This window comes from Petromyzon marinus, chromosome 19, assembly GCF_048934315.1.
Source record: "Petromyzon marinus isolate PM22_M1 ecotype Great Lakes invasive population chromosome 19, UKy_Petmar_22M1.pri1.0, whole genome shotgun sequence".
Classification (NCBI taxonomy): Eukaryota; Metazoa; Chordata; class Hyperoartia; order Petromyzontiformes; family Petromyzontidae; genus Petromyzon; species Petromyzon marinus.
In genome coordinates, this window is record NC_133685.1 from 2,426,556 (window position 1) to 2,548,451 (window position 121,896).

The 121,896-nt window shown below is 50.4% G+C and overlaps 4 protein-coding genes across 15 annotated transcripts; 3 read left to right on the plus strand and 1 right to left on the minus strand.

Moving 5' to 3' along the window:
• The first annotated feature begins 65,160 nt into the window (after positions 1–65,160).
• On the plus strand, positions 65,161–73,835 carry LOC116943931 (uncharacterized). 7 transcript variants are annotated; one of them, XR_012942223.1, is made up of 10 exons: positions 65,165–66,351; positions 68,994–69,140; positions 69,315–69,458; positions 70,123–70,221; positions 70,382–70,429; positions 70,634–70,836; positions 71,024–71,183; positions 71,429–71,575; positions 71,849–71,955; positions 73,564–73,835. XR_012942223.1 is itself a non-coding variant. In XM_076068054.1 (10 exons), the coding sequence occupies exons 3-10, from the start codon at positions 69,053–69,055 to the stop codon at positions 73,636–73,638; spliced, it is 924 nt and encodes a 307-aa protein (XP_075924169.1). In that variant the 5' UTR covers positions 65,175–66,351; positions 68,313–68,376; positions 68,994–69,052; the 3' UTR covers positions 73,639–73,835. The 7 variants fall into 7 exon arrangements, 2 of the variants coding, with proteins under 2 accessions (XP_075924169.1, XP_032813184.1); XM_076068054.1 differs by lacking the exon at positions 71,429–71,575 and adding an exon at positions 68,313–68,376 and having other exon boundaries at positions 65,175–66,351; XR_012942222.1 differs by having other exon boundaries at positions 65,161–66,351; positions 71,429–71,955.
• A 2,556-nt stretch (positions 73,836–76,391) lies between these two features.
• CBX1 (chromobox 1) lies at positions 76,392–85,896 on the plus strand. 3 transcript variants are annotated; one of them, XM_032957288.2, is made up of 6 exons: positions 76,392–76,522; positions 76,743–76,869; positions 79,170–79,335; positions 81,377–81,563; positions 82,599–82,696; positions 84,695–85,896. In XM_032957288.2, the coding sequence occupies exons 2-6, from the start codon at positions 76,854–76,856 to the stop codon at positions 84,834–84,836; spliced, it is 609 nt and encodes a 202-aa protein (XP_032813179.1). In that variant the 5' UTR covers positions 76,392–76,522; positions 76,743–76,853; the 3' UTR covers positions 84,837–85,896. The 3 variants fall into 3 exon arrangements, with proteins under 3 accessions (XP_032813179.1, XP_032813181.1, XP_032813180.1); XM_032957290.2 differs by having other exon boundaries at positions 82,602–82,696; XM_032957289.2 differs by having other exon boundaries at positions 76,401–76,456.
• A 1,168-nt stretch (positions 85,897–87,064) lies between these two features.
• Positions 87,065–109,322, plus strand: LOC116943795 (cyclic AMP-dependent transcription factor ATF-7-like). 4 transcript variants are annotated; one of them, XM_076068058.1, is made up of 12 exons: positions 87,065–87,242; positions 92,100–92,205; positions 93,137–93,233; positions 95,342–95,727; positions 96,129–96,257; positions 97,075–97,277; positions 98,180–98,327; positions 99,778–99,885; positions 102,756–102,881; positions 104,645–104,917; positions 105,534–105,642; positions 106,153–109,322. In XM_076068058.1, the coding sequence occupies exons 2-12, from the start codon at positions 92,158–92,160 to the stop codon at positions 106,410–106,412; spliced, it is 1,887 nt and encodes a 628-aa protein (XP_075924173.1). In that variant the 5' UTR covers positions 87,065–87,242; positions 92,100–92,157; the 3' UTR covers positions 106,413–109,322. The 4 variants fall into 4 exon arrangements, with proteins under 4 accessions (XP_075924173.1, XP_075924171.1, XP_075924174.1 ...); XM_076068056.1 differs by having other exon boundaries at positions 87,067–87,242; positions 92,135–92,205; XM_076068059.1 differs by having other exon boundaries at positions 87,071–87,242; positions 92,135–92,205; positions 95,342–95,715.
• Positions 109,026–121,318, minus strand: CDK5RAP3 (CDK5 regulatory subunit associated protein 3). The gene is made up of 14 exons (XM_076068060.1): positions 120,845–121,318; positions 119,426–119,474; positions 118,418–118,549; positions 117,439–117,539; positions 117,034–117,082; positions 116,404–116,582; positions 115,129–115,265; positions 114,614–114,764; positions 114,171–114,317; positions 113,810–113,906; positions 113,484–113,569; positions 111,715–111,920; positions 110,838–111,009; positions 109,026–110,377 (listed from the first exon to the last, which is right to left on the minus strand). The coding sequence occupies exons 1-14, from the start codon at positions 120,848–120,850 to the stop codon at positions 110,312–110,314; spliced, it is 1,578 nt and encodes a 525-aa protein (XP_075924175.1). The 5' UTR covers positions 120,851–121,318; the 3' UTR covers positions 109,026–110,311.
• Positions 121,319–121,896: the final 578 nt, after the last annotated feature.

The following is a 121,896-nucleotide window of genomic DNA, read 5'->3' on the forward strand; positions in this document are numbered from 1 at the left end:
GCAACAGTAACCAGCAGCAGCAGTAACCAGCAGCAACAGTAACCAGCAGCAGCAGTAACCAGCTGCAGCAGCAGTAACCAGCAGCAACAGTAACCAGCAACAACAGTAACCAGCAGCATCAGCAGTAACCAGCAGCAGCAGTAACCAGCAGCAGCAGTAACCAGCAGCAGCAGTAACCAGCAGCAGCAGCAGTAACCAGCAGCAACAGTAACCAGCAACAACAGTAACCAGCAGCATCAGCAGTAACCAGCAGCAGCATTAACCAGCAGCAGCAGTAACCAGCAGCAGCAGTAATCAGCAGCAGCAGTAACCAGCAGCAGCAGTAACCAGCAGCAGTAACCAGCAGCAGCAGCAGTAACCAGCAGCAGTAACCAGCAGCAGCAGCAGTAACCAGCAGCAGCAGTAACCAGCAGCAGTAACCAGCAGCAGCAGCAGTAACCAGCAGCAGTAACCAGCAGCAGCAGTAACCAGCAGCAGCAGCAGTAACCAGCAGCAGCAGTAACCAGCAGCAGCAGCAGTAACCAGCAGCAGCAGTAACCAGCAGCAGCAGCAGTAACCAGCAGCAGCAGCAGTAACCAGCAGCAGCAGCAGCAGCAGGAACCAGCAGCAGCAGTAACCAGCAGCAGCAGTAACCAGCAGCAGCAGTAACCAGCAGCAGTAACCAGCATCAGCAGCAGTAATCAGCAGCAGCAGTAATCAGCAGCAGCAGTAATCAGCAGCAGCAGTAACCAGCAGCAGCAGTAACCAGCAGCAGTAACCAACACAGATCCCCCGCCCCGTGCAGCCTTAACAGACTGTTGGGGCTTAGTGCTGTTAGCGAGCAGCGCCTATGAAGGCCGGCACGTTGCACGAGGGCGTGGGTGGCCAGCACCGCGCCCGGCCGCCTTTGTCTCCCCCAGTACGCGATGTTTACGACACCGCAGCACCGAGGTGCTAGTTTGAGGCTGAGTCGACCGAACCAACAGCCGCAGTAGCTGGGCCGAGGGAGACGACCAGGATGAGCGCGACCCCCCCGCCCCCCACGCTCTCTCTCTCGCTCTCTGCCCCATCTCTCCTCCCTCATCTCCCTAACTCGCCACATCTCCCCCCCACCTCTCCCATTATTAATGAATCCCCAAACCTTTGTGCCCTCTATCTCTCAATCTATCTCCATATCTCCCGCCGCGTCTCGCTCTCCCTCTCCCCATACTCTCTCCCCACACTCGCTCTCTCAGTGCACCAAACTCTACCCCCCCCCCCCCCCCCATCGCTCTCCCTATCCCCACACTCTCTCTCTCTCTCCATCTCTCCCCTCATTGATCCCCATCCCTCGACCTCACAGTCTTGCAATCTCTCTCAATATCTCCCTCTTCAGCTCTCATTCTCTCTCCCTCCTCTCTCTCTCTCTCCATGCACCGAACTCTCCCCCCATCGCTCTCGCTCCACGCCTCCCGTTCTCTCTTCCCTCCTCGCTCTCCCCTTTCTCTCTCCCTGTGTAGCGAGGCTGTGATTTATGAGTCTCTGTGATCGGCCCTTGGTTCATTCTGAGTTCACGCGCCTCCAAGTGCGGCTAGGCATAGGGTTGTGTGTGTGTGTGCACGTGTGTGTGTGTACGTGTGTGTGCACGTGTGTGTACGTGTGCGTGTACGTGTGTGTGTGCACGTGTGTGTGTACGTGTGTGTGTGCACGTGTGTGTGTACGTGTGTGTGTGCACGTGTGTGTGTACGTGTGTGTGCACGTGTGTGTGCACGTGTGTGTGTACGTGTGTGTACGTGTGTGTGTGCACGTGTGTGCACGTGTGTGTGGACGCGAGTGTGTACACGTGTGTGTGTGTACGTGTGTGGACGTGTGTGTGTGTGGACGCGAGTGTCCGGTGCCGTGTGTAGTAAAACATCGCCACTGGGGGGGGGGAGACAAAGGCGGCCGGGCGTGGTGCCGGCCACCCACCCCCTCGCGTGTCGTGCCAACAGCCTGCTAAGGCTACACGGGGGACCTCTGTGTGTGCGTGTCGCCTGTTTTGGGCAGCCTCTAATGTCCAGTGGAGGATTGCTGGAGGCCGCTTCAGTCTCTTACCCCAGACGCGGAGTGAAATGGCTGCGAGGGACTTCCATTCGGCGCGGTCGGGGTTACGCATCGAGACACAGCGACTGTGTACACAGCACCCCCCGCAAACGAAACATCGCGTTGTGTTCCTCCTGTGTCTTGGGACACAAACAAACAGGATGATGTTGATGATGGCAGCAGCAGCGAAATGTTCAGGAGCTATCGACGCACAATGTCGGGGTCTTGATATTGCTTCTGCTCACCGCGACGAGAGGCCTTCAGCAGAGAGAGAGTTCGCGTCGTGTCCGCTGTTCATCCTCCTCCTGCGTCGAAGGAGCGCAGACGAACAGCGGTTTTTACTGTGCGGTCTATAGTCTGGGCCTCAACGTGCACCTAGCCTGGCACACTGGCCCCGTGGCGATGTCACTGCCACGTAGTGGCGGGGTTTGCCGTGTGGACCAAAGTAATGGGGTTGCGTGGTCAGTCACACGGCTGTGACTTGCCTTTCATGTATCTCTACATGTCTCTGTGGGTCTCTACGTGTCTGTGTGTGTGTCTGCGGGTCTCTGTGGGTCTCCACGTGTCTCTGTGCGTCTGTGTGTGTGTGTCTGCGAGTCTCTGTGGGTCTCCACGTGTCTCTGTGTGTCTCTGTGGGTCTCTACGTGTCTCTGTGTGTGTCTGTGGGTCTCTACGTGTCTATGTGTGTGTCTGCGTGTCTCTGTGGGTCCCTGTGCGTCTGTGGGTCTCTGTGGGTCTCTACGTGTCTCTGTGGGTCTCTGCGTGCCACTGTGTGTGTCTGTGGGTCTCTACGTGTCTATGTGTGTGTCTGCGTGTCTCTGTGGGTCTCTGTGTGTCTGTGGGTCTCTGAGGGTCTCTACATGTCTCTGTGGGTCTCTACGTGTCTCTGTGTGTCTCTGTGGGTCTCTGCGTGTCTCTGTGGGTCTCTACGTGTGTCTGTGTGTGTCTGTGTGTCTCTGTGCGTCTCTGTGGGTCTCTACGTGTCTCTTTGTGTGTCTGTGTGTCTGTGTCTCTGCGTCTCTGTGTGTGTCTGTGGGTCTCTACGTAGCACGACAAGTCTCTGCGTGTGACTCTACGTGTCTCTGTGTGCGCCTGTGTCTCTGTGTGTGTCTGTGTCTCTGTGTGTGTCTGTGGGTCTCTGCGTGTGACTCTACGGTCTCCCGTAGGTTGAGTTGCAAGGCCATAATCGCACTGTTGTGGACAGTGCCGGGTCAATGTTCCGTGTTCACTGAGCGTGTGTATGTATGTGTATGTGTGTATGCGTGTGTGTATATGTGTGTATGCGTGTGTGTGTATGCGTGTGTGTGTATGTGTGCGTGTGTGTATGTGCGTATGTGTGTATGTGTGGGGAGCGGTAGTGTAGCGGTTAGCGCGCTGCGCTACGAACCCGGCGACCCGAGTTCGATTCCCGCTCAAGGCCAACACCCAGTGACGATTATCTGAACCGGTCCCGGGCCTCCCCTAGATCGACTCAGCCTCAAATGAGTACCTGGTGCGGTGTGTAAACATCGCCACTAGGGAGACAAAGGCGGCCGGACGTGGTGTTGGCCACCCACCCTCTCGTGCGCCGTGTCGGCCTTCATAGGTGCTACTCGCTAACAGCACTTGCCCCGACAGTCTGTTAAGGCTACACGAGGGATCTTTGTTTTGTCGTTTTAAATCGGTGATTTTCCCGAGCACTGCACAACATTTCTGTGTGGCGTCTGGGCCATCATGCACGGCGTCGTCACACGCAGATGCATTCGTCCACACAAGACACCACAGAGATGCCCCGTGGAGCCTTCAACCAGACTTGGGGCACGGCACACGATTTTGCGGCCAACACCACGCCCGGCCGCCTTTGTCTCCCCGGTGCTGCTGTTTAAACATCCAACCTGGAACTCATTTTAAGGCTGAGTCGACCTAGTGGGGGGGAGGTCCAAGACTGGTTCAAATATTCGCCGCTGTTATTTATTTGGAATGTATCGTAGTCGCCGGGCTTGTAACGCAGTGCGCTAACCACTGCACCACCACTCCCCACGTACAATGCGTTCGTCGTACTCAATAAATGTTGTGGCTTGGCTCTCCAACATCACCGGTGATGCTGTGCTAGTGACGAATTGGCCACGTTCTGTTGACGTGACAACCCTTACTAGTTGGCTGTGTCGGGTGGTGGCGGGTTTTAACGACACATTTATATATTTACACGATCTAACCCAAAACACCTCTACTATGAATGCAGTAGTACATTCACACGTGCACACACACACGTGTATGCACATACTGTGCACATACGTATCACATATACATGACACACATGATACGCACGACTTTATCCACTGTTCGAGATCATTGGATAAAGCCGAAACCACACCCGGCCGCCTTTGTCTTCTCAATAATAATGATGAGAATCGACGTGGCAGGGTTTTTAGCACAGGGCACTAACCACTACGCTGCCGCGTCCCACAGCATACTAACAAAGACAAAGATCCCCCGTACAGCCTTTAACAGACTGTTGGGGCAAGTGCTGTTAGCGAGCACCTATGAAGGCCGGCACAGCACGGCACACAAGAGGTCCGTTGCCAACACTACGCCCGGCCGCCTTTGTCTCCCCCAGTGATGTTTATAACATACCTGCACAGACACATGTTTAAATACATACATAAACGTATATATAAAACACATACATTTGCATACATGAAATAAACACATTTTAATATATACACAAACGTGTGCACGTGTATAAATATATAATAATAAAAACGCAAACACACGCACGTACATATACCCTCACACAATTCACACGCACGCCTTATGAACACACACGTATATAATGTACACAAACATAAGCAGTGCACACGGACACACATAGGCACAACATACACACAGATACACATACACACAAACTAAACACGGACACACATAGACACAACATACACACAGACACACATACACACAACATACACACATAGACACACCATGTACACGGACACACATACACACAACATACACACATACACACGGACACACATACACACAACATACACACATACACACGGACACACATACACACAACATACACACATACACACGGACACACATTCACACGACATACACACAGACACACATAGACACGACATACACACAACGTACACACAGACACGACATACACACATAGACACGACATACACACGGACACGCATAGACACAATATACACACAGACACACATACAACGGACACACATGAACACACACGGCACATACATACACACGGACACACATACACACAACGGACACACATACACACAACGGACACACATGAACACATACGGCACATACATACACACGGACACACATACACAAAACATACACACAGACACATACACACGGCACATACATACACACAAAACATACACACACACAACATACACACCATACACACACACAACATACACACATACAACATACATACACACAACACACACACAACACACACACACAACATACACACCATACACACACAACACACACACAACATACACAACACACACCTTCAAAAAGTCACACGAGCTACAGATCAATACTGTACTGGGGTCGTTAAAACCGGTTATTTTTTTGCATGATCGGTACCCGCATGAAACCGGTTACTGGGTTGCTGCACGTGTACAAAAAAATCACGAGAACAACAATACACACAACGCTTTTTCTTTTTAACTCGAAAAGCGCGATCAAATGTAACCGCTCGGCCAGCACCGAGGCTGCCGTGGGGTTTGTAGGGTCGCGCGGGCCGCCCTAGGCACTCGTTACGAACAACTCCACTGATAACGGTAACCGGTTTCACCGGATTTTTACCGGTTTTCGTGTCGCAACCCGGTTAAAAACGGATGTATAAAAAAAACACGTTTTCATAAATGCAAAGACAAAGATCCCCCGTTGTAGCCTTAACAGACTGTTGGGGCAAGTGCTGTTAGCGAGCACCCATTAAGGCCAGAAGGGCACACGAGGAGGGTAGGTGGCCAATACCACGCCCGGCCGCCTTTGTCTCCCCCAGTGACGATGTTTACTACACACCGCACCGGGTACTCATTTGAGGCTGAGCCGACCTAGGGGAGGTCCAGGACCGGTTCAAATGTTCGCCGCTGGTATTTGTCGTGACCGGTCGCCGGGTTTGTGCGCTAACCACTGCGCCACCGCTCCCCATACACAACACCATACACACAAAGACAAAGATCCCCCCGTGTAGCCTTAGCAGACTGTTGGGGCAAGTGCTGTTAGCGAGCCCCTACGAAGGCCGGAACGGTGCACGAGGGGGTGGGTGGCCAACACCACGCCCGGCCGCCTTTGTCTCCCCAAGTAGCGATGTTTTTACACACCGCACCAGGTACTCATATACACGTACACACACAAACACGTACATACACATAAGCACACACAATACACACGTACAAAACAAAAATATCAAACGTAGCCCGTATAGACATACCCATATATACATACATTTAAATCACACACAAATACGCATGCACACGCCCACCCATACAAACACTCGCATGAACACGTGCAAAGATAACGTTAGCCCGTATAGCCCCACAACAGACTGTTTGTGCAAGTGCACGTACGTACACATATACATACGTATACTCACGGACAATACACACACAATGCTTACACACAATGCTTACACACAATACACACACACAGTGCACACTGCTCACACACATGAAACACACACAATAGACACACAATACATACACACAGTGCACCACTGCTTACACACATGAAACACACAATAGACACAATACATACACACAGTGCACACTGCTTACACACATGAAACACACATGAAACACACACAATACACACACAATACATACACACACTGCACACTATTTATACACTTAAAACACACAATACACACGCACACATAAACACACTACATACAAAATAAAGATCCCCGTATAGCCTTGAACAGACTGTTGGAGCAAGTGCTGTTAGCGAGCAACAGACATACTCAACACTACATACACACACACGCAATGCATAACCATTAACACTCAATGCACATAAATTAACACTCACTGCACACTGCTCACACACACATACACGCGCTCACCGCAGAGACTCGGGGTTTTGTACATTTCGTTGTTTTATTGTTTTGGCAACAACTTTGTACGCGACGCATACATCACGGATTTTAAAGCAACTCCACTGGGCCCCCTGTTGACGTGGGGAGCGGTGGCGCAGTGGTTTGAGCGAAACTGCGCTCCGAATCCCAGAGGTCAATTCGACCATTTACGGCTGGGAAAATATTCCCACCGGTTCTGGGTCTCCTCCTCCTAGGTTTACTCGACCTAAAAAATATATACACAGTACCCGGTTGCGGTGTGTAAACGTGAACGTTTGGGAAGACAAAGGCGGCCAGGCGCCCGTATGCTGGCCACCTCTTCGTGAGCCGTGCCGGCCTTCTAAAAGAGGTGCTCGCGAAGAGCACTTGCCCCAGCAGCCTGTGTAGGCTACACGGGGGATCTTTGTCTTTGCATCCATGTACCGTGCATGTTTGTGTACACACACACTCACAATACAGGGCCCACGTATTGAGCACGCAAGGCTCATGACCGCGTGTACGTGTGTGAGTGCACGCTACGCATACGTGCGTACACACATATATATAATACTACAGATGTATGAGCCCAGCCTCCGATAAGCACGATTGGCTACGTACGGTGCGAAAGAAGTTCGACGTACGTGGTGAAGTATGGTCAGACAAACCCTCCATGACCAACACGGCGTTCATCCAGCAGTGGATTGACAAAGTGTCGCAATATAAAAGTACACGTGTGTGTGTGTGCATCAATCGTGGGGAGCGGTGGTGTAGTGGTTAGCGCTACGCTGCGCTACGAACCCGTGACCCGAGTTCGATTCCCGCTCACGGCCAACACCCAGTGACGATTATCTGAACCGGTCCTGGGCCTCCCCTAGGTCGACTCAGCCTCCAATGAGTACCTGGTGCAGTGTTTAGTAAACATCGCCACTGGAGAGACAAAAGCGGCCGTGTGTCGTGCCGGCCTTCATAGGTGCTCGCTAACAGCACTTGCCCCAACAGTCTGTTAAGGCTACACGGGGGATCTTTGTCTTGGCATCACTTGTAACGCATTCTATCGGCTCTACCGTTATATCTACTAAATTTGTTGAATATCTGATTTAAAGTGTGGATTCATGAGCCATCAAAACAGTTCAGATATAAACATTAGTAAAATGTTATTTACATATTTGAAGTTTAAAAAACAACCCGAACAAATGTTGCATTTCCTAATTCCAAAGACGTACGTTTCATAGACTACCATCTGATGATCGTTGTTATTATTATATAAGATATACCTCTTGACTTTCGCAAGATCGTGAGATGCATGGGACTGCTTGGGGAGGAACTTCATCCAGCAGTGGATTGACCAAGGCTCACGATGACGGCAATGATATTTGTTATACTCACTATTTGTTATACTCACTATTTATTCGGTACTTTCCCAAACAATCAGATCGAAAGTTCCGTAGGCCGAGATGCAATCACAAAAGTAATCCACAATCTTTGCGCCCAAAGTATCTTGAAAGGGAGAAACATTTATTTAATACTTTGAATTTTTTTAATAGTGACAAGCCAGATCGATGGACTCGACCAAAACATCGTTGTAGCATACAAGTAGTTGCCTGCGGGTTCAACTACAGCATCTGTTGTGATCGCTGTGGTAACCCAAGCACAGTTAATCGTAAACAAGACCCACAACAACAGCGTTCGTCAATAACACTTATAATAAACAACAACGATACAAATGTATTCATTATGTTATAAAGGGGTCACGGCCCGAAACGTCGGCCCTGTTTTTTATGTTTTGCTTTGAAGGCCGCATTGTGATATCGACGGATGTGCCGAGTTGATGATGAGTCGTGTATCGTTGTTCCACAGGAACAATACCTCTGTTGATGTCGCTTTGTCACACACGTGGACCTAATGAAATGCAATCGCTTCAGCTCTACGGTGGTGTTTACTAAATGCCTCGTGCTGGTAATTGTGTATACAGTACACACACAACGTGCGTGAAGAGTGCATTCACGTGTGTGTGTGTCTGTTGTTGTTGGTGTGGTGGGGTAAAGGGTGGGTTACTCACATCCCCTGCCAAGCTGTCTCGGCCAGTGTGGAAGAGTAGGCCTAATATCCTCCGAATGCCCACTCAAGAGAGACATAATTGGAAGTGGATATTATAAACGGGTGTTATTGTACACACAGTGATGTAAACATCCATCCGTGCTCGTGTTTAGGATATATACACAAAGATTAAGATCCCCCGTATAGCCTCAGCAGACCCTTGCGGCAAGTGCTGTTAGCGAGCACCTATGAAGGCCAACACGGGGGTGGGGGGGGGGGGTGTGCCTGCATTACGCTCGGCCGCCTTTGTCTCCCCAGTGGCAACGTTTAAACACCGCACCAGGCACTCGTTTAAGGCTTCGTCGACCAAGATGAGACCCAGGACCCGTTCAGATAATCGTCGCAGTGCGCTAACCACTGCGCCACCGCTCCCTTTCACACGCACGTGTGTATGAAACAAATCGACATACGTTCTCACATAATGATAACAGATTCATAATAGATATTTGGGTTACCGCATGTGTCGTAAACCCCTCCACCAGCCTGTCACAACCAAAACGCAGAGCAATCGTCACGAGCATTAACGTTTAACAGCACGCTGATTATTAGTATTATTACTACTACTATCACTATTTGTTTCATCTCATTTAACCGCCAACTTAGAGAACAATCCTCACAATGATATTGTAGCCATGGGTTGCGTCGGGTGGTGGAGGGTTTTATAACGGCATAGATATTGCCAGATAGTCACGTGGCCACGACCCAAACTTCAATTACAAATCATTAAACCGGCTGCAAAAACCCCTCCGTGTTACGGTAACAAGTATATATACATACACACAAGTATATATACATACACACAAGTGTATATATATACACACAAGTGTGTATGTATATATACTTCTACACAAGTACGCACATATATGGGTACATTGCCAGGTGGATTAACATCGTTGCACCGTGAGAAGTTGCCACGGACCCCGGGAGGCCTTCATCCAGCAGTGGATTCACCACGGCTGATCACGATGATCGATGACAGGTTCACACAACAGCCGCGCACGCGCGTTCGTCACGTGGAAGCAGCGTGTAAAAACACGTGGACATTCATTAAACTGTACACACACAAAGACAAAGATCCCCCGTGTAGCCTTAACAGACTGTAGGGGCAAGTGCTGTTAGCGAGCAGCACCTATGAAGGCCGGCACGGCACACGAGGGGGGAGTGGGGTGGTCAGAACCACGCGGGGCCGCCTTTGTCTCCCCCAGTGGCGATTTTTACGCACCGCACCAGGTACTCATTTGAGGCTGAGTCGACCTAGGGGATGCCCAGGACCGGTTCAGATAATCGTCACTGGCGGTGTTGGCCGTGAGCCGGAATCGAACTCGGGTCGACGAGTTCGTAGCGCAGCGTAGCGCTAACTTCTACACTTCAGCTGCGCGCATGCATGCGTACACATTGCATGCACATATATACCTAGTATTACAAATACCGACATTATATAGACGGGAGGGTTGTTAAAATGATTTCGCGGTAACCGGTTCAGAGGGGGCGAGGGAGGAAACGGTTACCGGTTTGCCGCACTTGTGTCTAGCAATGAACGTAACTTGCTTTAACTTTTAAAAAGTCAGCTGCGGTGTAAATGGTCAGCGCATCGGACTTGCCAGCCAGAGACTCGTCGCTTCGATGCGATCTCGCGTGTGAGAGCGAGTTCCTTGACCCCCCCCCCCACCCCGCGTAGTCGATCGTGGGTGCGCTCCACCTCGCCCCAAGACGTCTGGTGAGTGTGGAAGAGTAGGCCAAATGCCACTCTGGAGCAGCAGTGGCGCGAGCGACAAACAGTGACACTTTGGCCAAACGAAGACCCCCCCCCCGCTCGTTCGTGCGTGCGTGATTGATTGACTTTCGGAACGGTTAATCGATTATGAAAACGGTTACCGGTTTAACATCTCGAACGTACGTGCGTAAAAAAAAGACGCTCCGTTTTGCGTTGACAGACTGTTGGGGCAAGTGCTGTTAGCGAGCACCTATGAAGGACGGCACAACTCACGAGGAGGTGGGCGGCCAGCACCACGCCCGGCCGCCTTTGTCTCACCGAGTGGCGATGTTTACTACACACCGCACCGAGTACTCATTTTGAAACTGAGTCGACCTAGGGGAGGCCCTGGACCGTTTCAGATAATCGTCAGCTTGGTGTTGGCCGCGAGCGGGAATCGAACCCGGGTCGTCAGGTTCGTAGCGCAGCGCGCTAACCGCTACACCACCGCTCCCCACTATGCACAACAACAACAACAACCGCCTTTCGCCACTAAGTGGCGGTGACGTCACCACGACGCTTGTGCCAGGCCATGTGCACCTTGAGGCCACGTGAAGTGTCGAACGCCCACTGGCAGGAGGTCACGGGGCAGACTCAGGTGCCACGGGTCGACTGACTGAGATGACTGGCTGATGCACCACCTGTGCCCCCTACTGTGCCAACCTGCTGTGCTTTAGACACCCGGCACACACACAGACACACACACAGACTGGCCTACAAACACTTTAGTAGTATAACATGAAACACACACGGTACTGTGTATATACGTACACATAATACACGTGTGCGGTCAACAACTTAACGACGGAGACATCCACAATGAATACAGTGTAGGCATACCACGTATTGTGTACGTGTGGTAAGTAAGTAGCGATACTTAGTCGGGGTACTTGTAGGCGGTAGGCAGAAGGAAGCGGGGCTCTCCTCGAAGCGGCGTCTCTCTCGGGAGACTCGGAGAGACGCGAGGGGCGGAGCTCCGCGCGGAGTCTCACGCCGGGATTTGTCATCCCCGTGACCCGGGTCACGGGGATGTAGAGAAGACTCCTCCATCCTGGTCTCCTGGTCTCGTGAGCTCCCCCCCCCACCCCCCCGGCTACACGACGCGAACTAAACATCGCCGCCGCCCGTCCTCGACTCTTCACCCGCACTCCTCCCGTCTCCATTATTCTTCCGTCGAGACAGAACTCCTCTCCGCCTGGGTCCCCCCCCACCCCCTGGGTCCCCCCCACCCCCTGGGTCCCCCCCCACCCCCTGGGTCCCCCCCCACCCCCTGGGTCCCCCCCCACCCCCTGGGTCCCCCCCACCCCCTGGGCCCCCCGCATTCCCTCCGGGAGCCCCGCTCTCTCCCCTGGGAATTCCTTCCCCGCGTCCTTCCCGACCCACCCACACCCCCACCCCCACCCACACACCCACACCCCCACACCCCCCCACACACCCCCACACGCACACCCACCCACACCCCCACCCACACCCCCACCCACACCCCCCCACACTCACCCCCACCCACACCCACACACACCCCCACATATCCCCACATACCCCCACACACACCCCCACCCACCCCCACACACCCCCACCCACACCCCCACATACCCCCACTCACACCCCCACCCACACCCCCACACACCCACACCCCCGCACCCACACACCCCCGCACCCACACACCCCCACACACCCACACCCCCACACACCCACACCCCCACACACACCCACCCACACCCACCCATACCCACACATCCCCACACACACCCCCACACACACCCACACCCACACACCCCCACACACCCCACCCACCCCCCCACCCACCCACCCACACCCCCTCGGGCTGCCGTGGCTGTGATTTATGAGTCGGTTGCCCCAAGCGCTGCGGCTGGGATCTGGGATCTGGGATCGAGTTTCCCCGGCGCTGAAGCAGCTTCAGCGCCGGGGAAACCACGGCGCGGTGACGCGCGAGACGGGAGAGGAGTGTGAGTGAGTGTGAGTGAGTGTGAGGGAGTGTGAGTGAGTGTGAGTGAGTGTGAGTGAGTGTGAGTGAGAAGAGTGTGAGTGAGTGTGAGTGAGTGTGGGTGAGTGTGAGTGACTGTGAGTGAGTGTCTGTGAGTGAGTGTGAGTGACTGAGTAAGTGTGAGTGAGAGTGACTGTGAGTGAGTGTGTGTGTGAGTGGTTGCTAGTGAGAAGAGTGAGTGTGAGTGACTGTGAGTGAGTGTAAGTGACTGTGAGTGAGTGTGAGTGAGTGACTGTGAGTGACTGTGAGTGAGTGGGAGTGAGTGTGAGTGAGAAGAGTGAGTGTGAGTGAGTGTGAGTGAGAAGAGTGTGAGGGAGTGAGTGTGAGTGTGAGTGAGTGAGAAGAGTGTGAGTGACTGTGAGTGAGTGTAAGTGAGTGTGAGTGAGAAGAGTGTGAGTGACTGTGAGTGAGTGTGAGTGAGAAGAGTGTGAGTGAGTGTGAGTGACTGTGAGTGAGTGTGAGTGACTGTGAGTGAGTGTGAGTGAGTGTGAGTGACTGTGAATGAGTATGAGTGAGTGTGAGTGAGTGTAAGTGTGAGTGAGAAGAGTGTGAGTGAGTGTGAGTGTGTGTGAGTGCGAGTGAGAAGAGTGAGTGTGAGTGACTGTGTGTGAGTGAGTGTCTGTGTGTGAGTGAGTGTCTGTGTGTGTGAGTGAGTGTGAGGGAGTGTGAGTGAGCAGAGTGTGAGTGAGTGTGAGTGAGAAGAGTGTGAGTGATTGTGAGTGTGAGTGAGTGTGATAAGAGTGTGAGTGAGTGTGAGTGAGAAAAGTGTGAGTGAGTGAGAAGCGTGTGAGTGTGAGTGAGTGACTGTGAGTGAGTGTGAGTGAGAAGAGTGTGAGTGAGTGTGAGTGAGTGCGAGTGAGAAGAGTGAGTGTGAGTGACTATGTGTGAGTGAGTGTCTGTGTGTGAGTGAGTGAGTGTCTGTGTGTGTGAGTGAGTGTGAGTGAGAAGAGTGTGAGTGAGTGTGATAAGAGTGTGAGTGAGTGTGAGTGAGAAAAGTGTGAGTGAGTGTGAGTGAGAAGAGTGTGAGTGTGAGTGAGTGACTGTGGGTGAGTGTGAGTGAGAAGAGTGTGAGTGAGTGTGCGTGAGTGTGAGTGAGAAGAGTGTGAGTGAGTGTGAGTAAGGGAGTGTGAGTGAGTGTGAGAAGAGTGTGAGGGAGTGTGAGAAGAGTGTGAGTGTAAGTGAGTGTGAGTAAGAAGAGTGTGAGGGAGTGTGAGTGAGAAGAGTGTGAGTGAGTGTGAGTACGAGTTGTGTTCGTGTGGGACTAGGCGTGGGGTGAGTGAGTGTGAGTTGTGAGGAATGCGTGGGGTGTCTGTGGGTGTGCTGTACATGGGTGTGTTTTTGGCGAGCGAGCGTGTGCGTGAATGAGTGTGTGCTGTGCCGGCCTTCATAGGTGCTCGCTAACAGCACTTGCCCCAACAGTCTGTTAAGGCTATACAGGAGGATCTTTGTGTGAGTGTGTACGCGCGCGTGTGTGTTAGTGACGATGTGGTGTGTGATGTCGCAACACTGATGGTGGTGTCGCGCAATGGAACCACTCGCGTCTCACACGAGAAGCACTTTGGTTCGATTCCAGACTTGGGGTGCCTCTCTGTGTGGAGTTTGTGTGTTCTGCCCCCCACCCCCCCCCCCCCCCCTGTTCTGCATGGGTGCTCCGCTTTTCTCCCATTGCTACTAAAACAAACAACAACAACAACAACACACTGTGACTGGTATTGTGGCCAAAGCAAACCCAACAACCCAATGCTGAAATGTTACGCTGAAAAAATGTAACTCAATTGGCAATCACACGCAGCACGGCAGCAGCAAGCGTCATCCCTCCTACCTGGCAGGACCATCCTGAACGCGAATCTCGAGTCTCGCTGGGGCTCGCGTGGGTTAAACAAGCGGCATCGTTAATAATGCACAACCACGTGGCTTCGCGTGTTTAATGACTGCCAGTGCGCTCCTCTGCGAGCCCTCATCTCGGTCAGTCGAGCCCACGGCACGTGCGGTTCCGTGCCGTGGGCTTCCTGCCAGCCGGCGTCCGACACTCGCGTCATCTCAGTCGGTCAACCCGTGGCCTTGAAGTGCACCGAGCCTGGCACGGGCGTCGTGGGGACGTCACGGATCGCTTAGTGGCGAATGGCGGCTGTTGTTGTTAATGGCTGCGATGTGATGAATGGGTGTAGTGAATATGATGTGTGCGATTGTATAATGTGTTTGGGTGGTGGGGGGTGGGGGGGGAGCGGTGGGTGTCGTGGTTAGCGCGCCACGCTGCGCACCTGGCGAACCGAGTTCGATTCCCGCTCACGGACAACACCGGTGACGATTCTCTGTACTGGTCCTGGGCCTCCCCTAGGTGGACTCAGCCTCAAATAAGTACCTGGTGCCGTGTATTAAAAAAAAAACATCGCCACTGGGGAGATAAAGGCGGTCGGGCGTGGTGCTGGCCACCCACCCCTTCGTGTGACGTGCCGGCCTTCATGGGTGCTGCTACTCGCTAACAGCACTTGCCCCAACAGTCTATTAAGGCTACACGGGGGATCTTTGTAGAATGGGACGACGCCTGTGAGTGTTTTAGAGTGAATGATGCCGCTTTCAGAGTGAATGTAATGTGAGTTTGGAGGCAGTGTTACGTGATGTCTGTGTGCAAAGTTAACGTGATATGTGTGTGCAAAGTTAACGTGATATGTGTATGAATGTAGTGTGTGTATATGATGTGTGTAGAGTTAATGTGATGTGTGTGTGTGTAAGTATAGGTAATGTGATGGATATATGAATGTGTTTCGTGTGTGCTGTGTATATTAATGTCATTGTGAATGTGTGTATAATGTGTTCATGTGGTGGGAGTGTGTGTGTGTGTATGTAATGTTGTGCCTGTTGACGTGATGTGTGTGAATATACTATGCATGTGTGTTTTAGGACATACGGTACTGTGGTATATATTACATATTAATATAATGTATATGTAGAATTCATGCATTCTGGGTAAGTGTGATGTTCGTGTGTCGGATGAATAAGATGTATGTGTGTATGCATGTATAATGGATATGGTCTGTGTGTGTGAATGGGTTATGTGTGTGTGTGCATAATGATTGTGATGTGATGTGCTGTTGTTATTACAGCGAACGGCACAACTTGATGCTCAACGAATGTATCGCGTGTGAGTGTGATATGTGTATGTATGTAGCATGGATGTGATGTGTGTGTGATGTGTGTTGATGTGTGTGTGTATGTAGAATGTCTGTATATGTATGTGTAATGGATGTGATGTGAATGTAATGCCTGTTTGTTTGTATGTATAATGGATGTGATGTGAGTGTGATGTCTGTTTGTTTGAATGTATAATGGATGTGATGTGAATGTAATGTCTGTTTGTTTGTATGTATAATGGATGTGGTGTGTGTAATGTCTGTATGTATAATGGATGTGATGTGAGTGTGATGCCTGTAAATGGGCTATGTGTGTGTGTTTAGCGGCTGTGCTTTGTAAGTATCCTGAATGCAGTCTGTGCTTGTGTGTGTAGTGATGAAAAGCAGGCGATGTAAATCGCCCTAGAGTTTTGCCCCACTATAGAGATATTGCGAAACATGATCCCATCCCCAAGTCTCATAGGCCGATAGATTTGGGAGATGTTTTTTGTTTGTTTAAATAATGAATCTTTTTTTTTATTGGGAAGCACGCAGCTCGTTCATTTCACGTCAGTGTGTGTTGTGTTTGATGGGAGCGGCAGTGTCGTGGTGAGTTAGTGCGTTGCGCTACGAACCCGGCGTCCCGAGTTCGATTCCCGCTCACGGCCAACACCAGGTTTACGATTATCTGAAACGGTCTTGGGCCTCCCCTAGGTCGACTCAGTTTTAAATGAGGTTGCGATGCGTAAATGTCGCCATTAGGGAGACAAAGGCGGCCGGGCGTGGTGTTGGCCACCCACCGCATCGCGTGACGTGCCCGCCTTAATAGGTGCTCGCTAACAGCACTTGCCCGTTGCCCCAACAGTCTGATAAGGCTATACGGGGATCTTTGTCTTTGTAGTATTGAAGGGTTTGATGGCTCTGGTCGAGATTAACGACGGAGTGGTCGTCCATGGGAGTGGGGGGAGAGGTGGACGCGCCCGCGTGGAGGTGCCAAATGGATTCGTGACATCGCAGCTCGCCCGTGAGAGATGTGTGTACTCTATGTTGAACTTCTTTTGCACCGTACGTAGCCAACCGCGCTAATCGTAAGGATATCAAAACTAAACACGAAAAAAGCTAATTTCGATTTAAAGCTTTCGTGACTGCAATGAAGGCCGCTTGTGTTGTGGCCGAAACGTCGTGAGAATATTATTGTGTTATTTTATTTTATCAATTTATTATTTTATTCTCATTCTACGTGACTTTACCGAAAGAACCAAAGAAGACGAAAAAAGCAGTTTCTAAAGAGATGAGTTTGTCAATCTGGATATCAAAGTGCATAGCTCCAGTGGCTTCCTGATATCGGAAGGAAGAGCGTTCCAGACGGCCGCAGAAGCGCATCTGAAAGCGCCGCGATGCAGTGACCACCGCCTTTGTTCGATGTGGCGACGGCTTTGGGAATGTTTTCATCCAGCAGTGGATAATTCATAACGAATGTTCATGATGATGACGGTGATGATGACATACGGTCATCATAATAAAAACACTGAACCGACGACACACTCAACGCAGAAAACCGACGTTCCCCCGCAAAGTGGCGGCATAGTGACCTCGGCGCTTGTGCCAGGCTAGGTTCACCTTGAACACGTGCACCCGTAAGCACATAGATAGTCCTACGCGTAAATATTGGAGACCTTAAGTCACATTTTAAAAGACACGGCGGTGTGTTTATGACACACTCGGAATATATTCTCGATTTTTTTGGCCGGGGGGGGGGTAATTTTGAGAATTAATTTTAGAATGATTTCGAAAATGTATTCGAAAATCGAACTTGAAACGAGGTCACCTATCCCATCATCCCCCCTCCCCCATCCACCTCTCCGTAGCCCGGCGCTTGTGGCTTGGTGCAGCCGCACATCCCGCGCCACAAAGAGCCGCTGCCCTGCTGCTCTTGGCAGCTACTGTCGAGTCTCTACAGCTTCCACGGTGCGGGGAGGAGGGAGGAGCGCGCGCGCGCGCGCGGCCGGGGTGGGTGGGGTGCGGTGGATTTTCAAATCCATTTGGCGAGCCCCGTCGGAACGGCGCGCGCGCGCACTCCGTGCGGCGCTGGAAGAGGCGAAGTCTTGGGCCGGTTTGCGCGCTCCGACTGACGGGGCCGCTCGGGGCTGATTGATGGGACGGGAGCCCCACCCCACCCCCCCGCCTCCTGCACACAAGAGAGGGAATGGGGGTTTAATTGTTGTTGTTGTTGGTGGTGGTGGTGGTAGTGGTGGTGGTGGTTCCTGTTATGGGGAGCGGTAGTGTTGCGGTTACCGCGCTGCGCTACAAATCCCCCCTCCCCTCGCCGAACCGGGTTCGATTTCCGCTCACGGCCAACACCGGTGACGATTATATCTGAACCGGTCCCGGGCCTCCGCTAGGTTTACTCAGCGTCAAATGAGTACCCCGTGGCGATGTGTAAACATCGCCACTAGGGAGACAAAGGCGGCCGGGCGTGGTGTTGGCCACCCACCCTCACGTGTGCCGTGCCGGCTTTCATAGGTGCTCGCTAAAAGCACTTGCCCCCACAGTCTGATAAGACTACACGGGGGGGGGGGGTCTTTATCTTTGTGAGGAGCGGTGGCGTAGTGGTTAACGCGCTGCTCTTAGAAGCGCGGCGATCATCTAGAACCGGTACTGTGGCTCCCCTCTCGGTCGACTCAGCCTTAAATGAGCACGCGTAAACGTCATCTCTGGGGAGACAAAGGCGGCCGGGCCTACCGTTAGCCATACCACCCCCTTCGTGGGGGGGGGGGGGGTGGTGGGGGGCTTCATAGAGGCGCTCGCTACCAGCAGCTGCTTGGGGCTACACCAGGAGGAGCCGGCACGTGGCTATTTAAAGGGGCTGCTTCCGTGATGTTGTTTACATTGCAAAGCGGCTCTACGAAATATCGAGGTGGTTATTTGTTGTTTGTTTGCCGAGTTCGAAACAAACAAAATGTCTCTTGTTTTGCCGACCCCGTTGGGCTATACAGTACTGCGCTGCGCGTGGTCAATCCACTGCTGGATGAATTCCTCACCCGTGCCGGAGGCAATGCCGTTCAGCTCGGGGTATGAATATGAGAGAACGGGAGATGGGTTGGGGGGGGGGGGAGTACAATGGGGAGGGGAGGGGGCACGAGACAGACTCCCCTCTCTCTCTGTGTGTGTCCGGAGCAGGAGGAGGATGGAGACTCGTCAATCACCACTATAATAACTGGTACCGGGATCGAACCTGGGTCAGCGGGTCAACCCCGCCCCCCCGCGGGCTCCGGTCAGTTCGCACGCTTCAGCCACGTCAGCCAAATGATCTGCCCTTAATGATGGTCACGAACCACCCATTACTGACGTGCGCGCGTCTGTGTGCGCGCGTGTACATACAGGGGAGGGGGGAGGCTCGTGAAGGACGCTACCGGTCGGTTGGAGGCAGTCGTCCCTACAGCAGAGGAGCGACGCTCACAACAACGAGAGGAGCGCCGGGCGGCTAAAATGTCGCAACAGTAGGGGGGCACAGCTGGTGCATCTGCGAGTCATCTCAGTCGGTCAACCCGTGGCTTCGAAGTGCACCTGGCCTGGCACAGGCGCCGTGACAACGTCACCGTCCCACTTAGTGGCGAACGGCGGTGTATTGGTATTGGTGCGTACAAGGGGCGGAGCGGTGGCGCAGTGATTGGCGAGGCCCTCGATCCGAGTTCGATTCCCGTCCTGCGGCCACCCGTTCAGCGACGAATCCGGTCCTGCCTCCACCAACCCCGCATTGACCAACGTAGTGAAGTATCCATCATAGAGGTTTGTTTGGGTTAGATCGCGTAAATATATAAATATGTCGTTAAACCCGCCACCACCCGACACAGACAACTAGTAAGGGTTGTAACGTCAACAGAACGTGGCCAATTCGTCACTAGTACAGCACACCGGTGTGTTGGAGATCCAAGCCACAACATTTACAATCTGAGTACGACGTTTCGCCAGCAATTACAACTAGCTCCATCAGGCGACAGTCAGATTTGTGGAGAAGTCCACCTGTTTCGTTCCTTATATAGAGGCGTAGATGTGGTGACCACACTTCTACGCTCAGATTGTAAAAGTTGTGGCTTGGTTCTCCAACACACAGCTTAGTGCTGTCCTCGTGACGAATTGGCCACGTTCTGTCGACGTGACAACCCTTACTAGTTGGCTGTGTCGGGTGGTGGCGGGTGTAACGACACATTATATATTTACGCGATCTAACCCAAACAAACCTCTATTATAGATGATATTGGTCGCGAAAGCCTGATACGTGTTAAGTGGTGAAGTATGGTCAACACATCCGTGGCCGGTGTGGCGTTGGAAGGCCTTCATCCAACGGTGGATGGAGAATGGCTGGATTAATCCGCGTTACATTTTATGCAAAGGCAATCAGACTCTTGTGACACGGTGCACGAGGGGGTGGGTGAGCAGCATCACGCCCGGCCGCCTTTGTCTCCCGAGTGGCGATTTTTACTACACACCGCACCAGGTACTCAATTGAGGCCGAGGCGACCTAGGGGAGGCCCAGGATCGGTTCAGATAATCGTTACCGGTGCTGGTGGCCGTGCGTGGGAATCGAACCCGCGTCTCCGGGGCTCGTAGAGCAGCGCGCTAAGCACTGCACATCAAACAACACCACACACACGCCCAGGTGTACACGTGCGTTTTATAACGCCCATGTTTTCATGCTCCGATATTTTGAAATAGTTTAGATACTTACATGCATTATCCACCAAGTATAAGAACGATTGCTATAAATTGAAGGCACGTGCATAGTTGTTAACCCGAATCTATCTGCTGCAACTTTGATACCAGTGCCGTTTGTTGCAGGCCGTTTAGACGTGGTTAGAGCTTTCGAAGCCCTGTGTTCGGCTTTTTTTAATGATTATTATGAATGCGTTCTCGTTTAATAATCTAGAAAGTGATTCGGCGTAATTATAGTTGATACCCATTTGTGTCCGTCTCATTCCTGCATGAATTTTGATTGATATTACTACTCTCGAGTAGCATGGCAACGTGACGGGCCAGCAAGGGCTCTTGCAGTGTCCGTTTAACAATTGAACTTCGCTGTAGCCGCGGTGACAATTGTGGAACACAAAACCACGGACGCAGGGGTCCTAGAACGCGGAGCAAACACTTGGGAGCACACAGAGACAAGAGAGAGAGACAGGGAGAGACAGGGAAAGACAGGGAGAGAGACAGGGAGAGAGACAGGGAGAGAAACAGGGAGAGAGAGACAGGGAGAGAGACAGAGAGAGAGACAGGGAGAGAGACAAGGAGAGAGACAGAGAGAGACAGGGAGAGAGACAGAGAGAGACAGGGAGATAGACAGGGAGAGAGACAGGGAGAGAGAGAGACAGAGAGAGAGAGGGAGAGAGACAGGGAGAGAGACAGAGAGAGACAGGGAGAGAGACAAGGAGAGAGACAGGGAGAGAGACAGACAGGGAGAGAGAGACAGGGAGAGAGACAGGGAGACAGAGACAGGGAGAGAGACACGCTGCGTGAGTATCGCCGTTTGTCCAGCAGTGGATCACAAGCAGGACATGTCACATACCCCGCCGTATATGCATCACTGCCTGGACACACGCTCCATATATATACACACACACATACACTATCCCATTATCCCTATATTTAAAACCAATTAGGTATACTCTGCAATTGCACTTAATAATATAATCCTTACGGCGTTGTAACGTGTAAATGTACACTCCGTGAATGATTACGCAAAAACTGCGCACGAGGTTTGCCCTAAACAGAGTCACAGCCCGAGCCCTTCCGCTGGCCACGTGAGCATCGACTCTGCTCCCGGATGACGCATCCCCTGCAGAGCCAGCGGTGGAAATTCCACATTCCTGTGGCGCGGCGGTGTCGCCGGCGAGTCCCTCTGTAGAGGACAACGACCGTTGCGACCTTCCACGCAATGTGGTTGTAGAATATTTTATCGACCCCGGAGGAAGGGATGATGATGGTGGTGGGCTGAGTCAATCGTTGTGAGCCGCTCGCTCTAATGATTGATTTATATATGCAAACAATCGTGTTTATAAAGCATTTATACCCGTTATACATCCTGAGCGTAGAAAGATAAGCGAATATGGGCACGAGCGTTGTGATTTGTGCACGTACATGACTCTGCAACGTCATAAAAAACGCATTGTTACGGGGTGATCCATGTATAGATACCCCGCTGGCTCGTATTCGGCCCTGTCGCTTGCCTCCCAAACAGCTCCATGGCTCACGGCGAAAGCGACGGATCCTCTCCTCTTCTCTCTCTGCCTTACAGGCGACAGTTGCCTTATACGAGGGTGCAACAAGTCCCGTGGGGACCATCTCGCCCTGCTGCCGAGGTTGTGACAGGGACACGTTTTGTCCACCGTGTCCCTCCCCCCACCCCCGTTCCTTACGCGGGGTGTCTCTAAATGGATCGCCGTGCGCTTAAAACGCAGTGCGCGCGTAGTCGCATACACTTTGGCGAAGACTGTTCACTTATTTACAGATTGCTTATTAGACACAGAGACACCAGCACCATTGCCGATGTACATACATATAGCGCTACATATTATGCACATGTGTAGTGTTAGGTGTACATGCGCATGCCGTACATAGGCATGACGTGTACGGTGAGCCTCTAGACACATTCTGTGCAGTGGTTATGCAGACTACGTAGCCCGACATTTGCACGCAGACCACCGCCACCACCGACTAAAAAAGACTCAACATCATTCGTCAGTAACACCGTGGCCTTGAAAGGAAATACCCGCCTAGGAAGGAATGCTGTGGGGTGTCCTGCGATATATTTTTTATTTGTAACGGTGACAAAAGCGTTACATTTCACGATGTAACAATTATCAGGATATGTCCGTGTCAACAATAACACTTTGTGATCGCATACCGTGTATGTTCAACCCCGTATTCTTATACAGGGAAATTGAGTTTTCAGGTCCATACGGTGTACAGACGTTTCAATACGGACAAAACAATTTATTTTGTCTATTTGTTTGTGTTTTTCTCTTGTGATGGGACTTTTTAGGATGAACGTTGAGATTTATAAGGGGCACGGGGCGACCAATACGGTCTGAATTTGGTCTTTAATAAGGTAGGGCACTGATAAGGGGTTGGCAGGTATGGGTATGGTGATTGTTGATTCGAAGCTTTCGTGACTGCAGAAATCCATCGGTACAAAGAACATAGATTCCTACAGCCACGAAAGCTTCAAATCAACAATCACCATACCCATACCTGTCAACCAACCCCTTATCAGTGCCCTTACCTTATTAAACACCAAATTCAGACCTTATTGGTAAATAAAATAATCATTTAATACCCACGTGACTTTTACCGAAAGAACCAAAGAGTATGGTGATTGTGTTGTATGTTTACTCAAGGGTCGGGGTCACGGCGCTCTACATAAATATACACTACACTCGATCAATGACACGAAGTTGAACGGCAGTTCTGTTGTTACTTCGTGCGCGTGGCGATGTTCGCTCCACTCGGCCTGACATTCCCCCTGGACACGAACCCCGCGCGCCTTGGCAGCTTTGCGTCGCGCGTTGCCATTCAACTTATGTCGGTTGCACAAAGGAAAAATTGAATCATTAAGTCTAGATTTGAAGCTTTCGTGACTGCAAGGATTCATACTCTTTGTTTTTTTTTCGGTAAAGTCACGTAGGTACAATAAAATGAATGAAAACAACTAAATTAATTTAGTTGAATTTACAACTAAATTAATTTAGTTGTAAATTAATTTAGTTGTTTTTACAACTAAATTAATTGTTGTTTTTACAACTAAATTAATTTAGTTGTTTTCGATTTAGTTGTTTTAATTTATTTTAGTTTACCCAAATGAAAACAACTAAATTAATTTAGTTGTTTTTAGTCGTTTTCATTTAGTTGTTTTCATTTATTTTAGTTTACCTAAATGAAAACAACTAAATTAAGTTGTAACAACAACTAAATTTAGTTGTAAAAACAACCAGATTTAGTTGTTTTCATTTATTTTATTTTACCTACGTGACTTTACCGAAAAAACCAAAGAGTATGAATCCTTGCAGTCACGAAAGCTTAGTTGTTTTTAGTTGTTTTCATTTATTTTATTTTACCTACGTGACTTTACCGAAAACAACAAAGGAACAATTGAATCATTGCACGGTGTAAAGACGGCAGAACCCCTCTTAACGGCGGTCATTTGGTTCCACAAAACCGGTCGTGAAGTGATTTGGTCATTAAGCGAGGATAGGAAATGCCTGTAAGAAGGCGTAATCCATACTCTTTGGTTCTTTCGGTAAAGTCACGTAGGTAGAAACATAATAGATCACGACGTTTCGATCTACCCACGTGACTTTACCGAAAGAATCAAAGAGTATGGATTCCTGCAGTCACGAAAGTTTCAAATCAAGGCAGGCTTAATTCGTTCCGATAGCATCGAAAGTTACCCCTTTTTCACCCAAAAAACGTACTTTATCATATTTTAACAATGATTATTAATACATACAGATACTAACAACATGATAAACATGTAACATTAAAAGGAAAACGGTTAATCAATATATTAATTAATATTAACTGTGCCTACAACAGCCTGTCGTTAACAGGGGAATGGTCAATAAGCGGCCATATTGGGCTCTATGGAGGCACTACACTACACTGTACACTACACTGTACACTACACTACATTTTACACTACACTACTATACACTACATTATACACTACACTACATTATACACTACACTACATTATACACTACACTACTATACACTACACTACTATACACTACACTGTACACCACACTATACAATACACTACTATACACTACACTACATTATACACTATTATACACTACACTACATTATACACTACACTATACACTACACTATACACTACACTATACACTACACTACATTATACACTACACTACTACACACTACACTACTACACACTACACTACTATACACTACACTACTATACACTACACTACTATACGCTACACTACTGTACACTACACTACTATACACTACACTATTATATACACTACACTACTATACACTACACTACTATACACTACACTACATTATACACTACACTACTATACTCATTTAGGGTGGTTCTCCTCTCTATATATTTTGTTATTGAGCTACGGACACTATACATTGTAGCTCTTTCTCTGCCGGCTTCGGCTCCTTCCGGAGGGGGGAGACCAAACGTGACCGTGAACCTTCTTGTTACGACGAAGTCCTCTCGTCGTGGCCAGCAGCAGACCTCCTGGACATTGGCGACAGAAGAGCTTCAGAGCTTATCGGATTCCTCCAGCCAGTCTAAGTAAAGATGCTGATTCTGACTCCCTCAACATTGCCATCGAGTTTCTAAACTCATTGCAGCCACGCTCAAAGGGTTAGGATCATTAAACTCACCACTCAATCCGAGCGTCGTATATTTTACGCGTGTATATCGTGTAAAAGTAATAGGCATCAATGTTTACGATTCTCATGATTATGTTTGTATATTTTTTTGTTCACACTGAACTACTATACACTGCACTATGCGTTTATATCATGTTAAAGGAAAACACGTTTCTCCGAGCACTCATAGCGGGCAATAGATGTCAATGTTTACGACTTTCATGATTATGTTTGTATATTTTGTATATTTGTTTTGGTTCAACGTGAAACGGTCATTAAATATGTCACAGTTTAGGTAAAAATTAAGAGAGTTAACCCACGGTGTTCACGACGTAACGATGCTTTGTTGCGAGAACGGACGATGCGATGATGGGGGATTTTATATTGTATATATAAGTATCGTAGGATCGCCGTATCGCGCAGCCTGGTCAGTGCCACGATAAAAGTGATTACATAAAATCCGACGGACTGCAAAGCGCTCGATAAATGCGCCGCTATTTAAATTCGACCTCTGAATAATGAGTTTATTTTGGTTTAATTGTACGCCTAATTATTTTGTCAAAGTTTTTAAATATTGTCGTGAAGCGTGTTTTGTTATTTAAACGGAAATGTTCATAGTCGTTGAATTCCACAGCTGAATTTTCATCGCTCCATCTCTCCCCGACCCCGTGGAAGTAATCTCGGGCACTATTTCCTCCTCCCTCCTTTGGCTGCTACTCCGTCGCCAGCCTCGACCCTTGTAGCGTCCAATCGACTCAGCCCCTGCGCTTTGCTCAGCAGCAGTCAACGCTCCACCCCTCGCCTGATCATCCCGTCTCATCCGCCGTGTTCCTCTGTATACGGGTCTCTATGTGAGTCTCTATGTGAGTCACTGCATCTCCATGCGAGTCTCTACGTGAGTCTGTGGGTCTCTACGTGAGTCTGTAGGTCTCTATGTGAGTCTATGGGTGTAGTTTACTATTCTCCTCTTGTAAGACAGAACCCCCGTTCGTTGCCGTCTTCGTTCCTCCGGGCGCTTCTTCTCTTCTCGTTCCGCCGAGAATCTCCGCGTCTCGCCCTCTGCATCCCACTGCGCCCCCTGTGGCCCGCACCAGTGGCATCTCCAAAGCCCTTCCCATCCACGACCTCTCTCCGGCCTCTCTATGACCTCTCTATGACCTCTCTATGACCTCTCTATGACCTCTATCTGGCCTCTCTGTGATCTCTCTGTGACCTCTCTATGACCTCTGTATGACCTCTGTATGACCTCACTATGACCTCTCTATGACCTCTCTATGACCTCTATCTGGCCTCTCTATGACCTCTATCTGGCCTCTCTATGAACTCTCTCTGACCTCTCTATGACCTCTCTCTCTGGCCTTTCTCGTGTGCTGTGATGAAGCGCCATTGCCGAAAACGTTGCCTATTGTATATTTTGCCTTAATAAGGCCACAGTGTTATTGACAAATGTGCTGAGCTTTTTTATTTTTCTAATCTACGGGTTTCTGTGTGAGTCTATGGGTCTCTATGTGAGTCTGTGGGTCTTTGTGTGAGTCTATGGGTCTCTATGTAAGTCTATGGGTCTCTTTGTGAGTCTATGAGTCTCTGTGTGAGTCTAGGGGTCTCTGTGTAAGTCTAAGGGTCTCTGTGTGTCTCTGTGTGAGTCTGTGTGAGTCTATGGGTCTCTGTGTGAGTCTGTGGGTCTTTGTGTGAGTCTATGGGTCTCTGTGAAGGTCTATGGGTCTCTGTGTGAGTCTATGGGTCTCTGTGTGAGTCTGTGGGTCTTTGTGTGAGTCTCTGTGTGAGACTGTGTGAGTCTATGGGTCTCTGTGTGAGTCTGTGGGTCTTTGTGTGAGTCTATGGGTCTCTGTGTAAGTCTATGGGTTTCTGTGTGAGTCTATGGGTCTCTGTGTAAGTCTATGGGCGTCTATGTGAGTCTCTGTGTGAGTCTGTGTGAGTATATGGGTCTCTGTGTGAGTCTGTGGGTCTTTGTGTGAGTCTAGGGGTCTCTTTGTAAGTCTATGGGTCTCTGTGTGAGTCTATGGGTCTCTGTGTGAGTCTGTGGGTCTCTGTGTGAGTCTATGAGTCTTTGTGTGAGTCTATGGATGCCTGTGTGAGTTTAGGGGTCTCTGTGTAAGTCTATGGGTCTCTGTGTGAGTCTATGGGCTTCTATTTTAGTCTATGGGTCTCTGTGTGAGTCTATGGGTTTCTGTGTAAGTCTATGGGTCTCTGTGTGAGTCCATGGGTCTCTGTGTGAGTCCATGGGTCTCTGTGTGAATCCATGGGTCTCTGTGTGAGTATTATTTGTCTGTTCTCAATATGAGTGACTCCGGCTAACCTCCATTCTTCACTTCCCTATGCGATAGTGCCAACACCCATGTACCCTGCTACAACTGTAGTAATATAATAATAGTACCCTCACACTCCTCAGTCAATTCGCTGCTTGAAGAAGGCTTCCCCATGCATGCCGTGTCATGGGTCTGGTTTGACCATACTTCACCATGCTGGTCAATTAGGGTTAGTGAAGTACGAATGGGGGGCGGGGGGGGGGAGAGTTCGGAATGAGATTCAAATATCGCTCGCGACTGATGTTAGTTTTAGCCGTGGCACTGCGCTAACCATTGCGCCACCGCTCCGCTAAACACACACATACAGTACTGTAGACTGTACCGCGTGCAGTGTAGCACACGGGGTGGAGCGGTGGCGGAGTGGTTAGCGCGCTGCGCAACGAACCCGGCGACCCGAATTCTATTCCCGCTCATGGCCAACACCTGTGAAGAATTTCTGAACTGGTCCTAGGGCCTCCCCTTAGGTCGACTCAGCCTCAAATGCCTACCTGTGTAAATATCGCCACTGGAGAGACAAAGGAAGCCGGTGCATGGTGCACACCTGTCAACCCCTTATCAGTGTCACAGACCAACTCAGACCTTATTGGTCACCCCGTGCCCCTTATAAATCTGAACGTTCATCCTACAAAGTCCCATCACAAGGAAGAAACACACAAACAAATAGACAAAAATAAACATGTTGTTGCCTGTATTGAAACGGCTGTACGCCGTACGGACCTTAAAACTCAATTTCCCAAAGCACGAAAACGGGGTGAACCCGTATGGGTTGACAGCAATGATGGTGCTGGCACATGAGGGTGTGCCATGCCGGCTTGCGTGCGGTGTCTGTCATGGGCGTATGTTCTCTGATGCGCGTGCTCCTCTCTCTCTGTATCTCTCACCGCAATCCCAAGCTTGCGTCTGTATGTATGTGGAACTTCTTTCGCACCGTACGTAGCCAACCGTGCTAATTTGAGGTGCGGCACTTGCTAACAGCACTTGCCCCAAGTTTGTTTCAGGCTATACGGGGGGGGGGGGGGTGGAGATCGTTGTCTGTTGTGTGGTTTAAGTGGAACCTCGACACGATCTGTACCCACACGCAGTCAGTTCGCTGTCTGCGATGCAATACGCGTGGCCTGATACCTGTCACGCACTCAGGGAGGGCACTGCAGGTGTGGTGGTCTCGTGGGTTTGGTGTGCGCTCTCACCTGGCCTTCGACACAAATGCAGGTCTCTGCGGGTTACAGAAACAGCAGCAGCAGCGCCGCATCCCGTCATGCCAACTATACAATTCGTGTGGCTTGGGCCCGGGACGCGCCGTGGCTTGCAGGGACGATGACGACGATGATGACGATGAGCGCTCGAGACTAATGACGGGAGTGTTCGCGAGGCGATGAGATGCAGTTGCTGGTGGTGGTGGTGGTGATGATGATGTTGTTGACGCGATGGGGTGTAACATCAGCGCGACACCGGGTTGTCATGACATCAATATAATTGGCAACTTGTCACGAGAGGACGACTCGTGGTGGTGGTGGCAGCAGCAGGAACCCACCGCCGCGTGATGAGGCGGCACCACGACTGCCCACGATCTGCGGTGTCCTCTCCTCCCTCTCTATATATGTATAAAACATTTATACAGGGTGCTTCAAACGAAATGTGAACACTTCTGAGAATTTGCAACAACGCCACGAGAAATGTGCCGCCTCCTCCGGGCTCTGGAGACCCCCTGGAGAAAATTCCAGGGCACGCGTTGACAACGCTGGCGAACAATTGGGGAGACCCTTTGACTTTCTGAAGATATTAACTTTACATTTGTGATCGTGTTACAGTGTAGTATTATTATCCGTTCTTTTTTTCCCCACTAAAAACGAGAGTCCCATATCAGGGGTGAACATTTTTTTGAAGCACCCTGTACCCCAATGCACATATCCATTGGGAACTCCTCTAGCGAGCTGTGAGGAAGACGTGGCACCAGAATCCGTGTACCACCACAACAACAACAACTACCGCCCACCACTTTGTGTGTGTGTGGCCCAAGAAGGCAGCGTCCTTCACGTGTCTACCCAGCCGGGAGAGTCCGCGAGCAGAGTGAACGAATCGCGATAAAAAAAAAACTTTCTCCAATGCACCGTGGCAAGCGTCAACGTGCAGCTATCGGTGATCGAGCCGAGATTCGAACCCAGGTCCTCCGCCGTGCAAACTCCGTGTCTCGATATTGACACGGCCATCCGCACTGATTCCTCCACCCCGTGCTGTTGAGGACTGGGACCTCTACCAGGCACTCACCGTCTCGTCTCATCCACCACCACAACACGGCAGGTCACAAGAACTCACTCACCCACTAACCCAGTCACTCACTCACCGACCCACTCACCGACTCACTCACCCACTCACTCACTCATCGACTCACTCACCCACCCACTCACTAATCCACTCACTCACCCACTCACTCACCCACTCATTCATTAATCCACTCACCTACTCACTCATCTACTCACTCACCCACTCACTCACCCACTCACCCACTCATTCACTAATCCACTCACTCACCTACTCACTCACCCACTCACTCATGCGCTCACCCACTCACTCACTAATCCACTCACCCACTCACTCACGCACCCACTCATCTACCTACTCACCCACTCACTCACCAACTCACCCACTCACTCATTCACTCACCTATTCACTCACCCCACTGCAGGTCACAACAACTCACTCACCCACTCACCCAGTCACTCACTTATTCACCTACTCACCCATTAACCCAGTCACTCACGTATTCACCTACTCACTCACCCATTAACCCAGTCACTCACCTACTCACTCACCCACTAACCTAGTTACTCACCTACTCACCCACTCACTCACGCACTCGCTCACACACCAACTCACCACACTGCAGGTCTCAATTTTATTTCTGCTTTTTCTCTCACACTACTCCACTTTGGAATTCCCTCCTACCGTCATCTCCACTTTTCCAAAGCTCTCATAACCTTGCTAAATTCAAGAGAGGCGTTACACTCTCATTCACTGTTACAACTTTGATCGTGCTGTTTGTTCCTGGCCGCTTGCCTCACTGTGCTCTGGAATTGTGTAAACAAAAAAAAGCGTGAACCTTCCCAGGACACTGGGCTTCATCACGTAATTAACTTTCAGACCGCGGCACTCACTAACTTACCCGCTCACCCACACAAAAATGTAACATCCACCCTCTCTCCAGCACCCAATGACTCTCACTCAATCGCTCACTCACTCGACTCTCAACGACCCAATACCTCACTAACTTACTCACTAATTCACACACTCACTTACCCACTCGCCCACTCACTCACCCACCCACCCACTCACGCACTCACCCACCCACTCATCCACTCACCCACGCATCTACTCACTCACCTAATCACTCACTAATCCACTCACCCAATCACTCACCCACTCATTCACGCACCCACTCACCCAACGACTCACCCACTCACTCACTAATCCACTCACCCACTCACCCACCCACTCACATGATGTCGCGCCGAGTCCGTGCTCCGATCGGTCGCGTCCTTTAACTTCTCTTGCAAAAGCCTCAACGTGAAGCTCGCGAACCTCACTCACCCCTGCCGAGCTTCACTCCTCCTCCCCCGCTCCCCCTGCCCCCCTCCCTCCCCCCTGCCCCCCTCCCTCCCCCCTGCCCCCCTGCCCCCCTCCCCCCATGGCATCCTCCCCCGACCTCACTGCCCCCCTGGTTAGTTATTTATTTAGTAATTAGCGGCCACCCACGTGCTCAGGCGTGAGCGCAGCGCGTTCTAAAATCCCGAGCATTGGTAGAGCCGTGCGCGTGCGACTCCAAGCAAAGTCGCCCAGCCGCGGTCTATCCACTGCTGGATGAAGGGACTCTCCACCCCCCACGCAAGCCGCGACCGTTGCCTACGACCTCGCGATGCAACAATCCATTCATCCATCCCATCATGCACCTGTGCACCGCACGAGCTGATTTCATCGATCCATCTTCTTCCCCTCCTTCGGCTTCCGATCGGTCGTTAGTCTCGACCAGCGGTCATCGTTTTATTCCCAGAAGCGAGTTCTGCTTCGAGCTCCGCATAACTTTTCTTCACAGCCAATGCGGTGTTTGTCATGGGCGGATGTTCTCTGATCCACGTGCTCCTCTCTCTCTCTCTGGCTCTCACCGCAATCCCAAGCTTGCGTCTGTATGTATGTATGTGGAACTTCTTTCGCGCCGTACGTAGCCAACCGTGCTAATCGGAGGTGCGGTGCTCGCTAACAGCACTTGCCCCAACAGTCTGTCAAGGCGATGTCCCACGTTTCCGATCCGCGTGTCAGAAGAGGAAACATTCAACCGATTAAAAAATCGAATGTGCATGAACCTATACGGATAAATAAAAGGTACGATTATTATGACTCTGCTGGGGGTGGGGCGGGTTGGAGGGAGGGCTGCTATGCCCCTGGTTGTTGTTGAGTTGTTGTTGCTGTTGTTGTTGCTGCGCCCTGGGCCACGTGTTCAGATTTCCACGCCTCGCTCATCCATCACCGAACATTCCCCTCCCAACGTGCAAGGCTCTGGTGCTGGGAAGGGGAAAAAAAGGCGCAGCCCCTGCAAGTGCTCGCTCGCGCCACTGCTGGCGGAAGCGCCCTCCTCCAGATGAGGCAGCAGCAGCTGCGGAGGGTGATTTTGGTCTACTCTTCCACACTGACCAGAGACGTCCTCGGAAGAGGCGGGCGTACCCACGCTTTACCCCACCATGTGGGTGGACTTGCCGATTGACGAACTTGCTGGGTGGGGAAAGTCGAAGGGGAGATTTTGAGATTTGAGTGGGCGCCACGGTGGCTAGGAGATGTTAACTACCTCGCCTGGTATACAGGAGGTCGTGGGTTCAATCCCTACGCTGACGCCTGCTGTATATTTGGAGTTTGCGTGTCTCTCTCTCATCATCATGACGGTAGCTAGGAGATGTTAAACTCCATCGCCTGGTATACACAGGAGGTCATGGGTTCGATCCCTACCCTGACGCCTGCTGTATATTTGGAGTTTGTGTGTCTCTCTCTCATCATCATCACGGTGGCTAGGAGATGTTAATCTCCATCGCCTGGTATACACAGGTCATGGGTTTGATCCCTACCCTGACGCCTGCTGTATATTTGGAGTTTGCGTGTCTCTCTCTCATCATCATCACGGTGGCTAGGAGATGTTAATCTCCATCGCCTGGTATACACAGGTCATGGGTTCGATCCCTACCCTGACGCCTACTGTATATTTGGCGTTTGCGTGTCTCTCTCTCTCTCCCCGTGGTCGTGTGGATTTTTCTCCGGATCCTCCGGTTTAATCCCTCCACATTTACAATCAACATCACGCGTTTAAGAGTATATGGCTGCTACAAATGTCCACGTGATAATCCCACTTCGTTGAGTTCATTTGTGGCCAGGTCGCTTTTGAAAAAGAGCTACATAGCTCAGTGGGCCTTACCTGGTAAAATAAAAAAATATATATAGTTTCTTAGTTCAGTAAACATCGGCACTGTGGAGACAAATGCGGCCGGGCGTGGTGCTGGCCACCCACCTCCTCGTGTTGCCCGTGTCGGCCTTCGTAGGTGCTGCTCGCTCACAGCACTTGTCCCAACATTCTGTCTAAGGGGACACGGGGATGTGTTTGCGCTGTGTTAGTGCTGGTGCGTCGTGCTATATTTAGAGGCATTGTACGAACAGGTGGGCGAGTGTAGAGGTGTATACAGGTGTAGGCACATGTGCAGGTTTAGGGGTGTTGGTAAATGTGTGGGTGTAGGTACACGTGCGTGCACAGGTGTAGGTGCGCGCACAGGTGTGGGTGCGCGTACAGGTGTAGGTGCGTACAGTCGGCACGAGGTACCCCCCCCCGTACCTCGCTGTCTCCGCTTCTGCTGGCGTAGTTCAAAGGGAGAGCGCCCCCTCCTGGAAGGCGTGGGGGGTGATAGCCCCGCCCCTCCTGGGGGATAATAGCCCCGCCCCTCCCCTACTGGAGGGGGTGGGGGTGATAGCCCCGCCCCTCCCCCCCTCCTGGAGAGCGTGGAGAGTGATAGCCCCGCCCCTTCCCTTCTGGAGGGCGTGGGGAGTGATAGCCCCGCCCCTTACCTCATGGAGGGGGGGTTGGGGGTGATAGCCCCGCCCCTTCCCCTCCACCCCATGCGGTGTCCGCACCGCCCGCTTGCTTCATGCTGTCTTCAGCAATACATTCAATTTACTTTGTGTTGAGAGACGTGTGTGTGTGAATGCGAGATATTGTCTGTTTATCTATATTGCGGTTTTTAATGTAAATATGTTAACCACAACGATGTGAATTATCGTTTCATGTCGAACTCGGGATCCCGTATACATGTGGAGGTACATTTGGCGGTGTAGATACGTATACAGGAGTAGGTAGGTATACATGTGTAGGTAGTACTAGGTACTATACAGGTGTATGTACACGTGCAGATGCAGGTACATCTTAGAGAGAGGGCCCTTGCCTATGATGATCTTGCCTATGATCATCTGCCAGTTCACCAGCGCTGATTCAAGCGAGCGAGACTCTTCTGATGAGACACCGTCGGTCGAAACCGCTCCAGAGTTGTGCTCGTACTGAAGCAATGCTGATGAAGTTGTTGACTGTACCAAGGCCCTGGGGCTAATGTGATGTGTGCAGCGCGCGGGTATTCGTAGTGCCACGTCTGTCGGGTGAATCGTCACACGGCAACACGTGACGCCCCTAAAACCCTGTCTCGCCCGTCCCACCCATCATCTCCACCGTCGACGTGATACACCAACCCTCGCCTCCAGAGCACGGCGTCATATATTTGCGCATGAACTCCACTGAGGTGGGTGGGGTGGACGACACGGAACAACCAGCCGTCGTTCCGTCACTCTACGATGTGGTGTTCGGGTTGTACCCCGCTCGTGGTTCTGCGCGATGTCCGACGTTTCGCTCCCAGGATTCAGTTGCCGAAGAAGAAGAATCTCCCAGCAGCGCGTGGAGCGGAACGTCGGACATCATGCTGAGCGACACCGTATGTCCGGTACAAACCGAGGACAGACACGGGAAAGCTGCTACACAGCACAACCGCGAAGCCATACGCAGTGTAATTACTCCTCCGTCTTTGTCTCTCTCTCTGTGCTGTTGGATTACTTGAATGGCCGGAACGAGGCCAGTGTAGATTTTGGCAGCGAGTGAAATTTTAAAAAAATGTCATCTAAATTTAACTAAATTCGCCAAGGCCAAAACGACTCACTGCGCATACAACAATGGAGTCCTCGGGGCACCAGGTCTCCACTGGTCGATGTGCACGGTGAGTGGGGGCCGGGGGGGGGGAGGTAGGGATGGGGGTCAAGAGGGTGACCCTACACCCACCCCCCACGCCTCCAACACCCCGCCCCTCCCCTCCCTCTCTACCTCCACCATCACCGCCACCCACGTTCATACCGCGGTAATCAACCCATGGAATACGCGCCGTCAAAAATTTGCCAAATTTGAAACTGTCGCCGGTGAAGATGACGGAGGCGATGTTGCCAGTCCACCACCACCAACACCACCATGATCACCGTCGTCACCACCAAAGACAAAGATCTCCCGTTTTAGCCTTCACTGACTGTTGGGGTAAGTGCTGTTAGCGAGCACCTATGAAGGCCGGAAGGGCACACGAGGGGGGTGGGTCACCAACACCACGCCCGGCCGCCTTTGTCTCCCCCAGTGCCGATGTTTACACACCACACCGGGTACTCATTTAAGGATGAGTGGACCTAGGGGACGCCCAGGACCGGTTCAAATATTCGCCACCGTTATTGGTCGTGATCGTGCGCCGGGTTCGTGGCGCAGTGCGCTAACCACTGCGCCACCGCTCCCCATACACAATTACATACACACAAAGACAAAGATTCCCCGTATGGCCTTAGCACTGTTGGGGCAAGTGCTGTTAGCGAGCACCTACGAAGGCCGGAACGGCACACCAAGAGGTGGGTGGCCAGCATCCACGCCCGGCCGCCTTTGTCTCCCGAGTAGCGATTGTTACACATCTCACCAGATACTAATTTGAGGTCTGAATCGACCTAGGGGAGGCCCACGACCGGTTCAGAAAATCGGCAGTGGTGCTGGTGGCTGTGAGCAGGAATTGAATTCGGGTCGCCGGGTTCGTAGCACAGCGTAGCGCTAACCGCTACGCCACCACTCGCCACTATCACCATCACCACCACGATCGCCATCACCATCATCACCAACCTTCCAAGTGGAAGCTTCGTCAGTCTGCCCAGTGCAGCGAAGCTTTGAGTTGTCTCCTCTTGTGCAGCAGCACCGCGCCGCATAGGGTTCCTCCGGGTTCCTCCCACGCACAAAAACAACAACAACAACAACTTCTCAATTAATGAAATTGGCCAAATAGGTCTTGAGACTCGGCAGACGCTCTCCCAGATATCAATAAATGCGCATGACATTGTCGTAATAATTCAGTCCGTGCCTTCACGACAGATATCTCAGCTGTCTGTCCCCTCGTAGCGGTGGGTCAGCGGCGTGGCGGCGTGTTTCACGACGAGTGGCCTGTCGCTCACGCATCCACGTAGCGGAACAGCGCGACTCCATCATCGGGCCACGCAGGGGAACGGTGGCGCAGTTGACTCGGCGCGAACCGCTCACCCGGCGCCCCGAGTTCGATTCTCGCTCGCAGCCAACGTCGGTGACCAATACTGGGTCTCCCCTAGGTCAACTCAGGCTGTAAATTAATACCTGGCTACGGTGTGGTGTGGACACGTCAGCACTTGGGAAGATGAAGGCGGCCGGGCGTGGTGTTGGCCACCCACCGCCTCGTGCACCGTGCCGGCCTTAATAGGTGCTCGCTAACAGCACTTGCTCCAACGGTCTGTTGAAGGCTATACGGGGGACCCTTTGTCTTTGTATGTCTTGGAGCCATCGTGCGGATTGTGGTTGTCCGTGGTGGTGGCAGTTGTCCGTGGTGGTTGCGGTTGTTAGTGGTAGTAATTGTGTTTGTTAGTGGCGGTAGTGGTTGTTAGTGGTGGTGATTGTCGTTGGTGGTGGTGATTGTGTTGTTAGTGGTGGTTGTGGTGGTTATGGTTGTTAGCGGTGGTGATTGTGGTTGTTAGTCGTGGTTGTGGCTGTTAGTGGTGGTGATTGTGGTTGTTCGTGGTTGTGGTGGTTAGTGGTGGTGGTTGTGGTGGTTAGTGGTGGTGGTTGTGGTTAGTGGTGGTTGTGGTTCTTCTCAGACCGCGTCACTCAACTCCACCATTTCCTCTCTCCCACCACGCCGGGTTTCCTCGTGCCATCACCATCATGATGTAAAAACACTCATTAATGGAGTTGGCCAAATATCTTAATGTAGAACCGCAGAGCTTGGAAATGTGTTGGCACTGGTTCTAGCTGCCTTTTCGCCCTTGTCTGATTTCCCACGTGAACACTGAGCCCGTTACAAATTCTACGGCGCTTTGATATTCACAGGAATAACGCAAATACATGATACATTATTATTGTCATCACCATTAACAACTACCACGAGCATTACAGCCACCATTGTCACCATCATCATCACCACGCATCACCATCATCATCATCATCGCCACCATCACCACCATCGCGACTATCATCGCCAACCATCATCACCATCACAACCACCAAACAAATAACCATGGACGCTCACTGGTCTCGGAAGCTAAGCAGGCCTTGAGTCTGGATATTTCTTAGATCGAAGGCTGGGGGTGGGCATGATATGGCAGTAACAGCAATGGATTACTAAATCCATCCGTGCGGATGTCTTGAGCGTTACCCTCTTCGTATGCGTGGCGGGTTTCTCTGGGCCCTCCGGTTTCTTCCCAGGCAAGCCAAATGGAATTCATGGCCAAACATTGAACGTAGCAAGCAGCCTCCTCAGACAAGTCTTGAGACTCAAGAGAGGCTTTCCTGGCCAAACAAAGGCCATTATTATTTTGATAGCATCACTGGCTTTGATGAGGGGAGGGGGCTGGTGGAGGATGAGGGGAGGGGGCTGGTGGAGGATGAGGGGAGGGGCTGGTGGAGGATGAGGGGAGGGGCCGGTGGAGGATGATGGGAGGGGCTGGTGGAGGATGAGGGGAGGGGCTGGTAACGGATGATGGGGGCATGCGGAGGATAAGGGGAGGGGCTCGTGGAAGATGAGGGGAGGGGCTGGTGGAGGATGAGGGGAAAGGCTGGTGGAGGATGAGGGGAGGGGTATGTGGAGGATGAGGGGAGGGGCTGGTGGAGGATGAGAGGATAAGGGGAGGGGCTAGTGGAAGTTGAGGGGCGGGGCTGGTGGAGGATGAGGGGAGGGGCTGGTAAATGAGGACTGGGGTATGCGGAGGATGAGGGGAGGGGCTGGTGGAAGATGAGGGGCGGGGCTCGTGGAGGATGAGAGGATGAGGGGAGGGGCTGGTGGAGGACGAGGGGAGGGGTACGTGGAGGATGAGGGGAGGGGCTGGTAGAGGATGAGAGGATGAGGGGAGGGGCTGGTGAAAGTTGAGGGGCGGGGCTGGTGGAGGATGAGGGGAGGGGCTGGTGGAGGATTAGGGGAGGGGTACTTGGAGGATGAGAAGATGAGGGACGGGGCTGATGGGGGTTGAGGGGCGGGGCTACCCGCGCTAATTAATCGCGGCGGTGGGCGAGGGGGTGATCAGAGCGACGCCGCCTTAATCCGCGCTAATGTCCCCGCGCCCGCGCCGCCGCCGTCAATCAGCCGCTCGTCAACGCGGGCACGGCACGGCTCGGCTCGGCACGGCTCGTCAACGCGGGCACGGCTGCGGCACGGCTCGGCAGGCCTCGGCACGGCTCGTCAAAGCGGGCACGGCTCGGCACGGCTCGGCACGGCTCGGCACGGCACGGCTCGGCACGGCTCGTCAACGCGGCCACGGCTGCGGCACGGCTCGGCTCGGCACGGCTCGTCGTGGTCGGGGGTGCCAGGAGGGGGTCGCCGGGTAAAGATTTGCGGGGGGGGGCAGGTAAGGGGGAGCGGCGGTGGGCGAGGGGAGTCCACGCTGACCCCCAACAAAGGAAGGAAGTCAAAGGTTGAATCCCGGAGCCAGGCGCGATCGCTGGGAGCTGCGGTGGCTCGCGGGCTCCACCTGGCGGTGAGTGGTGGTTAGTGGTGAGTGGTGATGAGTCGTGGTGAGTCGTGAGTGATGTGAGTGGTGGTGATTGGTGGTGAGTGGTGAGTGGTGGTGAGTCGTGGTGATTGGTGGTGAGTGGTGAGTGATGGTGAGTCGTGGTGAGTGATGGTGGGTGGTAATGAGTCGTGGTGAGTGATGGTGGGTGGTAATGAGTCGTGGTGAGTGATGGTGAGTGGTGGCGAGTGGGGGTGAGTGGTGGGGGTGCGGCCCCATCGGCGGTGGGGGGGGGGGGGGTGGACAATTGGACGCGAGGTGGAGGGGTAATGGGGGGCGGGGTGGCTGGGGGGGCTGGGGGGGTAGAGGGCGAGAGGATGGGGGAGGGAGTTGAGAGGCGGGAGAGGTGGTGGGTTGTTGTTGATGAGGGGTGGGGGGGTTAGAGGTGCGGGATGGGGGACCGTGAAGACCCCATGGAGGTCGTGGGGAGGAAGGGGGGGGGACCTAATGGGGGGGGAGGGGGGGCGTGCACCCCCACCGCCTCTGAATTAATCGATGTGAGTCGTTGTTCCCATTGTTTGGACGATGCGCGTGTTAGTGATTGGCAACCCCGCCGTCAACTCTAAATGTTCAGCTTCATTTCGGAATGCGCGCTGCTCAATAATAACAATAATTATTATGCTTTGAAGCTTAAGTGACTGCAGGAATCCACACTCTTTGCTTCTTTCGGTAAAGTCACGTGGGTAGAAAAATAAAAGACATCACGACGTTTCCATCGCAACACAAGCGGTCGTCCTCAGGCGGAAAAAAATATAATCCAACAGTGGAACAGCTGAACCAGCGAGAGAGCTGTCGCTGTCCCGTGAACCTGCTGTTCCACCGCTGTGTTAAGTCCATGAACCTGCTGTTCCACTGCTGTGTTAAGTCCATGAACCTGCTGTTCCATTGCTGTGTTAAGTCCATGAACCTGCTCTTCCACCGCTGTGTTAAGTCCATGAACCTGCTGTTCCACTGCTGTGTTAAGTCCATGAACCTGCTGTTCCACCGCTGTGTTAAGTCCATGAACCTGCTGTTCCACTGCTGTGTTAAGTCCATGAACCTGCTGTTCCACTGCTGTGTTAAGTCCATGAACCTGCTGTTCCACTGCTGTGTTAAGTCCATGAACCTGCTGTTCCACCGCTGTGTTAAGTCCATGAACCTCCTGTTCCATTGCTGTGTTAAGTCCATGAACCTGCTGTTCCACCGCTGTGTTAAGTCCATGAACCTCCTGTTCCATTGCTGTGTTAAGTCCATGAACCTGCTCTTCCACCGCTGTGTTAAGTCCATGAACCTGCTGTTCCACTGCTGTGTTAAGTCCATGAACCTGCTGTTCCACTGCTGTGTTAAGTCCATGGACCTGCTGTTCCACTGCTGTGTTAAGTCCATGAACCTGCTGTTCCACTGCTGTGTTAAGTCCATGAACCTGCTCTTCCACCGCTGTGTTAAGTCCATGAACCTGGATTATATTTTTTCCGCCTGAGGACAACCGCTTGTGTTGCGATGTATTTTATTTTATACCTACGTGACTTTACCGAAAGAACCAAAGAGTATGGGATAATTATTATTTTGAAGGCGTTGCGTGGTTCTGTTGTTATTGGATTAATGTCAAGTGCCAATTAAGGGGGTCATGTTTACGTTTCGATGAATACCATCTGTCCACCCTGCGCACTTGGGAAGGCACTCCTCCAGCAGTGGATAGACGAAGACTTGTAACCCGTGCACGATGGACTGTGTGAGTTGTATTGTTCAAATCACGCGTTCGATCGGTATCGGGGTTGTTGTTGCCTTCGGCACCCACGCCTCCCTTGCGAATGAGAATTTTAATTTATCATCCAATTATCGCCTGGCTTTAAATCATCATCGTCATCACTATCATCGTCAGCCATGGTCAATCTACTGCTGGATGACGGAGGCCTCCCCAAATCCTCGCAATCTCTCACGATCCTGCGATTTAAGATTCCACCCAGCCTCTTGCGCTCGAGCTGATTTCATCATCGCTCCGTATTAATGAAGATTGCAAAAATAGTGAATTATCATCATAATATTAATTTAATGATGATGATGATGATTAAAGTTATTTAATGTATACTCTTTGGTTCTTTCGGTAAAGTCACGTAGGTGTAAAATAAAATAAGATCATCATTAGTTATTTCAAGTGCAGCACAATCCGCTACTGGATGAAGGCGTGCCCACGTGCGATCTTCGTCTCGCGAGCGAGTGGTTGTTGCCGATGTTTGTGGTTATTGTTCTTAATGTTGGTTGTGTAATTGGTTGCTGGTGTTGCTGTTATTGATTCTGGTCGTTGGAGGTTGTACGGGTTGATGTTGTTATTGTTATTCATATTCTTAGTTCTTTCGGTAAAGTCACGTTGAAGGGAAACAATAAAATAATAAAATATATATAAAACAATAAAAAATTCTCACGACGTTTCGACCATAACACAAACGGTCGTCATCAGGTGTGTCGGTTTGCATAAATTTATTTATTTTTAAACGGTATGTTTATTTATAAAAAAAAACGTTAGCGCCACGCGCAGCGATTTGGCAGTTTATTTAGGACTAGTCCATCTATGTTCTGAAAAGAGGAGGGGGGAGACGAAATTTTTTTAATGTATGCTGTCTGAAAGCCACTATAAGCGTGAACAATCAATTAAGACCTGAAATGGTTTATCAAATCTTTCCAATGATTGCTAAGCCAGAATCCATCTTCTCGGTTGAAATTGTCTCTGTGCTTGTGTATGTGTTGTGGTGGATGCGAGCTGAATTGACGAGTGTTGTTATTGATTGTGTCAATGCTGTTGGCTGCATGTTACGGTTTGTGGTAGTTGTGTAATTACTGTTAAAAGTAGTTATGTATAATTATAATTCGTATGCTTGTTTACCCAAGAAAGCGTCACCGAGCCTCAAGACTCTTTTTCACGAGGGTCCTGCTGCTGCTGCTGCTGCTGCGTGATCGCAATTGAGTAATGTGCAGGGATTTTTTTATTTGCTTTACTATCGGGATCTGTGACAAATACCGGTCCCATTGTGGAGATTTTGTTTTAGCTATGGGAGGAAACCAGAGAACCCAGAGGAACCGCATGGCGAACAAGAGGGGGGAGAGAGAGAGAGAACACACAAACTCCAATAGAGCACACGGCACCCGAGTCGGGAATCATACCCAGCGATGCCGACTCGCTGCGAGACGCAATTACTGATGCTGCCTTCGCCTTCACCCTACAATTGTTGATGTCTGTTGCACGTAATGGTGGTGGTGGTTGTTGTTGTGGTGGTTGTATGTGTGTTGAACTTCTTTAGCACCTGACGTAGCTAACCGAGCTAATCGGAGGTGCGGTTATTGTGGTTCTAGTTGTTGTGGCTGGTGTGGTTGTTGAGGTTGTTGTGATCGGTGTGGCTGCATGTAGTTGTTGTGGTTATAGTTGTTGTGGATATAGTTGTGGTTAGTGTAGTTGTGGCCGTTGTGGTTGCGAGTGGTTGTGGTTGGTGTGGTTGTAGTTGAGGTTGTTATAGTTGGTGTAAGTGTAGATATTGTGGTTAGTGTGGTTACAGTTATTGTGGTTAGTGTGGTTGTTGTGATTGCGAGTGGTGGTTGGTGTGATTGTAGTTGGTGTGGTTGTAGTTGTTGTGGTTGGTGTGCTTATAGTTGTTGTGGTTATATTTGTGGTTGTTGTGGTTGCGAGTGGTTATGATTGTTGTGGTGGTAGTTGTGGTTGGTGTGGTTGTAGTTGCTGTGGTTTCGTGTGGTTGTAGATGTAGTTTTGGTTGTTGTGGTTAGTGTGATTGTAGTTGTGGTTAGTGTGGTTGTAGTGGTTGTAGTTGTGGTTAGTGTGGTTGTAGTTGTGATTAGTGTGGTTGTAGTTGTGGTTAGTGTGGTTGTAGTTGGGGTTAGTGTGGTTGTAGTTGTTGTGGTTGTAGTTTGTGGTTAGTGTGGTTGTAGTTGTTGTGGTTGTAGTTGTGGTTAGTGTGGGTGTAGATGTAGTTGTAGTTTTGGTTGTTGTGGTTAGTGTGATTGTAGTTGTGGTTAGTGTGGTTGTAGTGGTTGTAGTTGTGGTTAGTGTGGTTGTAGTTGTGGTTAGTGTGGTTGTAGTTGTGGTTAGTGTGGTTGTAGTTGGGGTTAGTGTGGTTGTAGTTGTTGTGGTTGTAGTTTGTGGTTAGTGTGGTTGTAGTTGTTGTGGTTGTAGTTGTGGTTAGTGTGGGTGTAGATGTAGTTGTAGTTTTGGTTGTTGTGGTTAGTGTGATTGTAGTTGTGGTTAGTGTGGTTGTAGTGGTTGTAGTTGTGGTTAGTGTGGTTGTAGTTGTGGTTAGTGTGGTTGTAGTGGTTGTAGTTGTGGTTAGTGTGGTTGTAGTTGTGGTTAGTGTGGTTGTAGTTGGGGTTAGTGTGGTTGTAGTTGTTGTGGTTGTAGTTTGTGGTTAGTGTGGTTGTAGTTGTTGTGGTTGTAGTTGTGGTTAGTGTGGTTGTAGATGTAGTTGTAGTTTTGGTTGTTGTGGTTAGTGTGATTGTAGTTGTGGTTAGTGTGGTTGTAGTGGTTGTAGTTGTGGTTAGTGTGGTTGTAGTTGTGGTTAGTGTGGTTGTAGTTGTGGTTAGTGTGGTTGTAGTTGGGGTTAGTGTGGTTGTAGTTGTTGTGGTTGTAGTTTGTGGTTAGTGTGGTTGTAGTTGTTGTGGTTGTAGTTGTGGTTAGTGTGGGTGTAGATGTAGTTGTAGTTTTGGTTGTTGTGGTTAGTGTGATTGTAGTTGGGGTTGGCCGTTAGCCGCTCACTCTCATTACTCGCCCGGCAGTGCGCGCGGCCCGGGTCTCGCCAATTGCGGGAGACGCGGGGGGGGGGGGGTGACAGTTTTATGAGCGCGTTTATCAACCCAACATTAGCATGGGGGTTGGGGTGGTGCAAGAGGGGGGGGGCATTTGGAGGTGTAAGGGGTGGGAGGGAATGCGTGGACGCACACACTACACACATAAACACACGTGCGCACAACACATATGTTCACATATTTAAACAAACATACACATGTGGACTAGGAACACACGCACACACAAGACGGAGATCTCCCGTATAGCCTTTAACAGGATGTTGGGGCAAGTGCTGTTAGCGAGCACCTATGAAGGCCCGCACGGCGCACGAGGGCCCGCATGGGACTCATTTGAGGCTGAGTCGACCTATTTGAGGCCCAGCACCGATTGAGATCATCGTCACTGGTGTTGGTCCTGGGCCGGAATCGAACTCGGGTCGCCGGGTTTGTAGCTTAGTGCGCTCACCACCGCACTACCGCTCCCCAAAAACAACAACTGCAACCACCGCGTTTGTGCCAGGCTAAGTGCACTTTGAAGTGCGCTTAAACACACATATATATACATACACACGTTCAGGCACTGCAAACACACGCCCACCCTAACTCACACATGCACTTTAACACGCAAATACAAAGACGAAGATCCCCCGTGTAGCCTTTACAGACTGTCGGGGCAAGTGCTGTTAGCGAGCAACTATGAAAGCCGGCACGGCACACGAGGGGGTGTGTGGCCAACACCACGCCCGGCCGTCTTTGTCTCCCTAGCAGCGACGTTTACACACCGCACCAGGTACTCATTTGAGGCCGAGTCGACCATGTGCACACACATTTAAACACACACACGGACACAGAGGCATACGCACGTTCAGACAACAAACACACGTGCTCTAAATTCACGTGTTCACACTCACGCAAAGCTAAGGTATGACCCCCACTTGCACCCCCACGACCACGAACCTCCCCCCCATCTACCCCCCCCATCACCCGTGCCCACATTATTCGTCACGTGCTCAGGGTGAGCCCTCATTACCGGGCAGAGCAGAGGAAATGAATGTTTGCGTTGGGAAGTTGGCGACTTCTTAGCAACCCCCCGTGATGGATCCCAAGGGTGGGACCCCTCCCGAAGGGACCCTGGGGTCCCCGGGGTCCCGGCAGCAGGAACCTGCAGTGTCCCCTAATCGGACGTCGAGGCGAGGGGACCCTCTGGTCGAGAGCAGTAAATTGGTGGGGGAGGGCAACACACAGAGTCAAGTAGATGTTGGGATTGAGTGGGGGGGGGGGGGGGAAGAACAATGAATGAGACAAAGGCGCAGCCCTGCAATTGCTTGCTCACACCACCGTTGGCGGGAGGGTTCTCCCGAGAATGAGCTGTTGATGGGGAGGTACTTGGTCTACTCTTCCACTTTGCTCAGACGTCTTGTCTAGGGGGAGGCAGGAGTACCCACACTTTACCCCACCGCACGACTAACTGTGGTTGTAGTCCAGTGATAACAGCTGCTGCTGGGATGATTCAAGAAACGTGCACCATTGTTTCAACTGCCGCGCCAGGGAGATCGAACCGGCGATCTCTGCATTGAAAATTCCACTGCGTTCAGTATGACTACGCCCAGAGCAGCATCCTCCTGTCAGTGAGTTGAGGAGGGAGGGGGAGGCTGCAATAATGAATTTGAATGATTTATTCTGAAGCGAGCATGGTGGGGGGGGGGGGTGGAGCGATGTTAGCGAGCGCCTATTAAAGCCCCCCCCCCACGCCCCCAGGAGGGGCTGGGTTATCACCAGCGCCAAATTATCTGAGCACCTCACGCAATCTGCCCAGCCTCCCGGTTAAGCCCACGATGGATCGCACAGACAGGGCCCGCATGAATATTTAATTATGCACAAGACAAAGCTTCTCCATATCGGCATACGGTCCGTTGGGGGGCAGTGTGGTTTTTAGCGAGCGCCTATTAAGGCCCTGTACGGCGCCCAAGCTGCCTCTAAACAAGACAAAGATCCCCCGTAGAACCTTCAACAGACTCTTCGGGCACGTGCTGTATGTACCTACGTGTGTACGAAGGCCGACACGGCACACGATGGGGTGGGCTGCCGGCACCACGCTCAGCCGCTTTTATCTGCCAGCTCCGCAGATAGCCGCACCGCACCAGGTAGTAATTTACGGCTGAGTCGACCTAGGGGAGGTCCAGAACCGGTTTCGATATTCGTCAAAGATGTTGGTTGCATGCGGGAATCGAACAAAGAGAAAGATCTCACGAGATCATTTACAGACTTTTTGGGCAAGTGCTGTTGGCGAGCACCTACGAAGGCCGGCACGGCACACGAGGGGGTGGGTGGCCAGCACCACGCCCGGCCGCCTTTGTCTCCCCAGTGGCGATGTTTACACATCACACCGGGTACTCATTTGAGGCTGAGTCGATCTAAGGGAGGCCCAGGACCGGTTCAGATAATCGTCACCGGGTGTTGGCCGTGAGCGGGAATCGAACCCGCGTCGCCAGGTTCGTAGCGCTCCTCACACACACACAGACACACAGACAGCATAGACACACACACAGACAGACAGACACACACAGACAGACACACACAGACAGCATAGACACACACACAGACACACACACAGACAGCATAGACACACACACACACAGACAGACACACACAGACAGCATAGACACACAGACAGACACACACAGACACACACACACAGACAGCATAGACACACACAGACAGACACACATAGACACACACACAGACACACACACACACAGACAGCATAGACACACACAGACAGACACACACAGACAGCACACCCCCCCCTGCGCGTTGCGTTACTCCGTGATGGATGGGCGAGTGGACGCGATCTCCACCCCACCACCACCACCCACCCCTCCCCCCGGATCTCCCTCCCTACCCGCGCCCATCACCACCGCGAGCGAGCGCGACGCCGTGGGGTCGCACTCACACGGCGAGAGGGAGGGAGGCAGAGTAATTAGCGGGAGCGGCGAGGCGGGTGGGGTGGGGGGTGTGGGGGTGCCGGGCCCCCCCCCACTGTGATGAGTGTGGCTGTCTGCGGAGCTGAGGGTCACGCGGCGGTCAGAGCTGGTGCGGAGCGAAGTGCGGAATCTACTCACTGTGCTCCCTTACTCTGTGTTCTCATCTCTCCCACCTCTCTACTCTCACTCCACTCCTCTCCCTTCACTCTCCGACGTTTCATCTGCCTTGGTTTACTCTCCACCCCCCCCCCGCCCGCTCCTCTTTGGGATTTTTTCCTCCGGGTCCTCCGGTTTTTCCCTGCACATTTAGAAATCAACGTCGCGCGTTTAGAGCGTTTCCACACGACCAGCCACTTGGATGAGCTATCATTTGTGGCCAGGTCGCTCAGTGGGCCTTACCTGCTAAAATACAAATAAATAAGAAGTACATAGTCTGTCTCGCCCTCCTCTCTCCCTCTGCACTCTTCCGACACTCTCTCTCTCTCTCGTATCCATCTTCTCTATACCTACCTCCTTTGCATTCTCGCTCCTGTCCGCCTTTGTCTCTTTTTCCTCTCTCACACACAAACATTTCCTTTCTCTCCCATTATATAATTCCTCCCACCCACCCTCTCGTCCCTTCATCTCCGTCTTTGTCTCTCCGCCCCCATCTCTCACCCCCTCCCCCGTTCTCCCATTCTCTAGTACCTGCCCTCTCTCGCATCATTCTCCCTTCCTCTCTCTCTCTCTATCCCCCCTCTCTCCCTCCCCATTCTCACCTCCCCCCCTCTCTCCCCCCCTCTCTCTCCCGTTAGCCGTGGAATGTGGAGTGGCTCTGATGGGAGCGCCCAGCTGCTGGGGAGATTTGTGGAGACGAACGGTCTGGGCTGCAGCAGCCATGCGGCGAACGAAGTGTGTGTGTGTGCGTGTGTCAGTGCGTGTGTGTGTGTCAGTGTGTGTGCGTGTGTCAGTGTGTGTGTGTCAGTGTGTGTGTGTGTCAGTGTGTGTCAGTGTGTGTGTGTCAGTGTGTGTATGCGTGTGTCAGTGTGTGTGTGTCAGTGTGTGTGTGTCAGTGTGTGTGTGTGTCAGTGTGTGTGTGTGTCAGTGTGTGCGTGTGTCAGTGTGTGTGTGTCAGTGTGTGTGTGTGTGCATGTGTCAGTGCGTGTGTGTGTGTGTATCAGTGTGTGTCAGTGTGTGTATGTGTGTCAGTGTGTGTGTGTGCGTGTGTCAGTGTGTGTGTGTGTCAGTGTGTGTGTCAGTGTGCGTGTCAGTGCGTGTGTGTCAGTGTGTGTATGCGTGTGTCAGTGCGTGTGTGTGTGTGTGCGTGTGTCAGTGCGTGTGTGTGTCAGTGTGTGTGTGTGTGCGTGTGTGTCAGTGCGTGTGTCAGTGCGTGTGTGTGTCAGTGCGTGTGTGTCAGTGCGTATGTCAGTGCGTGTGTGTCAGTGTGTGTGTGTCAGTGCGTGTGTCAGTGCGTGTGTGTGTCAGTCCGTGTGTGTGTCAATGCGTAGGTGTGTCAGTGCGTGGGTGTGTGTGTCAGTGCGTGTGTGCGTGTGTCAGTGCGTGTGTGTGTCAGTGTGTGTGTGTGTGTGCGTGTGTGTCAGTGCGTGTGTCAGTGCGTGTGTGTGTGTGTGCGTGTGTCAGTGCGTGTGTGTCAGTGCGTGTGTCAGTGCGTGTGTCAGTGCGTGTGTGTGTGTGTGTGTCAGTGCGTGTGTGTGTGTGCGTGTGTCAGTGCGTGTGTGTGTCAGTGTGTGTGTGTGCGTGTGTGTCAGTGCGTGTGTCAGTGCGTGTGTGTGTCAGTGTGTGTGTGTCAGTGCGTGTGTGTGTGTGTGCGTGTGTGTCAGTGCGTGTGTCAGTGTGTGTGTGTCAGTGTGTGTGTGTCAGTGCGTGTGTCAGTGCGTGTGTGTCAGTGTGTGTGTGTCAGTGCGTGTGTCAGTGCGTGTGTGTGTCAGTCCGTGTGTGTGTCAATGCGTGGGTGTGTCAGTGCGTGGGTGTGTGTGTCAGTGCGTGTGTGCGTGTGTCAGTGCGTGTGTGTGTCAGTGCGTGCGTGTGTCGTGGGTGTGGGTGTGTGTCAGTGCGTGGGTGTGTGTGTCAGTGCGTGTGTGCATGTGTCAGTGCGTGCGTGTGTCAGTGCGTGCGTGTGTCAGTGCGTGCGTGTGTCGTGGGTGTGGGTGTGTGTCAGTGCGTGGGTGTGTGTCAGTGCGTGGGTGTGTCGTGGGTGTCAGTGCGTGCGTGTGTCGTGGGTGTCAGTGCGCGCGTGTATAAGTGCGTGGGTGTGTGTGTCAGTGCGTGTGTGCGTGTGTCAGTGCGTGGGTGTGTGTCAGTACGTGCGTGTGTCAGTGTGTGGGTGTGTATGTCAGTGCGTGTGTGTGTCAGTGCGTGGGTGTGTGTGTGTCAGTGTGTGTGACTTTGTTGTGTGTAGCAGTGAGCGTGGATGCACGTGTGCGGGGAGCGGTGGCGTAGTGGTTAGCGCACTGAGCTGCAAAGCCGGAGACCTGAGTTCGATTCCCGCTCGCAGCCAACATCGGTGACGAATATGTGAACCGACTCAACATGATAATAGTACAAAGGCGGCCGGGCGTGCGTGATGCTGGCCAACCTCGTGTGCCGTATCGGACCTTCGTAGGTGGTCGGTAACAACAACACTTGCCCTGGCAGTATGCATGACTATGCGGGGGATCTTTGTCTTTGTATGTGTGTGTATGAAGAGCAGCGTCTTCGTTGTGTCATCATTGCGCGCTCGGGAGACAAAGGTGGCCGGGCGTGTGTGCCCCAACAACAAGTGTATTTGTATGTACTGTATGCGTGCGGTGTGCGTGTTGTGTTTACGTGTGCCTTGCATTTGTGTTGGCTTTCTGTGTGTATATTATGTATATGTCTGTGTCTTCATATGTATGTGCTGTACGTCTGTGTGTGTGTGACGCCTCAATCAACATATAACACCTCGGTCTGTCACGTGACCTGCTAAAAGCTAGCCTTTAGCATTTCAAATAGCCTCAAAGTGCACTCATCCTGGCACAAGCGCTGCAGTGACGTCACCGCCAAAATCTGTGGTGACGTCACTGTGGCTGCTGTTGTTGAAACGGTTTGACCCCGGCGTGACCCCTTCCTTGTGGTCACCTGTGACCCCTAGACGACCCTGACAGACCCGAGCCGGAGGGGGTGGCAAGAGGGAGCTGCCCCCCCCTCCTATCCCTCCTCGTCTCCCCCCACTGCCCTAGGCTCCTCTGGGGTCACGGTGGGGTCACGGCGGGGTCGTGGTGGGGTGAAGCGGAAGGGAAGATTCTTAGGGTTCAACTGATGTCATAATGGGGTTGTCTTGAGGGCGGTTAGGGCGAGGGGTTAGGGCGAGGGGGTGGGGGTTAGGGGGTGGGGGTTAGGGGTGGGGGTTAGGGGGTGTGGGTTAGGGCTAGGGGGTTGGGGTATAGGGCGAGGGGGTGGGGGTTACGGGGTGGGGGTTAGGGTGAGGGGGTGGGGGTTAGGGCGAGGGGGTGGGGGTGAGGGGGTGGGGGTTAGGGCGAGGGGGTGGGGGTTAGGGCGAGGGGGTTAGGGGGTGGGGGTTACGGGGTGGGGGTTAGGGCGAGGGGGTGAGGGGGTGGGGGTTAGGGCGAGGGGGTGGGGGTGAGGGGGTGGGGGTTAGGGCGAGGGGGTGGAGGTTAGGGCGAGGGGGTGGGGGTGAGGAGGTGGGGGTTAGGGCTAGGAGTTACGGCTATGGGTGGGGGTTATAGTTCGGTGTTAGGGTCGGGGTTAGAGGTAAGGTTAAGGGTTAGGGTGAGGAGTTGTAGTTCCTCGTTACAGAACGGGTTAGAGTTATAGGTAGGGTTTAGGTGCTAACCCTCACACATTCTAGATTAACCCTACCCTAATCCCAATCAGTTCCAAGGTCAACCCTACCGCTAATCCTTACACCCTGTTTACCAACCTACTCCTAACACGACACCTAACTCTACCCCTAACACTACCCCTAACACTACCCCTCAATCTACCCCCTAACACTACCCCTAACACTACCCCTATCACTACCCCTACCACTACCCCTAACACTATCTCTACCACTACCCCTAACACGACCCCGCATCCTCACACTCTGTGCCCTCGACTCGCCCTAACCCTAGCCATGAGTGTCAGGGTCTCAGGCTTCCTGCAGATCACAGAGAGGGGGACCCAAGGGGGCACAACCCGTGGCGGGGAATCTTTCCCAATGTGGGAGCTACCAGACCCCCAGAACCTTGGATCCCCCCCCCCCGCTCCCCTCCCCCTTGACCCCCCCCCCCCCCCCCCCCCCACTGTTCCAACGCCGCTTTAATCCCCCGCCCGCTGTATCCCCTTCCGCGGGGGCCTCATCTCGTCCCAAGGCCCCCCGCCACCTCAAGGCTGGCGTTAGGAATGAAGTTGGGGTTCGGGTTGGGGGTTTCAGTAGCACGCGTGTTTGTTCAACCGCAGCCTTGGCCGCTTGTTTTTCCTAAACTATTCATCAGCGCCGCGTGTCAGTGTTGGTGGTGGGTGGGGGAGAGCGGTGGTGCAGCGGTTAGCGCGCTGCCGCGTGACGAAGCCGGCGACCCGAGTTCGATTGCCGCTCACGGTCAACGCCGGTGACGATCATCTGAACCGGACCTGCGCATCGCCTAGGTTGGCTCAGGCTCAAATGAGTAAAGCGCCTGGTGCGATGATGTAAATATTGCCGGGTCGGGGGGGGGGGGAGCAAAGGCGGCCAGGCGTGGTGCTGGACACCCACCCCCTCGTGTGCCGTGCCGGCTGGACAACGACAGCACTTGCCCCAATAGCCCGCTTGTGCTACACGGGGTACCTTTGTCCTTGTGTATCTGTGTGTCCCCCTTCTCTGTCTCGGCGTCTGTCTTTGCGTCTCCCTGACCCGACCAGGGCTGTTGACTCTGGTTCTCGCGGCAGGAATTCCCCACGCCGTGAAGGGGTTGACCTTGCAAGTCGACGGAAGGAAAGGTTCACAGCTAACGCCTTCAGGGTAAACACCCAAGCAGCGCCCTGGGGGCGCGCTAACCTGCAACATTCATCCTCGAGACGTCATCAAGGCAATAGCTGCCATATCCACGAGGCACGGCAACACCGGGACATCGTTTTTGCCATATTTGTTCCGCGTGTTAAATAATACTGAGAATGTAGTAATGTGCTGTTGTTTGTCAGTCCACTGCTAGGTGAAGATCTCCCTTGCCAAGCCGTGTAGGTCTCAGGGGTGGTCGTAGTGGTCAGCGCTACGCTGCGCTACACCACTAACGATCTCTGGACCGGTCCTGTGCTTCCCTAGGTGACCTCGGCCGAAAATTAGCACCTGGCACGATGTGTCAAAGCAATCGCCGCTGGGGAGGCAAAGGCGGTCGGGCGCGGTGCTGGCCACCCACCCCCCTCGTGTTCCGTGCCGGCCTTCATCGGTACTCGCCCCAACAGTCTGTTGAGGCTAGACGGGGGTATCTCTTTCTTCGTGTGCCATACTTCACCACACTGGTCAATGCGGCTTGGTGTAGTGGAGGCGGGAGGGAGAGGAAGCCCAGAACCGGGTTCGGGTATCAACTCCCCCTCCAGGGATGATGGAGACCCGGGGACAGCCCGGGATCAGGGATGGGAGACGCGGCGATGTAGGACACGAGGACAATAAACCCACACCAGGGGATTTCGCTCCCCCTCTCTCCCTCCCTCTCTCTCTCCCCCTACTACACATCCTATCCATCCCTCCACACTGACTCCCCCCACTCTATCCCACCCCCACGGAGTCACGCCTCAGACAAATGACGGGAGCTGGAATTTGCATCACAGCGTGTGTGCGTGCGTGCGTGTCATGTAAGGTGCTCGCTAACAGCACTTGCTCCTTCCTACAGTCGTGCGCAGGCTACACGGGCGATCTTTGTCTTTGTGCGTGCGCGTGCAAGGCGCGGGAGCGTCGTGGTTGTCGCTCCCCGCTACGGACCCCGCTACCGGCCCATCGCGACCAGAGTTCGATTCCACCTCACGGCTCCAAAATCAATTATTTGAGACCTACCACCCAAGGTGCTGCGGTCTGCAATCATCGACACTGGGGAGACAAAGGCGGCTGGGAGTGGTGTTAAGCCGCATCACCCCCCCCCCACCCCCCGTGTGCCGAATGGCGTTGCATCGACGTTCCCGCTAACGGCACTTGGATCTTTATCTGCGCGTGTTGTGTGTAAGATGCTGCACCTAATCACAGTCGAGATTCATTTCCCCTTCGCTCGTTACCCTCCCCATGAACACCGGGGGCGGGAGGGGGGCAGCCATGCCCCCCTCTCCCCCTGCAGTCTCAAGGACCTGCCCCCCTCATTCACTCACTCTCTCCATCCCTCGGCAGTAATAACACTGCGGTCGTAAAATAAACAGTACAGTATTCACACGATAGAATACGTTTCGGGCCACGGTCCTTCTTCATGGCAAATTATAATAAAGGGACTCAATTTCTGGAAAAGTCGTCTATTTGTTTACATATATATCCCTCTTTGGGGCATGGTTATTGATCAATGCGTTGAGGTTGTGTGTGTATGTGTTAATGGTGCTTTTTGTGCACCGCTGAAGCACAGAAAATTCCGTCTTGCCCATTGACTGTTCCTCTGGCGCGAGACTTAGGCAGCCGCCGTCTCGTCTGCTCGCGTTTATTTTTCTTTACTCTCCGAGGCTTTCATCCGCCTTATCTGGGTTCGCGCCACCCCCTCCTCTCGGCCCGGTGTCGGCTGATGGCGCCGACTTTGATGATGTGAACCCGGAGTCAAACTGCGACTGGTGATGGTTGGCGGCTGTTCACGCGAGGCACGCGAGGCACGCGGGTCTCCGTGAACGCCAAGGTCTTGGGTCAGCTCCACGTGTTCTTGTTGTTATTGTAGTTGACGGTTGGTTGGTCAACGCAACATTAAATGAGTATGTACCTATATTTCGATTTAAAGCTTTCGTGACTGCAAGGATTCATCTTCTTTGGTTCTTTCGATAAAGTCACGTAGAACGAGAATAAAATAATAAATTGATAAAATAAAATAACACAATAATATTCTCACGACGTTTCGGCCACAACACAAGCGGCCTTCATCAGGTGCTTTTTCAGGCCGCTTGTGTTGTGGCCGAAACGTCGTGAGAATATTATTGTGTTATTTTAACAATTTATTATTTTATTCTCATTCTACGTGACTTTACCGAAAGAACCAAAGAAGAGTATGTACCTGCTGCGGTGTGTTAAAACGTCATCATTGGGGAGACAAAGGCGGCCGGGCCTTGGTGCTGGCCACCGAACCTCTCGTGTGCTCGCTAGCAGCACTTGCCCCAACAGTCTGTTAAATGCGACACACGGAGATATTCGTATTTGTGGTTATATTCCAGCTGACACCTAATTGTGTGAGTCTATTAAAATGTGTCAAACGAGTAAAGGCGCAGCCCTGAAATTACCTGTTTAAGTCACTGCTGGAGCAATGTCCCCCACTAGAGGGAGCTCGAGTCTAGAGACCCCATCTCTCGATGGTATTTTGGCCAACTCGCACGCCGAACAGACGGCTTGGAAGAGGCGGGAGCTCGCACACTTTACCCCACCGCACGCGGTCAGAGGCAGGGATGTATTTAAGAAGCGTGCCCATTGTTTAAACTGCCGCGCCGGAAGATCGCGGATGGTACCGACAAAGTACAACGTCCATTAGGCGATCTAACCCCCGTCCCAAAAAAAAACACCCTGTATTATGGATAATATTGGTCACGAAAGCCTACGTGTTAAACGAAAGTTCAACGTGTTTGATCTCGACCCATAGAGAAGCCCGCTCGATGCCCCCCATGTCTCGCGGTGTGTTTATAAAACTGGTGTTGTGTGATGAATGGAAAGCCTCACGTGACATCATGTTTATGATCCATAGACCAGGTCACCAAAGGTCAAACCTCTGACCGTAGAGTGTGGAGGCACCCAGTTCCATTACGGGACGACGTGGTTGATGGTGGTGGTGGTGGTTGGTCGCGGTGGCGATGCGCGCGCCTGTGCTATGGAGGTAAGGGTTGATGGATCACGCAGAGATTTACGAAAATCCAAAAAGTCACTGCTGAGCTGAACTGCGAGAATGTGACCAGAATGTTACCCCCTCGTGTTAGTGGTGGGGTTTCTCCGGGTTCTCTCATTCCCTCCAACACAACAGAAAATACCTTCTTATTCAAACTAAACTATTTTTATATTACCAGGTAAATAAAGCACACGAGCTATTTCGCTCTTATTCAGAAGCGACCTGGCCACAAATGATAGCTCAACGAAGTGACTTATCACGTGGAAATTGGTAGCAGCCGAATAATATAAACGCATTTTTATTCTAAATGTGGAGGGAAGACCCGGAGAAAAATCCACGTGACCACGGGGAGAGGCGCCAGGGTCGGAATCGAACCTACAATCTCCTGCCTACCAGGCAAGGTAGTTAACATCTCACCACCATGGCGCCCCTTAAGAACTATTTTAAAACGATATGGCCAAACATTCCAATGTAACAGGGCCCTCTTGAAAAAAACTCAGCCAGGTTTTCCTGGGTAAACAGAGGAATCGTTACAATTATTTTAGTTGTCGTTCGTTGACGTTGCAGTGGTTGTGTTTTTGTTGTTGATCTGGGATCTGGTTTCCACGTGGTACAATGCTGCCCCCACGTGGTGGTGTCGAAGTGCAGACTGCAGACGCGATGCCACAGAGATCTGTCACTGCCAATTAGAGCTCTTCTCTGGCATTCAGAATCAGAGTATTTATTTATACTGCAGGGGGAATCCGATGAGCTGTAAAGCTCTTTGTCACAGATGTCCAGGAGGGGCGGGCAGAACGTCACAACAACAAACAGTACAAAAACACGATAGGAGTGGAAAGTATAGATAAGGTAAACAAATTACTTTAAAAAAATATACAAGTCAAACGAAACTTGTTATCTTACCATATAAAGCCCACTGAGCTATTAGCTTCTTTTTCAGAGGCGACCCGGCCACAAATGATAGCTCAGCGAAGTGGCCACTCGTGTGGAAATTTGTAGCAGCAAAATTATCAAAATAATTTTAAACGCATGTTTATCAATGTGGAGAGAAACACCGGAGGTCCAGGAGATTTGTTTTTTAAACTCCACGTACATAGACGTCAAATGTATTACGACAGAGATCTATTAAACATAACTCCCTTTCACGAAAGTATTTCATTCGCACAGGTATATATTGGTATCGAGATGTAATAGAGAAAGCGAGAGCCTCGCACATAGATATAATACAGGGAGATCTCCCTTTCTCCCTAAGAGATGCGTTATTCTCATAAACTAATAGAAAATCGTAATAGAATTGTGAGAATCCACGGCAATCGATTAACCCGTCACACGCCCAGCGTTATTGCGGTAACATAATCATCGTCGTCTATGCTTTGTACGTGAATAATTGTTAGTTATGTGAATGGGGAGTGCTGTTTTGACAATTATAATGAAAACCGGTAACCGAATGGGGGGGATAAACCGGTACAAAAACCGGTTACCGGTTTTGCCGCGCACATATAAATGTGTATAGAAATAAACAGAACGTGTTTAGCTTTTTAAACCGAGACACGTCGTGGAAAGGTTTAGCAGCACAATGGACCTCCAATCCAAAGGTCGTTCCCGCTATAATCACTGCAATCGTGAGTAGAAATTCCACTTCGAAACGGTTACCGGTTCTTGACTTTCTGAACCGGTTATCGATTGTAAAACCGGATAGACCGACCTGTTTCACCCAAATGTGCAGTCATATAAATAGACGGCAGGGGGCGGTAGTGTAGTGGTTAGCGCGCTGCGCTACGAACCGGGCGACCCGGGTTCGATTCCCGCTCACGGCCACCAAAAGCGGTGACGATTATTTTAAACGGTCCTGGGCCTCCCCTATGTCGACTTAGCCTCAAATGAGTACCTGGCGCGGTGTGTAAATATCGCCACTGGGGAGACAAAGGCGGTCGTGCGTGGTTGCTGGCCACCCACCCCCTCGTGTGCCGTGCCGACCTTCATAGGTGCTCGCTAACAGCACTTGCCCTAACAGTGATCACCGTCACCATCACAATCATCGCCGTCACCATCATCACCACCATCATCATTACCACCATCATGAGTCTCACCATCGTCATCGTTATCATCATCATCCGTGAATGCGCCCCAATCTTATGCTCAGTGCAGTCCCAGCAGTGGACGACAGGGGGCGGTGTTTACGAGTGGTCATCATCACTATTACTGCAGTAGTTATTACCACCATCGCAACATTATCATCACCACCGCTGCCTTCTTCATCACTACCACTATCATCAACATTGACCACCACCATCATCACCAACGTCATTGAAACCGTCACACCATCGCAACATTATCATCACCACCACCTTCTAAATCACCATCATCACCATCATCGTCGTCATTCTCAACACTATCACCATCATTACCACCACCACTACCATCATCACCACCATCATCGTCATCATTCTTAACACTATCACCATCATTACCACCATCATCGTCATCATTCTCAACACTATCACCATCATTACCACCACCACTACCATCATCACCACCATCATCGTCATCATTCTTAACACTATCACCATCATTACCACCATCATCGTCATCATTCTCAACACTATCACCATCATTACCACCACCACCACTACCATCATCACCACCATCATCGTCGTCATTCTCAACACTATCACCATCATTACCACCAGCATCATCATCACCAACATCATTGAAACCGTCACAGAACTCAGTTTGACTGAGCCAGGGGTCGGCAACCAAAATAAGAAGCAAGAGATATTTTATTTTATTTCGCAAAAAAATATTTCAAGAGCCGCAATGCCACGCGGTGAATAATAGACTGTGGGTCCTCAGTAAATAACGTCACGGTATAGTCCTTAAAGAGCCTGAGCCATGGCCTGGAATCGAACTCACGTAAGGATCGAGTGTGCGGATCACACTGTGCCACTACTCCCCACACCCCTGCTATAATACTACACTTGGAACCGTAGTTATGAAAGCAAATACAAAAACAGAACCCCGTTCGATGTCTCCACACGCGAACACAACATTTGTTTCAGTCAATGGGCTTTCTAGGCCAGTGTTTTCCATCAGCATGTGTTTATTCAGGCACAACTTTTGAGACTGTTTCGACCATCTGGGTCTCATCAGCAGAGTTCCGGATTTGCAAAACACGTGAAGGTAATTGGCAAGAGCATTCCACGCACAAAAGATGTTGGTGGTCCTGTTGAACTCAAATAAACAATATTGTATATAATTTACGATCTCATCAGAATCACATTTTTTTTATTTATCCTGGAGAAACCCGATTAGCTATAAAGCTCTTTTTTTCAAAGATGTCCGTAGGGGCAAGTCGGGGCAAGTCAGAAAGTTACAATAATACAAAGAACGATAGGAGTGCAAAGTATAGGAAAGGAAAATAAACTCATGAAATAAATAAAGTATATTAATTTCAAATTGCGTACGTATATTATTAATTCCTAAGCTTTGACAAGGCAGCAAATACAAGCAAAGGTCAGTTCCGTGTCAGCTTCCTTCTCATCATTGTCTGCATAATCATCATCATCATCAGGTCTTATTGTTCTATGGTGCAACCTTTGCCTTACCTCAACGTTGGGTCCAGCTAAGATGCAGCAGCAGCAATCTCTTCTGTGAGCAACACATTTCGAGTGCCAGTGTCTTATCTCTTGTCGCCTTTTTTATTACACGCTTTCTTTTAACTCACTGTTGTATCCTGAAATCTTGTAAACTACGTTTTAACCCACTTCCCAATGTGGTATCGACTGCAAACTTGGTATACTTATGTCATACTGATGACAATACTAAATTCTATCATAAAAAAAAATTAAACCATCTTTTTTATATGTTATGTTTCGGCTTGGGTCTAATTGTCCACGCTCAACTGACGTTGGCTGTAATTGCCCACGGTCCCCTTACGTTGTGGCAAGCTTCGGGGCCACTTCCTGGAGTCGTGGAGTTCTGCCATTACTAGTACATTTCATAAAAGCGTGTTTTAAAAAAAAAAATGAAATATTACTTTCTCAATGGCCAAGTCTCACAAAGCTGTACAGGAACACACATTGCTCCGAGCATGTTTAGTTGTCCAAACCGTCAGGCGCCGTGAATGTGAAGACCATCGGACAAATAAAAGACGAAACAGACTTAAAGACTGGGAGCTGGGTCAGTAGTAAGCAGCATAAGTTTGCGGTTGGTTAATTTGGCTAAAGTTAGGGGACATAACTAAGTAACTAGTGATGTTTAGGCCTGCTGGTTAGAGAGTAGGGAAAGTATTCGTGATTTGTTACTTGGTTAAGGGGTGGGTACCCGTGGGTGGTTGCTGACCCCGTGACCCTACTGGGACGTCTGTTGACAAAGAGCTTCACAGCTCATCGGATTTTTCCTGCAGCCCAAATAAAATATTCTGGTTGGCTGGGTTTGTTTTGGGCTCGTAGTAGCGGCTGCCCGGGCAACACAGCACGTTACTGCAACGTTATCAAAAGGTTGGAGTTTGGTTATGTTTGAATACACTTTTTTTATCCAACGTCATCACGTTTTACCAAAAAAACAGTGACAATGCCCTTTCATGCGTGTGGGGTATTTTTTGTTTTGTGCGGTGTGGATTATACGTTTGTAGAATTGTTGCATAAACGTTGCGACGTTATGTGTAGTAGAGCTGGCGGGAAATAAAGCCAAGTTCAACTTTATTCCTGGGTTAAGTTTTAGGTTCATAAGTACGGTATACTTTTTGCACGTAGTTGTGTGCACATACCCCGTATGTTAGTGTGTTTGCACTTGCCAAAACATTAGTGGTTGCAGAAAACCTAGCTGGATGCACGTGTTACTTCTTCATACGTTGCACATGTTACTTTATATGTTACACATGTAACGTTACGCGTCACTTCCACCTCTCATTGTACACTGCAATTGTCGCAGTGTGGACGTCCTTCGCGGTAGTTGATATATTAAATTACGAACACTTCACTAAGTTATTAACAACCCCGGGGGAGGCGTTTGCGCGCATCGGGGCCCAACGTTCGGCTGCAGATTCCACGACGTGCCAGCAGCCAGTGTAGCTACTACATGTAGTAGTAGCTACACATGTAGTACTACTACATGTAGTAGCTACTACATGTTGTAGCTGCTACAACATGTAGTACATGCAGCAGCTACTACATGCAGTAGCTACACATACAGTAGCTACTACATGCAGCAGCTACTACAGGCAGCAGCTACACATGCAGCAGCTACACATGCAGTAACTACACATGCAGCAGCTACTACAGGCAGCAGCTACACATGCAGCAGCTACACATGCAGTAGCTACACATGCAGCAGCTACTACATGCAGTAGCTACTACACATGCAGCAGCTACACATGCAGCAGCTACACATGCAGTAGCTACACATGCAGCAGCTACTACATGTTGTAGCTACTACATATTGTAGCTACTACATGTAGTAGCTACAACATGTAGTAGCTACAACATGTAGTAGCTAAAATAACACAATAATATTCTCACGACGTTTCGGCCACAACACAAGCGGCCTTCATCAGGTGAAGGGGGCGAGACTGTCTGGTAGGACAGCGCTGGAGTGAGAGAGCCACGTTCAGATCACGGCTTTTAAGCTGTGTGAGAGGAACAAAGAGCCTTGACAAAGGGATTAGCATAAAATTTAGCATTGAAAAGGCTGAATGATTAACTTGTGACTGGTCACAGAAATAGCTATGTTAAAAGTTAAAGCATACACATCCGCAGAGGCACCCCTTGACAATGGGATTAGCATAGAATTTAGCATTGAAATGGCTGAGTGACTCGCTTGTAACTGCTACAGAAATAGTTACGTTGAAGTCAGAGCATACACATTCACCGAGGCACTTAGTACAAATCAAACAGGAGAATTTAGCATTGAAATAACTAGGCGAATTTAGCATTGAAATAACTGGGTGATTTGCTAGTGACTGGTCACAGAAATGACTACACATCTGAGCTATTCACAGTACTATATAGTGAACCAATAAAAACTAAAATATAAATTACCTTCATGTTATCAATAAACTCTATATTCTCCAATCAGCTAAGCTACCAACCATAAGTCGTTATATATCACAATGCTATATGGCGAAAAAATGGGTGGATTCTTACCCTCAAATTTCCGTACCACGGATAGCTACGGGCCCAGTTCAGACGGACGAGTTCGTCCATGGTCGGATCAGAGGAGGGGGAGAGAGACAGCTGCGAAGCCCTAGTATACTCCATGTTGTAAACCATACCATTAACCGTGGTGTGAGAGGTATTAAGAGGCAATGCTGGCGAAAGAGCTGCGGTCTGAAGGTCATCGTAAAATTACAATTAATTAAGAACATAAATGATTTAACACATCTTTCCAGTGGTTACTAAGCCTGAATCCATCTTCTCGGTTGAAATTGTCTCTGTGCTTGTATATGTGAATGGCCTCATGAACGAATCTCTCATGGTAGCCAGTTGGTTTGCAAAGAACCTCCGTCTTGGAGAAGTCAATGTCATGTGAGCCCACTGAATTGTAACAGTGATCTGCCACGGCAGAGGAGTTCGTCTTACCGTGTTTCAAGTCTGCTTTATGTTCGCGGATGCGGTCCGAGATATGTCTTTTGGTTTCTCCAATGTAGCTACTACCACAGAGGCACTTTAGTTTGTAAACGCCCGGGTACTGTATGTCTGGAAGAGCATCTTTTACAGATGGAACTAAATCACGGATTTTGTGTACTGTGTTGAATCGGACCTGGATCTTGTGTTTATTCAGGATTTTGGAGATCTTTTTAGTGACCCCTGCAATGTAGGGTAAGGTGATGGTTTTGAGTGGCTCCACAAGAGGATCCTTCTTCATGACTGGAGTGATGGCTTTGCGGATTGTGTAGTCGGAGTAGCCATTAGCCCTGAGAGCCTGGTGTACGTGCTTGAGTTCACTGGTAATGTGTTCCTGGTCGGAAATGCATTGGGCTCTATGGTATAGAGTCTTGATGAGGCAGTTCTTCTGGGATGGATGGTGGTGGGAATCCGGTTTCAAGTAAGCATCTGTATGGGTAGCTTTCCTGTAGACAGAGTGGCTCATTGAACCATCATGTCTCCTTTTAATTAAGACATCCAGAAAGGGTAGTTTGCCATCTTTTTCGACCTCCATGGTAAATCTGATGGCTGGGTGTATGGAATTGATGTGGTCGCGGAATTGGTCTAGAGCAGCTATTTCTGTGACCAGTCACAAGCTAATCATTCAGCCATTTCAATGCTAAATTTTATGCTAATCCCTTTGTCAAGGCTCTTTGTTCCTCTCACACAGCTTAAAAGCCGTGATCTGAACGTGGCTCTCTCACTCCAGCGCTGTCCTACCAGACAGTCTCGCCCCCTTCACCTGATGAAGGCCGCTTGTGTTGTGGCCGAAACGTCGTGAGAATATTATTGTTATTTTATTTTATCAATGTATTATTTTATTCTCATTCTACGTGACTTTACCGAAAGAACCAAAGAAGATGAATCATTGCAGTCACGAAAGCTTTAAATCGAAATGTAGTAGCTACTACATGTAGTAGCTACAACATGCTACTACACATGCAGTAGCTACACATGCAGCTGCTACTACATGTTGTAGCTACTACATGTTGTAGCTACTACATGTTGTAGCTACAACATGTAGTAGCTACAACATGTAGTAGCTACAACATGCTACTACTACATGCAGCAGCTACACATGCAGCAGCTACATATGCAGCAGCTACACATGCAGCAGCTACACATGCAGCAGCTACTAGAGGCAGTAGCTACACATACAGCAGCTACACATGCAGCAGCTACTACATGCAGTAGCTACTACATGCAGCAGCTACACATACAGTAGCTACTACATGCAGTAGCTACACATACAGTAGCTACTACATTCAGCAGCTACTACACATGCAGCAGCTACACATGCAGCAGCTACACATACAGTAGCTACACATACAGTAGCTACACATGCAGTAGCTACTACACATGCAGCAGCTACACATGCAGCAGCTACACATGCAGTAGCTACACATGCAGCAGCTACTACATGCAGTAGCTACACATGTAGTAGCTACACATGCAGCAGCTACACATGCAGCAGCTACACATGCAGTAGCTACACATGCAGCAGCTACACGTGCAGCAGCTACTACATGCAGTAGCTACACATGCAGTAGCTACTACATGCAGTAGCTACACATGCAGCAGCTACTACATGCAGTAGCTACACATGCAGTAGCTACTACAGGCAGCAGCTACTACATGCAGTAGCTACACATGTAGTAGCTACACGTGCAGCAGCTACTACATGCAGTAGCTACACATGCAGTAGCTACTACATGCAGTAGCTACACATGCAGCAGCTACTACATGCAGTAGCTACACATGCAGTAGCTACTACATGCAGTAGCTACTACGTGCAGCAGCTACTACATGCAGCAGCTACTACATGCAGCAGCTACACATGTAGTAGCTACTACATGCAGTAGCTACTACATGCAGTAGCTACACATGCAGCAGCTACACATGCAGCAGCTACTACATGCAACAGCTACACATGCAGTAGCTACTACAGGCAGCAGCTACACATGCAGCAGCTACTACATGCAGCAGCTACACGTGCAGTAGCTACATGTGCAGTAGCTACACGTGCAGTAGCCACACGTGTAGTAGCTACAACATGTGTAGTAGCTACAACACATGTAGTAGCTACTACACATGCAGTAGCTACACATGCAGCAGCTACTACATGCAGCAGTAGCGACTACAGGTGTAGTAGCTACTACTACATGTAGTAGCTACTACATATGTACATATGTACATACATATGTAGTAGCTACACATGTGTTGAGGCGTAGATGATGACTCGGAGGCAGATCTTCATGTAGGGGCTTGCGCCAGTTTTATTAAAGACTTTTCTTCACACACGACTCCGTGTACTGCGCTCTCACTGCCTACACTCCACACCCCAGGGGAAGGGTACTGGGGATTCCCTAGCACACCCGCAGGCTACCCTAGCTTAGTGCTAATTTCCCCTACCCGGGGTACCAACTTGCAACTGCACACGTTCCTGGCTCCTCGCTACGGCCTCGAACACGTCACGGGTCCCAACCTAAATATCCCAGGGGGACATGTCACCGTCCCGCCCCCTGTGCATGACGTCACCATAATGACGTTATCGTACCGGAGGGCGAGCGTGACATGACGTCAATAACTACTACTCTACACATGTCGTAGCAGCTACATATGTAGTAGCTACGGCACTTTGAAGGGCCCCGCACTTACATGCAGTAGCTACTACATGCAGCAGCTACTACATGCCCCGCACTTTGAAGGGCCCCGCGCTAAATGCTATCAAGCTATCAATTCCGGTTCACTGATTCTGCACTTGCTCTATTACAATAGTACTATACCGTCTTAAACTTTTACGAAGGACTGGGTGTTTAAGGTTAGCGATTTGTCGTATTGTCTGGGCTGTATAGCAAATGAAAAAAAATACAATTACTTTACTATGCAAGTAAAAAATGTATGTGCTTTAATATTTATGTATTTATTGATTTAGGAGCCCCTTTACAACAAATGCTACAGGCCCCGCACCGAGCTTAATCCGGCACTGGTGCCAGCAAACATTGTTCAGGGCACAACGAGCTGCGTTGTTTGTTAACTCGCCAAGTTGGACGTGCCACAAACAACAACAATAACAAACGCCATTCGCCACTAAGTGGCGGTGACGTCAACCACGACGCTCGTGCCAGGCTATGTGCACGTTAAAGCCACACACAAACACGCGACTTTGGCACAACGTTTGGCTACAGATTAAACCGCATATGCCAACGTCGGTGGCTACAACGCAAACTTTGGTGTGGTGGAGTGGAAGTGCCCGGATCCACATCCCCTAACAAACCCCAGACGGCCTTTCACCAGTCAACATGCAAACGTCGGGCGAACGTTGGTTGGCCTGCGGTTTGAAATCGTTGAACAAAAACCTCCCAACGTTGGCCCGACGTTCCGTTACAAACTTCGGGTGCTACTTGTGAGGGGAAGGCACAGCGGCTTGTCACGTAAGTAACGCAGTCCGTGTCTTTTATTTTTTTGGTGTATTCATGTTGCGAGTTTGATTTAAACGTTTTATATATATAGAGAGAGATTTTTGTGAAATCTCGATACGCGTTTTTATTATAAAAATGTATTAACTTGCCTATGAAGCACAATTACAGAGTAATCCATAGCATACTCTTTGGTTCTATTGGGTAAAGTCACGTAGGTGAAAATAAAATAACAAAAAATCTCGACGTTTCGGCCACAACACAAGCGGCCTTCATCAGGTGAAGGGACGAGACTGTCTGGAGGACAGCGCTGGAGTGGAAGAAGCCACGCTTAGATCACGACCTTTAAGCTGTGTGAGAAGAAACAAAGCGCCTTGACAAAGGAATTAGCATATAATTTAGCATTGAAATGGTTCATTGAAATAGCTAAGTTAAAGTATACACATCCGCAGAGGTACTCCTTGACAAAGGAATTAGCATAGAATTTAGCATTGAAATAGCTGAGTGATTAGCTTGTAACTGGTCACAGAAATAGCTATGTTAAGGTTAGAGCATATACATTCACCGAGGCACCTAGTACTCATCAAACAGGAGAACTTAGCGAAACACAACCACGCTCAGACATCGGACCTGTGTGCGAGCAAACAAGGTGTTCTGACAAAGAAATTAGCATAAAAATTCGCATTTGATTGGCGGATTTTAGGAAAGAGGTGGTGTACGTGCCGGTGGACTCGCAGTTTGGCGCTTAAAGGTCGTGATCTAAGCGTGGCTTCTTCCACTCCAGCGCTAATTCCTTTGTCAAGGGGTACCTCTGCGGATGTGTATACTTTAACTTAGCTATGTCAATGAACCATTTCAATGCTAAATTATATGCTAATTCCTTTGTCAAGGCGCGTGGTCTTTTTTTCTTCTCACAGCTTAAAGGTCGTGATCTAAGCGTGGCTTCTTCCACTCCAGCGCTGTCCTCCAGACAGTCTCGTCCCTTCACCTGATGAAGGCCGCTTGTGTTGTGGCCGAAACGTCGTGATTTTTTGTTATTTTATTTTCACCTACGTGACTTTACCCAATAGAACCAAAGAGTATGGATCCTAGCAGTCACGAAAGCTTTAAATCTAGAATTAATCCATAGCAGCCTATGTCCATTCTAAACCACAAGCATGTTAATTATACACACTTCAAAAACGCAATACTGTATAAAATATATATACCAAGGGCCAGTATTACAGCATCGAACTTTAATAAAAGTTCTGAAGCAGATTTTCTTTTTGTAACAACAAAAAAATCCCGCCAAAAGTAACGGCCGAGTCCCGACGCCAATTCACGTACAGTGTCGCGTAACTGTACCAACATCGGCGACCACAACACCCACCCATCCCTTCGTGCCCCGCCGCCGCCGCCACTCGCTCGCCCCCCTTGCCCCGAGAGCTCGTCGAGGCGGGTGACCCTTTGCCTTTGGTGCGGGGGAGCGGTGGCGCTGCGATTCGCGCCGCCGCACGCGAGACCCGACCTCCGACTCCCCGCTCACGGCCCCACAAACACCGACGACGAAATCTCTGGACCGGGCCACCCGGGGCCATCGGCCTCCGCCTCAACACGAGTGGGGGGGTACCCGCTGCGGTGTTGCAGGTAAACATCGCCACATTGGGGGGGAGACAAAGGCGGCCGTGCGCGCGTGGTCGGTGGCCACCCCACACCTCCCTCTCCGTGTTTACGCAGACGGCGCTGCTGCTCGCTACTAATCCGTAATACAGGGAAAGGGTTTTGTTGTACTACGGATGATATTGTTCGCGAAAGCCTTACGTGTTAAACCGACTCGCTACTAACAATCTCTTGCCACCCCCCCTACCCCCCACGAAATAAAAGTAATGCTCTGGTTACAATGTGGTTACAACAACGGGGATGATGATGATCTGCTGTGTTGCACCGTGCGTGTGTCGAGCTGCAGGATGCAACGTCGCGTCACAGGGGGCGCCGCTGTGCACACCAAAGACCCCCCCCCCCGTTGAGCCATTTAATTAAAGCTATATAATAATTATAATTATCGGAGCGTGTTTTTTTTGTTTGCACGTTCAAGCCGCAAATACGTGTTGTTAATGCAGACAGGATGCCTTGCAAAAAATGTTTCTGTTTGGTGTTCGAACATCTTGGGACACCTTCTGATTTAAAGCTTTCGTGACTGCAGGGGTTCATATTCTTGGTTCTTCCGGTAAAGTCACGTAGAAGAAAAACAATAAAATAATAAAAATATAAAACAATCAAATTCTCACGACGTTTCGACTGCAACACAAGCAATCATCATTAGGTGTGAAAACCACAACAAGAAAATTTGAAGAAAAACGCCACTTTTTTCAAATTTTCTTGTTGTGGTTTTCACACCTGATGATGATTGCTTGTGTTGCAGTCGAAACGTCGTGAAAATTTTATTGTTTTATTATTTTATTGTTTCCCTTCTACGTGACTTTACCGAAAGAACCTAGAATATCTTGACACCTGTTTTATTGCCAGAAAGGGGTAAAACCTATTTTTATATTTTGATAACTGGCAAGGTCCCAATATTGCTGTTGGTTCACGTGTTGTTCGCGACTTGACAAGCACCTATGAATGTACCTGTCAACCCATACGGTGTACCCCTAATTCTTGTACAACCCTCACCTCCTCCCTCTTATCTCACTCCCTGACCTCATCTACCTCCCTGCGATAGCCTGATAAAGCGTGTCCCACACTTACCTGTCAACCCATACGGTTTACCCCTAATTCTTGTACAACCCTCACCTCCTCCCTCTTATCTCACTCCCTGACCTCATCTACCTCCCTGCGATAGCCTGATAAAGAGTGTCCCACACTTACCTGTCAACCCATACGGTTTACCCCTAATTCTTGTACAACCCTCACCTCCTCCCTCTTATCTCACTCCCTGACCTCATCTACCTCCCTGTGATAGCCTGATAAAGCGTGTCCCACACTTACCTGTCAACCCATACGGTTTACCCCTAATTCTTGTACAACCCTCACCTCCTCCCTCTTATCTCACTCCCTGACCTCATCTACCTCCCTGCGATAGCCTGATAAAGCATGTCCCACACTTACCTGTCAACCCATACGGTTTACCCCTAATTCTTGTACAACCCTCACCTCCTCCCTCTTATCTCACTCCCTGACCTCATCTACCTCCCTGTGATAGCCTGATAAAGCGTGTCCCACACTTACCTGTCAACCCATACGGTTTACCCCTAATTCTTGTACAACCCTCACCTCCTCCCTCTTATCTCACTCCCTGACCTCATCTACCTCCCTGTGATAGCCTGATAAAGCGTGTCCCACACTTACCTGTCAACCCATACGGTTTACCCCTAATTCTTGTACAACCCTCACCTCCTCCCTCTTATCTCACTCCCTGACCTCATCTACCTCCCTGCGATAGCCTGATAAAGAGTGTCCCACACTTACCTGTCAACCCGTACGGTTACCTCGTTTTCTTGTACAGGGAAATTGCGTGTTCAGGTCCATACGGCGTACAGCCGTTTCACAATACAGGCAAAAAAAAACGCGTCTTGTTTGTGTTTCTCCCTTGTGATGTGACTTTGTAGGATGAACTTTGAGATTTATAAGGGCACAGAGTGACCAATAAGGTCTGCATTGGTCTGTAATAAGGTAGGCACTGATAAGGGGTTTGACAGGTATGAATGAAGGCCGCCATCGCACAACACCGGGGGTGTTGGGGTGGCAAGCACCACGCACGCCCAGCTGCCTTTGTCTCCCCGGTGGTGATGTTTAGACAATGCACCGGGTGCTCATTCAAAGGCTGAGTTGACCTCTAGGAAGGCTTCGCACCGGGTTCAGATATTTGTCACTGATGTTGGCCGTGAGCGATAATTGAACTCATACATTCATGTTATGTACGTGTGCTAGAATAACATGTTATGAAAAAAGGTTTAGCATAACACAAAATCTCTCTTTTGTGCTATGCCAATGCCATTTGTGTGTCCACGTTTGCAGTTATAATTTTTTTGCTTGCTGAACTAAAATTGTTCAGCAATTTAATGAAATATAACTACTCCGCAATTGCAATTTTATGATGGTATTCAAGTGCCAATCAAATTGATTTGTTTAGCTTTCGCGGGTGGCGGAGCATTCGAGCTCGAATTCACATTCTGCACACATTACCTACGATCTAACCAGAAAGAAAACAATTGCAAATCATATTGAACTGTGAAAGCTCACATGAAAATGCAAAGAGATATTCCATTTTTACATTTTGTCATTTTCAGAGAGAGTTACATAAAAGCACTTCACCTCGTCCAGAGGGAGAGCACAGGTGACATCGAATATGGAGAGTATTGATGCACAGAGACAAAATAGACTGTCAAAAATTCCACATAAATACCATAACTCATCAGGAAGCGAGAATTATGATGGTGAGCATATAATTAGTATACATTTATTGTGAATAATATTTTTTATTTATTTTCCAGCTGTCAATATATTACTGCATCGGCATTGTTAACTTTAAAATGTAACTAAATATTGCATATGGCGCGTGTTTACCTCCCTATCAGTGGCTATGTTCTGTATTTCCACATGTGATGTAGATGAAGGAGAGAAGCCAAATAAGAAAATGAGAGTTGCAGCTATGTCAGCCGAGGCCATTCAGTGCTGCTCAGTGGTGGCCCTGCCATTGCCACCAGAATTCATCACTCACCCAGCTCTGGCTGAATTTTGCTCGCAAACAAGTGGTATGTGCATCTTAAGACTTGGGTAAATCTATATATATAAAAGGGAAATTTGCGAATATGTGTGTCTGTTCGAAATGTTTGGCATACTTCCCAACATGCAACAAACTTGAAATTTGGCATGTGGGTAGCTTTCAGACTGTACACAATGAAGAAAGTATAAAAATAGACTTTTGTATTTTGGGGGGGGGGGCGCAATAATGGATATAATATATTACACGGTTAGTGAGCGGTGACGTCACATCTGTGATGTCACCTGCATGCGGCAGCGTTACGCAGTGTGCCTGCTGACGTCACGCATCCCCAACCCTCCGCGTAGGCCGTGTATTAATCCAAGACAAGAATCCAAGTCTCGGGCGAAGCCGGGTAGTAAAGCTAGTATAGCATACAGGAATCTTTGAAGCAGTAAATGTCAGTCACTAAATGGAAGGCATCGAAATACAGACTCACTCGCTCCTGAGTGAAAAAGAAGCAAAATGGCCTTAGTCATAATTGGTTACGAATAACAACAGTGTTTCAGAATGCTTAACATTGCCTGAGGACTTCTTTAGTGTTCGCAAAGATGCAAGCCATTGCAATGTTTTGGCAAATGGTGAAAATATATTTTTTTGGTTGTTTTTCTTCTCTCTTGATATTGTTTCCCCTGACAATTTTGTTTTATTCACAGCCTCAACGTCCAAAGACAGACTTTACATGATTAGAACCCCTTCGCCGCTTGGACAGACGTCAACAGGAAGTTCACGAGCAGGGAGCTATTCAATAGAAGGTGAAAAAGTCAGAATGTGTCCTGTATGTGATGTCATTGAACTGAGGTACTGCTTTGGGAATTGCAGCAGAATTTTCAAAAATTTAAGCCATTGTAAATTTGGCTGAATTATGCAATTAGATTTTGGCTTCATAAACTCATTTTGTGACTATATCCACAGATCGGATTTCCAAAGGACACACTCATACCCCACAAAGGCACGACCTAAGTGCGTTACTTTTAGATTTGTGTTCTGTTCTCATTATTTAAAATAATTTGTTACATTCACATAAACTTATATAATTATTTATGTCTATTTGAGTTAATACCAGGAAGGATTTTTAAAAAAATTGTTTACATTTAACTGCAGAATTCAATATTAACGAAATTGTAAACACCAGAAATAATCATTAATATATTTCCTGATTTACAGATTACAAGAGCCAAGTTCTACTCAAACTGGACATCATTATAGAAAACCAGGCGGAGCAATTACACCTTTTGCAAACACTTGCAAACAGAGCGGTTGTAAATGAGACCTTGGAGGATGTTCTTCCCAACCCATTCAACACGACGGATGAACTTGAAGAGCTTTGCTGTAGAATTAGCACAGATGACAAATTCAAAAAGGACATGGTATATTACTTTTGGTAAATGCAAATGAAAAATGTGCTTGTATAATATTGTTTTAACATTATAAGTAACAACGTCCATCTGTTTAAGGTGTACTTTAGTGAATGTAAGAAAGTGTATGGTGTATTAAATAAAGCAATGTCATGTTCAGAAGAGTATTTTCTCAAAATGTCTGAATTATTCTTCACAGATATCCTATCTGAGTTCACTGGGTGGATGTAACGTTGGGGACAGTGTCCACCGAATGATGAGAACGCTCGGCACCAATGCCCTGTGGTCAAAGTACAGCCTCAAAGGGAGAAAAGGGAAGCTGTCCCTAATATATCTTCCAGTTTTCATGGTGCTGACGAGTAAGTATGTTGCGTTATAATAATGCTTTTTTTCTTGCTCATATAAAGCAAGTCCGTTTTTTTTATTATTTTACACGCTTTTATTTAACTCACTGTGTCTGTTGTTGTATCCTGAAATCTTGTAACTAAATTTTAACCCACTTCCCAATGTGGTATCGACTGCAAACATGGTATACTTATGTCATACTGATGACATTAAAAATAAAAAATAGATATTTCTAAACATTTTTTTATGTTATGTTTAGGCTTGGCTCTAATTGTCCACGCTCAACTGATGGCTGTAAATCACCACGGCCCCTTACGTTATGGCAAGCTTTGCGGCCACTTTCTGTAGTCGTGGAGTTCTGCCATTACGAGTACGGTACATTTTATTAAAGCGTGTTTTAAAAAAGGTATTTTTAAATATTATTCATGTTATTTTTATTCAGTGAAGCACAATACTTTGTGGGACTGACATCCATATGAGAAAGTGGCATTTGTGGTGTAATCCAAATGTTACGGGCAATCACCAGATATTTTCATGATTTTATTTAGGATTTATATATCCCAAAAATTTGAAGAAAAAATTCCACTGTGTATACTTAAACTAGCTAAATTGTTTTATGACTCAAAATCAATCGGTACTTTGAGCATATATGTATAAAAAAATGTTTATATATATACAGGAGCTTGCTTAAAGAACCACCCAAGAGCAAACGTGAAGGAAATAGAGGGAGAGATTGCAGAAACCCTAAAGCATGCTCCCAACAAACGAGGAGGGGCAAATTACAAGGTGATGTCCATGCTGCTCATCTTTGTTAAGGTGGTTAGACCTATAATGATAGGGTTTTCCCCTTTTTCCTGGCAACAAAACTGAAACCTTTTTACAAGGATTCATGTCTGCATTAACCACAATACCTGCAGTCAAAATGCAAACAAAAAACATACTATGATAATATATGCATTGTCCTTGAAACTGATTGGTCCACACCAAGGGACGGCTTTCTTTTGAGCCTCGACCTAATTGGTGCTCGACCAGATGACGCCAAAAAGCATACAGCATATATTATCATAGTATGTTTTTTGCTTGCATTTTGACTGCAGGTATTGTGGTTAATGCAGACATGAATCCTTGTAAAAAAAGTTTCAGTTTTGTTGCCAGAAAAAAGGGGAAAAACCCTATTATTATATTTTGGTACTGGCAAAGGAGGTCTAATGATGAGGTTAAACCTGTTTGGTAATTTGCTTTGCTTGGGTACGGTTAATCTTTCTCCTTTGGTATAATTTTTGACTTTCAGTCCTGTAAATGATTACAAAAACAAGTTTTCACTGATAACAACATCAATCAGACATCAGTATTCAAATGTAAAAATATTTGTCAGGACCCTAAAGGTTTCAAACATTTTCCTACAGTTGAACTTTTTATTCCTTCCACTGACACATTTTAATTCAGAATGTTATATTTGTCAGGATAGAATACACGTGGCTGTAGAATTGTGTAACTGAAGGCCATTTAATGTATATTTCTCATCCTTTTATAAACTAACCACAATTGTGGTTAGTTTAGTTTATTCTGACATCTTAAATGTATTAACCATATGCTTTATGTATGTGGGTAAACTAATGTATTACATTTTGACTTAAAACTTTCGTGACTGCAGGAATTAATATTCTATGGTTCTTTCAGTAAAGTCACGTAGATAGAAAAATAATAACAATAAAATAATAAAAATGAAATTAAAGTGAATAAAAAATCACGACATTTCGATTGCAACACAAGCGGTTGTCATCAGGAACAGGATGACGACCACTTGTGTTGCGATCGAAACGTCGTGATATTTTTATTTTTTTATTCACTTTATTTGTAGTCTGTTATTTTTTCTCCATAATAAAGGTTTTTGGATTAGATCGCGTTTATTTATAAATAAATGCGATCTAACCCAAAAACCTTTATTATGAATAATATTGGTCGCGAAAGCCTACGTGTTAAACTGTTATTTTTTCTATTTACGTGACTTTACCGAAATAACCATAGAATATGTTTGAAATGTTTAATTGCAAATAACTTTTTTTCCAAAACGTGAAAAATGACCATGTAGAAATAAAAACACGATGTGATTTTTGATCTATGCAAAAACTGCTAAAATTTGCAATATTTACCTTGAATACTAAATGTTTGGAAGGAAAATTATGCTCCTAAATAAATATATATTAAATAGGCCCAAACCTATTAAATAGGCGAATAAATATCTTATTTACTTTGTATGCACACACTGGTCTAAGAAATTTGCAGGTCGCTGTATTGTACAAAATATGTTCCACATGGGAGCCTGTGTTTACAAGTGTGAAAATGGTGGCATTTAATTCACATTGTTGCTAATTTAAAACGTATTCCTTTCAGGAATCTGCAGTCAGGACTTTAAGGAATAAGTACCAGTCCAGCCTTCCCACGTCTTTCTCTGACACTGATCTTTAAAATTATGAAATCAATACAACCTTAAAATGCCATTTGTAAAAGTTTCATAGCTCGGCCTATATATATAAAAAAGCAATTTAAAGTAGCTGACATTAATGGCAAAATGTTATCTCTAGCGTCTGTACTATATTAGTTTAAGTGTGTATTATGTGTACTCAATTTGTACTTTTTCGAGTGAAAATAAATGTTTAATATCACTTATGTTTCGTGAAATTTTCTACACAATTCATTGATCCCTTTAAGGTAGAAATGCAAGAGTGCATTGCTATTCTGCAATGTTGTGGCAACGTAATTCAAACCGTACAACTTAACGTTGCTGCAACGTTGAAGTCGAACGTTACCGTAACCATACCAGAACATTATAGCAACATTGTAAAATTGTAGAACTGTTAGCTGGGTGGTTAGCAAGTTGTTTCGGGTTATAACCAAGTCTTATCGTGGTTGCTTTTGTGGCAGTGTCTTGATATTGACTAAAAATAAGATCCATTTTCATTCTAAACCTTTTAACATAATCCAGGCATGACTTCAACACAGGTATGACGGAGGCAGAGAGGCATCGGGGCTCCGATTACATTTCCAGGGGGGGGGAGGGGCATTTAATTTTAAACCCAAGAGGAGGAATCTTGCGTGCCGTGTTTACATTTTGACCCACGTGTCATCGCATGTGATGGACAGCACGTGAATGGCGGTCTGGTACGAGGACCGAGGCACCTACCTGTCAACCCCTTATTAGTGCTGCCTACCTTATTACATACCAATTCAGACCTTATTGGTCACCCCATGCCCTTATACATCTCAACGTTCACCCTTCAAAGTGCCATCACAAGGGAGAAATACAGACTATATATGATTTTGCCCGTATTGAAACGGCTGTACGCCGTATGGAGCTGAAAACTAAATTAGCCTGCACAAGAATACGGGGTAAACTAAATGTATGGGTTGGTTGACATGTATGGAGGCAGGTGTTCGTACACGCGCTGATTGCAAGCGTGGGATACTCGCTCATACTCTATTAAAATATAGGAGGGAGGTAGAAGAGGTCGGGGAGGGAGACTGAGGAGGTAGGTGAGGGTTGGAGATGAGGCGGGGGGGAGAGACGGAGAGGGACGGGGAAACAAAGGGGCATGAAACGTTGAGGAAAGAGAGCAAGAGGGGACAGGGAGGGGGATAAGGTCAGCGAGGTCCGAGAGACGGGGAGATTTAGGGGGTGTGTGAGATATATTGTAGGGAGGAGACGGGGACAGGAATTGAGAAACAATTCAGAAACAAAAATCAAAGCGATAAATTGAGATAAATTTCGACGTATAGTACAGGGAATGCAAGAGAAAGGCCGAGCCATGGAGCAATGCAAGAACACACGTGTACTGTATTGCTTGATGACTCGGGACCTGCAGGTTGCTAGTACTGTACGCCTATTTATTAGAGCATTATAGCTCAAAATTGGTGAAAGTGTAAAGTACCATTTTAAAAAGATAACAGGAGACATTAAATAATTCTTGATAATGAAACTTAAAAAAAATAACTTGTATTAATTTGTACGAGTACTGTAATATGAAGTACGTTTTATATGATTAATGGTACTCTATTTGATTCAGATCGATAGCTGATGGATAAATAAAGTTAATTATATATTTTTCCTAATTCACTAGGGCAGTCACGATTGCGAGCTATTGTTGAGAGTTAAAGTGAAATGCGTCAATACAGCACCAATAATAAGAGTTGGATCAATATTTAGCTATGATCCCTGCATACACCGTGAACCAAGTAATAAATTCTAGTAATTAATAACTAAATGTGAGTTTAACATAGCATGTACCAACTCCGACTGCTGATGAGACCAATGAGATAGAAACCAAACTAAAGCTGACTTGCAAACACAAATGTTGCTGTATAGAACAAAACAATATTGTTCTCGAGCGCCCATAGACTGACAGGACTAAAATATTTTGTATGTCGAGATATAATTACCTACATTTAAATACTTGTGCGATGCATTACTGCGGGTTGGCACGAGTTGCATAAACACGATGGCCTATCTATGTGCCCTTACCATACCTGTCAACCCCTTATCAGTGCCTACCTTATTACACACCAATTCGGACCTTATTGGTCATCCCCTGCCCTTATAAATCTCAACGTTCATCCTACAGTTCCCATCACAAGGGAGAAATACATCGACCAAACAAATGTTCCCGTATTGAAACGGCTGTACGCCGTATGGAACTGAAAACTCAAATTTCCCTGCACAAAAGCAAGGGGGTAAACCGCGTGGGTTCGGCAGGTATGTGACACCTATGTGCTCTTATGAGTAAAAAAATTGAAAATTTTGCTTAATTCCAGAGCAGCGTTACCCGACACCGAAACACATTAAATAGATTTTACTCGTCTGCCTCAAGGCGCGCCTGTGGTCTAAGCTGCGTGCTTCCGGTGCGCGAGAGACCCGTATGTAGCCCCCCCCCTGATCCCCCTTCCTCCTACCCCACCCCCGTTCTCCTCACCCCGCCTCGCCCCGCCCCGCAAACAACATGTCGCGCGCTCGTGTTTTTTTTTTCCCGCCAACTAATCTCGCGCTCTTTCTCTGCCTCCCTCGGTCACGTGCCAGCGCCTCGACCAATGGGCAACGCCGGCTTTGGCGCGCGCACTTGGCGGGAGGAAAGCGGGGGGCGGCCGGGCTACAGGGTTGTGTGTGGGGAGGGGGCGGGGTTTTAGGAAGAGGGGCGGGGTTTTGGAGGAGGGGCGGGGTTTTTTGGAGGAGGAGTTGCGATGGTGGGGGTGGGGGGAGCTTACGGGAGACCCCGGGGCGGACAAAGACGGCGCGGTGAGCCGGGCCGACGGGGCTGAGGTCTTACGGCACCCGTTTACTCACGCGGGCGAGCTCACTGCGGTCAGTGAACGCGCTTGTGTTGACCAAACAAAAAAACAAATCGCTTAATTTTGCCGCGCCACGCATTCGCGTCGTTGTTAGCGTTCTCGCGAGGTCGACATTTTGTCGTCTTTACCCCCCCCCCCTTCCCGCGCGCATGGACGTGACCCTAGTCCCCCGTGTGTTATCGCGGCCGCCCGCCATGGCGGCGCCTCTCTCTCTCTCTCTCGCTCGTGTGCAGGACTAGAAGACGGGAGTTAACGAGGGGTGAGACGACGAGGTGGAGGAGAAGACAAGATTGTCCCGCGCTGTTTTCCCCGCTGCTGTAGTTGCTGTTGCTGCTGCTGAGGCAATGTCCGACACGGGCGGTAAGTGTGAGAGACGTGGTGGTGGTGGTGGGTAGGTGGGGAGACGAAAGGCGGGAGAACTGTGGCATATGGAGGCGGCTAGGCCCGTGGCTTATCAAGCCGAGGCCGATTCCCCCCGCGTTGCTCGTGGTTGCCCACGGGTCTTGCTACCCTGGTGTAGACGCGGCCTCCCCTTGCCGCAAAGCGGGGTCGCTCGCCCCGCTGGGTAGTCGGGGGGCACCGCGTTTGGTTCCGTGGTAGCGAGTCCGCGGTTCTTCCAGGATGACCGTGGATAGAGGCCTGAGGTTGTGCATCAATCGTGGGCGGTGGTTGCATGGTGGATTACATTTGTCGAGACGTGGTGATTCCGAAATTTAAATTGTTCAGGCCTGGTGGATTGCAATTGTTCCGACGTGTTGGTTTAATGGTGACCTGTGGCTGATTGTTTAAAATAAGGCGCGGAATGGTTGCACGGTCAATTGAAATTTCCAAGACGTGGTGGTGGTGGGTGGACTACAGCATCCTTAGATGTGGTTCCATAGTTCCTAGGTTGTGGAATGAAATTAGTCAGGGGTGGTGTTTCCATGGTTATCTGGTGGTGAATTGAAATTGTTTAGAGATGGTGGTTCCATGGGTAGCTCGCAGTGGTGTACAAAGAATAGCTGAAAAGATTCGCAGTGAACCTGTGCTAGATTACCGATCGTCGGACATTGGTCTTGGCCAAACGTGGTTAAATTGGCGCGCCACGGTGGTGAGATGTTAACTACCTCGCGTGGTACGCAGAAGGTCGTGGGTGCCATCCAGACCCTGACGCCTATTTGGAGTTTGTATGTTTTCCCCGTGGTCGTGTGGATTGTTCTCTTGCTCTTCCAGTTTTTCCCTGCACATTTATCATCAGAGTATTGGGCTGCTATACATTTCCACATGTATGTTAACTTATATTCTTAGCTCTTTCGGTAAAGTCACGTTGAAGGGAAACAATAAAATATATATAAAACATATAAAATATATATTTTATTGTTTCCCTTCAACGTGACTTTACCGAAAGAGCTAAGAATATGAATTACTGCAGTCACGAAAGCTTTAAATCAAATATGTTAACTTAGTTGAGCTATTATTTGTGACAAGGTTGCTTCTGAAAAAGATCTATATTATATCTTAGTAGGCCTTACCTGGATTAAAAAAATATTGCTCAATTACAATTACAGCAGCATTGTGCTCATAAGTACGTTATGCTTGCAATGCACAATTATAATTTATTTCAGGCCTGGTCCAGAGTGTCTTGAGGCTATTACTGGGTCGGTGGCCTGGATTGAATCTAGATTCTGCAGTAGTGCATTAAGAGTGGTCTAGAATAGATCCAAAGTGGTTTGGGGTAAATCTGTGGTGGATAAGGGTGGTCTGGGGTGGATTAACAGTCATTCGTTAGCAATTCAAGCTTGCACAGCGTGCTTCCAAATTTGTACAGGAGTCTCGGAGTGGATCTGTGGCCGAAACGTCGTGATTTTTGTTTTATTTTTTACCTACGTGACTTTACCGAATAGAACCAAAGAGTATACTCGTGGGGGTGGTTTGTGGTGACCTGAGGTGGGTTATATCTGATCCAAGGGTGTATTCAAGGCTGCCTGGAGTAATTGGAAGAGCATGCAAGAGATTGACTTGAGAACTCGGTGGTGAGTGTTGGCTTATGGAGGAGAGGGGTGGCCTGTGTTTGTGATCACGTGGTCTACGAGTTCCAGACACCATGTGACACATTTATATAGGACATGTGACCACTCTTTAATTTGGTATTCCTTGGTTCTTTCGGTAAAGTCGCGTTGATAGAAAAAAAATAAAGTTAATAAAAATTAAATTATTAAAATTAAAATAATTGGTGTTCTGGAGTAGTGTTTCTCAGAATCCAGCCCTTTTGACTCCGTACCCGCCCCCTACGGTGCAGGTTTCTATGGCTACAAATCTGAATGCATATGCTAATGAAGTCACTGGATGTTACACATGCCTGGTGGTTAGTAATCGCAGAAGCCTGCACTATGGGGGGGTTGAAAGACATCTTCTCGAGTAGTGTTTCACCGAAAGCCTCATTGGGGTGATTTCGTGGACTCAATTTTGAATAACACTTGGAGAGAAACCGTTTCTTTAGAAATGTGTGGCGAAAGTTCATGTATTTACAGTTGAAAGCCTCGGTGTAAGCTTCACACGCTGAATAATTATCGGGTGCACCTTCTGCGCTGATCTCTTTATCATGGCATTGGCCCTGGGCTCCTCTGGCCGTAACACCCACCTCATTGTGGACACGGTCTGTGGCGCACGTGTGTGCACAGCGGCCGCGTTGGGGAAGCAGAAGAGCAAGAAGAAGGGGGATCCGGACCCTGTGGACGAGTCTGTGGATGAACCGGTGGAGGAGGAGTACGTGGTGGAGAAGGTTCTGGACAGAAGAGTGGTGAAGGGGAAGGTGGAGTACCTGCTCAAGTGGAAAGGCTTTGGCGAGTATGGTTTCGCACGCATACGCACACGCACGTTTGTATACACTTGACATTTTTTTCTTGAAATGTACTTAGTTTGTCAGGGCTGCATCCGAGCAAATTCAACAAATTCTTATTTAAGTGGAGGAAAAACGGCTTTTGCCTGCAATATCTTACTTTAGAAAAAAATGTTGGTCTATTTTGTTTTTTATTTAAGCATATGTATGTGAACTTTATCCAGAAAACCCAGAATAAACGTGTTTTAAACCTGGATAGTGCTTTAATGGGTGACCATGCGTAAAGGAGGTGTCATAGGATGCTTTGGGGGCTACATTGTGGGCAGCAGAGGATATGTAACAATCCATTGAACTGTACTATACATAACAAGTCAACCAGAACTAGCCATCGTGAAGTATGGTCATATAACCCCCATGACCTAAACGATGTGGGGAGATGAAAGGCCTTAATTGCTGATTGAGAGCCTGTTGCACCAATACTATCTTTTGTCTTTTAATTACATTACAATTGCTTACAATTGTTAAAGGTTGTATCTTATACTGTTATAATGCTGCCTCTTGTTGCGATAATGAATGTTTCCAGGTTTATTAAAAACTTTACTCATGCATACATTCACTGCCCTCCATAACGTCTGTCCCACTGCTGTAAAGGGTGTTACGTTGTGTTTAACTAGTTCCGGTGGATATATCCATACAGGTCCATAACTTTGGTGGAAAGACTTGGTGGCTCACAGAGATTTGGCAAACACCAAAACATGCTGCAAAGTGACCAGAGGGATATCTTGAGCAAATTGTATTCAAAACCCATTTGTGTGGATCTTTGAGTATTTTCCCCTCTTGTGTATGGATTTTCTTAACACGCCTTAAAGAGAAATTGGTTTATTCTCAGCCACAGCTAGTTTCAGTGGCGAGTGCACTCTGAACCGGTCCTAGCCTCCTTCCTGTCTTCCCTTCACCATCATGCACTGAACAGCACGGTAATGTATGATCAAACAACACAATACAACCTGTTCCAAAAAAGTCTCCAATTAATTGGGGCATTCCCTGGTAAATGGAAAACACCTGAAGACGATTGCTTGTGTTGCGATCGAAACGTCGTGATTTTTATTTTTTTCTATCTACATGGCTTTACCGAAAGACCCAATATGATGTATAAATAAAACATTCCATATCACCTTGTGTGGCACGTGCAAGATGCATACCTGTCAACCCCTTATGAGTGCCTACCTTATTACAGAAAAAATCAGACCTTATTAGTCACCCCGTGCCCTTATACATTTCTACGTTCATCCTACAAAGTCACATCACAAGGCAGAAACATAAACAGAAAAAAACGTGTTGCTCGTATTGAAACGGCTGTACGCCATATGGACCTGAACACAATTTCCTTGTACAGTCATACCTCGGTATACGACCGCTTTGGAATACGTCGAATTTGGTATACGTCGTGTTTTGTCGAGAAAAAAATGTCTCGGGGTACGACGTCTTGCTTGGGATACGAGGCGCTTGCTAGAACTTGTATGGGATGAGTCACCGCGTCCCCGCGTAGACCCCGCTCACGACTGAAACAAAGCGCCGCTCCTCAGTCTGCCTGTAGATCTCGTTCAGTGCACAACTCTGGCTGTAACTCTCTGCTAATTTTCACGTGTTTTTTGTCATTTTAATTTATGCATTTTAGTACTAAGTAGTGTCTACATTATTGTATACAACCACATTAATGTATAATATGCCATATAAAATATAATTTCTTATACTCTGGAACGAATTATTTCCTTTCCCTTTATTTCTTATGGGAAAATTCGTTTGGTATTCGTCATTTTCGGTATAAGTGCTCCTACCTTCTGGAACAAATTAACTACGTATACTGAGGTACCACTGTACAAGAATACAGGTAAACCACATGGGTTGACCGTTATGAAGGTGGATTATTGCATCCCCGCACCGTGAGAGATGGTGCATTGGATTGATCATGACTGATGATGGGTGCATGCACGTTTCTGTACAAAAGAGGTTTGGAGTGAAGTGCAATACATGTACCATGTGTTCCAGCGAGGACAACACATGGGAACCCGACGAGAACCTGGACTGTCCCGATCTGATATCCGAGTTCCTGGAGAACTACAAAAACAAGGGACGACTTGCCGAGGAGAAATCTGAAAGCGGGAAACGCAAGGGATCGTCGCTGAATGGTACCGAGGAGGCGGCAAGAACCAAGAAGAAGAAGGAGGAGACCAAGGTAAGACAGAGCTATCGTTGTGGACGGTTGTGATTTGTTGGCAATATCAGTAACCGATACCTCAACTTTTGGTGCATGTTGTCCTCTCCATAGGGGTGTAACCCATTCAGTGTGGCAACATAGTGGGAAATATGCATTTTTCTCATTTAGATTTTACCGAGATAAACCCCTGAGAAGAACCATCTCGTTTGCAAGGGTGTCTGGTGTCAAAAAAACCTCAAATTATTATACGACTACTGTGGCAGAAATATTCTGCTTGGCATTCGCGCTGATGGCTGCTGGTGAAACCTCTGTGCACTGTAATAGAAAATATCAGAATTTTCTAAATAATATGAAGAAATTACATCACGTCTGGGGGGGGTTCCTATGGTTAAATAACATGCACCAAAAAGTGACTTCTGGCTTTGCTTTTAACAATGCATACATGAGAATGTGAAGAGGAGCTCGACAGCTGTTGCGAAAGTACTTTCCCAGGTCAAGAGTAAGCCAGATAGTGCTCTGCCCATTCTCTGCAAACTAATTGTTGTTGTGGTCAGATGCTTTTTCTCTGCTGAAATATATTTAATGGCATTGGTAACATTTAAGCGTGAGCAGGGTGTGTGGAAAAATATCTGGTGAGTGCTGTGGATTTCTGTCTTGGTGTGATTTAGTGTCATGGTGGCTTTGGAGTGGTGTTAAGACGAATATCTTATCTGGTCCTTGACGTCTGCAAGATGAACTTAGCTTTGTCTGAGTACCTGGAGCAGTGTGTATAACATCAGCACAAGGTATACATAGGCGACTGTTTCCACTGGCCGGGCATGATGCTGGAAACCCACCTCCACGTGTGCCATGCCGGCCTTGCCTCAACATATGTTAAAAGCTTCATTGGGGATCTTTGTCTTTGCAGTAAAAGTGAGAGTGATGGTATCGGGATAGTGTGATCGTGATTTAATTTGTGTAGTGGCAGTGAGTGTGGTGGTGCCAAAGTGTGTAGACAGTTATTCCGCAGTGTAACTCTGTGTGCTAATATAGTACACGCTCCTATGTGTACAGCAGGCAGAGCAGCTTCGGGGCTTCGCCAGGGGCTTAGATCCAGAGCGAATCATTGGTGCGACAGATTCAAGTGGAGAGCTCATGTTCCTCATGAAATGGTACGTATGTGAGTTGCACAGTGAGGCGTGGAGAAACATCACATATAGATTTAAAAACATTAAGGTCTGCTCACGAAGGCATGGCCCCCATCATGCCTTGTGTGCATTTGATGTGACAACCACTTTGCATGTCCAATGCTTTCATCCTAGTCTAAGGCACCAGCTCAACAGAGCCCAACAGAGCTGAAAGTGTCGCCGTATTCTTTTTTTAAACCAATTTACTTGTTTCCAGCCTGCAGATGTTTTCCTTTTGTGATAGGATTTCTCATCATTTACAGTGCTTTCCCACCTGATGGCGGACGCTTGTGTTGCGCCCGAAACGTCGTGATTTATTTTATACCTACGTGACTTTACCGAAAGAACAAAAGGGTATAAAGTGCTGGACTTGAAACACCACATAGGGGAAAGTTCTCTATTATACTGTAAATCCATCACTTCATATTGTGGAGAATTGCCCTCCCGCCACTATGCAGGACTGAGACCACGGAACATTGGATCATGATGCTGTGGCCTTGCTCGGCCAAATGTGCGTATGCTACAGGAAGACGTGGTTTGGCTTATATATTGTGGTTCCTGTTTTTAAGATCCCTGCGAACTGAATCGGCATTGGGACTGAAAGATAGCATCTACAGTCCAGTATAATTTACGTAGTATGTTTATGGAAATTGTATAAACACTCATTAATAGAGTTTGTCAAACATCCATTACAGGACCACAGAGCTTGGGCAAATTATCAGCACTTGTTCTGGTTGCCTTCCCAATTGGTTTTCTATGCTTGTGAATAATTTTCTCCGTCTGTCTTTTGAGAGTGAACAAAACCGTCCGTTACACATTCTAATGAACATCTGTGGAAAAAGAGCTTTATAGCTCATCGTATTCTTCCAGTATAAATAAATATTCTGATTGTGATAAATTGTTATTCACTGAATTCGCTGAAATGGCGTGCCATTGTCATCCAGGGGAAAAGAGGCAAAAGAAGGGAAACAAAGGCAAAGACAGAGAAAGCTCTTAAGCCTGGACTTGAACAAGGGGGATATTGATAACACGGCCTGCATGGGCAAGGCAGTCCCAGACATTGGATGCAGCAAAGGAAAATAATGTTGCTGTTTTGTCATGTGACCACATATAACAAGTAACCGGTTATGGGCTTTGCCCACTTTTCTATGGGTTTTAGTGTCACGTTCCGCAGGAGGTGCAGTACTTTGTTTGCTGATGATGTAGGCTATATATTTGTGAGTTTGAGACGTAAAGCAATGTCGTACTTTAGGCTGACCATGCCCAATGAGTAACATTAATTACAACTAATTGAGCTCAACACTTTTTTATTTCACAATAAAAGAAATCGGATTTTGGATTTCCCGAGTTATAAGCATAGGCTTAATTTAGACTTGTTTGGAAAATATTAAGAATGGATTAAAATGTTTACGTCTCTTTAGTCAGAAGGCCACCCTGCCTCAGTTATTTCCTTCCAGCCCCTGGTTGCTTTGAGATAAAAAACTTGTCCTTGAATATGGCAATGCCTGTAACGTGGCAGGGTATGCTTTGTGTGTTTGTGTGGTGGCACTAGCCTGGAAGAATGGAGTAGTCTATAAAACATATTTGATGGGTGTGTTGCAAAAACGTGGACAAACTCTTTTGTCAATCCACTACTAGATTAGGGTCTTCCCACACCACAGGGGTCATTTGACATTGCTTTACCACGCTGGTCATTGAAGGTGTGGGTAGCACAGATGTGAGAGTTTAGATATACAGTACAGGTATGGATTTTGCTGGCCCTGCCTTTTGCCATGCCATTTTATAATGCAAGGAGCCCTGCAGCAACCCGTAACTTTTTTACATATGCTGGTCACCCATTGAAGCACTCTTTAGGCTCAAGCCTCCTTAGCTTGTGAGATCTTTATTATTTGGTTGTAGGTAATAGAATACATGTATACATGTGCATACACTATATACATGTGTAATATTGTTTTGAGTGCTGATTTGCCATTCCCTGTCCAGGAAAGGGTCTGACGAGGCCGATCTCGTCCCGGCCAAAGAGGCCAATGTCAAGTGCCCACAGATTGTGATCTCTTTCTACGAGGAGCGGTTAACCTGGCATGCCTACCCCGCTGAAGAAGATGAAAAAAAGGACGATAACTGAGGGCAGCGTGGGGCAGCGATGAGGACGAGACGGAGGGGGGAGCGGTAAGAGGAAGAGGAGGTAGAATCAGCGGAGCACTAACCCAACATTTCACGATTTCTGAGTAAAATGCATTTGCCCTGAGTTGTTTCGTATATACAACATCAAAGTTGTGATTTAATCTTTAGTGATGATGATGATGGTCATGATATAGGATGTTTCAAATTTTAGTTGCATGGAGGTGACTGGGTTTCTGCTGCCCTGGTTGTATTCAGGTCAAGACACACTGGGGCAATTGTAGGGCAAGCAGCTGCCACGCCAACTATTGTAAATACTTCCATATCCGAACTCTGGACTCGCCTCATTGCTTCTCTCCATAGCAGGACATCAGGAAGGAAACTTCCAATAAGATGGCAGGTGGAGGTCACATGATTGCTCAAGCTTGTGCATTCTGTAGACAGTCCCTGCTCATTAAACTACGTTTTTCAGCAAATCTCCCGTTTTCATTGGCAAGGCAACTTATTACAAATTGACGTTCCAAGTTACGGCTTTTGGTAATAGCTCCAGTGTGTTTTGTGGCCTTGAAAAGACTGAGAGGGAGGTGAGGTTAACACGTAGTTAGCGCCCCACGTTGATGCCAGGTACACTGTCCCATCACAGGGGTATTTTTATTACGTTGTACCGAATGCATTCACATATAGTAGTCATGCTTTCAGTTAATTATGTAGACTGTGCTGTGTACATTTCCACAAACTTTGAGGGTTATTTTTCTTTTCAGATTGATTTCAGTACACGTTGCTTGTGGCGGTTACTGGCTGTATAAACCCCTTGTCGTGGTGTTAGTAACGAGTTGCTTCCCTAGTTTTGACATTTTAAATCTTTGTATGTTAGTGGTTTTTTAAAGAAATTTATCATCAACTTGTACCATTGTTTTGGTAGCTGTTAGGGAAAAAAACAACTGTCGTTACCTTGAACCCTCCTAGTGCAGATGTTTTCCAGTTGTGAACATTTTTTCCAGTTTTAAAGTACACCTAGGTAACTCTTTCATACCAGACAAAAAAATAAAGATTTCTTTGCAAAACTCTGCTTTAGTGTCCATTTTTCATGGTCCTGTGGAAACTTTATTTTTAACATCCCTTTATCAATCCTATAAATGGTCTCCCCCCCCCATAAAGTGTCTCTTATGGGGAGTTGTTTGTCCACACTTCCCAAAAGTCAGTGGTTTGGTGACGTTCAGATATCAATCGTCCCATCCAGTCGACATGTTTGAATGCAGGGCGCTTAACCCCCACCGCACTATCGCCGCGGCTCCGTTAAAAATGTGCAGTGTGAAAACACGTGTGTGAGATGGGTCTCGGAGCCCATCATGGCTTTGGGTAAGAAATGCAGCGACGACGAAGAAGACGAGTGGTGGTGCCCATCTGACAAACTAAAAGTTAACCGATGGCAAGGTCGCGTTCAAAAAAATGTGTATTTAAATTAAACCACGTAATCATTAAATTGCAATAAATACGACTGCTATCGTACTTGATCCATCCGTTGCTGATACAGGCCTCCCTAAGTTGTTTCCATCCTTCGCAAATCCACCTGGCTTCTGCACGTTCACATGTCGTCTCAAGTCGGCCAATGTTAAGCACACGTCCTTCCCCCGTACCTCCGATTAGCGCGGTTGGCTACGCACGGTGCAAAAGAAGTTCAACGTACTGTACACGGATGAAGGCCACCACCAAGCCACATTTTCATGGTCCTCCATCTAGTACTTGGACATGAGTTTATTTAATCTCCGAGGTGGGCGTATTCGAGTGGACGTTCTCTCCCGTGGCTGACCATTTAAACTCAACGCTCCACATGCCTTCCAGCCATGACACGTCCTACCCAAGCCCACGTGTCAACGCGATGTCTCTAAACTGCACGTTTAATCCAAGCGTTCCTCTCTCTCTCGTGTCTAATTGTAATTCCAACTTTCGAGCATGCCGCTCTTGAGTTTTCGATACATTTCCCCCCCTCCGATGTTTCACATTTAGGCTGCTCGTCGCCGACGAACACGTTGGTTGCGTGTTGACGTCACGTCTGCGTAATTACGTCAAACTTTCCATGTGACGTCATGCCGGCGACGTCCTCGCCCCCCACTGTGGAGGGGGGGGGGTGTGACGACAATTCCACGCTACAGTAATAAGTCACCGCCGGCGCGTAACGTGATGTCACGGCCGCCTCGTGACGCGCCCAGCAACGCCCATTGTCGTGCCGTGACGTCTCCACCGCATGTGCGCGCCGTGACGTCCTGCGCGGCGTGTTTACGTGACGTCACGCCGGTGTGTTATTTACGTGACGTCATCAGCCGCGCGTGACGTCGTGCGACCGCTGTCCCCCCCCCCATACACACACACACCGGGCAGGCGGCGGCGGCAGCGGCGGCGGCTCTAAGCGGTGAGTTCCCCGCGACTTCTCCCACCACCTCATCCACGCTCGCCTCGACAACAAACACAAAAAAACCCCTTCGTGTCCGGCCGCGAATGTGCTTTGCGGCGAGGGTCGCTGGAAGTGGTGGGTGGGGGTGGAAGACGCGGGGTCTACCCCCCCCACCTACCCCCCCACCTACCCCCCCCCACCTACCCCCCCACCTACCTCCACCTACCCCCCCCCCCCGTGTGCGTGCGTCCCGCGCGGAACGTCCGAGGCGGGGCCCGTCATGGCGGCAAGCGGGGGGGGGGGGGGTTTACATTCTCCAGTCCGCTTCGTCCACTCGGGGGCGAACTCGCGCCGCCTCTTTGGGGCCCCCGAGCGGAGCGCACGTGACGGGGTGCGCACGTGACGGGCCGCGCCCAATCGCGCGAGCCCCGTGGCGGCCGAGGCTTCGCCTATGCGCGCTGCGGATTGTAAAGCGAGGGCCCAGACCGCAAAGCCGCGGGCCAGCCCCTGTACAGAGGTAGTGAACCACCGCCCCCCGCCGGCTGACATCGGGGGGTTCGCGACACCTGGGGGACCCCCCGACGATGAGGGACCCGCTGTGAGGGACCCTGCCACAAAGACGGGGAGGGGGGGGGGTGATTCCGGTCTCGCGAGACCGCTTGCAGGCACGAAGCGAACCCGCAGAGCCGCGCTCATCTAGACTCGAGGGGGTGCGGGACCCCCCTGTTACTCGGGACCCCAAAAATCGCGGGGAGCCTCGGCGACGCCTTTTGAAAGATTCCCGACACCGGAGGCGCCACTACCAGGTATCCCAGCCATCGGAATTCCAGGGACTGCCGACGCCGTTGACTCTTGAGAGACGACTTACAATCTGAACGCCCGACAATCGAACCCCAGATCCATGGATCCCTTTCTCCAGGGACCCCTGTATATAGGCACCAACAGGACCCCGTGCCCTCACTTAGCCCTGTCTATGGATAACATTATATATATTTGATACCACAGGAACCACCGATACCTAACAGGAACCCTGTGATCCCTATAAACAAGGATTCCAGAAGCAGGTACCACTGCCTCTTAGAGGCCGCTATCTCGAAGGACCCCTGACTCTTAAGGAGCCGTCTCTTAAATATCCCTGATATCAGGGACCCCTGGACCAAGGATGTTGGTCTCCAAACTCGAGACCCGAACTCCTTATACGGTACCACAGGGACCCCTGACACCTGGGACTGTTGATCCTTAGGGACATCTTCGCTCTGGGATTTCTGGTCCTCGGGACACTTGCCTCCAGGGTGCCCTGTCCCTGGAGATCCCTGACATCCCTGCCTCCTCCGCACCTCCTCCCCCCTCCCCGTCTCTTACATTCCCATACTCCAATGTTTCGAAGTATCACGGCCTGGTATTGCATATTCTTTCACGGTCAACTATACCTTTCGTGCGCAAGTGGTGTTGTTGATGGCTGCGGTGCTACGTGATGGGCGACAGAGGGGAGTGCGTCAAATGATGTGTTGTACTTCGCTTCTATACTCCCCCGTGTATGCTCCCTGCCTTCACCAATTCGTGTTGATCTGCAAGATGAAGTATGCCCAATCTGCGTGACGTGGGTAGGCCCTCATCCAGCAGTGGACCAATGAAGGGCTTTACGTGTGTACATGGTCATTACAAAGCCCTATCCATGACGGAACACGCGTAGGTGACTGGTTGATCGCGGTGTTACTCCCAACTGGGTGTTATGATTGGCAATTTGTGGCAGAGTCTGTGACCTGTGGAGGTGGTGTTTATTTTTTAGCTGAGGAGGGTGGTACACACACACACGCGCATATCTGATGTCCATGGACATAGCAAGTGTGTACGCAGAGTTAAATTGTATGCACACAAGGCTGTGTGTGAGGCCAGTGTAACTTCATCTGCGATGCCAACTTTATGATGCAGATTAATCCAGGAGGGCTGCATCAAGAGGGCCCCGCTACGTTTGGATGTTTGGAAAAGTTATTAATTCATGTTTTTGACAATGTGTCAGGAAACTGAAGAATCTGAAGAAAACCCACCATACACCGACACAGCACTGCCATCTCCTGATCACACCTTGCAGTCCAAGCCAATAACACCTTGTATTCCTGGTAGTATCCGATTCAATTACTAACCAGACTGAAATCTGCTTAGCTTGCGATATCTGTATGACATCACTTGCATTTTTCGTGATCTGGCCTATGCTGGGCAAATAGCATGTGCCTATCATCCAGTGTTTTGGAGGTGAGGGTTTGTGAATCATGCAGAGAATGGTGAAACACATCCGCAGCACGGCTAAGTAGCCAAAAATAATACAGAAAGTGGGTCTGTGAATCTGTATGTGAAGAGCTTTGAGCGTTAATCTTCTCGTATGCATAATTGGTTTTCTCCGGGTACTCCAGTTTCCACCCACACGAAGAAATATGTTCCTTAAACCTAAATTCGCCAAATATCGCAATGTAGCAGGTTCCTCCTAAAAAGTTTTGAGAATCAGTGAGGCTTTCCTGGATATATAAAAGGCATTGTTCTTATGTAATTAGGTGGATGGTTCATAGTTATGCCACTCCAAACTGTCTTTGTAAGCCTCTGGCATGAACTTAGAAGAAGGATTCCTCGCGGTGCTTTATTCACCTCTAGGCAAACACGCTGCTTAGAAAGGAATTGGCCAAACATTCCAAAGCTGAAAACAACTTTTTATTTGAAGACTTTTCTGGTTAAATAAATTACATTGTCATTCTTTTTGTGCATTGTGACATATATGCATGATATGGTGTATGGTTATATATTTGGTTTTTATATAAGGCATTGTCACATGTTTGTTCACATATATAATGTAAATAACATAAATGTTCAGGCTTTTCTCAGTCCACTGCTGGAGGTCTCCCAGCGCCTTTCCCTTTATAGGTTTTATTTTTACTTCTCCACGCTGGTCAGTGTGGGCTGGAGATGATGGGGAGGTGCCCAGGTTGTCAGCTGTGGAAGGGTAAAATTGTACGACTCTCACACCAACATTTTAATAACTAAGAGTGGATTAAACGTTTTACTGAATGGGTCATCTAGACTAAGAGAATGGCTGAATTAAATCTGCAGACGAAGAATTGATGAACATTCCACAGGTTGTTATCTATTAGACGAAACACATTAATAAATATACCGAAGGTCAAAATACTTCTTGCTGATTATTTCTCTTCACGACTAGACGCTGCAAATCTTTCCGAACGTCTTTATTTTATTTCAAGAAACGTATTTCCTCTTATCCATTACAAATTTGATAAGGTCTGTTTTTTGCTCACCACCTGACGTTCTGGGCCTTTGAGCCATTGTACTCAGCAACTATTTTAAAGCAAAGAAGAATATCCTCTCGACTGCCCGGGTGGCAACCCAAACATGCAGATATCCAGGGCCTAGCGCCACTTGGTAGTGAAGGAATATGAACCGCTCTTTGTTAAAATCGGCTGCTCTTGACGTGCGGTGTTGTTTGCAAATGTCTGGCATAGACCACATCACTCTAAATGCAACTGTTCTCATCGGATCTCTGAAGCTAAGCAGGATGGAGCCTGGTTAGTACTTGCATGCGAGACTGCCTGGGAATGCCAGGTGGTGTAGGCTTTGCCTGCATGTTGTGATAATAAGATGGCAGTGTCACTGTGTGGTGGATTTTCTCCGGGTTCTCTAGTTTCCTCCCACATTTTGTCAAGCACAAATGAATGGACTTTGCCAAACATCCCAATGTGGCAGGACACTCTTGAGACTCGGCGAGGCAGCCCTAGGTTAATTGTCATCACATCGGCATCACAGATAAAGTTACGTTGGCCGCACAGCCTTGTGTGCGCACACGCTCTCTCTCTGCGTACACACGTGCTTTGCCCATTCGCACTTGCCCTGTGTGTGTTGCCGCCCTCATCGGCTCAGGGTGAACACCACTTCCACCGCGGCTCTTTAATTCCTGGGTCACAAACTCCATGACCGTTTATTGTCTCTCCACAATTGCGTGAGAGGGGAGCAAAGTCGAAACTTGGACATGGCCGCGTGCTGTCTATTTTTTAAACCCCTTGTTATTTTTTATTATTGAAGGCATTCTCCCCCCCCCTTCCCTCCCCCGCCAGTGTATCGTCAGGGAAACGAAGTAATTCAATGTTACAACCCATGCTGCTAGCAGTGTACAACCTTGTGTCGCCGAATGTATCCTTGGAGCTGATGTCACCTTTGATAAATTTAATCTAACGCTCACGATATCGTACATGCAAGGATCTGTTGTGCTCTCAGTGTATGTGCATTTTATGCTGATTCTGCGTTAAGGCTAGCGGAGGGAACGAGGCTGTGCAAATGAGACGGAAATAAACGAGAATTGTTACAAATGAGACGGTCGACACGAGACAACAACACAGAGGGGATTCTTGAATTGAATCGCCATCAAAATGAATTAAGATAAATCCAATGGCAGGATGCCCTGGGCCTCGTGCCACTTGCGTTTTGTTCGCAAGATGTGTGTCGGTTATTGCAGAGGTCTGGTTTATTATTAATGCTATGATTCCACTGGTTTACTGAGGAAAGTTTTGCTGAGTCTCACGAGTCTTTTTCAGGATAGTGCCGCCAAGTTTTAGCAGTTTGGGAGTGATGATTGCTCCGCGTTTCCACATTTTTGCAAATTTGGACCATGGTGCCGGCACACAATGGCTTACTCTTGCGATTGATGTCACAGGATCTTTTAACATTCGCTGCGAGGCAGGATGGTGTGTGATTTTTTTTTTGCAGTTAATACACTTGGAGTATTCAGCAGGGGGGCCGCTGGATTCGAACTGTAAAACTCCGCAGCAAGCAGCGAATGATTTAGCGGTGGCCCATGTGGTTGTTGTGTGACACAAGGCCCCCTCTGATCGTGCTTGGTGTGCACGTGGCAGGAGATTGAAGTCCGCACGGCATCATGGGCGACGACAAGCCATTCGTGTGCACGGCTCCAGGGTGCGGGCAGGTGAGCGGGCATGCTCACCACACCGCATTCGCCACACCACGCTCACCACGCAACACTTACCACCATCCTCGCTGCGCCGCATACCGCAGAAACTGCAACCGCGTTCACCGCACCACCCTTGCCATAATCACCGCACTCGCCATGCTTGCCGCGCAATCTTTCACCACGTCACACTCGTTGCACCGCTGACACCACATCACAACACCTTAACCACGGCAACCACGTCACCCAATACCCACTGCGCCATAGAAATTACAGCATGACACCCACACGCACTGAAAAGCTCCAGGAATGTCACATCACACAGACATGAGACACGCTGTCTGAGATAGATGTGTAGATCTGTCCATGAAACGGACACACTGGCCCGTGAGAATAAGATGGATACCTGTCCGTCACACTTGATACTCATAGGGCACCAACGTGACACAGTGGTAACACTCGTGCCTCACAGCAAGAAACTTCTGGGTTTGATTCCTGACCCTGCGAATTCCTTGTGGAGTTTGTACGTTCTCGCCACGGTTCTGCCTGGGTTTTCCCCAGGCCCTCCTTTTTCCTCCCATAGTCAAAGCAAACGATACAATGCAACCGATATTGGCCAAACATCCCAGTGCCTTAACATTACCGACACCAGCAACATAGTCCTCTACTGCACAACTTGACAGGACCCTCCTGAAGTAGAGTCTTGAGACTCAATGAGGCTTTCCTGGTAAACAAGTGTAATAATGATGACTGTGATATAGACACACAATGTCTGTGAGACACACACCTGTAAGACAGACACATCTGTCCTTGAGACAGATAAACATTTGATTGTGAGAAAGACGCACCTGATTGTGGGACAGAGGAGCACCTGCTTGTGAGAATGAGACACAGAGACACACCTGTCCCCCACTACCCCCACCGTCTCCCCCCGCCCACCCGCCCACAGCGCTTCACGAATGAGGACCACCTGGCCGTGCACCGACACAAGCACGAGATGACGCTCAAGCTGGGGCCCATGCGCAGTGACAGTGTCATCGTCGCCGGTCAGACACTCGCACACATACACACGTGTGTGTGAGAGTCGAAGGGAGTTGGTGTGTGTGAAGAGGGGGTAGTGTGGGTGTGAAGAAGGGGGTGTGAGTGTGAAGAGGGGGGTGTGAGTGTGAAGAGGGGGTAGTGTGGGTGTGAAGAAGGGGGTGTGAGTGTGAAGAGGGGGGTGTGTGTGAAGATGGGGTAGTGTGAGTGTGAAGAGGGGGGTGTGAGTGTGAAGAGGGGGGTGTGAGTGAAGAGGGGGGTGTGAGTGTGAAGAGGGGGTGTGAGTATGAAGAGGGGGTGTGAGTGTGAAGAGGGGGTGTGAGTGTGAAGAGGGGGTGTGAGTGTGAAGAGGGGGGTGTGAGTGTGAAGAGGGGGGTGTGAGTGTGAAGAGGGGGGTGTGAGTGAAGAGGGGGGTGTGAGTATGAAGAGGGTGGTGTGAGTGTGGAGAAGGGGGTGTGAGTGTGAAGAGGGGGGTGTGAGTGAAGAGGGGGGTGTGAGTGAAGAGGGGGGTGTGAGTATGAAGAGGGGGTGTGAGTGTGAAGAGGGGGTGTGAGTGTGAAGAGGGGGGTGTGAGTGTGAAGAGGGGGGTGTGAGTGAAGAGGGGGTGTGAGTGTGAAGAGGGGGTGTGAGTGTGAAGAGGGGGTGTGAGTGTGAAGAAGGGGGTGTGAGTGAAGAGGGGGTGTGAGGGAAGAGGGGGTGTGAGTGTGAAGAGGGGGGTGTGAGTGAAGAGGGGGTGTGAGGGAAGAGGGGGGTGTGAGTATGAAGAGGGGGGTGTGAGTGTGAAGAGGGGGGTGTGAGTGTGAAGAGGGGGGTGTGAGTGTGAAGGGAAGTAATAGTGCAGTGGTTTGTGCGCTGCGCTACGAAACTGGTGACAGTGGTCTAGTGGTTAGCGCGTTTAGACCTGAATTCGATCCCTGCTCGTGGCCAACATCAGTGATATCTGAGGTGGTTCTTTGCTTCCCACTAGCACGGGGGAGACAAACACAAAGGTGGCCGGGCGTGGTTCTGGCCACACCATCCCCTCTCGTGCGCTGTGCTCACCTTCAAAACTACTTGCCCCATCAGCCTGTGTAGTCTATATGGGTGACCTTTGTCTTTGAAAGGGTAGGAGTGGTGTCTGTGGCACGTGGAGGGATGCATTGGAAATGGAGGTGTGTTTTGCCGTGCTTGCTGCGCATTGCCATGCGTGTTGTATGTTGGCACGTGTGGCATGTATGTGCGTATGCGTGCACGGTGTGCGTGTAGCCGTGCAGAGCGTGTGTACGTCGAGGCATGTTTGGACTTGCACTGTGTGATGCGTGTTGGTGCACACGCCACTCATCCCCTCCGCACGTGAATCCTCCACATTTCTCCCGGCTCCTTGGCACCCTTTGGCTCACTCCCGACGTGCGCGCGCTCTGTCCGGCTGTTGCCTGGGATCAGTGCCAAGGCTCGCTCTCTCGCTCGGCACGAAAAGTGGAGTTCCCACCGCGAGGCGGAGGGAGAGGAACGGCGCTTGCCGGGGATAAAATTAGACCGCCGTTGCGGGAGTGAGAGTGAAGCTCCAGAGCCCGTTGCGTGCGTGCCGTGTGTGGGGACACTGAAAGCCAGGAATCATGCGTTGCTTGAATTATCCTAAGGACCTTTAAGTTGCATGCCACGGTAGCGAGATAACTACCTCGCCTGGTATACAGGAAGTCGAGGGTTCGATCCTGACCCTGACGCCTGTATATTTCATGTTCTCCCCGTGATCGCGTGGATATTTCTCCGAGTCCTCCGGTTTTTCCCTCCACATTTAGAAACATCTGTTTAAGTGTATTTGGCTGCAATAAATTTCCACGCAATAAGCCACTTCGTTGAGCTATCATTTGTAGCCAGGTCGCTTCTGAAAAAGCGCTATATAGCTCAGTGGGCCTTACCTGGTAAAATAAAATAAATTGTATGTTTAAAGAAGTTCAACATACATACATACAATCCTCTCAGCTCAATATCAATTACCGCATTTGCGACACGCGCGTTGTTTCACGTGCGCCAACATTGCCGCTCGTATATTACTCTTTTTAAAAACGCGTGAGTCTACGTGCTCACTGCCGCTCGTTTTTGTATTCACGTCCGTGTGTTCGTGCCACCGTCTCAGACCAGACCCCGACGCCGACACGCTTCCTGAAGAACTGCGAGGACGTGGGGCTCTTCCACGAGCTCACCGGCTCCTTCGAGCACGATCTCAAGAAGACTCCGGCCGGCGAGGTCGACACGCCTGACGTCCCGGCCGCCCGCCACGCCTCCTCGCTCGCTCCGCCACCGCCGCTACCAAGGGGAGGCGACACCGGTGGGGGTGGCGGTGGTGGAGGCGGTGGCGGTGGTGGAGGTGGTGGCGGTGGTGGAGGCGGTGGAGGTGGTGGAGGCGGTGGAGGCGGTGGAGACAGTGGTGAGAACAAAGATGATGGCAATGACGGGAGAAGAGAGATGCTCGCGGCAACCGGAGAGGAGGAACGGAACGCCCGGCAGAAGGTGCGTGCATGGGTGAGTTTGTGTGTGTGTGGAGGTGATCGCTTACAGCACTTGCCAACAGTCTGTTAAGGCGATACAAGGGATTTTTTCTTCGTGAAGGGAAGGAGCATGGGAAGGAGGATGAGTAGGTAGTGGCTCTGCCCTGTGTGTCCATTGAATTGGGGTGGAGATAAATGTTAAATTGAAATGTGTGTATCTTGTGTAGAGTTGTTTTGTCTTGATCAGACATCTCTTGGCTAGAGGTTTCCTGTCTTCTGAACACGTGTGTGTATCTTCACTCCAATTCTCGTCCCTTTTCCAGATATGTGTGTCTCCTGTAAATGTGTCGCCTCTTCTCGTCGTGTCTGTTTGCCTATCTTTTCACTCGATGTCTGTCTTTCTCTCTTGACTAGTTGTATAACTCCCTTCTCCAGATGTCTCTGGGCGTGTGCGAGGGAGGAGGGGGCTTGGGCCCCCCCAGGGAGCCAGCTCCCCCGGACGGCCCTGCCCCTCCCCTGCCCGCCCCTCCTTTCCGACAGGACGGCTCCAGCAGCAATAACAAGGTGAGTGGACGAGACCTGTGGTGCAGGGAGACCTGGGCGTCTCCTTGTGTTCTCCATATGTGGTGGCGAGATGTTAACTACCTCGCCTGGTATACAGGAGGTCTAGGGGTTTGATCCAGACCCTCACGCCTGCTGTATATTTGGAGTTTGCGTGTCTCTCTCCCCGTGGTCGCTTGAATTTTTCTCCCAGTCCTGTTTTTCTCTCCACGTTTAAAAACACTTTTTTTGAGTATAAACTTGCACATGATAAGCCACTTAATTGGGATATTATTTGTGGCCGGGTCACTTCTGAAAAAGAGCTGTATAGCTCAGTGGGCCTTTCCTGGTAAAATTAAAATAGTTTAGTTTAATATGTATTCCCTATGAACGACTTGTTACGCGAGAGGGCAGCTCATCCTAATGGACGGAGTCACATGACACATTACCCTCACAGAATCAGAATCTTTATTTAGACTGGAGGATTAATCCGACGCGCTATGAAGGTATTTTACACAGATGTCCAGTCGGAGGTAGATCAGAATGTTACAACAACAATTCAAAAACCGATAGGAGTGCAAAGTATAGGAAAGTTAAGTACAAATTGCGAAAGTATATATAAATTCCTACCGATTTTCAACAATAAATGCAAGCTAGGGCAAAGCAGCAAAGCAACAACAACAGTCTCAGACCACAGCAAGATAACACACAGCCCCTCAATAAGACTGAACCAGTCATCAAACCTCCTGATCGTCACAATTCACCACTCATCTGCATGTCGCTGTGTCTACGTGCTCCCCCTCCCCCCGTCTCCCTGTCCCCGGTGTCCCCGCGCGCCCAGGAGCCCGTGTGTGCCGCCCCCCCCCGCAAGCTGCCGGCCCCACCGCCGGTGCCGGCGGCGCGGCCCTCCTCGCTGCACCTGCTGTCCCGCGGAGACGCCAGCGCCACGGGGGCCGGAGCCGGCTCCATCATCCCCCAGACTCTGGACTCTCCCACCGCCGTGTCCGTCATCACGCAGGCCCCGCCCTCCAACCGGCATATGGGGTCGGGCCCCGCTCCTACCCTCGCCTCTCCGCTACCCTCTCCTCCCCTACGCTCCACGCCGCTACCCGCCGCTCCGCTCCCTTCCGCTCTTCTCTCCTCCCTTCCACCACATCCCGTTCCTTTCCGCTATCCTCTCCCTTCCACTCCTCACCCCTCAATTCTCCTCCCCTCTACTCCCCTCTCCTCTTCTTTCCTCGCCTCCCTTCTGCTCCCCTCCGATGCCCTCCATTCCCCTCTGCTCTCCGTCACTTCGCTCCCCCGGCTACCCTCTTCGAGACACAAACAATACAGACGAGACAGAATGAACAAGACTGGACAAACGAGGTAGTGCTAATGAGGCAGAGAATAATTGTTTCTACGATTTGATCGCTACCCCAAAGCAATACCTAAGCACGGAGTTGCGGGGGTGGTTACTCGTTACGTTCCTGATCGACGTAGAGAATGCAAGACATCGGTCGAGGTAGAATGTCCTCACAGGGGGGCGGTGACGAAGGCCGAGCGGTCGCACGTTCACCAATTGTTCGAGTTTCCGCGGCTCGAGTCAAGCCACCCTGGTTAATACTGCAGCTGTACGAACCGTAAAGACACACGCTGTCGGTTTTACAGTGGACGTTACAGATCCCACGGCGTTTGGACAAAAGAGTAGGGGCCACGCACACGTGTCGACGTCACGGTCGCCAGAGTTGTCCGGCGTGATCACACCGCACGGCAACGTCGGCCCCTGCCGGCAGACTGAACGCCACCATGCTGCAGTCACCTTGCACCTCGCAGGGACCCTTGCCAACGGGGGGAATTCCCCGAGATGTACTTCACGGGAGGCGCGGTACAACTATCACGTGACGAGAGGGGTAGTGGGGGGGGGGTTTGACGTTGCTGATCCTGTGCCTCCCCCCCCTACCCAGGCCTCCCCTGCCAGGCCCCGTGCCCATGTACATGCAGCTGCCCAACGGCCAGCCGCTGCCCATGGGCTTCCCGGGGCCTCTGTCCAGCTCCCTGGCCCTGTCTCCAGGGCAGGGGCCCCCACACCTCCCTCCACCGCACTCCTCTGGGGTGAGTAGACACCAACGCATTCTGTACGTTATTGTGGTGGTGGTGGTGTTGTGTTGCGGTGGTGTGCTGTACACAACGTTCTTGCTGTGCGTTCCCTTGTGGTGGCGTGACGGCCACTGTGGCGAGATGTTAACTCCCTCACCTGGTATACAGGAGGTCGTGGGTTCGATCACGACTCCGACGCCTGTATACAGTGGTACCTCGGTAGGACTTATACCGAAAATGACGAATACCAAACGAATTTTCCCATAAGAAATAAAGGGAAAGGAAATAATCCGTTCCAGAGTACAAGAAATTATATTTTATATGGCATATTATACATTAATGTGGTTGTATACAATAATGTAGACACTACTTAGTACTAAAATGCATAAATTAAAATGACAAAAAACACGTGAAAATTAGCAGAGAGTTACAACAAGAGTTGTGCACTGAACAAGATCTACAGGCAGACTGAGGAGCGGCGCTTTGTTTCAGTCGTGAGCGGGGTCTACGCGGGTATGCGGTGACTCATCCCGACCCATACAAGTTCTAGCAAGCGCATCGTGTCTAAGCAAGACGTCGTACCCCAACACATTTTTCTCTTGTCAAACACGACGTATACCAAATTCGACGTATTCCAAAGAGGTCGTATACCGAGGTATGACTGTATTTGGACTTTGCATGTCTATCTCCCCGTGGTCACGTGGATTTTTGTCCGGGTCCTCCGGTTTTTCCCTCCACATTTAGAAACATGCATTTAGAGTGTTTGGCTGCTATACAGCTATACAGCCAAACAGTCTTCTGAAAAAGGGCTACATAGCTTAGTGGGACATACCTGGTAAAATAAAAATTGTTTAGTTTTTATAGGTGTAATCCTTGCCATTTTATTGTTTTTATCACGGTTACTGAGTGCACAGTGAGCCAAATTAAGTGGTCCGCAACAAACGGCACTATGAAAGTGGCAATAGATAACATTAAACGCGCATGTTTAACTGAGCGAAGTTCAAAAGTGCTGGGAAAAAAATAGATGCTGGGAGGAGGGAATTCCAAAGTCGAACATTGAGAAGGGAAGAAGGAGAATGATGTGACCTGCAGTGTGGTGGTAGTGGTGGTGGAACACAGTGTGGATGAGACGGAAGCGTCCAGTCTGGTTGACCGAGTCTTCAGGAATCATCGAGTGACGTTCTTGGGACCAGTAACCATGGTAGCAGCGATAGAAGAGTGATAAGGAGGCGGCTGATCCCTGGCGGGCACTTGAGTAATGAATCGTCAATCGACCTTACTGCTGTGTTCGTGTGTGCCGTGCCATTAACACACAACCCACACACACTCACACACCGGTGTGTCAATCCTATCACAACGGCATGTGTACATATAACCTTTGTTCTCGGTGCTGTACTCTCTGGTACAGCACACACAAGTTTAACCCTTGCTCTGTGTGCGTCATCGCATCCTGGTTGTGTCGCAGATGTCGCGGCCGATGAACCTCGTGCCCAACATCCCGGGAATCCCGGGCCCTCCCATGAACCACACGGGGCTGCCCCCACTGCTACCCCCCCAATCGGAGGCTAAGATGGTACATTCAACGTGCCTCACGTGTCCCCCCCACGTGTTCCCCCACGTGTCCCCCCCCCCCACCTTCCCCCACCGGGTTAACGTCCCTGTTAATTGCGTGCAGTGCGAACATGTGTGTAGGGTTTGCGCCCCGCCTAGACCTCATCATCATTATCATAAAGGGCTTAATAAAACGTGTTTATAAATATGTATACGTCATTTAAACTACGGGAAAGGTTACACGAAGGAAGTACCAACGTGCATTATTTATCCATAATACAGTTTCTTCTTTTTTGGGTTAGATCGCGTAAATATCTAAATGTGCCGTTAAACCCGCCACCATTATTTAGAATGGGAGTCGGATAAGGTGATAACTTCGTCAAAGTTTAAAGATGTTTTCCCTGAAAATGGGCTGGTGAAACAAATGCACAAAAGATATGGAGAATATTTTAACCATCTCAGATTTGCTGGCGACACGGTCGTTATGGCGTGGCAACAAACGTGTGGCCGGGCGATGTCCTGACTACATTGTGTCTCGTACCAGCGTATCCAGGCGCTCGTTAACAGCACTAGCCCAAAACGTCTGTAAGTATACACTGGCGTTCTTTGTCTTTGATGCGTAATCTGAGCCGTCCATAGACATCCTCCACTAAGCGATGAATGACACTTGTATTGTGTGTGTGTGTGGTTATGTACACAGTCCCACCTGTGCTCGCAGCATTGCAGCCAATGCAGATAGTTGTGCCAGTGCATTCCTGTGCATTCCTGTGGTAGATTATTGTTTACAATGAAGTGTCGTGTAAACCCACCTCCACCCACACGGCCAATTAGCGAAGTGTGTCACATTGAACAAAACGTGCCAATTAGGTACAACTTGAATTAGTTACCATGTCAGCACACCCGTCGGTGTGGAGAGCAAAGCCACAACATTTCCGACACATTCATATTTATGCGATCTAACCCAAAATAACTGACGAATAATATTGGTCACGAAAGCCTAGGTTGCAAAATAGATGATTATTGTTGTTATTCTTGCCTCTTTGTTTCACGAGGTTCCTGCTAAGTTTTTTTCCTGCAGTCAGGGGCAATGCTGCTGCTGCTGTGTGCCATCTCAATGGAGTAATTTTCAGGTCATGTCTCAGCATTGAGATGTCTGGCCGATACCGGGACACACTCTTAACGCGTTCCTTTCAGCTGACCGTTATTTATGAACAAAGCGTATTTAAGAACTCTCTTCTGTCTGCACATGCACACGTAAATAATATATATATACAGAATCATAATATTGATTTATACTGGAGGTATCCGATGAGCTATAAAGCTCGTTTTCACAGATGTCCAGGAGGGGCACGGGATAAGAACGTTACAACAAAGAATATAACAATAATTCTAGATTTGAAGCTTTCGTGACTGCAAGGATTCATACTCTTTGGTTTTTTTCGGTAAAGTCACGTAGGTAAAATAAATGAAAACAACTAAATTAAATCACGACGTTTCGGAGGCAACACAAGCTCCCGCCTTCAGGTGTAAACCGTCACAGCAAAATTTTTGTATCAAGTGAAGAGAGCTCTAAGATACCCGAGATTATATACAGGTTAAGGGGGGGGGGGAGGAGCCAGGAAGGGCCATGGGGGGCGGGCTAAGTTAAGCCGCCTTTTGTTATGCTGCAGGGGGGTGAGGGGGACGGAGAGGCGATGGCGAGCAGTGATCGAAAGCAAACACAGCCACCTGGAAGAAAGCAATTTTGCTGTGACGGTTTCCACCTGAAGACGGAAGCTTGTGTTGCCTCCGAAACGTCGTGATTTAATTTAGTTGTTTTCATTTATTATACCTACGTGACTTTACCGAAAAAAACAAAGAATATCACAATACGATAGGAGTGCAAAGTATAGGAAAGGTAAACAAGTAACTTTAAAATATATACACAATTAAAACTAAACTATGTTTTATCTGGCCAGGTAAAGCCCACTGAGCTATTTCGTTTTTTTGTTTCAGAAGCAACCCAGCCACAAATGATGGCTGGGCGAAGTGGCCCATCACGTGAAAATTTGTAGTAGCAAAATAATCTAAATAATGTAGATGCATGTTTATTTTTTAGTCCTTAATTTAATCGACTTTCTTGACCCTTATTGTCGAGCGGCGTTTGTTAAAGCAAAGCAAACTGTGGACACCGTTGTTGACCCCCTCCTGGGTCTCGAGAGGCAGCGTTTTAAATCCATTCGAGTCGGAGTCGGGCATCTCTTCCCCAGAAATACTCACGAGTGAAAGCTCAGTGTCACGTTGCTGGCAATTAATCTTAATCGTTAAAAGTAAAATGAAATGTTCCTGTCACCATTTTCGATCGGTTGACGTGTTTCGTGATGTACAGGGTGGCCCGAAGGTTAGTTTAGCGAGTCGGGGATGACATTAATGATAAGTCAAACTTTATTCCGGTACACTAACCTTCGATCTCTGACGTAGGGAGTTCAAGGCCAGCTCCTGAAGCCAAATTGACCCAGAGAATTCGGGCTCCGGCCCCTGATTCGCAGCCGTTACTCGGCTTGACGAGAAGCGTGAATGCGCAGCGCCACGGGAGACTGCTTGAGTGCGCCCCCCGAGTTGCGTGCCTCGTGGACACGCCGCGGAACCTTAAGTCACGCGACGAGAGTGTGGTGTGAGCCGCGGGGCTTGCGGTTTTAATCATCTGTTGTGATGTGCCAGTGATGTGAGTGATGGTTCTGTCCTTCACCCCCCCCCCTCCCAACTTCCCCTCCCCCCAATTATATCCTCTCTGCACTCAAACCCCCTCTCCCCTCCTCGCCACACTTACCCCTGCTGCCCCCTCCCATCCCCTCCTCTCCCCGGGGCTCCCCTCCCCTCCGCTGCGCTCCATACCCCGCTCCCGCGAGCCAGAGGCTCAAGGCCGTGCTGAGCCAGCAGCCTAGCACCATGGGAGCGAGCGTGGCGGAGATGCAGCCGCTGAGCGTGTTCACCGGCGGGCGCCACGAGCTGCCCGGCGCGGGCCCACTGCCCTCGCAGGTCCGGTCCCCTGGTGGCTGCCTCACCCCCTACTTGCCTCCCTCCCTTTTTTATTTTACGATCAGAAGAAACAGAAATATGCCTCGGTCATCATGTCGTTTTTGGGGTTTTTACTTTTTTATGACCTTTTTTTACACCAGAAATATAACATATTTACACGTCTTCTTGTGGAACAGAAATCCCATTGTGTACTGCTGTGTTCACAGACACAAACAAAAAAAAACACCCTCAAAAACTCATTGCTAGATCCCACCATCAGTCACATTACACGGAGCACCCTCTGTAGCCCAACGTGTCAAAAAGGATGGGACACACCCCCTCCCCCACCCCCCCCCCCCCCGTCAACTGAGCGTAGCGAAATTACAGCCAGAACACTGCTGCCACCCCGCCGCCTGCTGGCTAGTGACATCGTGCCACAGCACCCCACCGCCATATCTGCCCCTCGCTCCTTATTCCTGGACCGTAGTCTGGCAGGTGGACCCCTCATGCAGGAGGACTCCTAATGCAGAGGACCCCCCTAATGCAGAGGACCCCCCTAATGCAGAGGACCCCCCTAATGCAGGAGGGCCCCTAACACAGGAGGGTGGAGATAGCAGAGGAGGCCCGGGGGGGGGGGGAGGGGTCAATGTGAATTGTAATTGTCACATTGGTAATGGATCGCAATCACATAGCGATTGTGATGATGATTGTAATATCGGCCAATGGTGCTGTGGAAATTGTAATTAATTGAACCCGGGTCCGCTGCAGGGTGGAGTAGAGTGGGAGTGCGGAGTGGAGTATGGGACTGTGAAGTGGAGTATAGGAATGCAGAGTGGGGTGCAGGAGGTGGGAATTGTCAGTGTAGATTGGGAGAGCAGTGGGAGTTATAGGAAGATGGGGTGGCGTGTGGGAGGGTGAAGTAGCGTGCATTATTGGAGTTGGGAGTAGAGTGCAGGAGTGTGGAGTGGATTGTAGGACGCCGGAGTGTGGAACGGAATGCGGGAGGGTGCAGTGTGCTGTGCATTATTGGGAATGCCGAGTGGTGTACAGTGCGAGAGTATAGAGTGGATATATTTAGAGACTGTGATGGGAGAGGCCCGATGCGAAAGCAAAGTGCTATGCAAGACGATCTCAATACAGACAAACCAACAGAGATAACACGAATCAAGGGATCACACGCGCACGACACAACGCACCTCTCGGCAGAACCAACTCCCGGCCAACGTGGGCTCCCATTTCGGTGGTCGCGTGCCTCCGTTCCCGAAGGGAGCCCCGCACACTTTAGTCAGGAATGCCCTTGGAAGCTAGATGCGACCTCGTGGGGTCAAAGTGGAAGAGAGACCATTACCTGCTTAGGTCAGCCACCGAGGTTTGGGCCATGTTTTGTAAAAACAAAAAAAAAGTTTTTTTTAAATGATAAGATTTAAGCATGGAATAGCATAACCTAGACAGAGCCTGTGTGTGTTCATCCTTGTTAACACGCACGGTGCCGTGGTGGCGAGATGTTAGCTACCTTGCCTGGTTTATAGGTCATGGGTTCGATCCCGACGCCTACTGTATACTTGGAGTTTACGTATTCTTCCCATGGTCGTGTGGATGTTTCTGTGGGTCCTGCGGTGCAGTCTACGCAGCCAACCAATTGGCTCTTGAAAGTAACTGTGCTGGGCTTGTCCTCGCAATGTCTCGGCAACGGGGTCTGGTCCACCTACCCAGCGGTCCACGGGTTACACGGCAGTTCGAGTCGGCCCTCTTCCCATTGCCGCCGTTTGCTCTCCCGTTCGCAGATGTCTCCCGGTTACCTCTCGTCGGGACAGCCGTCGCCACAGTCGTCCGTGAGCAGCAGGGGGGGAGGAGGGGGAGGCGGCGGGGGAGGGGGAGGAGGCGGGGGCAGCGGGCGCCGGCGGCGCTCGGCCGACGACGACCCCGACGAGAGGCGGCGCAAGTTCCTGGAGCGGAACCGCGCGGCCGCGACGAGGTGTCGGCTCAAGCGCAAGGCTTGGGTGTTGAACCTCGAACACAAGGCCGAGGAGCTCACGCACACCAACATGCAGCTGCAGGTGGGGATGGTGGGGGTGGGCACCGCACGGTTTGTGTCCCAGGTTTGTTTGGCGAGTCCTTGACTCCCGCGCGACGAACATGTATCTCAAACGTGGGTAAGTGCTACCCCTAGCGTATGGTTAAAATAAAGACTGGAATGCGATCTTAGAAGTAGTTCTGTGATACCCACTTCCATGGGCCATTCATGGCTTAACACCAACAGCACGATTGGAGTAAAACTGGGAAAAATATTCATATATTTCGTGAGATTATTCAGTCACATATGCCGTGTGTGTATGTAGTGTGTATATTGTGTGTATGTTTACGTATATGATCGGTTGTGTTGTGGTTGGCACGGTGTGCTACGAACCCAGCGACTCGAGTTTGATTTCCGCTCACGTCCAACACCAGTAACAATTATCTGAACCGGTCCTAGGCCTCCCCTAGGTCGACTCAGCCTCAAATGAGTACCTGGTGCATTGTGTATATCGTCACTCGGGAGACAAAGACGGCCGGGCGTAGTGCTGGCCACTCACTCCCTCGAGTGCCGTGCCGGCCTTCATAGGTGCTCGCTTAGAGCACTTGCCCTAACAGTTTGTAAAGGCTACCCGGGGGATATTTGTCCTGGTGTCTCAGAGCGAGGTGTCCATACTGAAGAACGAGGTGGCCCAGCTGAAGCAGCTCCTGCTCGCTCACAAGGACTGCCCCGTCACCGCCATGCAGCGAGCCGGACACGGATACGTGTGTGAGTGCACACCCGCAACACCAAAGCAACACCACACCACCACACCAGCACACCATCGCAACACCACCCTGCCACACCACACACTGCCACACCACCACGCAGTTGCACTTTATTTTGCACGCGGTTGGAATTCACTTTGCTCAGTCGGTGAGGTCGTGACGGATTTCTTTTTCTCATTGCTGTTGTTGCTCCATGTCACCTGTACCGTTCCCACTCCATTGAAATGTGCACTGATGCCATTATTGAGGGCGATATTGGCACGTAAAATAAAGATTGATTAACTATCACCACACTACCACAACGCCACCACATCAAGTGGAATTGGCCAAACTCCCGTCACCTCTCATCATTATCCATCAATTAACATAATTCTCCATCACACTCCCATCACCCCCCATCATTCCCTATTACTTTCCATCACCCCACGTCGCCCCCCATCATTACCCCATCATTACCCCATCATCCCCGGTTGTCTCACGCTGCCCCGTGCCCCCCCTCGGCCCTTCACAGCTGACCCGGAGGAGGGCCCTGCGGACGACGCCCTCGGACCCGCGCACCTCCAGCAGCAGCAGGTGATCCAGCACAGCACCCCCACCTCCTCCTCCTCATCCTCCTCCTCGTCGTCATCGTCATCCTCCGCCGCAGCCAACGGCCTCCCGCCGACAACGTCGTCGTCGTCCACGCACGATGCGGCGGCGGCGGCGGCGCAAGCGAGGGCGGCGCTCGGCCTGAGCCTCGCGTCCTCGCGGCCACAGCCGACGAACAGCTGACAGGACGGCGCCACAGCCGCTCCGGGCCGCGCGCCGCCGCCTTCCGTCGCCGCCGATCCTTGAGATTTGAGGAACTCGTCGAGGCCGTGCTCCAAGCCGCTCGCTCACTACGTACGCATTGAAGGGAACTCCGGGGGGGGGGGGGGGAGGGGGACAACGCTGCCTTACTCGAGCGAGCGCAACCGTGTTGGCTCCGCTTGCGCCTTGCGTTCGGTGGACAGACGGGCGATGATGGCCGGGAGGGGCCAGGAGCTCGTCCGAGCCGCGCCCTCCAATTAAGACTCACGGCGGGACCACGTTGCCGTGCGGCGCTCGGACGTGGCGGGGTGGGGGGGGTGGCTGTGCCCTCCCTCTCCGCGCAACCCGGCTTCCCCCAGAGCTCCGTGCGAAAATGTAACCACCGTGCGTTTGCTTGCGGGAGCAGCCAAGCAGAGGAAGGGAGCATCTCCGTGAAAAAAACAAAAATCCAGCCTCGTAGTGAAAACCTCCGCCCGGGCACGACGACGTCTCTCGGACAGCGCATCGGGAATCCGGGATGGCGGAGGAGCCGGCGTGCCGATAGGGGGGGGGTGGGGGGGAGGGCGTCTCTCCTCGTTTACAGCGGCTCCATCAAGCGCCGCTAGCACGGCGAGTTCCCCCTTGATACCAGCACCCGGAACGGACTCTGGCGGCGAGGACTCAGCTGCTATAATTTGTACGATGCAATCTCCCAAAGAGCCACTCGACCCGCAGGACGCAAGCCCGCGGGCGGGCGGGCGGACGAGCGGGCGGGCGGACGAACGGACAAACCGACTCGGAGCACTTCCGCGGCACGAGGGCTCGGTGCCGAGATTTTAACCGGAAACCGCGCTTGCGTCGGTGCCCGGCAGCACGCGCTTGCGCGCACTGCCGCGTGTACGCGAGCCGAGGGTTAGAGGGGCGAGGCGCCATCGGCCTGCGCCCCCGACGCTCTACGCGAAGAAGCTGTCGCGCACTCTTTGCCTTGTGCCAACCTAGGCGAGTTACGCACGGACCGTTAGCGGTGGACGCAGGCCCAACAGAGGGGTATAGCTCTCGTCTCATAGATGGGGGTTCTTCATCCGCATGACCTGCCACGGTACTTCTTAGTTTGCCATCTTGTTTCCTCCTCCTGCCTTAGCCCCGTTTACAGAGACCGCTGGGTCAATCGACTTCCGGCAACAGTCCTCCCGTTGGCAATGATCGTCGCGCACCCGACGATTGCAGTGCACGTTCCACGTGGAGCGGCGACAGAACTGGTTTCAATTGACATCGAGACGGCGTGGGAAATTAGATATCGCGCACTTTCACACGTACGCACGACATCTCGGTCTTTCATTTGAACCAGCGCTAGTTCACGTGAAATGTGTTTTTCACAATCATCGAGCGCGCTCGCAAAGCTCGTAAACCGCTTGGTGTGTATGTGAACGCGGGTAAAATGGCAAACGTGGAATTGTGTACCGGGGTGGGTTCCAAGGACGGGGGAGTGAGGAGGCCGAGGACACGGCATAGGGACGCGTCTACATGCCACGGTCCCTTGGTCAATCCACTGCTGGATGAGGGCCTCCCCACGTCGTGGGGCAGTTACGTGGCCATCCTTCACCACCCTGGGCAGTGCGGGTTGAAGGCGGGGACCATAGACGTGGAAGCATTGAAGTAAAGTATAATGGATTCTGCTGCGCAGGGCAGGCCTCTTTGGGTTGCGTCTCCCTTGATGCTGCTGATGCAAGCGGCGATGAGGTAGGGGGTGGAACGATGCATCGACTCGCCGACAAACGTCATGATTTTTTTTTATCCCGCTATACCTGCACAAAATTTTTTGTTTTTTTCTTCACGCCGTACTCTCTGTACGTAATGAGTTCATGAACCCCTGCGGCAACAACAACGATCTTACAGAAGTACCTGATTATCAAATCGGGTCGCCGCCTCGAGTCGCAAACGATTCAACGAACCGGTGAAGGGGGATGAATCGTTCCGCCCCTGACCAACGCGTCGCACTCCACCTTCCGTGGTGCGAGGACCGCGGGAGTTTCCGTGGCGGGCGGGGACGGTGGAGCCCCGCGGCCTCCCACGTTTCCCCCCCTCCTCCACTTCCCTGTTAAAACTGCCGACAAACTAACCTCCTGAGCAAGCGTAAAAACGAGGCTGATGCAATGTACATACACGGGTGGCATGTGGGAAGCGGCCGTCAGTCTTGTCCGTCCGTCCGGCACGTAGACCAGCTGCAGATTTGTCTCGACACCAAACAGCCAGACACATTCTCTCTTCGACGTGGACCGTCCGTCCGTCCGTGTGTCTGGCGAGCGGAGACGGGCCGGAGATGGCGCAAGGCCGTCTGGCATTGAGACAAGACTCTGGACACACCGTACTGCCCGTCCCCGACCGTTTTGAGGTGTCGAGATGCACTCCCGACACGGACCGTTCGTCTCCACGTCACGCTATCTGCGTGACTTGGAGACAGTCTGGCTGTGGAGATGGACGGACTGTTTTGACGGACCGTTTGTCCGTGTGGCGCGTGGACACGCGCTGGGGTTGTTCGTCTCGCGCGTCCCACTAAAAGTCGTCCGTCACACGCGCTGCCCGCATCAGTAATCCTTTGCCTTAAAAGTGCATGCGTTCAGTTTCATTATTTTATTTGAAAATGTTACCATTTTTTCAAGTCCCATCAATATTCAGACACCACTGTCTAATGGCAAATAGGGGTTTTTAATACTAATAATTTAAATTGCTTTGGTTGTTAAGTGTATATGCAGTTATGCTACAAACTGGTTGCAAATAGACGCTGTGTAACGGCAGCTGCTTTAGATTACATGATACGACGCCCATACACACTACTGTATAATTATTTCAAATCCTGACTCTCACGTCGGATTTAACATGTAAATATTGATAACACGCTTTTTTTTAAGTTGTGCCCGGTCTACCGAGTGTGTGCATCTTGGCCAGTCCGGTTGTCCCGCTGTGATGGTGGTATAGGCGGTTAATGGTACCGATGGTGGTGTATGTGGTGGTGTAGACGGTGGTGTGAAGGCGATTTGAGTTGCAGGTGGTAGCGATTGATGTATGAGATGGTAGAGTGCACAGGGTTGGAGGCTGTGAATGGGCGGTGGTGTTGTGGTTGAGTTGGTTGTGGATGTGTTGGTAGCTGGTGGTGCTGATGGGAAGATGTTTTGGAGTAGTAGACAGTAGCAATGGAGATGGTTATAATGGAGGTGGTGGTGACGGTGGTAAGTAATTAAGGTGGTGGTGGTAAGTAACCGGCCTCTGTGGAGGAGGCTGGTGAAGGACTCTACTGGACAACAACGGAGAGCAGAGGAGCGACGCTCACGAGCGGAGTGCCGAGTGGCTAAAATACAGCAAGTTGGCGCAGTAGTGGGTACAGCTGGTGCATCTACCGGTCATCTCAGTCAGCCAACCTATGGCAGCTGGGTCTGTCCCAAGACCTCCTGTCAGCGAGCCTTCGACACTTTACGTGGCCTCAAAGTGCACTTGGCCTGGCACAGGCGTCGTGGTGACGTCACCGTCACTGAGTGGCGAATGGCGGCTATTGATAAATAACCGAGGTGGTAATAAACGGAGGTGGTGTTGATGGTGGTGTTGGTAAGCAACGGAGGTGGTGTTGATGGTGGTGGTGGTAGTAAATAATGGAGGTGTCGGTGGTGGTAAGTAATCGAAGTGGTGGATAACGGAGGTGGTGTTGATGGTGCTGAGAAATCATGTAGGAATAGGCGGCGAAGGTGAGTGACGGATGTCGCGCCGTGCGGCCGGTGCACGGAGCTAGCCGCACGCTGGTCCAGTTTGCCCATCGACGTGAAATGTGCAACCGAGGGGGTCGGCGGACGCCCAAATCCTCACGGCGTCTCGGCTCCTGGCTTCGCTACCCCGGCCGGCGCCGCTTGCCGTCACACGGCTACGCCCATCAGGTTGACGCGCCGGTTGTGGTAGCGCTTGGAAATGTCCCCCTCGATCTGCGAACGACACGCCGCTGTGAGCTGGTGCGACATCGAAGAGTACTCCAAGTGTACAATTTGTGATGCCAGGGTAACAATTGTTTTAGAAATATAACTCCCAAGGTTGGAAGAATATATATATAGTTCAGCTACCCCCAAGGGTACAGATAGAATGTTGACATGGGTGTGTCCCTTGACCACTGGATGCTTCTGGTGTTGCCAACTCTAGCAGTGTTCCAGCAGGCGCCCCAATTGGAGGATTTTTGGGGGGAGGAACTTAGTGCCCTGCCCGACTCGCCACTTACCGTTCCCACTACCCATCATGCATCACTTCTTATCTGCGCCTCTGAGGATGCAGTGGTGGTTTTGAAATCGGCCGCTTTTTTTTATTTTGCCAAAGTGTTGCCCCGTAATGCCCGAGAAAGAGCGGCATGCGACGGCGTTAGCAACGGCGTTGGCGCGTACGGAGCGAACGTACGAGCGCCTGCAGCTCCCGGGAGCGCGCCAGCAGCGCGTCGAGGCTGGGCTGCAGCGCCACCTGCTCCTGCAGCGCCTCCCGCTGACGCTGCACCGCCGCGTCGCGCTTACGCAGCGCCGCCTCCGCCTGACGCAGCTTCTGGTTCAGCGTAGTGGTGAGCCGGTCGACGTAACTGCACGCCCATGCACACACACGTACACGCGCGCATGAACGCACACATGCACACGCACGTGCGCCGGCACACCGTGAGAACGCTGTAGCCGCGGTCAAACACGACGGGACTGCCCACTCCCCACCGGGTCTTGGAATGTGATAATGGCCGATCGGTCAGTTGAAATGGAAGAGTCCGAAGTGAGAGTTATAGGTTGCCACCCGTTTTCCCAGGATCCTCTTGTGGCAGTCATTCTGGGAAACTTATGTAAGCCTTCTCGGTCACATACAAATTTTTTTTTTACCGGTTGTATAATAATGATGATAAACCACTCAAGACAATTGACTTACACGTATACCTCTCCGCTCTTGTGCTAACGTAAGATTATTTGTATGTACGTGCGTGTCGCTTGAACTTCTTTCATAGCCAACCGTGCTAATCGGAGGTGCATGGGGAAGTACAACAAACTAAACACAACATGCACGTTTTAAAGAAATGTTTTTTTGCTCCAGTGGCTTACTAATATCAGAAGAGCGTTCCAGACGGTCGCAAAAGCGCATGATGCAGTGACCGTCTTTATCCTACGTTTTGTCCACTATCGGCCACTTCCCGCCATGCAAAGCCGACTACAGCCGTGCAATCCCGTTCCACTCCCACCACCCTCCCTACCCCCCCCCACCCCCGGCTTCCAACCTCCCCCCCCACCACCACCCGGTGGTACCTCACCGCGGTGACGCGTGGATCATGAAGAGCTGGCGCATCTTGAGCGAGGTGAGGCGCTGAGTGAGCGCCCGCGTCTCGCCCAGCGCGACCTCCACGTCACGCCGCGACTGCTCCTGCAGCACGAGCGGCGCCGCCTCGAACTGGTTGATGGACAGAACGTCAGCCTCCTCGCTCAGCTCCGCCAGGCGCTGGACAAGGAAAGCCTCCAGCTGGGGCGGAGGGGGGGGATAAGCTAAAGCTATGAGCTGTTTTTTTTATTTTCCCAGGTAAGGCCCACTGAGCTGTGTAGCTCTTTTTCAGAAGCGAACCGGCTATCGCAAACGATAGCTCAACGAGGTGGCTTATTGTCACGTGGAAACGTTTAGCGGCCAAATACTCTGAACTCGTGATGTCGATTCTAAACGTGGAGGGAAAAACCGGAGGACCCGGAGGAAATTCCACGCGGCCACGGGGAGAGAGAGAGAGAGAGACACGCAAACTCGAAATATACAGGCTTCGGGATTGAACCCACGACCTGCATAACCTCCTGCATACCGGGCAAGGGAGATAACATCTGGCCACCACGGTTCAATGGGTGAGAGGCAGGGGATCGGTGAGGAGGAGCGATGGGGTGAGGGGGAGGGCAAGGGAGGGAGATGATGGAAGGTGGGGGTGAGATGGAGTGCTGGGGAGGTGTACCGCCTCCCCACTCCCGTTGGGGACTGAGCCGGACTGCGATTGAGGCTCATGGCCAGAGCCCCTGTGCTGCTTGTGGGACAGAACTGGGCCACTGTTGCTGGGTTCCCAGTGGTAGTAAAACCAAGCAAGTTAGGAAAAAATCACGCAGAATTATTTACTTGGCATCGTGGAAGCCAACGGGCGGCTGTCACGGCAAATCGCGTCCACATATTTGCTCCATTTCCTCCTCCACTCCTGATTTGTTTCTCCCAATGTTTTAAGGAAACCGTTTGTTTAATGTGGCCGGTGTTCAAGGGGGAACGCTGGGCTCATGTTGGGTCGTCTTCACGAGAGTTGCAGTGCCTCCCACGTTACCGCTGGACGAACGGATAGGTCTCGTGCAAAGATACTTGAAACCTACGTTGGAAAGTGTTCATAAAAATAAACTATAAACTTTCCATTTCATCAGTTAAAGCCCATTTCGATTTAAAGCTTTCGTGACTGCAAGGATTCATCTTCTTTGGTTCTTTCGGTAAAGTCACGTAGAATGAGAATAAAATAATAAATTGATAAAATAAAATAACACAATAATATTCTCATTTTATTTGATCAATTTATTATTTTATTCTCATTCTACGTGACTTTACCGAAAGAACCAAAGAAGAGGAAAAAGTTAAAGCTCAGTTTAACACGTCGGCTTTCGCGACCAATATATAGCTATATAGCTCTTTTGCAGATGCGACCTGGCCACAGATTATAGCTCAACGAAGTGGGGGCTCATCATGTGGAAATTTATAGCAGCCCAATAATCTAAATGCGTGATGTTGATTCTAAATGTGGAGGGAAAAACCGGAGGAGGTGGAGAGGAGACACGCAGACTCAAAATATACAGCAGCAGCAGGCATCAGGGGTCGGGCTGGAACCCACGACCTCCTGCATACCAGGCGAGGTAGTTAACGTCTCACCACCGTGGCGTCCCTTTGTGCGGGGCGGGAGGGGGTGGGGGTGTAAAGGAGGGGGGTGTAGGGGAGAGAGGGTAGGGGAGAGGGGGTAGGGGAGGGGGTAGGGGAGGGGGTAGGGGAGGGGGTACGTGCGGGCAAGGGATGGGTGAGCACCTCCATGAGCTCGTCGATGAACTGGTTCCGCGTTTCCAGGTTTTCCAGCACGGTGAGGGCATCTGTACCGTGAGCCTCGCCCGCTCCTGAACCCACAGACACGGAACCAGTGACGCGGTGTGGCGGTGGTGTCATACGGTGTGTGGTGGTGTCATACGGTGTGTGGTGGTGTGACATGGTGGTGTGATGGTGTGACACGGTGGTGTGATGCGGTGGGATGCAGTGGTGTGACGTGTGTGGTGGTGTGACGTGGTGGTGTGCTGTGCTCTGCGGTGCCGTGTGTGAGTGCCGGCCGGCTGTGTCGCGGTGACAGCATATCCACCGACCATCTGCTTGGCTGCCTGGGTCGCACTCTTTCCCGGCGTCCACAACCTCGATCGTCCAAGCGCCATCGCCACCACCGTCACCACCGGCGCCGGCATCCTGCGTCGCCACGGGCAACGGAGTCGCGCACCGTGACGCATGCAAGGGGTGAAGGGAGCGCAGACAGCAAGTGGATGAGTGTGTGAGGCGGGCGCAGGTGGCGTGTGGTTGTGGGTAATGTGCGGTGAGCGGTTGAAGCGACCGTGTGTGGCGAGTGGACACGTGCCCCTCACCCCAGTGGTTATCATGTAAGGTGAACGAGCGTTGGTGGTGAGCGGCGAGTCGCCACCAATGCTCGTCCAAGCAGTCAGCACCGACGCTCACCTCGCCGCCTCCCTCCAGGCTGATTTCCCAGTCGATGCCCTCCGCCTCCTCGCCACCGGGCTGTGCGTCACCCTCACCTTCACCGTTCCTCGCGTCCACCGGCGTCTCCGCGGTGAAGTCGCCAAAATCTATTCCCCCGGCCTCCTCCTTGGCGCCGCGGAAAAAGCGAAGTGAAAGTCACGATCGTCCGAGGCGATGGCTCACCAGGGTGAGCGCGGGTTACGGCTCGCCCAGCGAGAAGATGCAGCGATGAAATTGGCTCGAGGCACAGGCGGCGAGGCGGACCGCTACACCGCAGGGTTGTGAAAGAGGGAAATGTCTCGGGGAGGCCTCCATCCAACAGCGGATTGATCGTGGCTGCTGCTGCTGATGATGATGATGCAGCGGGTAACGCTCACCCGGTGAGTGATGGACACTCGCCCGACGAGTGGGGTAACGCTAACCTGCTTGGCTGGTGAGGAGAGGTCCGCTTTGTCCGCGGGGATTGTGGGGGGGTGCAGGGAGGAAGGGAGCTTCCCCGTGCGCCACTCGTGCACCGTTGTGTTCCCCTTGTGCTGCACGTGTCTCAGCAGCGGCAGCACCTTGTCCCGGTCACTGACGAGGCACACGCACGCGCACATACATCCTCTGTATAGCCTTCACAGACTGTTGGGGCAAGTGCTGTTAGTGAATGCCGATTAAGGCTGGCACGGCACGCGAGGGGGTGGGTGGCCAGCACAAAGCCCGGCTGCCTTTGTCTCCCGAGTGGTGATGTTTACCCATGCACCAGGGTACTCATTTGAGGCTGAGTAGACCTAGGGAGAGCCCAGGACCGGTTCGGATAATCGTCGGGCATGAGCGGGATTTGACCTCGGGTCACCAGTTCTGTAGCGCAGCGCGCTAACCAATGCGCCACCGCTCCCCAACGTCGAATCGCACGGACCCACGCACACAAATGCACGCGCGTGCCGTGTCTCACCCCTCGCACACGAACTCCACGCACGCCTGGTAGAGCGCCACGTGCTGGGCGAGCTGCGCCGACGCCGACGCCACTTCGCTCAGCGTGCCCGGCAGCTCCCGCAGCAGCGCCAGCAGCTCGTCACGCACGCTGTCTCCCTGCGGCACAAACGCCATCGCCACCGCATACGGGCAATCGCCACCGCCAGACACGAGCAATCAATCGCCACCACCACACGGCATCTCGGTTACCGAGATGCCGTGCTGGCGCGGAGCGGTGCCGGCGAGTTACCGAGATGCCGTGCTGGTGCGGTGCGGTGCCGGCGAGTTACCGAGATGCCGTGCTGGTGCGGTGCGGTGCCGGCGAGTTACCGAGATGCCGTGCTGGTGCGGTGCGGTGCCGGCGAGTTACCGAGATGCCGTGCTGGTGCGGAGCGGTGCCGGCGAGTTACCGAGATGCCGTGCTGGTGCGGTGCGGTGCCGGCGAGTTACCGAGATGCCGTGCTGGTGCGGAGCGGTGCCGGCGAGTTACCGAGATGCCGTGCTGGTGCGGTGCGGTGCCGGCGAGTTACCGAGATGCCGTGCTGGTGCGGTGCGGTGCCGGCGAGTTACCGAGATGCCGTGCTGGTGCGGTGCGGTGCCGGCGAGTTACCGAGATGCCGTGCTGGCGCGGAGCGGTGCCGGCGAGTTACCGAGATGCCGTGCTGGTGCGGTGCGGTGCCGGCGAGTTACCGAGATGCCGTGCTGGTGCGGTGCGGTGCCGGCGAGTTACCGAGATGCCGTGCTGGTGCGGAGCGGTGCCGGCGAGTTACCGAGATGCCGTGCTGGTGCGGAGCGGTGCCGGCGAGTTACTGAGATGCCGTGCTGGTGCGGTGCGGTGCCGGCGAGTTACCGAGATGCCGTGCTGGTGCGGTGCGGTGCCGGCGAGTTACCGAGATGCTGTGCTGGTGCGGTGCGGTGCGGTGCCGGCGAGTTACCGAGATGCCGTGCTGGTGCGGTGCGGTGCCGGCGAGTTACCGAGATGCCGTGCTGGTGCGGTGCGGTGCCGGCGAGTTACCGAGATGCCGTGCTGGTGCGGTGCGGTGCCGGCGAGTTACCGAGATGCCGTGCTGGTGCGGAGCGGTGCCGGCGAGTTACTGAGATGCCGTGCTGGTGCGGTGCGCTGCTGGCGAGTTACCGAGATGCCGTGCTGGTGCGGAGCGGTGCCGGCGAGTTACCGAGATGCCGTGCTGGTGCGGAGCGGTGCCGGCGAGTTACTGAGATGCCGTGCTGGTGCGGAGCGGTGCCGGCGAGTTACCGAGATGCCGTGCTGGCGGCATGCCACGTAGAAGCCCTCGCGCAGCTCCGCCGCCGCGTTGGCGCACTCGGCCTCCCGCCGTGACATCTCCTGCTGCGTGGTGGCGCACTTGGCCATCTGTCGGCGCAGCGCGGGCGCCTCGTACAGCACGCTGCGCGCCAGCAGGTTCGCCAGCTCCGCTGCCACGCGCACGCACGGCACGCACGGCCGAGGGTTGAACCGCGTGACCGATGGCACGCGGTGTGACGCGCTTCGCCCTCGCAGTTGAGGGATCGACCGTCCCGTTGGGCGAGGCGTGACGCTAGGAGGGATGATGGCTGGTGGTCCCGAGGAGGGAACGGGCACGGGGGTGGGGGGGGCACGGGGGGGGGGGGCACGGGGGGGGGGCACGGGGGGGGGGGCACGTACCGCGTAGACGGAGCGATGAAATCGGCTCGTGCGCAGGAGCTCAACGGATTGTCACGTCGCGAGACGGTTACAGATGGAGACGGATTGCGGAGGCCTGCATCTAGCAGTGGAGCGATCACGGCCAATGATGATAGGATTTGTACTGTATCAGATTTGCGATTCCAGTGTCGAGTGTTGCGCCCGTCACCCGGACGTTAGCGTCCGTCCACGCACAATACGAACCTAGATAGACATTGTCCTTCTCGTACATCGACACGATGTCTTGCCAGTCCTGGAACAAAAAGAGGGGGTACAATTGTTCTAGAGGTTTGGAATATTTCACCGCCCACAATCGACTCGCAACACCTCAGAACCGAATTGAAACACGGTGGGAAGCTACTGAGATTCAAACTCGGGTCCTCGGAGTCACCCGCTCAACCTTTAGTTCTCCTTGATTACCAGACCGGAATTTGAACATCTCATTTGAACGGAGGACAAATGTAATCCATCCGTACACGCATCAGGATTCGAGACGCTTATTGCGAGCGTCAAGACCGACTTTAATTCGTGAACGTTTGCACGCGTGACCCTTAGAAAATGAACGACACGTGACTTTGAGCTGATGAATGGCCAGGCCTCCCCTCTGACCTTCATCCGCTGTGAGGAGTATCGCCCGAAGATGTTCTTGCTGGAGGCCTCGGTGGAGCGCAGGATTTCCACGATGCGCAGGCAGTGGAAGTATTGTATGTCTGGTTGCACAGCATCACGTAACCACAGCAACCAGTAATCGTGGCAACCAGTACCATCCCGTATCCAGAGAAACAAGCTCCTGACACGCAGCATGCATAGTAACCGAGGGTAACCGAAGACTGTCGCACTAAACTCGATAACTGCAGCATCCTGTAACTATAGCAACAAGCTCTGATCCACAGCATCCATTAACAGAGGATAACCATTTCAAAGACATATGATACACAGCATCCCGTAACCACAACAATCAGTAACCACAGCATCGCATAACCACAGCAATCACAGCATCCAGTTTTCATAGGCTAGACTTTCACATTAACCCTGTATGTGCATGCCAGTAGCATCGTCTACTGAAATACAGATCGGGTCTGGAATTTAGGCCAGAATGCCTGCTACATCTGAGTCTCAAGACGAAGTCTCGGCTCTACCCATTTGGTTTGTACAGGTGGAGGCAGGTGACTCGAGGTGGCATATCCAGGTGAGGTGTGCAGGTGAGAAAGCGGAGGCGAGATGTAAACGTGAGAACGCGTGCGTACAGCGTGCAGTGGGGTACAGGTGTAATGTCTGTGTTGGTGATGTCAGTGCGTGAGTGTGGTGCACAAGCGACTGCAGGTGAGTTGATCGCGGTGTGTGTTTGAAGTACAGGTGAGTAGGGTGTATGAGCACGGCGAGTTTGGTGTACAGGTGAGTGGTGAGTACAGGTGAGGGCGTGCGAGTACGGTGAGTTTGGAGTTCAGGTGAGTACAGTGAGTTTGGTGGACGGGTTATTGGTGAGTACAGGTTAGTCCGGTGAGCTTAGAGCTTACAGGTGAGGACGTGCGAGTACGGTGAGCTTGGAGTTCTGGTGAGTACAGGCGAGTGCGGTGCGTGTGATTACGTGTGCCGCTCAGCAGGCTGCGGATGTCCGGGTGCTCCGGCATGTCCCGCATGGCCGCCGCGATCCTCTCCCGAATGGCGCCAACTGCGCCCTGCCAACGCAGCCCGCAGTGACGGCGGTCGACCAGCCAGTCTGTCTCACACGGGGGACACGGGGACACCGGGCAGTCTGTCTCACACGGGGGACACGGGGACACGGGGGTACCGGCCAGTCTGTCTCACACGGGGGACACGGGGACAGCGGCCAGTCTGTACCATACGGGGGACACGGGGACAAGGGGGTACCGGGCAGTCTGTCTCACACGGGGGACGCGGGGACACGGGGACACCGGGCAGTCTGTCTCACACGGCGGACACGGGGACAAGGGGGTACCGGGCAGTCTGTCTCACACGGGGGACACGGGGACAAGGGGGTACCGGGCAGTCTGTCTCACACGGGGGACACGGGGACAAGGGGGTACCGGCCAGTCTGTCTCACACGGGGGACACGGGGACAAGGGGGTACCGGCCAGTCTGTCTCACACGGGGACAAGGGGGTACCGGCCAGTCTGTCTCACACGGGGGACACGGGGACAAGGGGGTACCGGTCAGTCTGTCTCACACGGGGGACACGGGGACAAGGGGACACCGGCCAGTCTGTCTCACACGGGGGACACGGGGACAAGGGGGTACCGGGCAGTCTGTCTCACACGGGGGACACGGGGACAAGGGGGTACCAGCCAGTCTGTCTCACACGGGGGACACGGGGACATCGGCCAGTCTGTCTCACACGGGGGACACGGGGACAAGAGATACCAGCCGGTCTGTCTCACACGGGGGACACGGGGACAAGGGGGTACCGGGCAGTCTGTCTCAGACGGGGACAAGGAGGTACCAGCCTGCCTGTATCGCCCATGATTGTGCTGGACACACTACGCAACTATACCATCCAACCGGCATTGTTGTTTCACCTTGGGCAGACTGGGAGATGGGGAAGGGGTGGGGTGGGCAATATCGGGTGTAGACTCACCCAGAAGTTTGCTCGTGTGGATGTCTATCGGGATGTTCTTGTACTGGTCCTGTCGACACAAGACGGACAGAAGCACACAGACACAGCGCGTTGGCATGTAATCCACACGGAGATAACAACACTTTGACACGCACGCACCACAACACTGACGTACACATACACAAACGACACACACAACGGTTTTGACATACACAATGCACACACACGCAACACAAAGACACTGACACACACACACATGAACCACACACAAAGCAATTCACAGACACACCGCAAACAAACACGGGACAAACGCACAACACTTAAATCATACACAACACATCGATACTTGGACACAGCACGCATAAACTACAACACAACATGGACACACAACACACACAACATGGACACACAACACACACAACATGGACACACAACACACAACATGGACACACAACACACACAACATGGACACACAACACACACAACATGGACACACAACATGGACACACAACACACACAACATGGACACACAACACACACAACATGGACACACAGCACACACAACATGGACACACAACACACACAACATGGACACACAACACACACATGGACACACAACACAGACACACAACACACACAACATAGACACACAACACACACAACATGGACACACAACATGGACACACAACATGGACACACAGCACACAACATGGACACACAACATGGACACACAACACACACAACATGGACACACAACACACACAACATGGACACACAACATGGACACACAACATGGACACACAACATGGACACACAACACACACAACATGGACACACAACACACAACATGGACACACAACACACACAACATGGACACACAACACACACAACATATGGACGCAAAGACACAACGCTAAAAAAAACCACGTCAAAACACTGACATGCACAACGCATTGATACATCGACACAACACGCATGCGTTAACTACACATTGATACACAACACACAATCAACACACACAACACAGAGAAACAAAGATCCCCCGTACAGCCTTAACATACTGTTAGGGAAAGTGTTGTTAGCAAGCACCACCTATGAAGGCCGGCAATGTGGAACACGAGGGGGTGGGTGGCCAACACCACGCCCGGTCGCCTTTGTCTCCCCAGTGGCGATGTTTACTACACAGGTACTCATTTGAGGCTGAGTCGACCTCGGGGACGCCCAGGCCCGGTTCAGATGGATAATCGTCACTGATGTTGGTCGTTCGTAGCGCTAACCGCTGCGCCACCGCTCCCCTCGGAGAGACGACATGGAAGCCACAGCACACACGACACCTCAACAGCTTTGACACGAGCCACGGTGTTGGTGGTAATGTCAGGAATGATGGTGAGGGTGATGATGATGGTGATGATGATGATACAGCGATGCCAATGAACCAACCTCCATAATCGCGGCAGCAGCAGCTTGTATTCCTCTTGTGTGTGCGTTAGGTGTACGTATTGTCTAAGCTATAATTGTGCTAACGTTATGTGCATCGAGTCTAGGTATGTGATTAATTCTCTACAATGTACCTGCTGAGTATATTGTGTGTGATGGGTGTGTGGTACCAGAGTATTAGTCGTGCTGATCTATATTACGCGTGTTGTCAATCTTGTAGGCGTTTTATGTATTTTGCGTATTTACGTATGTTACGTGTGCCGTATTGTTACCCGTGTGTACAGTATGATGTGCTAAGTATATTCATTGGAGTAGCGTGTGCATGATATGTTTCCTGCGCTTATTATGTATTGCACACATGTATATTATAATACATAATAATATAACGCGTCTTGTGTGAGAGAGCTGTGGTCTGGCAGGCTACACACGTGAACACATTGACGTGGCCTACGGGATACTCGAGTGGAATTCTCAACTCGCTCTGAGGGCAGAAATATTTACCGAATAAATTTGAAAGCTAACGCGAAAGTGCCCCCGGAGCGTTTCTGAACCGCAAAGGTTAATGAACACGCCCCCCCATGGACCCGGTAGTGACGTCACGACACCCTCTGAACAAACACGTGCTTTGATCTTTCGTGGTCGTTTTGTCAAACGTGGTAAAATCCCATACCAGTCAAGCCCTTATCAGTGACTACCTTATTCATACCCGTCAAGCCCGTATCAGTGTCTACCTTATTCATATCTGTCAACCCCGTATCAGTGTCTACCTTATTCATACCTGTCAACCCCGTATCAGTGACTACCTTATTCATACCCGTCAAGCCCGTATCAGTGTCTACCTTATTCATACCCGTCAAGCCCTTATCAGTGACTACCTTATTCATACCTGTCAACCCCGTATCAGTGTCTACCTTATTCATACCTGTCAACCCCGTATCAGTGACTACCTTATTCATACCCTGTCAACCCCGTATCAGTGACTACCTTATTCATACCTGTCAACCCCGTATCAGTGACTACCTTATTCATACCCTGTCAACCCCTTATCAGTGTCT

Coding starts and splice junctions, on each gene's coding strand:
- LOC116943931 (XM_076068054.1), top strand. CDS start 69,053: ATGGAGAGTATTGATGCACAGAGACAAAATAGACTGTCAAAAATTCCA. Junction 70,430..70,633: donor CCCACAAAGGCACGACCTAA/GTGCGTTACTTT, acceptor CCTGATTTACAG/ATTACAAGAGCCAAGTTCTA. Junction 71,956..73,563: donor GAGGAGGGGCAAATTACAAG/GTGATGTCCATG, acceptor TATTCCTTTCAG/GAATCTGCAGTCAGGACTTT.
- CBX1 (XM_032957288.2), top strand. Junction 79,336..81,376: donor AAGTGGAAAGGCTTTGGCGA/GTATGGTTTCGC, acceptor CATGTGTTCCAG/CGAGGACAACACATGGGAAC. Junction 82,697..84,694: donor CTCATGTTCCTCATGAAATG/GTACGTATGTGA, acceptor TTCCCTGTCCAG/GAAAGGGTCTGACGAGGCCG.
- LOC116943795 (XM_076068058.1), top strand. CDS start 92,158: ATGGGCGACGACAAGCCATTCGTGTGCACGGCTCCAGGGTGCGGGCAG. Junction 97,278..98,179: donor CCCTCCAACCGGCATATGGG/GTCGGGCCCCGC, acceptor CCCCCTACCCAG/GCCTCCCCTGCCAGGCCCCG. Junction 98,328..99,777: donor CTCCACCGCACTCCTCTGGG/GTGAGTAGACAC, acceptor GTTGTGTCGCAG/ATGTCGCGGCCGATGAACCT.
- CDK5RAP3 (XM_076068060.1), bottom strand. Junction 114,765..115,128: donor GTGGAGTTCGTGTGCGAGGG/GTGAGACACGGC, acceptor GTGCCTCGTCAG/TGACCGGGACAAGGTGCTGC. Junction 113,907..114,170: donor GCCTGGAGGGAGGCGGCGAG/GTGAGCGTCGGT, acceptor GTGGCGACGCAG/GATGCCGGCGCCGGTGGTGA.